The following is a 144,179-nucleotide window of genomic DNA, read 5'->3' as shown; positions in this document are numbered from 1 at the left end:
CTGCTTGAATACTGCTCAGCAGTGTGGGATCCGTACCAGATAGGGTTGATAGAAGATATAGAGAAGATCCAACGGAGAGCAGCGCGCTTCGTTACAGGATCATCGCGAAAGCGTTACGGAGATGATAGATAAACTCCAGTGGAAGTCTCTGCAGGAGAGACGCTCAGTAGCTCGGTACGGGCTTTTGTCAAAGTTTCGAGAACATACCTTCACCGAAGAGTCAAGCAGTATATTGCTCCCTCCTACGTATATGTCGCGAAGAGACCATGAGGATAAAATCAGAGAGATTAGAGCCCACACAGAGGCATACCGACAATCCTTCTTTCCACGAACAATACGAGACTGGAATAGAAGGGAGAACCGATAGAGGTACTCAAGGTACCCTCCGCCACACACCGTCAGGTGGCTTGCGGAGTATGGATGTAGATGTAGATGTAGAATCTCAATTTTAAATGCATTTCTGGAAACAGATATCATAGTGTCTACAGTTTCTGCTATACATATTTATCGTTCGAACATTCCAGTCACCGCTCCATTTAATTTCTACTCAGTATTTCGTGTTATTCTTTACTCGCACTCTACGATCAAGGCACTTGAATCAAGATTTATAGAAGACAATGATACGTCTTTCAAGAAAGTTTCCATTCATTCCATCGTTATGAATGTATAAATAAGGCTACTTTCATCACAGCAAAGAGGGAATTATCTATTTTCCATGGCAAAGATTGGAAAGGCAGCGTCCTTTTCCAAGGAACTACCCCGGCATTCTTCTAAGTCGGTTTACAGAAAACATGGAAAATCAAACCAAGATGAGCAGACAGGATTTTAATTCCGCTTCTCTTCAATGAATGCGAAATCAGTGAGCCACCCCCTGGGCCACTCCACTCGTCGGAAATGTTTAACGTAACCCTTCTTTTTTTCTTAACATTGTGAAACTAAACTTCTTTTGTCTGTCGCTTCCAGCAGAAGCGCTTTCGTATAATAACACTGTGCAATTTTCATTTAAAATTTGTAAATTACTTGTATTTAGGATTTCTACATTTATTTGGACGTACTATAACGAAAAAAGATCATTAAAAGTAATACTTAGCTCAGCCTAAGATGATGCAAATATCTGCATGAAAGTATAATCGCCAGATAACTGCGATGCGACACAGAACAATTTAGGTAGTATTTCCGTTCGAAACACTGAAAGCCAGCTCTCGTTTCATGTATTTAGGATGCAAAATACTGCAAGAAAACGGGAAAGAACTCGATGTTACAGCTTACGGTACCAATGGTGAACTTCTCAAACTTATCACATCATTTAAATACCAAGACCCAGCACTACAAGGAGACATGGCATGGAACGAAGATGCGAATTCAGTAACAGCGAAGATGAATCGAATACCAGCGTTTTTTAAGAGTTTTAAGAATATTACTATGCGTCTACTTTGCTCGTACGGAACTCAGCTTCCCCTTTTCCTCATATGATGTACTGTGAACCATTGATGAAGAGCAACAGGCAGATTCCATATTTCTAGATTTCCGGAAAGCATTTGGCACAGTGTCGCACTGTAGACTGTTAACGAAGGGACGAGCATACAGAAGAAACTCCCAGATATGTGAATGGTTGGAAGACTTCTTAAGTAATAGAACCAAATATGTTACCCTCGGCGGTGAGTGTTCATCAGAGACAAAGGTATCGCCAGGAGTGCCCCAGAGAAGTGTGATAGGACCGCTATTATTTTCCATATATATAAAAAGCTGGCGGCCAGGGTGGGCAACAATCCAGTGTTGCCGCGCGCAGTGGCCGCGCGGTTTGAGGCGCCATGTCACGGGTTGCGCGGCCCCTTCCGCCGAAGGTTTGAGTCCTCCATCGCGCATGGGTGTGCGTGTTCTTCGTAGCGTAGTTTAAGTAGTGTGTAAGTCTAGGGACCGATGACCTCAGCAGTTTGGTCCCTTAGGGATTCACACACATTTGAAAAATCTACAGTTGTTTACTGATGATGCTGTGTTGTACGCGAAGAGGTCGAAGTTGAGTGTCTGTATGAGGATGCAAGATGACTTAGATAAAACTCCTAGTTGGTATGATGAATGGCTGCTAGCTCTAAAAGTAGAAAAATGACAAAACTCCTAGTTGGTTTGATGAATGGCTGCTAGCTCTAAAAGTAGAAAAATGTGAGTAAATGTAGATGAGTGGGGAGAACAGGTCCCTGGTGTTCTGATTAAGCATTAGCTGTGTCCTGCTTGACACAATCAGGTCGTTTAAATATCTGAACGTAACGTTGGAAAGCGATATAAAATGGAACGAGCATACGAGGATTGTGGGAGTGATGGCGAATGGTCGACTACGGTATATTGGGAGAATTTTGGGAAAGTGTGGTTCATCTGTAAAGGAGGCAACATACAAGGCGCTAGTATGACCCATTCTCGAGTAGTGCTCAAGTGATTGTGATCCGCACCAGGTCGACTTAAAAGAAGACATGGGAGCAATGTAGAGGCGGGCTGCTAGATTCGTTACCGATAGGTACCACGTAAGTTTTAAAAAATGCATAACACTGTGCTATTTGTAATAATGTTATTTCATTTTGTCACCGGTTTCGTTTCTGAATAATCATCAACGGCAGCTGTACAACATACAAAAGTGGACAATGTGACAATGCTAAACGAGATAAGAAACACAGAAAAAGTGTAAGATATTGTAAACTGATTATCACATAATTATTTAATGGCAATGTATTTGGATCCGGTCAAGAATGCCATCTTTGTCCTTGAAGTTGTCTGACTTGTTTCGCTGTACATCATATGTTGTCCTTGTGTCAATGTGCCATCATATTTTTTGTCTTGTTACAATTTTCAATTTTACACTATCTTGGCAAAAACGGTTTCCTGTGATTACTTACTTTAAAGCATGTGCCACATTTGATACATCTGTGGTAATGTTCGTGATTATTTTGATCGATTTTACACTTTTTCTGTGTTTCTTATTTCGTTTGGCACAGTCAGATTCTCCACCTTTGTATGTTGTACAGCTGCCGTGGATGATAGTTCATCACCTAAACCGGTAGCAAAAAAAAGAATATTATTACAGTCAGCACAATGTTATGCATACTTTAAAATTTGTACATGCTGTTGACCATCGCCTAAGCAAGATAACATATAAGTGTTATGGAGATGTTCTGAAATCAACTGCGAATTCCTGGGAGGAAAACGACGTTCTTTTCGAAGAACATTACTGACAAGACAGAGACCCGACGCCTAAAGCTGACTGCAGAATGATTCTACTGCCGCCAACACACATCTCGCGTGAGGAACACGAAGATAAAATACGAGAAATCAGGGCTAATTCGGAGATACATAGATAGTTATTTCTCACTCGCTTTATTTACGAATGGAACAGGGAAGATGATGTTTCGTTTGTGCGGCGCTCAAATGCGCGGTCATCAGTGCCCGTACAAATTTCCAATCTTTACACAGTCCAATACAGCCACTTTCCCGAATGATGATGAAAGGACGAGGACAAAACAAACACCCAGTCCCCGGACAGAGAAAATCCACAAACCGGCCGGGAATCGAACCCGGGACCCCGTGATCCAGAGGCAGCAACCTAAGGCACTAGACCACGAACTGCGGACGAACAGGAAAGAAATTGACTGGTAGTGAGACGAGGTACCCTCCGCCAAGCACCATACGGTGGCTTGCGGAGTATGTATGTAGATGTAGAAACACCACACAAGACTATACTGTGATCTGTTATTCAGGACTACGCCAGCTACGCGTGTCCTTATATCAAGTCGACCTAATGGAAGGTATTAAAGAAATTCAGAGACTCGAAACCAGAATCGTAGCAGGTCAGTAACCTCCTCTACATAAATGTAACAGACATTGGTGAACCAAAACATTATGACCACCTTCTTAATAGCGTGTTGCTCCACCTTTCGAACTTAACAGCAGCGACTGCGCGGGGTGTGGAACTGACAAGTCCTTGGTAGGTTTCCGGATATATGTGGCACCAGATGTCTGTAAATAACGGGCCGGTGGTTTGTGTGCGTGGGTTCAAACGGTTCAAATGGCTCTGAGCACTATGGGACTTAACATCGGAGGTCATCAGTCCCCTAGTAGAACGACTTAAACCTAACTAACTTACGGACATCACACACATCCATGCCCGAGGTGGGATTCGAACCTGCGACCGTAGCGGTCGCGCGGTTCCAGACTGAAGCGCCTAGAACCGCTCGGCCACTCTGGGCGGCTGTGCGTGGGACTGGCGCCTGATAAAATCCTATATGTGTTCCATCAAGCTCAGACACGGCGAATTCCAAGCCCAAGACATCAACAACAGTTCATTATCACTGCTCCGCAGTATTGTTGAAGTAGTCCACAGCTGCCATATCGTCTTCAATTACTACCACAGGTCCAGTAGAAGTCCAGTGTTTGTACCCCATAGCACAATACCGCCTCTACCTTCGTGCGTCCGTCGCACAGTGTGTATTTCCCAGCAGCCCTTCACCTGGCCGACGTCGTATCCGGACACGGAGTCTGTGGAGTAACAAGAAGAGTGATTCGTCCCGCCGGCCGGAGTGGCCGAGCGGTTAAAGGCGCTACAGTCTGGAACTGCACGACCGCTACGGTCGCAGGTTCGAATCCGGCCTCGTGCATGGATGTGTGTGATGTCCTTAGGTTAGTTAGGTTTAAGTAGTTCTAAGTTCTAGGGGACTTATGACCACAGCAGTTGAGTCCCATAGTGCTCAGAGCCATTTGAACCATTTTTTTGATTCGTCCCGCCAGGTGTCACACGTCCACTGACACACATTCCAGTCTCGACGATTCCCCAATAATAATTTTAATATTTACATTTTAAGACTTCCAAAGCCTTCAGAAGATTAAATCGCCATTCACAAGCGATGACAGCCATCACCGAAAAATACTAAATCCCAACACAAGCAAAGCGACTGAGTAAGTTGCGAGCCTTGAACATTCAGGGTTCTAGTACCCATCAGAGTCCGCGTTAACTGGTGGGACATCATCCTGGCGACGATACGAAGCGCAAATGGGAAATCCACTGGCAAAAGTGACTTTGACAAAGGGCAGAGAGTCATGACAGTGGTCTTAGAACGAGCGCCTCGGAAACGGTGAAGCTGGTCGGCTGTTCATGTTCTTGTGTCGTAAGCATCTAAGGAAAGTGGTTGAACTACGACTAGGCGACAAGGTGTTGGACTTCCACGCGCCATCACAGAACGTGGCGGTCGGAGGTTTGCCCCATCTGGAAAGCAGCATAGGAGGTGATATGTGAGAGATCGGACGACAGAGTGCAATGCTAGCGAAAGCACAAGTGTTTCAGAGCACACTGTTCAGCACACATTGCTCAACTTGGGCATCCACTGCTGACGAATCTACGAGTTCTCATGTCGACACAGTGGCTTCGCCAATTACTATTGCAGTGGTCACATGATCATCGATATTGGACCGTGGATCAAGGAAAACGTGTCACCTGATTGGGTGTATCACGTTACTTGTTACACCAGGTAAATGGTCGTACCCAGATACGCCGTCATACAGGCGAACGGCTGCTCAAAGAGTGAGCCGCACCACGGACACAGGCTGGTGGGGGCAGTAGTATGCCACGGGGAACTTTCAGCTGGGTTTCCATCGGACTTGTGGTAGTAATCGAAGACACGGCGGCGACTGTGGGCAACGTGAATATTATTGAGGATCTCTTGCAGCCTTTCAAGCTTGATGTCTTATCCGAAGACGACGACACCTTCCAGCGAGATTACTGTCCGTGCCACAAGGCCAGAATCGTGCTACACAGATTTGAGGAGCGTGACAGTGAACTCACGTTGATGTCTTCTTCGCCAAATTCGCCTGACCTGAACCCGATGGAAGACATCTGTGACGCTATCGGGCGCCATCTCTGCAATCGCAGATCACCGGCTCGTAATGTAGGCTACTGGCGACCGCCGTGTAGATACCTGGTGCCACATGCCTATGGACGCCTAACAAAGACTTGTCAAATCTATACTAAGCTCTTAAGCATTATGTTTTAACTCACCAGTAAATCAAATTTGATGGGTAACTTTAGTACCTTCACTAACATCTGTTTTCTTAGTCAGACAATGCCACCAAATCACATTGCATAGCATCTGTTAGTGCTTAGATTAGTGAAAATTTCGACATTATCTTTACATAGTGCATAAAGTAAAGTAATACGTTTAAAAAATATGAGTATATTATTTCTGAAAAGCAGATTCGCAGCTTAACAATAAGTTACTGTGGGCTCGCGTGATCTTATTAAATCGGTCATATACCACGCTGTGGGTCTAGTAAAGCACCTCCTCCTTCTTCAAGCCTTCAACTGCAAATTACCGATTTTTTGAAATGAGTTACAAGCTCTGAACTGAAATGAATGGTCAATAGGGATGAACTCAATCAAAGTGTAAGGCCTGATTAAAATTTCCATTTAATCAGTTTTCCTGGAACTGTGTTCAGGTAAAGTATTAGTTAAGGTGATTGACCACAATAGTCAGGAAGTCTAAGTTCGAGTCTCAGTCTGTCTCAAATTTTCAGTTGTCGCTTCTCAATTAGTGTAACCTAATACTCATTTGTGGATTCGCGCCGACGTGTGTTACAGAACTTGTAGTGGGGAGTCGACATTGCTTTATTTAGCACCAAGACCAACAACTTGTATAATTTCCAGCCTTCTTCATTTTCGTTAAAGTTTTTTTTTTTTTTTTTTTTTTTTTTTTTTTTGTCACTCGAATTTCTGCGACCTATCTGTATACCCAACCATAGCAACGATTGGAAACTGGTAAAACCATAGTATCTGAGAAATGAATTTTGTGGTTTCCTGGACCCAGTGCCTGATCTACTACTGCTGGTTTATCAGTGTTTCGAAAACAAGGATTGCTCTTATGTCCCCTGTGGGCCTTTGTGCTAAACAAAGCAAACAGCGACAGCTCTTCCCCACTACAAGCCTCATAACGAACGTTAGCGCGAATCCGCAATGTTAGACAGTGGTCTGATGACGTCACGATCTGATCTAATACTCCTATAAGCAGAGCTGATCTGTCCGCATTTCCCCAAAGTATAGGATATTCATACTTTTTTTTACGTATGAGTGACAACGTGAGTGGAAATTTTTAATTTTATGCATTGAAGAATTCGTCGTAAATATAGGTGGCTCCTTAGCTGCTTATTATACTACCCGTTGCAAGAATGGTTTTCACGTTTAGATTCCCAAGTGACACAGAAGCAAGAAAAAGATGGACCGTAAATTGCTGTATAGACAACTAGGACCCAGGAGCAGGCGCTCAATTGTGTATTGCAAGAATATGTTCATGAAAGTTGTAACAATAACAGAGAAGGAAAGTTGCTGCTCACCATATAGCGGAGATGCTGAGTCGCGATAGGCACAACAAAAAGATTCATACAATTATAGCTTTCGGCCATTAAGGCCTTTGTCAGCAGTAGTCACACATACACACACGCACACACACACTCACGCAAACGCAACTTGTATGCCTTAATGGCCGAAAGCTATAATTGTGTGAATCTTTCTGTTGTGTCTATCGCGACTCAGCATCTCCGCTATATGGTGTGAGCAGCAACTTTCCTTCTCGGGTATTGTTACATTCCACCCTGGATTTTCCATTGTTTAATAAAAGTTGTTATAAACATGAAACCAGTTGTATGCAAATGCGCTTCTTCCCCAGTCCAAAATTATAATGAAGCTGTTCGTCTCAAAATTTTTCGATTCGTGAGGTATTTTCCCCGTTGGCAGACTGAAGAGGAATATTTATTGTGATGTATTTATACGTCGTTTTCATATACATACACAAACTGAATAACACTTAGCCCCATTTCTCATATAGGTACGGCAGGACAAGTGAAAATTAAGATAGGGAACCTTCACAAGTAACACAGTCTTCAAAGAGTAAAGTTTTGACCACAATACAAGCAACAAATTACTGCATAACACCCACATTTGAAGAAACTCATTAGATTTAATATACACAAATTACCACGAAAGTTCCGAGCCTACATTTCTATCGGCGCGTAATATTGAATTTCAATTTTTCTGTTATATCAAAAGAGCATTCCAAATATTTCTCTCTGTATACAATAATTATAGTTCGGCACACTTCATACATGCAATGCCAAACATTTTATAAGAAATATTGTAAAATGTTGCGTGAACAGATTAACCACCCATAAGGTAAACATTGCCGAATCCTCAGAGTTGAGGAAAATATGGTGGACGATTCAGCCTATTACACAGGACCTCTAATCTGACCGTTGCGTGGATGCGTAGAAACGGTTCAGTTTGCTCAACTTGTTTAAGTCTGAAACGTCTACTTCAATCTTTACAGCCTCTGATGGTGCCTCCAGCACTAGGGGACGAAACGTCAGATACAGAAATATGCCTTGGACCATGGCTTAATGCCCATAAAACAAAATTCAGCAAGGCCACAAATTCCGACGTGAAGGCGTGCATTGTATGGTATAATTTACATTTATATTACACTTCTACTTGGCGTCACGAGAAAATGGTGATCTAGCCGTAATTGTAGGAGTATAGCCAGGTAGCTCTTTAGCGCTCCGACGCAATCAGCTGTACCGGCAGTTGAGCGCCCCCTGACGTGAGCAGGCCGAGCTGACGGGGCAGCCTTGATGCGACACTGATTTCATTTCCAGAAGCGCGCTCCCGCCAAGCTCAACAACGCGTGACTTTCATAGCCCTTCTGAAGGTCACTCTATTTCAAAGCAGCTCTCCGCATACTTGTTGGATTACGTTTTGAAAACATGGTTGCCCTCATTTTTTTACTGTTATTAAAACACAAGGAGTCTTCGTTGCAGCTAGTCACTCGCTACGTCAAGACAGAACAAGTCGGTTCTTCAGCTTTATGGAAACGAGGTATGCCATATTTCAGACGGCTGACGCCCTGACCTTTCCGTTCCCCTCCTTCACTGAGTTCACTTTATCGCAGTAGGCTTGAGCCAAGGCTATCTCCTTGCAGCGAAAAGTATCGCAGCTGGCGAAGAAGGAGGGTTACTGGTATGCTGATCCTGACAAGAGCACGGTGTCCAAATGTTTCGCAGCACGTTCAATACATCTTACTGGTGTGCTTCAGAGTGACGACGTAAAACGCTGTTGGTGGTCAATTGTTAGTCAGATGGGGCACCATGCTTCTCTTAATTAGTTATGAGAAAATACAATTAATTTAGTTATTTCTGGGGTTCCGTATCTCAGTCGATAGGAATCGATAGGAACGGAACTCTTATAGCAGTGGTTCCCCACCTTTCCTACCTGGTGCCCCCCTTGCAACCCCAGAATACCTTGTGTCCCCTACGTTTATTTATTTCATTTATTTATGTTTTTGCTTCTTTCGAAAAACTTCATTTGACACTAATCTGCAACCCACACTGTAGCAAAAGATGGTTAGCAAATGTAGAGTAATACAAAACTACAGTGTTTCAAAGGACTTCGTAGCCGAAATAGAAATGTCTTTATGTTTCAGTTAAATATCTACAGATATTGCTCCCACCTGAACAACACTTTTCACAGATAACTTTTCTTGTGCTGAAAATCACAAGAAAAATTCATAACATCAATGAGATGGTTGAAATCAACCACCAATGATGTAGTTTTTCTTTAAGCAGCTCCTGAATGTTTGCATCTAACGTCACTCTCCGCGTTCAGGCGACCGCGGTGTTTTATTTTCATGATGCTTAGTGTCCAGGATCCGGTATCATTTAGGTATATAGGTCGGAATTGTACGAGGACTTCTAAGGCCTGCTTTTCCACTCCTGAATAAATTGGAAGGAAACTGTCCCAAAATTCTTCCAACCCCATTTGTTTAAACTGTTCTTTAGCATATCAATTATATTTCAGTTCAGTTGCGTCCTCCTATACTTCATCGGGTGGTGCATGCACATCAATTGTGGAGGGTGATCGTGCTAATTTGCATTGTCAGTCTTCTGAAGGCAAATGAGGGAACTAAAGTTTGAACTCTTCTTGAAGGAGTTCCAGGTATTCACGGATGATGACTCTCCCCTCGTTGACATCGCACTATTGCCTGTCTAGAATTTCACTGAGTCGAGAGATTGGCGAACAGGTAATAAAGGTGGCATCCAGGCGACACTTCCATAGTTGTCTTTTCCAAGAATGCTCTTACGGTACATTGGCATCCATTATTGAGTTCTTTCCACCTCATATTCTTCTGGGCTTCAGAGAAGTCCGCAAGCTATCCTAGAGATAATACAAAACTGTCATCAGTGAATGAAGTAATGACGCTCTGCTTTCCCTAGACTCAAAAGAAATACTCCTACCTCTCATTTCAATTCATTCAACCTGCTAAACATTAGTCCTTCGAAAGACACCGCTCTTGTGCATAAGAGATTGGTGTTCAGTACTAAGTTATTACATAGGACACGGGGCAAACGAGTACCACAGCACTTGACCTAATTTTATTAACTGCACTGATAGTCATTGCAGTATAGTGTTCAGTTTCACAGGTAAGGTTTCAGAAGCTAGAGATTCTCTGAGGATCATACTGTAGGAGTCAATAGGAAGACAACTTTTTCTTTGGCAATACTTAGGAAGCCAGAACATGAACCTAACATGGCTTGGTGCTCCGTCATTACAATTCCCATAACTCTGTTCCAAGACAAACCATTTTCACACAAAAACTCATTAACGGCAGAAAATGATTCAGAACCTTTTCGTGTTGTTTCCAAGTTCTTAGAAAACAATAGTTATTTTATTATTTTTTTCTCGACCACAAATCAGCAGTATAATATTAGCGACATTGTTGAGCTACTGTATATCAGAACAATCGTCACACTACAAGGCCAAATGTGGAGACATTTCCAGTCTTTTAACTAGCTGTTCTGTTCACATTTAGGACCATTTCTTAGGTCCTACGTTGCACACTGTAGTTTGAAAGAGGCATCTCGTTATTTGTCGCTGAATATCTTCTGCTAAAACAATTCTGGTTGCTTTGAAAAAGGAAGGTTTGATTAATTCTTTTGATTAACTCTCACCCGTAGTATTAGGTGTTTTTTCAGTTTTTTCCTATTAAGAGAGAAATTTCGTATGATGTTTCTCATTTTCCCGCTGAAAGATCCCAGTAGAGTACAGTTTCATGTGATTTAAAGGATTTCTTTCTCCAACACAATAACTCTTTTGGGTTATTTTCCAATGCCAAGTGAGCTGACAGGCCTCATTGAGTCTTTACAGAGAACATTACGTCACACAACACACTGTCACAGTTGGACATTGTCTTTTTCAATAAACGTGAATCCATAGTTAATATATTTTTCATTGTAAAATCTTCTTTTAGCAGACATTTCCCCCAACCTAAAAAATCAATCAAAATACTATTTACTTCTACAGAGTAGGACAGGCGTAATACTGAGTTAAGAACGCAGAGCACGACCTGAAGAAAAATATCAGTACCCCCCCCCCCTCCGCCCCCCAAAGAGGGGATCACTTTGTTTTCCGTCCGACTGTTAGACCCCTTCTTCTCAAGATCGAATAAAGGTATAAAATTGAAATTTATATCACATACATAGGTCTGTGGCCCGTTGGTGCTGTACAAACTGGATACTTGTAACCCAAGGATACTGCCATTTATGTCACATACTCTGATACTCGAAAACACGCGTCAAAAATCATAGGGTACTTCCCATTGATCAAGAATCATGAAATTTAGCAGGAAGGAAGGTTTGACAATACAAGTAAAGAAAAAAATCCTAAAATTATTAATATGTAATTATATTATACAAATAATATTTCTTTTGTCATTTGTTATCTGACTTTAAACTTAAAATTAAAACATTCTCGACTGTCTTGGAGGTCCCGGGCCCAATATCTTGCCAGTATCCTTGCCGATAATATGAATGAATCGTCTACATACGTAATTAGGTTTCCATCAAAAATACGATAGCACTTGAGTCGAGCTTTTTCTTTCCTTCGCTATCGGTAACCTTTCCATAGCAGAAAGATAACTTTTAACTGTGGACAATAATAGGGACTCACCACAATCAAGCCCCTATGGAACAGAGAACTAGAGTACCACACAAACAGCTTATTTGACAGGAATGTCAATGACTCGCCATGTATTGTGTACTGTACACTCACATTTACAACACTCAAGTAACATTTGAACATCAACATCAACAGCTGGAAAGCGAATATTTACATTTACACAGTAAATGAAATGCAGAATCAAATGCGTCGGTTCTTAATTGGAAAATCTGGCACACTTGGTATTTGTCGATTATACGGCCATCTACCACGAATAGGGAAGAATGGTTTGGCAAAACCATATGAATATTTTGGAGTAAAATCCGAATATGCACTAGAATGGAGGAAGGAGGGGGGCAGTTTGAAAATAAAAAGTTGGCCCCGCCCACGCAGGAGGGGTAGTCGGAAGGTGGCCAGTTGTCACACAGACAGATGTCACCTTTACTGATGTTGACTTTTTACCTAGAACATTTTTTTCGTACGATGCGTCATGTTCGAGATATTTATTTGTCTCAAGTTAAAAGAGGCACCCTGTATAGTGTGCCCTTTTAGCCATTTCACTGCTTTTCTCTTCATTTTGGGAAAAGGGACTTTGTCTGGAGTGAGGAAGTGTGTTGTTGTGGCATGAGATGCAGTCTTCTTGATACTCGCCAGCATCATTCTGGTGGTGGTCCATGTTGCTCACGCGATTATATGTGTCAGTATGTGTTCTGCGTTGTAGATAAGAGTGCATGTGGAGCATAAGGATACGTCAGTGGGATGTACTGTGTATAGTTTGTAATTCTTTAGAATTGTCCAACTGACCGCGGTTCACCACCTGGACTCAAACATGCGCAGATAAATGACGGTTATGAATGTTGTTACATATCACTTGCTATTTTGTGCTCTTGCATTTCTCTTCCGTAATGATCCCAGCTTTGTGTCGACCACCTGGACCCTGGTAAAAGTCGGTTACGAATGTTGTTCCATATCGCTTGCCAGTTCGTACTCTTGTATTTCTCTACTGTAGTGTTCGCAGCTTTGCGTTCCATTAATTTATAATATAATTCCTTTGGGTTTATCAGTTTGTTATCAGGTGTTGTCACTAACATGTAAGTGTATTCGACGAGAAAGTGCTTTAAGCGGTAGAGTCCGTATGAAATGTTGTTGATGTTGATAGATTCGGTCTATTTCGTTTAATAAATGTACCATGAGGCAGGGCAGACATGTTTCTTCGTAGCTGGATGTACAAGGCCAGGAGACGCTGGTGAGGTTGAAACAACTGGATCACGAGCTGTGGAGTGCAGAGGCGCACAGTGAAAACTTATGTACAAGATAATTTCTTGACTTCTAGTCTATCAGGGCTAACAGAACTTCCAATGGACACATATAGATGGTAGGAAAGCTAAACGTAATGCTCATTCACTACACTTAACTTATAACACAAGTAAATAATAACATTTAAGTGCTGGCATTGAGCACTACCACTACTACTACTACTACAAGCCCTACCTACTACTACTATTACTATTACATATCTAAACTAAAAGATTTAAAATATGTTACTTGAAATGACAAAATTTTCACTGTTTGACAGAAACTGTGTTTACCACGTCCACCACGGCAATTTGTATTCTCGTTACTTTCAAGTGCATCTGAAAAGCGTCAAAAGTATAAATAGTAAAACGTATGGCATCACGGGATCATATGTACAAAGCACAGGTTGCATACAGCGTTATTTACTCGTTATCAAACATAATCCATGTGATATACGTCTGTCTCGTCCTCCAGTAACGTTGACACACCGAAGTGCCGTAGTCCGCATGAACATACCCAGACAAGAAACGACAGCCTGACTGGCCTAGAACAGATGAGAGCAAAAATATACATAATTACGGGCAAGTGGCGAAAAAGTTGACATTTAGAAGCTTTTGGATGACTGTTGTCCCCAATACATAAAGGTAATCGAACTGTTTGTCGTAAAGAAATAATTATAATATTAATTTTGTTGTAAATCGCTAAAGACGTGTAATGTAATCAGACGAAACATGCTGTTGAAAAAACGACGTCAAATTCAGTCGTGAAACATTAATATTGGTAATCCCTTGACCAACTACCTCACAGCTCAGCAACGCACCTATACATGGAGCAAACAGTAAAGGAAACTAAGGAGAGATTTGGTAGAGAATTCAAGTTCAGAGAGAAGAAATAAAAATCTAAAGCTTGCCGATGAGAGCGTAAATCCGTCAGAAACGTTATAGGACATGGAAGATCAGCTGAAGGAAATGGACAGTGTCTTGACAGGAGGTTATAAGATGACGATCAACAAAAGCAAAACAAATCTAATAGGAGTATGTTAATGTAGTTAGAATAGAAAATGAGGCACTAAGATGTCGATACGTTGTGCTGTTTAGCTAGCAAAGTAACGGACGATGGGTGAAGAAGAGATGATATAAAATATAAATTGTCAGCATTAAGAAAATCGTTTATGAAAAAAGAAGTGTGTTAACATCAGCTGTAGCCTTAAGTCTTGGCAGCTTCTTCTGAAGGTATTTGTACGTCGTGTAGCTTTGTACAAAAGCGAAATGTGAACGATAAACAGTTCAGAAAAGAAGAGTAGAAGCTTTTGTAATGTGGTGCCACTGAAGAATGCAGTAAATAAAATGGGTAGATCGAATAAACTAACGAGGAGGTAATGATCTAAATAGGAAAAAAAGAAGTTTGTGGCACCACTAGACTAAAAGTAGGGATCGGTTTACAGGAGACATCCTAAGGCTCAAGGAGTTGTCAGTATGGTAACAGGAAAAAGTGTGGGGGTAAAAATTATAGAGGGAGAGCAAGGATTCACTACAGTGAGTAGGCTGAAACAGATGGATAAGGTTTACACAGGATAGACTAGCATGGAGAGCTGCATCAAACCAGTCTCTCGATTGGAGGCCACAATATCACCACCAGCAACGACAACCCATTTGCGACGAAAAATTCCGTATAACAAATGTCGCTATTCGTGAGCAATATGCTCACGTGTAAAAACAAAAGTAACTCTGGAACGCCTGGTACAATAACAACCAAACTTGGTACTCATATGAGCTACCATCCAGAAAAAATAGTTCACTTATGAAACAGACATGGCAACAATAGGAGTGAAGATGGGGACGAGAATATGCCATATTTAAGAGTAAGCCTAATTGTGGAATCCTTGGAGATGTAGATGTAACTCATTGGGCGCCGGCCTCATATGAGTTACCATAAAGAAAAAATAGTTCACTTATGAAACAGACATGGCAACAATAGGAGTGAAGATGGGGACGAGAATATGCCATATTTAAGAGTAAGCCTAATTGTGGAATCCTTGGAGATGTAGATGTAACTCATTGGGCGCCGGCCTCATATGAGTTACCATAAAGAAAAAATAGTTCACTTATGAAACAGCCATGGCGCCAATAGTAGTGAAGTTGGGGACAGGGATATGCCATATTTAAGAATACGCCTAATTCTGGAATCCTTGGAGCAACTCATTGGGCGGCGGCCGTTGTGGCCAAGCGGTTCTAGGCGCTTCAGTTCGGAACCGCGCTGCTGCTACGGTCGCAGGTTCGAATCCTGCCTCGAGCATGGATGTGTGTGATGTCCTTAGGTTAGTTATGTTTAAGTAGTTATAAGTCTAGGAGACTGATGACCTCAGATGTTAAGTCCCATAGTGCTCAGAGCCATCTGAACCATTTGAGCAACTCAGTGCGTGCTGTTCAAGGACTTCGCTCTACCCACTGAATGTTGTCTTGCACATCATCCGTACTCTGTCTAGTTGCAAGTTCAGGAGAGATATCACCGCTGAACCCTGCATCAGGCAGTGTAGTAAAAATATGAGTAAATATTTCTGAATTCCGCATTCTGCTGTCAAAAAATCGTCTATCTTATTGTCTTCATACAGTAGCAGCGTTTCCATTTAAAAACCCATACGCTGCGGATGCAAATATATTGGAAGTTCCTAGCGGTTTTTTTAATACATGAGTTTAATAAACACAACACCCACACATAACAGAAACTTTAGTTGTCAATGAAATATTCTCCTTCACTATTTACAACAGTCTGATGCTGCGGTATCTTTTCGATTTCGCAACTGTAGAGACGACGTGCTTTTGAAGCGAACTCATCGAGCCATGTTCGGAGGGCATTTTCATCCGGAAAGAAAGGTCCTTGAAGGTTTTTCGATAGATAGCGGAAAAGATTTAATCTGATTACTCAAGGTCAGGTGAGTAGAGTGGGTGGGTGTTGACTTCCCAACCCAGCTCCTACACTCCTGGAAATGGGAAAAAGAACACATTGACACCGGTGTGTCAGACCCACCATACTTGCTCCGGACACTGCGAGAGGGCTGTACAAGCAATGATCACACGCACGGCACAGCGGACACACCAGGAACCGCGGTGTTGGCCGTCGAATGGCGCTAGCTGCGCAGCATTTGTGCACCGCCGCCGTCAGTGTCAGCCAGTTTGCCGGGGCATACGGAGCTCCATCGCAGTCTTTAACACTGGTAGCATGCCGCGACAGCGTGGACGTGAACCGTATGTGCAGTTGACGGACTCTGAGCGAGGGCGTATAGTGGGCATGCGGGAGGCCGGGTGGACGTACCGCCGAATTGCTCAACACGTGGGGCGTGAGGTCTCCACAGTACATCGATGTTGTCGCCAGTGGTCGGCGGAAGGTGCACGTGCCCGTCGACCTGGGACCGGACCGCAGCGACGCACGGATGCACGCCAAGACCGTAGGATCCTACGCAGTGCCGTAGGGGACCGCACCGCCACTTCCCAGCAAATTAGGGACACTGTTGCTCCTGGGGTATCGGCGAGGACCATTCGGAACCGTCTGCATGAAGCTGGGCTACGGTCCCGCACACCGTTAGGCCGTCTTCCGCTCACGCCCCAACATCGTGCAGCCCGCCTCCAGTGATGTCGCGACAGGCGTGAATGGAGGGACGAATGGAGACGTGTCGTCTTCAGCGAGGAGAGTCGCTTCTGCCTTGGTGCCAATGACGGTCGTATGCGTGTTTGGCACCGTGCAGGTGAGCGCCACAATCAGGACTGCATACGACCGAGGCACACAGGGCCAACACCCGGCATCATGGTGTGGGGAGCGATCTCCTACACTGGCCGTACACCACTGGTGATCGTCGAGGGCACACTGAATAGTGCACGGTACATCCAAACCGTCATCGAACCCATCGTTCTACCATTCCTAGACCGGCAAGGGAACTTGCTGTTCCAACAGAACAATGCACGTCCGCATGTATCCCGTGCCACCCAACGTGCTCTAGAAGGTGTAAGTCAACTACCCTGGCCAGCAAGATCTTCGGACCTGTCCCCCATTGAGCATGTTTGGGACTGAATGAAGCGTCGTCTCACGCGGTCTGCACGTCCAGCACGAACGCTGGTCCAACTGAGGCGCCAGGTGGAAATGGCATGGCAAGCCGTTCCACAGGACTACATCCAGCATCTCTACGATCGTCTCCATGGGAGAATAGCAGCCTGCATTGCTGCGAAAGGTGGATATACACTGTACTAGTGCCGACATTGTGCATGCTCTGTTGCCTGTGCCTATGTGCCTGTGGTTCTGTCAGTGTGATCATGTGATGTATCTGACCCCAGGAATGTGTCAATAAAGTTTCCCCTTCCTGGGACAATGAATTCACGGTGTTCTTATTTCAATTTCCAGGAGTGTATATAGTGTTCTTTGTCAGTCTAGCAGAATGCGGGCGAGCGTTACCGTGGAGTAGCATCACATCACAAAATCTTACTGTTCGTTGTTCTTGGGTTCCGTCTGCAATAAACGTCAGCAGTGATGCTTGTACCTCGAGGAAGCAATTCACAGTACATTACACTGTCGCTGTTCCATCAGATGCATATCATTACCTTTCGCGGATGTGTGTAGGTCTCTGTTCGGGGAAATGCTGTTTTGTTTGGGCTCAACCATTCCCTTACTTTTCTTATGTTAGCATAAAGACACCAACTTCTCGTCACTAGTAACGATACAGGATAAGAATGTTCGGTGTTTTCAAGAGCCAATTGATGATGAACAAGCAGAGATGCACCTAAGGCCACCCGTGATTTTTGTGATTTTGGCTTAGAGCATCCGGTGCATATACACCGGACAGTTCATCACAAATATGGTTCAAATGGCTCTGAGCGCTATGGGACTTAACATCTGAGGTCATCAGTCCCCTAGACAGAACTACTCAAACCTAACTAACCTAAGGACATCACACACATCCATGCCCGAGGCAGGATTCGAACCTGCGACCGTAACAGCAGCGCGGTTCCGGACTGAAGCGCCTAGAACCGCTCGGCCACAGCGGCCCGCTGTTCATCACATCTGCCAGTTCTCGAGTACACCGACGTGCGTCATTGTGCATTAATGTGTATAAACCGTCAAACCACGAAGGATATCCTGAACGTGGGGACTCACTATGTCAAATCAGTCCTCCAAGAAAACCATTTCCTTGCTGCGCTCTGTCCAGTGGCGTTATCCCAATGCACGGCACAAATTTTTCTGCCTGCCTCCGTTGCTGCCACCCCTCTACTGAACTCAAACAGAAGGACATGTCGATAATGTTCCAATTTCTCCACCTGGCACTCCATTTTGTAGCGTCCCCAGCACCGACCACTATCTCCAAATGGCAAAACGACAATATGCAACTCAAATAGCAGCACTGAACTACAAATAAAAAATAGCAATCGATAAATAAACCCATAGCAACCGGAATACCAACATGTATCTTATCTATATAAACGATTTGGGAGATAATCTGAGCAGCCGACTTAGGTTGTTTGCAGATGACGCTGTCGTCGTTTATTGACTAATAAAGTCATCAGAAGATCAAAACAAAATTCAAAACGATTTAGAAAAAATATCTGAATGGTGCGAAAAGTGGCAGTTTGTCCCTAAATGACGAAAAGTGTGAGGATATCCACATGAGTTCTAAAAGGAACTCGTTAAACTTCGGTTACACGATAAATCAGTCTAATCTAAAAGCCGTAAATTCAACTAAATACCTAGGTATTACAATTACGAAAAACTTAAATTGGGAAGAACACATAGAAAATGTTGTGGGGGAGGCTAACCAAAGGCTGCGTTTTATTGGCAGGACACTTAGAAAATGTAACTGACATACTAAGGAGACTGCCTACACTACGCTTGTCCGTCCTCTTTTAGAATATTGCTGCGCGATGTGGGATAGTTACCAGATAGGACTGACGGAGTACATCGAAAAAGTTCAAAGAAAGGCAGCACGTTTTGTATTATCGCGAAATATGGGAGAGACTGTCACAGAAATGCTACAGGATTTGGGCTGGACATCATTAAAAGAAAGGCGTTTTTCGTTGCAATGCAATCTTCTCACGAAATTCCAATCACCAACTTTCTCCTCCGAATGCGAAAATATTTTGTTGACACCTACCTACATAGGGAGGAACGATCACCAAGATAAAATAAGGGAAATCGGCGCTCGTACGGAAAGATACAGGTGTTCATTCTTTCCGCGCGCTGTACGAGATTGGAATAATAGAGAATGGTGAAGGTGGTTCCATGAACCCTCTGCCAGGCACTTAAATGTGATTTGCAGAGTATCCATGTAGATGTAGATGTAAAAAAAAAAATGCTACGAACTTACGCGCCAGCCTAATACTATCTGATCAAAAGTATCCGGACATGCCTATGTAATCCGGAACTGATGAGTACATGTCGAGAGACGGAACCGCCAGTACAAAAGGAGGCGGGGAGTATTGTATTGTCGCTAGCGAAACACAAACAGCAGAACGTATCGGCCACTAGAACTCAGTGACCTCGAATGTGGACTAGCCGTGGGGTGTTAACTGAGTAATAAATTCACCATTATATTTCAATCCTTCCAATGGTACCCAGTTGGACTGTTGGTGACGTGACTCTGAAGTGGAAACGCAAAGGAACAACCACAGTTAAACCGAGACCACTCTGACCTCATGTACTGACGAACAGAGATCGTCGAGGACCGTGCAGGGTGGTTCTAAAAAATTGAGTGAAGCCAGTGGCAGGAATCACTTCTGAGTTCAAAACTGCTTACCAGTCCAGCTACTACAATTATTGTGGGTGTGAAGTTAAGAAGAGTAGGGTACAATGGCCTAGCAGCTTCTCATAAGCCACTCATTTCTGCAGTCAATGCTAAGCGACGCTTGAGGTGGTGTAAAGAGCAACACCACTGAACAGTGGATGGCTGTAAATAAATGATTTGGAATGGTGAATCATGCTATACCTTAGGGCAATCTGGTGGAAGCACTTGGCTTTGGCATAAACCGGAGAACGTTACTTGTCATCATGACCAGCTGCTGAGAATTCTTCCAAATTGTGTGGCCGTGGTCCATGGAACTCTTCTATCCCTGGCATTTCGTGCAAGGCTGCGTTGGACATCTTCGGAGGTGCTCCTGGTTGTGCTGAGTCTTGCCGACTGACGAGTCGGACGTCAAAGAGCGGCCTAAATACCGTGGAAAGTGGGCGTGGTCTGGATTTCACATGATAGCATAGATAAACCTTCTCAAACCTAAAATACACTCCTGGAAATTGAAATAAGAACACCGTGAATTCATTGTCCCAGGAAGGGGAAACTTTTTTGACACATTCCTGGGGTCAGATACATCACATGATCACACTGACAGAACCACAGGCACATAGACACAGGCAACAGAGCATGCACAATATCGGCACTAGTACAGTGTATATCCACCTTTCGCAGCAATGCAGGCTGCTATTCTCCCATGGAGACGATCGTAGAGATGCTGGATGTAGTCCTGTGGAACGGCTTGCCATGCCATTTCCACCTGGCGCCTCAGTTGGACCAGCGTTCGTGCTGGACGTGCAGACCGCGTGAGACGCCGCTTCATCCAGTCCCAAACATGCTCAATGGGGGACAGATCTGGAGATCTTGCTGGCCAGGGTAGTTGACTTACACCTTCTAGAGCACGTTGGGTGGCACGGGATACATGCGGACGTGCATTGTCCTGTTGGAACAGCAAGTTCCCTTGCCGGTCTAGGAATGGTAGAACGATGGGTTCGATGACGGTTTGGATGTACCGTGCACTATTCAGTGTCCCCTCGACGATCACCAGTGGTGTACGGCCAGTGTAGGAGATCGCTCCCCACACCATGATGCCGGGTGTTGGCCCTGTGTGCCTCGGTCGTATGCAGTCCTGATTGTGGCGCTCACCTGCACGGCGCCAAACACGCATACGACCATCATTGGCACCAAGGCAGAAGCGACTCTCCTCGCTGAAGACGACACGTCTCCATTCGTCCCTCCATTCACGCCTGTCGCGACACCACTGGAGGCGAGCTGCACGATGTTGGGGCGTGAGCGGAAGACGGCCTAACGGTGTGCGGGACCGTAGCCCAGCTTCATGGAGACGGTTGCGAATGGTCCCCGCCGATACCCCAGGAGCAACAGTGTCCCTAATTTGCTGGGAAGTGGCGGTGCGGTCCCCTACGGCACTGCGTAGGATCCTACGGTCTTGGCGTGCATCCGTGCGTCGCTGCGGTCCGGTCCCAGGTCGACGGGCACGTGCACCTTCCGCCGACCACTGGCGACAACATCGATGTACTGTGGAGACCTCAGGCCCCACGTGTTGAGCAATTCGGCGGTACGTCCACCCGGCCTCCCGCATGCCCACTATACGCCCTCGCTCAAAGTCCGTCAACTGCACATACGGTTCACGTCCACGCTGTCGCGGCATGCTACCAGTGGTAAAGACTGCGATGGAACTCCGTATGCCACGGCAAACTGGCTGACACTGACGGCGGCGGTGCACAAATGCTGCGCAGCTAGCGCCATTCGACGGCCAACACCGCGGTTCCTGGTGTGTCCGCTGTGCCGTGCGTGTGATCATTGCTTGTACAGCCCTCTCGCAGTGTCCGGAGCAAGTATGGTGGGTCTGACACACCGGTGTCAATGTGTTCTTTTTTCCATTTCCAGGAGTGTATAACTATCGATCATAGTATCTCAAAGATGAAAACTATTCATCGATTCTGTAGCCCCACTGTCCATATATCGCTGACTTTCATGGTTTCTTCTTTTCTGTTAAAATTATCCCCATGTTTATGTATTTCGATGGCTTCTCTATTTAGCCGTGTATAATAGTTCGTCATAGTACATAAAACTTCAGTTTCCGAAAATTTCACTACGTGATCACCTGACTGAAGAGCATGTTCCGCCACAACTGACTTGTCTGTTTCCCCTAGTCGGCAAAAACTTTTATATTCCTTCTACCGTGTATTCACACAGCTCTTTGTAGTTCCAATGTAGACCTTACCATACGCACACGGAATCTTGTATACACCACTAGCAGACAGAGGGGGATGTTTATCCTTAACAGAACGAAGGGCTTGGCCTATTTTCTTAGTTAGTCTGAAAATCGGTCGAACGTTATGTTTCCTTAAAATCTTGACGATTTGATCCGTTACTTTCTTGATGAAGGGTAGAGAAACCGTGTTCTTCCATCGCTGTGTCCTATCGTTGTCCTCAGGCCTCCTGTTATTCGGTCGCAAAACTCTATTTATTTCCCTACTAGAGTACCCATTCTTGTCAAAAGGCTGCTTTAGATGTTTTAACTCGGCGTCCAGGTATCCAGACCACGCCCACTTTCCACAGTATTTAGGCCGTTCTTCGACGTCCGACTCGTCAGTTGACAAGACTCAGCACAACCAGGAGCACCTCCGAAGATGTCCAACGCAGCCTTGCACGAAACGTCAGGGATAGAAGAGTTCCATGGACCACGGCCATACAACCCGGAAGAATTCTCAGCAGCTGAAACATCCGGTCGTGAAAGCCTTCATTGTACGATCATAGCTAGCGCCAGCAACAAAGTATAGAATAGGTTGTGTTTTGGTATTGGGGTGTTTTTCATGAGTTGGCTGTGTTCCCCTTATTGCACTTACGAAAATGGTAAATGTGGGAGGATACGAACACATTGTAGAGTATTGTGTGCTGCGTAAAATGGAGGAACAGTTCGGAAACGATGACTGTGTCAAGATGATAATGCTCTTTGTCATAAAGCAACACTTGTAAGGTTTGTGGACAGCAACATTCCTCAAATGGATTGGTGCGCCCAGAGTCCCGACCTGAAACAAATAGAACCCCTTTGGGACGTGGTATAAACGTCTTCCCTCCAACCCCAGTGAACAACATCACTACTTTCCCTAGTTTCTGCTATTTAGCATCAATGGTGTGCCATTCCTCCAGAGACATTCCTGACATCTCATTGAAAGTGTTCCCAGTACAGTCTAAGGCGCCATAAAGGCGAAGGGGTGGACACGCCAAATATTAATGTCTACTAATAGATGCCGCCTGATCAGATAACGTATATGCGCCATACTTGAACGGTGCAGTATAACTGGTTAACAAATCACAAGCACACTCACGATTGAAAACTTCAACAACGTAAATTCAAGCACAGCTTCGGATCATAAACTTAAAAACAAAACTGACAGTCGATAAACAAACTCGTACCAGCTGAAATGCCAATCTATATCTACATGGTTACTCTGCAGTTCACACTTAAGTGCCTGGCAGACGGTTCATCGAACCATTTTCATACTAGTTCTCTACCATTCCACTCTCGAATGACACGTGGGAAACAGGAACATCTAAATCTTTCCGTTCGAGCTCTGATTCCTTTTATTTTATTATGATGATCATCTCTCACTACGTAGGTGGGTGTCAACAAAATATTTACGCATTCGGAAGAGAAAGTTAGTGTCCGCAGCTTGTGGTCGTGCGGTAGCGTTCTCGCTGCCCACGCCCGGGTTCCCGGTTCGATTCCCGGCGGGGTCAGGGATTTTCTCTGCCTTGTAATGACTGGGTGTTGTGTGATGTCCTTAGGTTAGTTAGGTTTAAGTAGTTCTAAGTTCTAGGGGACTGATGACAATAGGTGTTAAGTCTCATAGTGCTCAGAGCCATTTGAACCATTTTTAGAGAAAGATGGTAATCGAAATTTCGTAAATAGATCTCGCCGCAAAGAAAACCGCCTTTGATTCAGTGACTGCCACCCCAACTCGCGTATCATATCAGTGACACTCTCACCCCTATTGCGTGATTACACGAAACGGGCTGCCTTTCTTTGCCCTTTTTCGACGTCTTCCGTCAATCCTACTTAGTAAGGATCCCACACCACGCAGCAATATTCCGGCAGAGGACGGACAAGTGTATTGTAGGCTGTCTCTTTAGTGGGTTTGACGCATCTTCTAAGTGTTTGCCAACAAAGCGCAGTCTTTGTTTCGCCTTCCCCACAATATTATCTGTGTGCTCTTTCCAATTTAAATTGCTCATAATTGTAATTCCTAGGTATTTAGTCGAACTGACAGCCCTTAGATTTGTACGATCTATCGTATATCCAAAATTTATCGGATTTATTTTAGTACCCATGTAGATGATCTCGCACTTTTCTTTGTTTAATGCCATCATGCAAAATGAAAACTTGCCTCTGAAACCAATAAAAATTGTTTTCAATGATATATGGTACGTATTATGCGAATTAGTCTGCCCTACAACCTTCTCAAATATTTTGTATTCTTCCTAAAATATTCTGCATACTAGGTACTCCAAGGAATAACAATAAAAGTGTATATGTTTTTGTTCAACTTCTTTCAAAATATAGTGTGAAAAAACTGCCCATTTAATTAGTCAGCTGGTGAACCATCAGTAAAGATAAATTAATGCAACTAAGTTAACTGTGCCGCATCACTCACTGCAGAACTTTCATAAATCACTTAACTCGACGTAGCACTGTTAAGTTCTATCCTGGTGACGGCCCGTTCCCGACGTCCCTTCTACACTGATATTCCAGCATGCCCGCTTTTGACTGTCTGTGAGAAGACAGAAGCTATTTCATCCAAGGAGCCTAATTTCACCTCATTACGCACTGCCTCGTAGACGAGAATGTTTGAAACTGCTCTTTGCCTTCTACCATCAAATTGTGTAATTTGAAATAGGACGCTAACTTCGTTGTACGCGGGTGGGGAAGGATTCATTCCAGTATTCGCCAGAGATGACTGAATAAAGCCCTCGAAACATAACTTTAGAATTTCTGGTCTGAGATTAGGAGCAGGCTTATCCTGAATACGACTACACTCTCTTATCACTTCGACACATCACTCAGTTAACAAGGGTTACGTTCCCGCTGCTTGTGTTAACTTTGACAGATATAGTTTTGACGGCGAGTGGAATTATCTGGCACGCTTCTCTGACAGTACGGTTGGCTGCGACCTCCATGTTTTAGTGGAGGGGAGACGCCAGCTGGTGTACGAGTAACGCCCAAGAGGGCTTCTCAGCAGACCGGTTCTCTTTCTACTTTGGACAATAGCGTTTCGGAGCGCCTTTCAGAATGAACGTAGTCACATCCTCTTCTTTGCGGAATGTTCTCACGTTAGCGTAGGTGGTGCGAACACGTGTCCCTGCGTACTCAGCGATCGAGCGCTACAATGTCTGCGTTATGCAGGTTCGTTATAATGCTTTAAAATCAGCCATAATCGCTCTTATCCTGCTTACGATGTACGAAACAGACTTTCTTACCAAAGTGTCCGACATTTCGCTGTGTCTGCAAACGGAATTTTGGAACGTTACATCCGCTTCGGCACTATCGCACTCTTGGTAGCGATCGAAGACAGCAAGATTAGACTTTAATGAACTGTCGACGGCCAGCTCATTAGAGACGGAGGACAAGCACATGTTGCCATCGATAGGGGAGGGAAATGACTATGACTTGCCTAAGAAAGCCACCCCAGCATTCAGATGAAGAGGTGTAGGAAATAATGGAAAGCGTTAATCATGACAGCCGTGCAGGGAGGTGTACCTTGCGCCACAACAACACGATTCCAGTATCCCAACCAGATCCTACCAAAACAACGGGAAAAAAATCGCAACATCAAAAAATAATTTATCCAAAGTAAAGAAATTTCTGGACTATATATTTCTGGCTAACATACGATTATTGGAGCTTAAATATTGGAAACTATTTATTCACTACCGATATAAAAGAGTGACATGTTTGCACCTGTTACTGTACCTCAAAGTAGTCACCAGCGTTGTGTAGAGCCCGTTGCCAGCGATGTGGAAGGCGTAGTATACCGTTAGCAGAGCCTTTTCTGTTGATGATGCGAATGGGGCGGTCTACTGCCTGTCGAATCTCTGGAACAGTTCAGAAGCGAATGCCACGAAGTAGTTCCTTCACCTTCGGAATCAAATCAAAGTCACAAGAACTTAAGTCCTGGGAGTATGGTGGATGGTACAGTACTTCCCAGACCCATCGACAGCTTGCGCTGTATGTGCCCGCGCATTGTCGTGCAAAACGATGGTTGGGTTGCACAGAAAGTGTCGCCGCTTCTTTCGCAAAGCTGGTCGCAGGTGACTTAAGTCCTTGTGACTTTGATTTAATTCCGAAGATGAAGAAACCACTTCGTGGCATTCGCTTCAGAACTGTTCCAAAGATTCGACAGGCTGTAGATCGCTCCATTCGCACCATCAACAGAATAGGTCTGCTAACGGTATACTACGCCTTCCAAATCGCTGGCAACGGGTTCTACACAACGCTGGTGACTACTTTGAGGCACAAAAAAATGGCTCTAAGCACTATGGGACTTAACATCTGTGGTCATCAGTCCCCTAGAACTTAGAACTACTTAAACCTAACTAACTTAAGGACATCACACACATCCATGCCCGAGGCAGGATTCGAACCTGCGACCGTAGCAGTCGCGCGGTTCCGGACTGAGCGCCTAGAACCGCTAGACCACCGCGGCCGGCAGCAAATGTGAAACGCTGGTACATTATCAACAGGTGTAACTGCCAGAATGTTGAATACAAGCATGCAAACGTGCCCGCCTTTTGCTGTACAAGTGCAGGATGTTAGTTTGAGGGACGGGGTTCCATGCCCATTGCACTCGGTCAGTCAGTGGAGGGACAGTTTATGGTGTTTGTGGATGACGTCAGATTTGTCGTACAAAGATGTCCCATGTTCGCTTGGAGACAGGTCTGTTAATTGACCAGGCCGAGGGACATGTAGAGCATGATGGGTTACAACAGCGACATATGGGCGAGCGGTATCCTGTTGGAAAACATCCCCTCGAATGCTGTTCATGAATGGCTGTACAACAGGTCGAATCACGAGACTGACGCACAGATCTGCAGTCAGGGTAGGTGGGATCAACAAGAGTGTTCCTGATATCGTACGAAGTCGCATCCCAGTCCATAAAACCGCGCGGGGTAGCCGTGCGGTCTAAGGTGGCCTGTCACGGTTCGCGCGGCTCCCCCCGTCTGAGGTTCGAGTCCTCCCTCGGGCATGGGTGTGTGTGTTGTCCTTAGCGTAAGTTAGATTAAGTAGTGCGTAAGCCTAGGGACCGATGACCTCAACAGTTTGGTCCCACAGTCCTTACCACAAATTCCCAATTTTCCAGCCATAGCTCCACGTGTAGGTCCAGTGTTTCTAGCATGCGGACGGGTTATTTGCGGGCCCTCAACTGGCCCCCTTCTAACCAACACACGGCCATCACCGGCATCGAGGCAGAACCAGCTTTCATCAGAAAACACAACTGGCCTTCACCCTGTCTTCCAATGACTACTCGCTTGAAACCACTGAAGTCGCAAATGGCGGTGGTTTGGAGACAGTTGAAAGCACGCTACAGGGCGTCTAGCTCAGAGCTGACCTTGAAGTAACCGATCTGTAAGAGTTCCCCGTGTCTCTGTAGTGCCAACTACTGCTCAAATTGCCGCTGCAGATGCAGTACGACTCGCCAGAGACGAACACGATGGTCTTCCCTATTGGTAGTGCCACGTAGCCGTCCGGAACCCGATCTTCTTGTGACCGTACACTCTCATGACCACCGCTGCCAGCAGTCGCGTACAGTGGCTACAGTCCCGCCAAGTTTATCTGCAATATCGCAGGAGGAACGTCCAGCTTCTCGTAGACCTATTACATGACCTCGTTTAAACTCAGTGAGGAGTTGACAATGGCGACTTTGTCGTCTTAAAGGCGTTCTTGACTAACGTCAATTCCCCTCGTCCAGTCTCAAAGGTAACAAACGCTCACAGCCGTTAAAGCGTATATTTAAAGCAAACCTGATTTGCATCGTCATAGTGGCACTAGTAACACCACTCTTATGCGACTGGTGTGAAATTCGAGTAGTCATCATCTTTCAGAGTAGAAACATGCCTATGAACTTTCGTTATGTTGCACAACTCCTTTTGGTGTTGCAACTTTTTTCTCCGTCAGTCTATTATTCAGGTTAGCGTGTAGAATGTATGAGGCGTGCCATAAGATTTTGGGAAGAACGTCATCCACACAATCTTGCACATAACAATGGCAGATGAATACTGAAGTTTCTGATAACAGCGATACACAGAAGAACGGAAAAGAAAACTGAAGTTCTGTTAGACGAAGATCAGTATAGTGGTAGGGAAGGTAAATGCGAGAGAGGGACAATTCTGATGTTGCACTTGATAAGGGATACAAGACTTAAGAAAAATCAAGATAACATCACAGGATCTGTGGATCTAGAAAAACCGGTCGACGACATAAAATCGTGAAAGATGTATAACATTGTCAGAAAGGTAGGAATAAGATATGGGGAAGGTTGGTTGGTTGGTTGGTTGGTTTGGGGAAGGAGACCAGACAGCGTGGTCATCGGTCTCATCGGATTAGGGAAGGATGGGGAAGGAAGTCGGCCGTGCCCTTTCAGAGGAACCATCCCGGCATTTGCCTGGAGCGATTTAGGGAAATCACGGAAAACCTAAATCAGGATGGCCGGACGCGGGATTGAACCGTCGTCCTCCCGAATGCGAGTCCAGTGTCTAACCACTGCGCCACCCCGCTCGGTATGGGGAAGGTCTGGTTAGATACAGTACGCACAAGAGAACGATAAGAACGGAGGATTAAGAATGCCTTCTCTCTCTGTTCTTCTATTACATTTGTACATGGAAGGAACAGTGTCGGGAGATAAAATAAAGATTCGCCGATTACATTACAATCTTCGGTGAAACTGAGGAAGAACAACAGGGCAAGAATATGGATTGATAGTAAACCAAAGGAAGACTAATGTATTGAGGAGTAACAAAACTGAGATCAGTCAAGAACTTAACACGGTCAAACACGTAGTGGACGAGGTGAAGGTTTTCCGCTACCCGCGCTAAAAGAAGTTCGCTGGTATCAAACATAGGACATCTACATCTACATCTACATGGCTACTCTGCAAATCACATTTAAGTGCCTGGCAGAGGGCTCATCGAACCACCTTCGCAATTCTCTATTATTCCAAGCTCGTACAGCGCGTGGAAAGAATGAACACCTATATCTATCCGTACGAGCTCTGATTTTCCTTATTTTATCGTGGTGGCCGTTCCTCCCTATGTAGATCGGTGTCAACAAAATATTTTCGCATTCGGAGGAGAAAGATGGTGATTGGAATTTTGTGAGAAGATTCCGTCGCAACGAAAAACGCATTTCTTTTAATGATTTCCAGCCCAAGTCCTGCATCATTTCTGTGACACTCTCTCCCATATTTCCCGATAATACAAAACATGCTGCCCTTCTTTGAACTTTTTCGATGTACTCCGTCAGTCCTGTCTCGTAAGGATCGCACACCACGCAGCAGAATTCTAAAAGAGGACGGACAAGCGTAGTGTAGGCAGTCTCCTTAGTACGTCTGTTACATTTTCTAAGTGTCCTGCCAATAAAACGCAGCCTTTGGTTAGCCTTCCCCACAACATTTTCTATGTGTTATTTCCAATTTAAGTTGTTCGTAATTGTAATACCTAGGTATTTAGTTGAATTTACGGCTTTTAGATTAGACTGATTTATCGTGTAACCGAAGTTCAACGAACTCCGTTTACCACTCACGTAGATGACCCGAACCTTTTTGTAATTGATGTTCAATCTCCAATTTTCGTACCATTCAGATATTTTTCCTAAATAGTTTTGCAGTTTGTTTTGATCTTCTGATGACTTTATTAGTCGATAAAAGACAGCGTCATCTTCAAACAACCGAAGACAGCTGCTCAGATTGTCTCCCAAATCGCTTATATACATAAGAAACAGCAAAGGGCCTATAACACTACCTTGGGGAACGCCTGAAATCATTTCTGTTTTACTCGATGACTTTCCGTCAATTACTACGAACTGTGACCTCTCTGACAGGAAATCTCAAATCCACTCACATAACTGAGACGATATTCCATAAGCACGCAATTTCACTACGAGCCGCTTGTGTGGTAGAGTGTCAAAAGCCTTCTGGAAATCCAGGAATATGGAATCGATCTGAAATCCCTTGTCAATAGCACTCAGCACTTCTTGTGATTAAAGAGCTGGTTGTGTTTCACAGGAACGATGTTTTCTAAACCCATGTTGACTGTATGTCAATAGACCGTTTCAAATGGCTCTGAGCACTATGCGACTTAACTTCTGAGGTCATCAGTCGCCTAAAACTTAGAACTAATTAAACCTAACTAACCTAAGGACATCACACACATCCATGCCCGAGGCAGGATTCGAACCTGCGACCGTAGCGGTCGCTCGGCTCCAGACTGTAGCGCCTAAAACCGCACGGCCACTCTGGCCGTCTAAACCGTTTCCTTCGAAATAATTCATAACGTTCGAACACAATATATGTTCTAAAATCCTGCTGTATATCGACGTTAACGATATGGGCCTGTAATTTAGTGGATTACTCCTACTACCTTTTTTGAATATTGGTGTGACCTGTGCAACTTTCCAGTCTTTGGGTACGGATCTTTCGTCGATCGAACAGTTGTATATGATTGTTAAGTATGGAGCTAATGCATCAGCATACTCCGAAAGGAACCTAATTCGAATACAGTCTGGACCAAAAGACTTGCTTTTATTAAGTGATTTGAGTTGCTTCATTACTCCGAGGATATTTACTTCTACGTTACTCACGATGCCAGCTGTTCTCGATTCGAATTCTGGAATATTTACTTCGTCTTCTTTTGTGAAGGCATTTCGGAAGGCTGTGATTAGTAACTCTGCTTTGGCAGCACTGTCTTCGTTAGTATCACCATTGTTATCGCGCAGAGAAGGCATTGACTGTTTCTTGCCGCTAACATATTTCACATACGACGAGAATCTCTTTGGATTTTATGCCAGGTTTCGAGACAATGTTTCGTTGTGGAAACTGTTATAGGCGTCTCGCATTGAAGTCCGCGCTAAATTTCGAGCCTCTGTACAGGATCGCCAATCTTGATTTAAGAAAGAAATTTCTAAGAATGTACGTCTGGAGTATTAAAAACTGTGGGAAAATCGGAAAAGAAGAGAATCGAAGCGCTTGAGATGAGACGTTACAGATGGATGATCAAAATTAGGCGGACTGATAAGATAAGAAACAGGACTCTCCGCAAAACCGCCGAGGAAAGGAATGGTTGGTTGATTTGGAGGAGGGGACCAAACAATGAGGTCATCGGTGTCATCGGAGGAGGCAAGGACGTGTAAGTAAATCGGCCGTGCCTTTTCAAAGGAACCATCCAGGAGTTTGCCTGAAGCGACTTGGGGAAATCACGGAATACTTAAATCAGGATGGCCGAACGCGGGTATGAGCTGTCGTCCTCCCGAACGCGAGTCCACTGCGCCACCTCGCTCGGTGAAAGGAATATCATTACGGAGAACACTGACTGGAACAAGGGACAGGATAATAGAAGTTGTGTTAAGACGTCAGGGACTAATCTACGTGATACTAGAGGGAGCAACAGATAGCCAAAACTGTAGGGGAAGGAACAGATTGGTTTGTATCCAAGAAGTACTCGAGGACGTTGGGTTTCAGTGCTACTCTGTGATGAAGAGGAAAGCGATGGATGGGAAGTCATGTTTGGCCGCATCAAACCAGTCGGAAGACAGAAGAGCAAATAAAAAATATGAACATCTTATAAATAAGTATACTAATGTCCAGCAGTCAAAAGTAATGGGAAAAAGAGGAAAATGGGTAGATACAAAGTGAATCAGCACTTTAACAGAGCTCGCCGAGGGGCCGAGCGGTTCCAGGCGCTAGTCTGGAACCGCGCGACCGCTACGGTCGCAGGTTCGAATGCTGCCTCGGGCATGGATGTGTGTGATATCCTTAGGTTGGTTAGATTTAAGTAGTTCTAAGTTCTAGGGGACTGATGACCTCAGCAGTTAAGTCCCATAGTGCTTATAGCCACTTGAACCATTTGAACTTTAAGAAACCGTCAGAATTTCTCTACAAATCGAAATTATGCTAAATATTGCACGGAATGAATAAGCTGTGGTTCGAACACATTTCCTGATTCAAAGATAACGAGAAGGAGGGTTGGACTGCCGTTGTGAGCAGAGTGTAACCTCTCGCTTAAGTTTACGAAATCGTTTGCACCCTGTTTTTTCTGGAAAGAAACCTTGGACGCCTTGATCCAGATCAGACAGATAACGTAGTTTTCAGCAACCATAAATACTAATGTTGTTGTCGCAAGGCTCTGAAGACGATTCCAAGGCACAGTAATTGTGTGTCTAAGGCCAATGCAAGGTCTTACCAAAACTAAGCATTTCAGAATAGGATTGAAATTTAGCTTCGAGTGCGCGACAACGTAATGCCAGAACAAGCTTAACCAGCGCTGTAGTAGAATCACTGGCAATCATTTCTACAAATGCACGAAATGTGTAATTGAGCCTAATGTTATAAAAAAAATTGGCCAGGTGCGAGTAGAATTGGCGCACTGGGTGTTCCGCACAAACTTGTGTGTAGGCAGACATGGTCCCCTACAACCTCCCAAAGTTTGTCGGTTTAAAAACTTTTCACCCTGTAGAAATGATCAGTATTTGAACCATGACGGCCCGCGAATTCAAGGTCAACATCGTTATCGCGGCGTAACACCACCTATCGACAAAATGTGCCTGCGGCTATCGTTGTCGCTCTAAACCGAAGGTAAAGGATCAGTGTGACTTGAGCAGACGTGCACGATGCCTCGCAGGCGTATGAGCGAACCGTATCGTCAAATCAGTAAGTCTGAAAGAGGGCGCATTATCAACATGAGAGAATGTGATGCATCCATCAGAGATACTGCTGCTCTGTGAGACGAAATGTTTCGGAAGTACAACGGGCGTGTGCAGAATGATTCGTGGAAGGCCCTAAAACACGACGAGATGGGTCAGGTCGCACCATCCACACCACCCTCCGAGAAAATCGACACCTCAGCCGAATGGCACTGCAGAACAGACCTGCGTCCTCCTCGGCTCTTGCGCAACAGTGTAACACGCTGTAATGGGTTGTGACAGTCCGCCGCCCTTTATTACAGCACGTGCGCGTCGTCCACTTCACCGCCGCTTGCCTTTGACGAATGTGCACAAACACACTAGACGGCAATGATGTATGGAACGACATCGGTGGGACAGGAATGGCAACAGATAGTGTTTTCGGACGAATCCAGGTTCTGTTTGTTTGAAAATGGTGGCGGCAATTTGTTTCACCACAGACAGGGGGAGGGGCATCACAGTGACTGCACTCGTACAAGACATACGGCGCAAATTCAAGGTCTTATGGTATGGGTTGCTATTGGGGACAAGTGCAAATCACAGTTTGTGCGTGTCCACGGCACTCTGACCAGGGAGGTCTCCCTGAATGACACCATGCGACCCGTAGCCATAGCCTTTCTGCACAGCACCTCAGACACCATTTTTCAGCAAGACAATGCACAGCCACATGCTGCATGAACACGTGCCTTCTTAGTGTCACAGAATGTCAGCCTTTTGCCCTGACCCGTTAGATCGCCGGATTGTTGCCAAAACATGTCGGATATGGGGAAACGATGGGTCCAGCGCTGTGACACAGTACTAATCGCTACAAATGAACTTTGGAACCAGGTGAAAGCAGCATGGACGGCTGCACCACAGGACGCCATTCGCGCCTAATACGCGTCGATGCCATCACGCATGGAACAAGTTATCAGAGTCCATGGCGGACCCTGTGCCTACTAGGCAACAGGGCATTTGCTCAACCGAGGTGACTGAAATGCTAATCATTTCTGCAGAACGTAGTAATGAGCTTGCCCCGCGAATATGAACGTCCTATCTCTAGTCGTTCAAGTTGTTCTATTTTTTCTGTACATGAGTGTATTAAAATTGGAGACTTCTATGATTAGAGGCAATGTAACACATGGCGCGCAAATTACCCAGACTATAGTGCTCCAGTATTTGAGAATAAGCGCACTTAACGACTTCCAATGAGCTTTACATATTATTTCACACCTTTTAGAAAAATTTTCTCGCTAACACAACCCTCAAAACAATGAAAGGAAAAAATCATTTACTACGTTTCGCTGTTCATGCAATACGTCTTCTACATCAGACATGACATTCTAATTTATTGTTTCTTTACTACTGACTCTATTCGCAACAAATTTGCTGACATTATCTATATACAGCACTTAATCCAACGTCCTACTTGGATCATTCCAGTGACGGGCAAATAAGGTTGAGAAAACCAGCCTTGCCCATAGTGTTTCAACAAAGCTCGAAGTTAGCAGCATTCTCCCCAGAACTGATCGTGGACCTTCGGTTCTAAATCGAGTGAAAGAAGTGAACCAGAGACTTCGAAGGTTCTGTGACAAATTAGGCTGCGACTTCCTGAACTTGCATCATAGAGCTGAGAATAGTAGAGTCCCCCTAAGTGGGTCAGGTGTGCACTACACATGAGAGGCTGCTACTCATGTAACTCATTGTGTGTATGGGTGCACACGAAGTTTTTTTTAGATTAGGCGACTCTACGCCCAATCGAGATAACGATAGGTGTAGCAAGTATCAGTGTAAGGTCGAAAGAAACGCTTCCCACAGATGAGAATATTAAAATCCTAATGATAAACTGCCGAAGCATTCGCAACAAAGTACCAGAGTTTGAGCGCTCATGAAACGCAGTGAAGCCCGCATAATACTAGGTAGAGAAAGCTGTTTGAAACGTGAAATTGTTAGCAGTGAGATTATTGGGGAAATTTTAAGCTATATCGACAGAATAGACAAATGGGAAATGGAGGTGGTGCATTTGTCGCAGTAGACAAGAAACTCAAATCCACCGAGATAGAAATTGAGGCTGCCTGGTCTGGTACCGCGAGACCGCTACGGTCGCAGGTTCGAATCCTGCCTCGGGCGTGGATGTGTGTGATGTACTTAGGTTAGTTAGGTTTAACTAGTTCTAAGTTCTAGGGGACTAATGACCTCAGCAGTTGAGTCCCATAGTGCTCAGAGCCATTTGAACCATTTGAGGCTGCCTGTGCTATTGTTAGGGCAAGATTCAGTATCAGAAGTGGGGCATAAAATGATAACTGGATCCTTCTATCGCCCTCCACAATCATCTCCCGATGTAACTGTAAACTTTAGAGAAAACGTCAGTTCAGTAGTATTTAAGTTCTCCAATCAAACTGTAACATTGGGGGAGACTTTAATCATCCAACAATTAATTGGGAAAATTACAATTTTGTTAGTGGTGAGCGTGATAAGACATCCTGTGAAACCTTACTAAATGGCTTCTCTGAAAACTACCTAGAAAAGGTAGTTAGGAAACCCACTCACGATGGAAATATATTGGATCCAATAACAACAGACCGACCTGACCTCTTTGAGGATGTCCACGTCGAAACTGGTATCAACGACCATAATGCGGTTGTGGCAACAATGATTACCAAAGTACAAAGAACAACTAAAACAAGAAGAAAATTACATATGTTCAGTAAACTAGATAAAAAGTCAGTTAGTGTCACATCTAAATGAGGAACTTGAAACTTGCAGCACAGGGCAGGAGCGTGTAGAGGAACTATAGCTCAAGTTTAAACGAATAGTTGACCATGCACTGGACAGATATGTACTCAGTAGAACAGTTCGTAATGGGAGGGAAACTCAGTGGTATGCAGTCACTGTAAAGAAACTTCTAAAGAAACGGAGATTACTGCATAATAAGTGTAAAACAAAGCCTAGGGCTGTAGACCGAGAGACGCTGAAGGAAACGCGTTTGATTTTCAAGAGAGCAGTGCAAGGTAACTACCGTAGCAGAATATTGTCAAATGATCTTTTCGCAGAACGTAAAAAAATTGTGGTCATATGTAAAAGCTGTTAGTGGCACCAAAGTTAGCGTCCAGTCCTTATCGAATTAGACAGGAACTGTAATTGAAGGTAGCAAATCAAAAGCTTACATGCTTAACCACGTTCTCAGATGTCTCTTTACAAAGAAAAACCCAGCAAAATTTCGCCTATTTAATCATTGTACCACTTAAAAGATGAATGAAATTATTAGTGTCAGTGGTGTTGAGAAACAGCTGAAATCGTTCTTGGAAAAAAGCATAGGTCCGCCCAGACATCGATATGTCGTAGAATCTTAGAACATTTTCTGAGCTCAGACATATTGAGGTATTTTGAACAGAATGGCCTTCTCAATGCCATCCAGCATGGATTCTGAAAGCGTCGATGATGTAAAACCCAACTCGTATTTTTCTCTCATGACATACTAAAAGCTCTGGATCAAGCAGTCAGGTAGAGATGCATAATTTCTTGATTTCCGAGAAGTATTTGGCTCAGTACCGCACCTACGCTTATTGTCAAAAGCACGATTATATGGAGTACGAAGTGAAATTTATGACAGGGTTGAGAACGTTTTGGTAGGGAGGACACAGCATCTTATCTTGGATGGAGAGCTATCATCAGATGTAGAAATAATTTCCGGTGTTCCCCAGGGAAGAGTGTTGGAACCCTTGCTTTCCATGTTGTATTTTAATGACCTTGCAGGCAATATGAAGAGTAAAATCAGGCTTTTTGCAGATGATGCAGTTATCTATAATGAACTACTGTCTGAGAGAAGGTGCGAAATATTCAGTCAGATCTTGATAAGATTTCAAAGTGGTGCAAAGATTGGCAACTTGCTTTAAATGTTCAGAAATGTAAAACTGTGTACTTCACAAAATGAAAAAAACGTGGTATCCTATGAGCCACTGTTTATCGATGAGCCACTGTGGGAATCGGTCAAGTCATACATATGCCTGGGTGTAGCGCTTTGTGAGGATATGAAATGGAATCATCACATAGGCTCAGTCGTGGGTAAAGCAGGTCTATTGGTAGAATACTGGGAAAATACAATCTGTCTACAAAGGAGATTGGTTACAAATCACTCGTGCGACCTGTTCTAGATATTGTTCAAATGTGTGGGACCCACATCAGATAGGACTAACAGGGGATACTGAACGTATACCACGGTAGAAATCTCACGAACTGTTTATCTGTGATAATGGTATCTTCAATGATATTATTCGGCATTGCTGTACAGAGAATGGCAGCACGAATGGGTACAGATTTGTTTACTCCCTGGGAGAGTGTAATATAAATACTGAAGGAACTGAACTGGCAGACTCTTGAAGATAGACATAAATTAACCCAAGAAAGTTTATTAACAAAGCTTCAGGAACCGGCTTTAATGATGGTTCTCGGAATATACTAGAGTCTCCTACGTATTGCTCACACAGGGGTCGTGAGGATAAGATTAGAATAATTACTGCATGCACAGAGGCATTGAAACAATCATTCTTACCGCGCTCCATACGTGAATGGAACGGGAAAAAACCCTAATAACTGGTAGAATAATTACTGCAAGCTCAGAGACATAGAAAAAATCATTCTTACCGCACTCCATACGTGAATGGAACGGCAAAAATCCTAATAACTGGTACAATGGGACGACCCTCTGCCATGCACCTCATGGTGGTTTGCATAGTACAGATGCAGACGTAGATGAATGAACCTGCAAAATTCTATCATTATACGACGCATAGTTCCTGAGAGATGACGACATAAACATTGAGGTTGGTGTTAAACTAGCTGTTCTTAAAACGAAGCGCAAATTACCCAGACGTTACTTATCATGTGTTGATAATGAGAGCACTTAAAAGTTTCACGACTTGAAGTCAAATATTTAACTAAAACATTTGTAGCCTAAAGTAATCAGACGTCTGAACCAGTTTTGTACATGGGAGTTCGATTCTTTAAAGTATGATTAATGAAGTAAGTAACTTTCATCAAGCTGTCTCATTTCTTCTCCAACTGGCAATGAGTTGTGATAAATGACTGACGACAATATGTCTTTCGATAGCGTAGCGCTAAAGAATCTCTGATACATTTTTTTTTTATTTTTGTCTTAATTAAATCGAGGTCGTACCCGGAAAAATAATTGCGTTTTCAATCTTTTACTGTGCAATGGATCTGCGGTGCAGTGATCTGCACGAGAGAAGCAGTTCCCATGAACCCAATGAGTACCTCTTCCAGTGTCACTGCAATGTAATCGTTACCATGACAACGGGATCCGCGACTCAGCGCAGGAAAGTCAAAACACATCATTTCACAGAGCCTCCAGTGAGGGCAACTTCACTCGGTAGTCTTCATGCTATATTCTTTGGTGGACACTGTGTGTTGTGAATATGGCACACTTGTTTACGTATGATATCATTTGGGCAGGGCCGTCGTGTCAGGTGTGATGTAGTCTTGTCGCACCTACATGGAACGTTTAAAGAGGATTTCCCGCCAGTAATTTATATGCGTCAAAATGGGTTAGTACAATCGATAGATAAGTTACACATCACTGATATATATGTTGCTGTTATCTTAAGCGATAAGGATGGCATCAGAGAGTGGATGCTAAACTAAACGCAATGAAGAGTAGAAGATACTGTTTTAACTTTTTTTAGGAACATCAAGAATAGAAGCAGTCGTCGAATTTGACTACGTGGCTCAGGAGCCCGATGAACTGACGCTGAGGAAAGGTGATGTTATTACCAACATCAAAACACAACCAGGAGGATGGTGGGAGGGCACTTTAGGAAACAAGAGAGGAATGTTTCCTGACAATTTCGTCAAGGTTGGGAAGCATGTGCAAAATAATTTATTTATGACAATCACTGTTCTGTTTTACTGACTGTGCGCTGTCCAGTGGAACTTAAAGCAGCAAGTGATAGTCTTCAGCAAAAGTGTGACTTTAAAACGAATTAGCTCAGCTTATAACTGTGAAATTATGGGAGATGTATTTCCTGATACTAACATGTAGTGTTTTGTGGACAAAGTATATTTAAATATCTGCTGTGAGAAACAGGTTATGTTGTTGTAAACAAACATACAGTGTACGCATCAACCAACTAACAAGAAGTAGCACACTTCACACTTTTGATAGCATTTGAGACATACTGCACTATGCTTAACATGGGTGCCAATGATACATAGTGACAGTTATTATTAGTCTCTTTCTGTTACTGAAATACTATCATAAACTGCAGAATAAGAACTGTATGTGTTTAACAACATTTACATGAAATATTTATTTCAGGTTGTTTCAGAGCCACCTGACAGCAGAATGTCAAATGATGTCGCTTTGAGGCCAGGTAAGATTTAATGTAACACAAAAATTCCACTATTTCCTGGATAGGCAAGGTATAATATTTTTCAATTTGTTCCAGTTAGGGGAAGAAAGTGCAAGGTCCTTTTCAGCTATGCTCCTGTCAACGAAGATGAGTTGGAATTACAGGTTGATGATATTATCCATGTCATTACAGAAGTTGAAGAAGGCTGGTGGAAAGGAAGACTTCGAGATAGGGTGAGTAGATTGTGTATACTGATTACAAAGCATGAATCTGTTTCCTTTGTTGCTTCAGACCTTACCAACTTGTTTATAAGAGGAAGCACTGAACTGTAGGTAAATCTAAAAACAAGATGATGAGCATTATAGCATTATTTTTCTGAGCATATTTTTTTAGGTGGGATGAATATTACACTCTGAGCATTATCATATAGGTATAATAGTTTTCTCAACAGAGACTGATCTGCCTATAACCAGTGCCAAATCCGCATTGTCCTAGAGTTGTTGAGAGAGTTAAGAGGGTTGTAAGTAGTGGAGTGTTTGGAATTGAAACAACAGTAATATCACTTTTTGAAATCACCACAAAGAGTGGGAATTATTGTATGTACCAAGAAAGTGAAGACCGTTGTTCAAATGTTGACCAACTCTTCCTGGGAACAAACAGGAAAGCTCTTAACAAGAAGCAGCTATGCTATGAAACAAGTTCCTGGATTTTAGAATTTTTGGTAAAAATCCTCAAAAATACGGATTTTTAAAGATGGACAATGGAGAACTCATATTTTGTGTTTACACTGTCTGTATTTGTAAAATGTATTCTTCAGATGGGAAAAACACGCTGAAAACGACTGCAATAATAATCCAAAATTGGAACACACAGTTAATAGAACAAAATAGACCCAACACAAATACTGTAGACTAACTATGAAATAATTACATTAATGCAGAAATTAAATGCATGATTGAATGTGTACCAATCCCCCCCCCCCCCCCCCTGGGAGTGTAGATTAACGTGGGGCTGACAGAGAAGAAATGTTCACACGCAGTTAACTGTGATGGAGTGGATTTGGGAAGAGGGAAGATGACAAAAACCCTCATTCTACAGTTTTATTTTTGAAATATAAATACGGAAACCTACTTCATATTTGTCTCTTCTATTGTTTGGCATTATGCTTAAGCTATTTGTATTTTATTGGGAGCCCTGTTGCACTCAAAAGTGCTTTGCGGCTTGAGTACAAAAAGCAAAATACTGTAACTGATTTGTATGTAAGAAAGGAACAGGGGTCACAGAAAAGAAATGTTCTGTTTGTTGAATAGGCCATAAATGTTACTATTGAGACATGTATTGCTGTTGACCTATTAAACAGCTGAATAAGACGGGCGGACAAGAAGAATGGTAAGCTAATTAGAAGGTACACTAAGAAGGAATGAGGCAGTTAAAACATACAGTTAAGGCAGTCTTAAAAATTTGAATTTCCGTACTGGTGCCGGGAAAAGGAGTATGTCCTACTTTGACACTATATTCAAGTCTGACAGTTGTACAGTTGCTTACTTGTTTCCATTATTTTGTTATTACTGAAACAATGTAGCTGTATTATCAGTGGTTCTGTTCAGCTTGCTTATCAAACAAATGCACTTTTGATTAGTATACTTGAATTAAAATGTAGAACTTAAAAGTACTATACACATTCACTGTTACAGCTCTGAACTTGTTCTGGTGGGGTGTGATTTTAATTTTTAACAACACAAGTAAATTTTTAGTCAGGTATGTTCTTCAGAGACAGTGTAACTTACTTGCTAAACCTCCAGACATTTTACTTGAATTAAATTTTTTGCCAAACTGATTGCAACATGCTTGAAATGTCTTAAACTGTTGTACAGATTCTTGTTCGGGGTCAGAAAGCTTGGTCAGGGTATTTTAAAAACTTCATATTTATTTGATTCTCAGAAGTAAAAACATAGATACCACATCTGGAAAATGGTGTGACCTTGCAGTGGCCCAACTTTACCTATCCACCAACTTGAAAGTGTGTACATGAGCAAATTGTAGATTTTTTTAGGGTAATGTGACAGTGTCCCATTCTTGACCTTCCTTGTCAGTTTGTGGGATAAAAAATATTTTACATCTTAGGATATACTAATCTGCAGAAAGTGGAAAGATCTTTAAACTTAACTGTTGCCTAAGGCTTTTTTCTTTTTTCTCACTGTAGCACATATGGTTGAAAAACAGATGAAGTTATTCATTGCTACAGTCCAGTGGTGGTGAAACATACAAGTGGAAAGTTGACTCATCATTTAGGGTAAAATCCTTGTTTCTACCTAAGGTGTGTTTATAATTTCTTGTGAAATTGTGAATCTGCATGCTGTAAGATGCAAACATTTTCTGAGTACACACTAAAAAGTTGCCTGGAAAATGCCCAGTTCGAGAGATGCGAATTGCCTCACTTTGTAGGATAGTATATGAAGCTCTCTCTCTCTCTCTCTCTCTCTCTCTCTCTCTCTCTCTCTCTCTCTGTCCCCATCTGCTGGGCATGAACCACCTGACAATTTCCTGTGTCATGTGTACCAGTGGCTCTCAAATATACATTTGTGCCACTCATAAATTGTGTGTTTATGAGAAGGGTTTCTACTATATGTTATGACATTTCAGTTTTATGATAATCATGGTCTTTGTCTTCCAGTGAAAATAGATAACTACTATGTAATTACCTGGGGCAATAACTAGTTGTGAGCATTGGTTTTTAGTGCATGATAAAGTGTAGAACTCATTTTCAGCTCATTTATGTAACTGTCATTAAGTTCTACAAATATTAGTGGATATGCATCTTAAAGTCCTGATTTTTATTGGAGTACTTTGTTCTTACTTGTTACATTTTAATTGTGGTCTATTGAGTAGTGCACAATGCAGAGTGGGCTTTGTGGAGGAAAACAAGAGAGAAAACAATGTATGTATCAAATGACTTTCATTTCAGTAGCAGTTAGTTTTTAATTATATATAACTTCAATATTTCAGGTAGGAGTATTCCCATCAAATTTTGTAGCTGAAATAGAGGAAAAGACTGTTACCAGCAGCCCATATATTAGTGCGAGCACTGCATCACCACCAACAGCTACAACAGCAAGTGGGTCTACGACGACAGCAACAACTACAGCTTCATTGCCGCACGAGATGAAACCAGCTCATAGAGAAGAAGCGAGTATGTATTTGCATATTGTTTCAAAAGGTTAGATAATTGTTGTCAAGTTTGGATAGGAAAAAAGCTTCATCACACAAATGTAAACAGAAAATCAGATACAGATTAGCTTTTGAAATTAGAGTGAGGTTTCTTCATCTGAAAAAGACAGTAAGCTTTTGCAGGATGTGATGCTAATTGGGAATTTAGCAATTTTGTCACTCTCTGCTAAAGGCTAAATCAGGCACAACAAGATAGCACCTATCCCTTACCTTCTACCTCAAAAAAAAAAACTGCAATGCAATGTTAGTAACACCCAACTTTTGAAAATCTAAAGAATTGAAAAGGATAGAGGGTAATCCAAAAGTACAAAATTCAGAGTGCTACTGAATTAACTCCCACATTTGGTGGATCCCTGATCCAGAGGGCAGGTTTTTTTATTTTTTTATTTAAAAATACAGCTATGGTGTTGGGTGTCTGCTAGGTAATTAGCTTCTTTCTACTGATAATGGCTTCAGGTGGACGAGCAGGGTTGAAATGTTGAACAATAACCATCTTTGTGGGTCACACAGAATATTCCATATATAGACCTACTTGACTTAGTCAGCCTCCTCAGGAAAAGTCATTGCAGAAAACTCAAGAAATCGAAAACATTGAATTACATTCTGCAAATGGAAACCACTGAATTAACATTAAAACAAAAACAGTCTTGCTGACTACAGACCATTTGAACACCAAATAATAGTGAGGAAGTCAAATACACAACATTCAGAATACAGCATTTTCAACTTCTCGCGGCGTAATGAATAGTCCATTAAATTTCGGGAGTACATCCACGCAAATAACATTTCCTCCACCGATATTTTGGCTGCTTATCATCTGGCCATCCTCAGAGTGAGTAACAAGACTGATGACAAGATGCCAAGCATGGCCTTATACGCTCCACTGCTACTGCACGTGCCGGTCACCGATGCTGGTCAGTGGCAAAGAAATACGCTTACACATGTGCTGCCTGTGGCGAAGGCTTACAGACATTAGATTCACTATTGATGTATGATTGGTGGCAGTGACATTATGACTTCTCTGCAGTTTAATTACCCCAAGAGCCGGATTCCATACTTTGTCCAAATTAAAACTGTTATCTCTATTTATTAAATTATTAGCTAATCTAATCTCTATAGCTTCCTTGAAGACAGATTCCCAAAACAGAGCTGGATGTTAAAATATTCACATCACTGTCATTCATGGAATGACCTGTATCCACACAATGTTCGGCCACAGCTGACTTGTCTGGCTGTGTTAAGCGTGTGTATCTTCAATGCTCCACACATCTCATGAACGGTGCGTGTTGTTTGGCCTATGTACAACTTCTCAGAATTTCCACAAGGAATGTGATACACAGCCGCTTTATGAAGCAGTAAATCATCCTTCACAGAGCAGAGTAAAGCCGCAATCTTTGGGGGGGGGGGGGGGATAGGGGGTCGGAAGATCACCTCAACACAGTGTTTCTCAAGAATACGACCTATCTTTGAGGAAAGAGCATCCATATAGGTTCACAAACGTATTTTTCTGCCAAATATTTAGCTTCCTTATTAAAACCACTGATAGGAAAATGTAGTCACCGCATTCATAATTCTATGGATTTTATTCAGAGACTTAGCAATGACAGGCTAAATAGTACGAATGTGCTTGTTAGTTTTACGTTGTATCATTATACACCAAGCTTCCTTTAAAGCAGCTACAATCACTTAGTAGTGGAAAGGCTTCAGGTCTAGATGAGATACCTATAAGATTCTATAATTATGCGAAAGAACTTGCTCCACTTCGAGTAGGAATTTATCGTAGATCGCTTGAGCAACAAAAGGTACCTAAAGACTGGAAAAGAAGTGCAGGTCATTCCTGTTTTAAGGAAGGCTGTAAGACAGATATAGACCTATAGTGTTGGTGTCAATGTCTTGTAGAATTATGGAACATGTTTTATGCTCAAGAATTACGACGTTCTTGGAAAATGCTGGGTAGATAGAAAAAGTAATGAACAGGTCTTAAGAGAAGTGAATGAGAACAAAACGCTGCTAAATTATATAGGAAGAAGAAAATCAAAAATGATAAGGCACATAACAAGACACAACCAGTTCCTAAAGAATGTATTCGAAGGAAAAGTTTTAGGGGAAAAAACCAAGAGACAGGCCAAGAGCAATTTATTTTAATAACATCAAAGAAGGTATGGGGATAAAATCGTAAGATGAATTGAAGAGGATGACAATGGAGAGAGGATCGTGGCTAAATCGACAAGGCAAAGCCTTTAGTTTATGATGCTGGTGGAAAATGAACAGCTCCTCCATAAAAATCAACATGGATTCCACAGACAGAGATCTTGCCAACTCAGCTCCCTCTGTTCCTCCATGAGATCCACAGCGCAGTGCAAAATAGCGCTCAGGCTGGTGCCATGTTCCTTGATTTCAGTATGGCATTTGACATTGTCCCACATTGCCGTTTAATGAAAAAAATATGAGCTTATGGAGTATTGGAGCAGACCTGTGATTCAATTCAAAACTTTCTTGGTCTTAAAGGAACTAAATCAATAGATGTAAAGGTAATATCTGGAGTACCACAGGGAAGTGTGATAGGACTGTTGCTGTCCACAATATATACACTCCTGGAAATTGAAATAAGAACACCGTGAATTCATTGTCCCAGGAAGGGGAAACTTTATTGACACATTCCTGGGGTCAGATACATTACATGATCACACTGACAGAACCACAGGCAACAGAGCATGCACAATGTCGGCACTAGTACAGTGTATATCCACCTTTCGCAGCAATGCAGGCTGCTATTCTCCCATGGAGACGATCGTAGAGATGCTGGATGTAGTCCTGTGGAACGGCTTGCCATGCCATTTCCACCTGGCGCCTCAGTTGGACCAGCGTTCGTGCTGGACGTGCAGACCGCGTGAGACGACGCTTCATCCAGTCCCAAACATGCTCAATGGGGGACAGATCCGGAGATCTTGCTGGCCAGGGTAGTTGACTTACACCTTCTAGAGCACGTTGGGTGGCACGGGATACATGCGGACGTGCAGTGTCCTGTTGGAACAGCAAGTTCCCTTGCCGGTCTAGGAATGGTAGAACGATGGGTTCGATGACGGTTTGGATGTACCGTGCACTATTCAGTGTCCCCTCGACGATCACCAGTGGTGTACGGCCAGTGTAGGAGATCGCTCCCCACACCATGATGCCGGGTGTTGGCCCTGTGTGCCTCGGTCGTATGCAGTCCTGATTGTGGCGCTCACCTGCACGGCGCCAAACACGCATACGACCATCATTGGCACCAAGGCAGAAGCGACTCTCATCGCTGAAGACGACACGTCTCCATTCGTGCCTCCATTCACGCCTGTCGCGACACCACTGGAGGCGGGCTGCACGATGTTGGGGCATGAGCGGAGGGCGGCCTAACGGTGTGCGGGACCGTAGCCGAGCTTCATGGAGACGGTTGCGAATGGTCCTCGCCGATACCCCAGGAGCAACAGTGTCCCTAATTTGCTGGGAAGTGGCGGTGCGGTCCCCTACGGCACTGCGTAGGATCCTACGGTCTTGGCGTGCATCCGTGCGTCGCTGCGGTCCGGTCCCAGGTCGACGGGCACGTGCACCTTCCGCCGACCACTGGCGACAACATCGATGTACTGTGGAGACCTCACGCCCCACGTGTTGAGCAATTCGGCAGTACGTCCACCCGGCCTCCCGCGTGCCCACTATATGCCCTCGCTCAAAGTCCGTCAACTGCACATACGGTTCACGTCCACGCTGTTGCGGCATGCTACCAGTGTTAAAGACTGCGATGGAGCTCCGTATGCCACGGCAAACTGGCTGACACTGATGGCGGCGGTGCACAAATGCTGCGCAGCTAGCGCCATTCGACGGCCAACACCGCGGTTCCTGGTGTGTCCACTGTGCCGTGCGTGTGATCATTGCTTGTACAGCCCTCTCGCAGTGTCCGGAGCAAGTATGGTGGGTCTGACACACCGGTGTCAATGTGTTCTTTTTTCCGTTTCCAGGAGTGTATAAATGATCTAGTAGAAAGTGTTGGATGCTCTTTAAGGCTATTCACAGATGATGCAGTTGTTTATATCAAGGTAGCAACGCCAGAAGATGGGTAGAATTTGCAGAGTGACCTGCAGAGAATTGATGAATGGTGCAGACTATGGCAGTTGACCCTGAACGTAAATAAATGTAACATATTGTGAATTCATAGGAAAAGAAATCCACTACTGTACAGCTATACTTTTGATGACAAACAGCTGGAGACAACATCTGCCGTAAAATATCTAGGCGTTCTTAAATGGAATGACCAAATAAAGCATAGTTGGAAAAGCAGACAACAGATTCAGATTCATCGGAAGAATCTTAAGGAAATGAACTCATCCACGAAATAAGTGGCTTATTAGACAATTGTTTTCCCGATTCTTGAGTATTGTTCATCTATCTGGGATCCCTATCAGGTATAACTGATAGAGAAGATCCAATGAAGAGCGGTGCGTTTCATCACAGGATCATTTAGCTGGCGAGAGAGCGTTACAGAGATGCTGAACAAACTCCACTGGCAGACGTTAAAAGATACACATTGTGCATCACGGAGAGATTTACTACTGAAATTTTGGGACAGCACTTCTCGGAAGGAGTCAGACAACATATTACTTCCCCCCACATACGTCTCGCATATTGACCACTGGGAGAAAATTTGAGAAATTGGAGCCAATACAGAGGCTTACCAACAATAATTCTTCTCATACACTAGTCGCGAGTGAAACAGGGTTGGAGGGATCAGATAGTGGTACTGAAAGTACCCTCCACCACACACCATTAGGTGGCTTGTGGAGTATGATGTAGATGTAGAGATGTAAAGGACTTTTTATCTCTTATCAGTCAACATTTTGATAAGAACATTATGGCCTCATTTGAACACGTGCTTTTATCATCTTATTTTCAGTTTAATTGTGAATTTTATCAGCATGTTGATGGCTTTGCTATGGGAAGCCCCCGCTCCCCTCTGGTAGCTAATTTATTCATGGAAGACTTCGAGGACAAGGCACTGGACTCGGCAAGATTTAAACCAATGGTCTTCTGAAGGTATATGGATGACACATTTGTGGTATGGCCAAACAGGATGGATGAATTACATCGATTTCTTGAGCATTTGAATTCTATCCATGCTGGCATCAAATTTACTATGGAAATAGAAAAAGGGTGCCTCCCCATTTTGGATGTTGTTGTTGGCTGTAAAGGTGATGACACATTAGGACATGCCTTATGTCTGAAACCAACACACACAAATCTATATCATCATGCCAGTGCCTGCCATCACCCTTCACAGAACATAGGTGTCCTTGAGACTTTAGCGCATAGTGTGCACTGTATATCCAATAAAGATAATTTGCAAGAAGACCTCACATTTCTCAAGAGCATTTTTAAAGCAAATGGATTTTCTCTGCAACAAATTCATAGAGCATTCCATGCAAAACCTAGAATACAGGTATTTGATGGGGAAGAAGATAGTAACTCCTTTAGATCAAGTGTGTTTTTGCCCTATATGGGTGCTCTTTCCTCGAGGAGAGGCTGTATTTTTGAGAAACACTGTTAAGATTATCTTTGGCCCCCCACGAAGATTGCAGCTTTACTCAGCTCTGTAAAGGATGACTTACTGCTTCGTAAAGCAGGTGTGTATCAGGTTCCTTGCAGAAATTGTGAGAAGTTGTACATAGGTCAAACAACACGCACCATTCATAAGAGATGTTTGGAGCATCGAAGATACACACGCTTATCACAGCTAGACAACTCAGCTGTGGCTGAACATTGTGTTGATACAAGGCGTTCCATGAACCACAGTGATGTGAAGATTTTAACATCCACCTCTTCATTTTGGGAATTTGTCTTCAAGGAAGCTACAGAGATTAGATTAGCTAATAATACCTGTGGATGAAATTTTATCTGCGTGGCTGCACACCCAAAAGTTAATGGACTATTCAGAATGCTCTTCATGGAAACATACAAGATTTTATTGGAATTTCTTGTCAAAGAATGGGAAAATTGGTGCACCAGAAATTTTAGATTCTCCCATACAAAATAATCTGATCCAAAGGACAAAATGAGCAAATGTAGGAAACCAATAAATTATTTTGTTCAAAAATCTCCATGCGCCTAACATATTGTTCATAGGCAAGGCACATTTTGCTCTCTGCACATGATGATACAGCTCAATAATGATTTTTTGTTGACAATTCTCATGAACTCCACAGTTGTTTGTACCATTGATTACTGAGCAAAATGGTGCAGTGTTTCATATTCTGGGCGCATATTTGATTGAAGCATATTCAGATCAACCATCTGCCATTATGAAATGAAACGACTATAAGTGAGGAAGAAAATGATTAATGTAAAGAGATAGGAAATTGTAGATGGCATTAAAGGGAGCTCTGGTTTGGGAAATGCTCCAGATGACACACAGTAAATGTTGGTGTAAGTGCTGGTTTTGTTTCAGGAATCTTAAACTTTCCTACAGTCAGTAGATTACCAGTTGCTTGTAGTGTTCCAGTACACTGGTATTATTTTCATCAATTTGAACTTAATAGTATATCTGATATACAAGACATGTTAAGAAAGTAAATGTACTAGATTCTCATACTTTTTTAGAAAAAGTGTACTTGGAAAAAATTACAAGAATTTGCTGATACGGTTGTTGATTATTTTTGCACGTAATTACCATCTAGTTCAGTGCATATGGTGGGCCGTGGCACAAGCTTATCTGTGTCCTCCTTCAAGAACTCTGCTGACAGCTCCCCCCCCCCCCCCCCCCCTCCACCTACCTTCAGAATTTTTCTGTGCCTGCTTGTTAGTTTAAAATTTAATTCCGCTCATGTGTACCTTCAGGAAGGTGAAAAGATGATAAACTGAACCTACCAAGTCAGGAGAGTACATGGGTGGGGAGAAACTGGGTTCAAACGTCCCAACCAAATGAGTAAACAGAGTGCCTTGGTGGTCATGGCTGTATAAGGAGGCGTTTTTGTGTAAGAAGCATGTGCCTGTCATCAGCATTCCCCTTGGTTTGTTTTGCATGCTCCTGTAGAATTTTTTTTAAGGGTCTCACAATATTGTTTTGTGTTGAGAACACTTGAGACCATGATTTCTTTGCCAGAATTTGTGGTTTTGAATTTTTCGGCAGATTGGAATTGGTGTGACAACTGTCTTCTAACTTCGGCATATAACGAGCCACCAATGTCTCATCTCCAGTGACAATAGGGCTCAGAAACTCCTTGCCTTCAAATTCAAGTCGCTTAAGAAACCTGCAGGTACTATTGACCTGATTTTTCATGTGCTGCACTGTCAGCTATTTTGGGACCCATCTTGTGCATAGTTTTCAGTATCTCAGCTTTTCTATGAGCATCTTCTATAATAGAGTTCTGGATAACTGGAAACATCACAGGAATTTCAAGCACTGTCAGTCAACAATCTTCATGATCCAATTCCTCAATTTCTTGCACCAACTTGTAAGTCAAAGTGAAAGGTGATCCATTCATCTGTTAGTCTTAAGAGTTGTTCTGCTTTCAGAAAATTCCCTACACCACTTATGCACTCTTTCTGGTGATAACACCTTTACCATAAACTACTTCAATTCACAAAAAAATTTGTTAGGTATTATTCCTTCTGCAAATAAAGAGTGAATCACAGCAAATGGCTCTCACTTTCTGGAATTTCTTACCGACAGCTTTCACACAGCTGGACACCACAAAACGAGTTTACATTCTACTGTGTTCTTGCGATGCTCACTCTGGCCCGGGGATCCACCTCTACCTACCAGTTTGTTAAACCTCAAAGAAAACCTCAGCCTCTTATGGTTACAGTACACATGATTTTCTGAACATGTGTTGTATCTAACAGTTTTCTAAATCTCTTCCCAATTTCACAGATATTCACCTGCATTCTAATGCCTTCTGCTGCCCTTCCATTTAAAACAGTGGTTCCTAACCTTTCCAGACAGTTACCCCTGGATGCAGTCACATATTAGCTAGAGATCAAATATGAGCTCTGTGTGCACGCTTTAAACTCACCAGTGGGTCCTATGACATAATCTCTGACCTCTGTATCCATACGCTGGAGACTCAACTTCAGTCTCCAGTGCTGCCTGTTTAACTGAAAACTTGTCACTTGCGTCTGTTGCCAGGTGCAAGTGGGTTGTACCATCATAAAAAGGAGAATGGGGTAAACTAAAGTTTGGGGTACCATCCCCATCAGCATGGCTCCATGACACAGCTATGCAATAAACTTAAAGCATGCTGCAGGTGAAAAATAGGTCCACAATGTGTCTTACAATTGAAATAAATGGTTGTAGCTCTATCATAAGTTGCATTGGGAAGTATCTTTTTTATTTCTTGATGATGACTAGTTTCGGACGCAAGTGCCCATCTTTAAACCATCCTCAAGTGTGACAGATACGGGCAATAGCTGAGGTGCAAAAACTGCCGCTGCAGTAATCAAAGCTGCGCTATGGCCAACTCAAGAACAGTAAAACACACCACATGGGATGGACATTGGAGAGCTACAGTTACGTTATGATTATTATATACCATTATAGTGACTGGTCAGTTGGCAGTGAATACTGTTCTGTTTATACAAACATTTATGTAAGTGTGGTGATAGATAAATAAAACACACTTACTGCAGTCTTCAAAAAGTTAGATAAATAAGTGAGAAGCCACACAACTCACTATCAGCCCATAAATGCAAGTTGTCATGGCCAAAAGAAAACATACATAGTGCATTTTTTGGTTGCTAAGACATAAGTGACGTTGCTGTGTGTCCAGTTTCTTATGACAGAGCACATGTTTTCTCATGGTGGTGGTGATGGTGGAATAAACAATAATACAACCAATTTCTCTCTGTTGGATGATACCTATAGATTTTTTGTCTGAAGCAGGGACTATAGCAGCTGACACTCTCCAGATATCTCTCATTTTCATGAGATATTGAGTATTTGTTAGGTATGTCACACTTCCACTGCCATAGATGCTCAGTACAAAGCATGAAGAACATGTGTAGTGAATGGACTATGTGGGGATCTATAACCTCCAGTACATCGTGTCACACATTTATGATAACGTTTGAAAAAAAATTACAATGATTTAAAAGTATTTTAGTTTTATGATTGAAACTCAGTAGAACCCTTATTGTTCCTACCCTATCAGAATATTTCATTTTACCTCTCAGAGGGTAGTTACCTGAAGTTGGGAGCCATTGTTTTGAAACAGCCTCCCACCCTACAACCTGTCACATGTGAGGCCCATATCTCTTTAGATACAAAGTGAGATGACATAGTAGGAAGACAGTGGAAATGCATTTGGGAGGTCAGTTGTTCAAATCCTCATCCAGCCATCCAGCTTTGCATATTCTTAGATAACTTGCTTAAAAATTTAAATGAGAAACAAGGGGATTTAGATAAGTTAGTAGTATAAAATATATTGTATCCTAAAAATGTCAAATGTTGCAGTTAGCAAATCACAGAAATATATGCACTTATTAATTCACCGACAGCTGTAAATTTAAATGAACTGTTGTTGGAATGGGCATTGTTTAAGATGGCATTGAACATCAAACAGAATGGCATGAATTTCAAAGAGCTGGTAGAACCATTAGTGTTCGTGAGATGAGTGAAGAAAGTCCTCTTACGGATTTAATCATAGAATACGCCACTGGTATTCTCCTGTACACATTTGACTGCGAGCGAGGGCTTTGTTTCTTGAACGATATAAGAAAAGAAATCAGATATTGTCTTTCTTTGGAAAGAGCAAACTTCTGATGATTACTATTGAAAGACCATCTCACAATGACTTCGATTTTGAAAAGGCATTCACTGTGTGTAGTTTCCATAAAAACAGATATATTCTGTTGTGATATGATATAATGTAATGCAAAATACACAAATCAGTACCGGCAGTATCATTTATAAAATTTTCTGCTGGCAGTATTTTGCACAAATGTAAATTTAGATTTGTGCCTTTTTGTGATGTTAGTTCATGTTCTAGCTTAAACCAGGCTTCCAACCTACATTATACCAGGCAATCAGTTTCAAGATAGGTAACCCTTGGCACAAAAAAAATTTCCTAACCTTGTTTGCATCGAGCAACTTCTTCTGCATCAGAGGGATCACAATGCTCACTTTTCTTACTACATGGCAAGTTACTGTCACCCAACTATCTACACAAATCTTTTGTCCCTTTTCAACTTATTTCAGTGCCTTGTCGTTTGTGTCCTTGGGTATACAGCTACTGATGAACCTCGCACATTCACACATCTCCCATGACTTACTCCACGTGACATAAAACTAATTTTATAGACATAACAGTTGTTATGCAACAACTGTTCAGCTTTGTGTGTTACTGTTAGAGGGGGTGAGCATGTACATGTGACTCGCTCATTAATTGTGACCTTGGCAGCTGCTCAGGAGTGGAATGGCGAGTAACTCATGGCAAGAGCTTGTGAGCAAGGCAACACAGGCATGTTCATAGGGAATGGGAAGTAGGTAAGGTGTGATAAGTACACATTTAATGAATACATTTCACTGTCATACATGTTTAATGAATATGTGCCACTGTCGTACATGTTTAATTAATACACTCCACTGTCATAATACTTTGATCTTTGATATGGTAAGTAAAGTTCCAGTAGAAAGTAAATAATTCAGGAGTAAATGAGACCACTTGCCGAATAGTAGAAGTGTTGAGACATTGACAGGAACACAGAAAAGACTGGAAACTATCTAGTTCTCAGAGAAATCCTGTAATGAGAGCATACACACATGTGCATGCGCGCGTGTACACACACACACACACACACACACACACACACACACACACACTCACACTCACACTCACACACACTCTCTCTCTCTCTCTCTCTCTCTCTCTCTCTCTCTCTCTCTCTCTTTTATATGTGCTAGTCGATGACTCAATACTTCTGCTATTTGGTGAATGGTTTCCTGTATGCCTAAGTTCTTTTGATCTTCGCATTTTCTTCCCCTTTTGCTTACAAACAGTACAGTATCAGAAAATGCCATACTTCTCATGCATGCCTAGAAGCAAAATTTTTGCATGCTACAATCATAGTCAATGTTTCTAAGTTACTTCATGAAGGCTTACTGAACATTTTTTAAGTTGTTGCATACAAATAATGCTTGGCATCACACTCTTTGCCACAGAATGTAGCCCACTGGTTTTCTTTTGTAGTTCATTCCAGTCATTTCGTAATTTGAATTGCAGACCTTCCGTCAACAGCTTTGGTTTTCCACGGAACCATTTATCCATTGCTTTGGTTTCCTGAGGGTTTATAAATTTGGCTTCTGTAACTTTGTAACTTCGGAGCAACACTTGGCAAAATTCTTTGCACTTCCATCTAGGTTGATCCAGAGCACAATGAAGGTGCCATGGATTTTCCTTAGATAGGCTACCTTGCCTTATTCTAGGTCTGCTAACTTTCAGAGAGTTCCACACAACTAAAAGCATCACTTTGTCACGATCTGAATTAGCATTTACAAGTATTAGTTCTGTCAAATACAGTTCACTGTGTTTTTCTCTTGCTTACCACTTCAGAATAATGCAACAAATTTTTCAAAACTAGAGCACAAGGAAAAAGCAGTGACGAAAATGTTACACTGATTATTCCTCAAGTGGTCCCAGGCTGAAACTTGGTGGTCAATTGCTTTGGTAAATAAGAAATAGTATTCATATTTTTGGATGAAATGAAAGAAAACCTTTTTAAAAATCCAATATCAAAATTTACTTTCAGCTCCTCCCCCACCCCCCTCCAAACAAAAAATTTACAACATCTGGTGATATCCGCAAGCCTTCCCAATTTAGTTTTCTCTGTTTGTATTAAACCAGGATATACCTAAAAGACAATAAGTGTAAACTCATCAATTTTCATAATTTTAGCATGCTTCTTTTCAGAAACTTTATGAAGTAACTAGATACCTTGACATTCTCATTTCAGATGGCTGTTAAAGTGAACAAGGAAATCTTCAGAAATGTCTGACAACATTGACTTCAGCACATAATTCATTTGCCATTTAATGACACAAATTTGTATTACAATTAAACAACTAGTATCTTGAAATCATCCCAATTGGATCTATCCCACCTTATTCTAGACCTGTCCAGTAGAATGTAAGTTTGTTGACTTTAACAGAATATCCTCTTTCATCGTTGTAGCACTGTGATAAACGGCACTCAATTGTCAGTGTGTTTCATGGGCTCAGTGGGACCTATAGGTATCAATGTGCCTGGTGTCTATCACCAGCTGCTTTCTTACTGCAACTTGTGGCTGCATGCATAGGACGCTACAGTGACGAGCTTACAGGCTAGCCTCAGGGATGAGATACCCACTTCTAGCTGCTATATGGGTCACTTAGTTGACAGTGAGAATGAATGAACATTTCCATATACTGGTAAAGTATAGTAGCTACGATGTTTGTGCCTAGTTTACCTCCAAACATAACTAAACAGGAAGAATGCAGATAAGAATTTGTTCTATAACATTTGCTCATTTTATTCCATCCACATGCTGTATATTTGTGATACTCTCCTGTCATCGTCCATTTCTCTTAACTTCTCTCACCCTGTCTGCCCATGTTTCGTTGTGCAACACGCAACTTTTTGTTTTTACCTTTTACTTTTACATTAAAATGTATAGCTTTCATTGTTACTTTCCTCCAACATTTATGTATTACTGTCTTTTGTTTTCTATTTTTGTTTCCTCTGTCTCTCTATCCTTACCTTTTCTTTATGGTAGAAAATTCTTTGGTGGAATATAAATAATGGAAAGAATAAAGGCAACATCACACCATATACACTATGTGATCAAAAGTATCCGGACACCTGGCTGAAAATGACTTAAGTTTGTGGCGCCCTCCGTCGGTAATGCTACAATTCAGTATGGTGTTTGCCCACCCTTAGCCTTGATGATAGCTCCCACTCTCACAGGCATATGTTCAATCAGGTGCTGGAAGGTTTCTAGGGCAGTGGCAGCCCATTCTTCACGGAGTGCTGCACTGAGGAGAGGTATCAATGACTGTCTGTGAGGCCAGGCATGAAGTTGGCATTACAAAACATCCCAAAGGTGTTATATAGGATTCAGGTCAGGACTCGGTGCAGGGCAGTCCATTACAGGGATAATATTGTCGTGTAACCACTGTGCCGCAGGCCGTGCATCATGAACAGGTGCTCAATTGTGTTGAAAGATGCCATTTCCATCCCCGAATTGCTCTTAAACAATGGGAAGCAAGAAGGTGCTTAAAATATCAATGTGGGCCTGCGCTGTGATACTGCCATGCAAAACAACGGGTGCAAGCCCCGTCCATGAAAAATACGACCACACCATAACACCACTACCTCAGACTTTTGCTGTTGGCATTACACACTGGCAGATGACGTTCACTGGGCATTCGCCATACCCACACCCTGCCATTGGATCGCCATATTGTGTACCATGATTCATCACTCCACACAATGTTTTTCCACTTTTCAGTTATCGAATGTTCACGCTTCTTACACCAAGCGAGACTTCATTCGGCATTTACCGGCATGATATGTGGCTTATGAGCAGCTGCTAGACCATGAAATCCAAGTTTTCTCACCTCCTGCCTAACTGTCATAGTACTTGCAGTGGATTCTGATGAAGTTTGGAATTCCTGTGTGATGGTTTGGATAGATGTCTGCCTATTACACATTACAACCCTCTTCAACTGCTGGCAGTCTCCATCACTCAACAGATGAGGTCGGCCTGTACACTTTTGTGCTGTACATGTCCCTTCATGTTTCCACTTCACTATCACATTGGAAGCAGTGGACCTAAGAATGTTTAGGTGTGTGAAAATCTCGGGTACAGACGTATGACACGAGTGACACCCAGTCACCTGACCACGTTCAAAGTCCGCGAGTTCTGCGGAGCACCCCATTCTGCTCTCTCACAATGTCTAACTACTACTAAGGTCGCTGCTATGGAGTACCTGGCAGCAGGTGGCACCACAATGCACCTGATACGTGAAAGGTATGTTTTTGGCAGTGTCCAGATACTTTTGATCACATAGTGTAGTTCAGGCGTTGGTTCATCCATAGGCTCATAAGAGACTGAAAACATTGCTAAGATTTCAGATGATACCTTTAACTACTGAAATGCACGTGTGCTCGCTGCTGCAGCTGCAGTTGAACCATAGTGAAGATGTCTGTATCAGGTGGAGTGGGCAGTGGGGGGGAAAAGAAATGGCAGTGTTGGAGGGATGACTGACTTACATCTGTTAAGAGCGGCAGCAAGACAGGGATGTGCACTGGTGTACTCAGTCTGCGGTATTGGAAATGAGAAAGGTTGGAGGTTGGTGTGGGGCAGGCACTATGGAGAACGAGGCACGGCTTTACAGAAGTTACAGCAGAGCTGTTACATGACATTACTGCTTTCACAGGTGACCCAGCCTGCGATAGGATGGTACAGGATATTCCTATGAAGAGTCTGGAACAGTGTGTAGGTTAGGTCTTGCACTTGGGTTCTCCATTGGTGGATGGTCCTGTGGCAAGGGGTTGGGTGTAGGTGTGGTGTCAGGATGGACCAGGAAATTTCTTAGACTGAGTGTGCGGAAGAATACTGCTTTGCAAGATGTGGGTTACCTGTTCCTTATTTCCAGGCAAAGAAATAAATGGAATTTCTGGTTTAGGACGTATCTAAGTTGTTCCAATTCATCTGATAATGGGTAATGAAGGGGATGCTGCTTTGCCTGTAGTCTACAGACAGCATATGCTCCAAATCCTCTGACCACCCCCATGAACCAGCTGCAGAACAAACCCCTCTTCATTTTCCAACATTCCTCTTAGACTGCAACTACTTCATTGTTGGTATTTGCTGTTTTCTTGTTGATATATTGGCTAAACATTATTTACTCTTACAGTTTATGGATCTGAAATCTTATTTTTTAGATGCTGAGAATAATTTTGAAAATACAGAATCAATCACAAATGTTCCAGTGTTTAGTACAACATAGAAGTTGATTATATTCTTCAGTACACTAATAGATGTTCGATCAGGTTATGTTTGTCAGTGGCTGTTGATACAAATTTTGTTGAAACAGAGTTGGAAGCCTTCTAAAAATCTACAATGCCAGTAAGAATGGTAATTCATAGTCACAGTTCTGAGTACAATCATTTCTTCTTATTTCTGTAAATTAACTGTGTAATAAATCTTACTCACAAGCAAAGTGTACCTAAGTTTTTCCCCACTGTCACTTGTGCATCATGAGTCACTACTGGGAATCGTGTGTGTTCTGACTACATATACATACTCCATGGTAGCATACATTTTATGTTCATAATGGAATTCACTCCAGTAGATAAACAAGCACCATGTATTTACAAAACATACAACGGCTTTCAACAGCTTTTCCTCCAAAACTGTTAACAGGTGGTGTCTTAAATACACCATCAGGACACTGTATCTTATAATTATGTACAGTTCTTTTCTTCGTGATTTTTAGATAGTCATTACTTTTTCTATCACCACATGGTAGCTGTAAGTAATCAAATTGTGAAAGATCATTGTATTGAGAAATGAGATGTTACATGAAATAAGTTGAAAATTTTACTATACAGGATGGGGCAATTTACACTGATATCACATATATGTAACATCCCTTTATCTAGAGAATTATTAGGACATACCTTTCCCCGTTTTACTGTGTGAATGACAGTAACAATATGCAATGGAAAACGTAAGGAGCATAATGAGGATTTCTGATGTTCTAAATGAGTTTTGAATTCCTCTTTACATTTCATCTTCTGTTGATGACACAGACATGAAGACACTTTGAAAGAAGTTGAAATTGGAAATCGGAAATTAACACGATTAATCACAGAACCACCAGATCTGAAAACTTGTTTCAGACTGTGATTTTTGGGAGCTACAATCTACTGTTAAGACTGATGCTTTGTATATAAGCGGACTGTGGAGTTTAGGAAGGAGGCAAATCAACATCTCTTAAGTGTTAGATAAAATATTTTGTGACTGTAATAATGATGGTTCTATGTTTATAGCAAGAATATTCAGATGAGTCAAAAACTAACAGCATTCTCATAAACAACATATATTCTCAAAATTTAATTCTTCATAATTCTAATGTTTTTAAGTCAAATTTCTTTATTGAAGTGTACATAAGATATACATTTCTGCGTACAGTGTTTCTCTTTGTGAACTAATGTAGCGCCTGTTTTCTGCCTCTTTATTTCTCCATACAACAGAGCTTTACTCTGCTAAAAAAATTCTTTACTTTCCGTGCTTCTTGTTGTCCTCCACTCCATTCTTCACCACAGTATCATCCTCTTGTACTCAACACCACAGTCTACTATTGTTTAACCTTCCTTGCACTTTTATATGTCCAAATTGTTTGTTTATAATGATTTGAAATCTGATCAATCTTGAAGTAAACGTAATACAGGTTTGTGGAATGAGATTGTGACTCTACAAAGGAATTTATTTTTGCTAAACATAGGTGAAAGTGAAGGGGAACTATCAACATCTGTATCTAGTCCGGATTCCAGCCAGCTGCTTGATTCTACTGGGAGATCAGATCAGGACACAGACTCACCTCTTCTGCCACCAAAACCAGGTAATTTCTGATTTGTTTATCATTCTTCTTTGTCTTCTTTTAGAGAACAACTTCAGTGATCAAATGAAATACTTCAAAAAGGCAGTTCGCAATACACTTTGCAGTATCTATGAATGAAATTGGTAGAAAAGTGACACGGCAAATAAGTTTTGATTTTATCCACAATGGATGTGAAATTTCAAAGTGAAAATGTATTCTTAACCATTCATGACAAAAAAGCACAATTTTTCATGTATTATGAAAATACATTCCTTCAGTGCCAGAATCATTTGTGACACATAAGTCTGTACTTCAAGAAAAGCTTGCCCATGAGTAGTGAACATCAATAGAATAAGTCAGTACATATGCTGACAGCGAGTGTTGTTAGTATTTCAGCGATAGCAGTTCATATGTACTTCCTCCTCTGGAAAATGGCATCCAGACATAACACATCACAACGTAATTAAGCACCTCATGTGTTTAATCAAGGAATCACACACTTCCACCAAGGATCGAAGATAACGTACATACTCCCCCCTCCCGGCCGTAGAAATTAGCAGGAATTTGAATCAGAGCACATAGAGTAGATCCTAAAGGCACCCACATCAAAAATGTGGTTGATATTTAAGGTAGCTGAACAGATGACTTCAAAACTAGAACAATTCCTCAAAATTTTTGAGCATGTTGTTGCAATTCTTGTAACCTGTTCATTAAGTATACATCCATTTTTCACATATGCTATGTAATCTTCAATTGTTCCAACATAGATCTGATCTAATTTCCTACCCTCATTTTGCATGTGCAAGACAGATTTTCTTCAGTTTGCAACATAGGATGCCCAGTTTCATAAATGAGTGTAAAAGTCCTCTTTTAGTAAAACTTTATAAATACACCCAAGGCATTGTTACGTCTACAGTGAGTTCTTGTGGTTGCCGGTTTTGGTAACTACAGACCTAAGGTTTTCATTTCAAAAGTTGATTGCAGCTCGTGGTCTAGTGACTAGCGTTGCTGCTCTGGAGCATGGGGTCCTGCATTAGATTCCCTGCTGGGTTGGGGATTTTCTCTGCCCAGGGACTGGATGTGTGTGCTGTCATCATCATCATCATCATCATCATCATCATCCTAATCATCATTCATGACAGTGGCTAGATAGGATTGTGTAAAAATTGGACTGCGTAAACATTGGGACTTTGTATGGGTGCTGATGGCCGTGCAGTTGAGCACCCCACAAACCAAACATCTCATTACAAAAGTAATTCTCTTCCATGTTGCTTGGTTTTCATTTTCAGTATTGGGACCCTAAATCTGCAGACCTTTTGTCATGATATCTGGCATTGGTCTCACCAGGTCTACTGCTACTGTCACAGCAGTTCCCTTAGGGGTTAATTGGTGCATATATCCTTGGTATTTTATAGCACTCTCTTAGTCGCTTGACACAGTTCACAAGTACTTATTCTCATACTCACATAGGATGCCAGACTGTAGAAAGGGTAGTCCCTCTTAAGACGATAAAGACACTTTTGTACTGCAAAATGGCCATTATTTAGTTGCATGAGCCCTATTAGTCTCTCCACCTTACTGGTCAGGAATGCATGATGTCCAGTCTTCTTCCTCTATATTAATCCACCTTAAGGGGGAAAAACTGTGCACTAGTTAGTAAGTTTTCAGCTTCTTTTCACATGCACTTCTGTGCTTACTCTTTATTAACGAGACTTTTGTTTGTCAGTTTCATACCTTCCATCCATCTTGTTTTTAACATACATACATACATGGTATCCTAGATAGAGCATCAGGTACTGTGATTTCAGTTACTGCTATGTACTTAATTTCAAAGTCAAATTCTATGTTTGTTAGCTCACATCTTGTTAGCCTGCTCTATTATAACTTCATAGTCATTATAAATGATAATGCCCATTTGTCTGTTCCTACTTCTGGTTTTCCACCAGCCAGATAAGAGCCAATCTTTCCGAATCCAAATCATATTGCCGAACCTTTCTTTTCAGTCATGAAATATTTTCTTTACCACAACATTAAGATTGCAAAAGCAATTTTTTAGACTTTCTTTGTCGTGTGATTTCTTATAACGGTTATGAAAGCAGTCCAAACTGTCACAGCTTAAGTAGTATTATGGGTACACAACAGTGTGATTCAAATATAACACTGATTTATTTCTTCCGAAAGGAATGTACATCATGGAGTATACAGCACATATCAAGTTATAGATATCAGTATCATCAGAGTATCAACCCACAACATGCTCCCCACCCTGGTCAGCTTCTAGATTGATCATCATTTGAAAGATACCTGAGATTATGGACCCTTCGTGGTTTGTAAGGCTACAGTTAATACCTTAATGTCTTCTCATATGCAGGATATTGTGTCCACACCTTCCTCCACATGTGGCATGGACGAACATCATCCTGGAGAAGGTTTTAATGGTAAGACTCACTCAGCTGGTAACAAAGCCTTTGTATGTTGAGGGAAGTGAGCCTTCAGTGTCTTGCAAGCTAGGCAGTAGTGTAGACATGTATCGTAGCCTGTCAAGCTCTAAGAATCCAGAATTCTGTTCTCAGTTCAGATAATACTGTTTACTAAAAGGTGGTGCAGGCAAATCGGAGTCCGGCGGTAGGCATCCACCAAGACGAATAAGACCCAAAAAAGTGTTAAAGAGAGCTATCTTAAAATTTTGTGGTACAGTGAAGTTGTTGCACAGAGGGTGCAACTTGGTTCGTGCAAGTCTGATGCTGTCAGTCCTTCTAATGTCTCACAGCCTTTCATTAATTGCCGTTCGAAGTGACGTATCCATCCTGTGATTTGCAACAGTTTGTAGCTGTTACAGTACCATGTAAATGTTAAAATATGGAGTGTTGTTTTTACCCTGAAGCCCGTGGTCTATTAAATTCTTCTTTTCCAGTAATTAATGGTCTTTTGCCTGTATAAATCATGGCTACTATGTTCAGTTCTTTGCTAACCAAGCAGGCCCTCATAACCATATAGTATTGTGCTGAAGTTTGTCTTCTTCGATACCTCTAGAGAGCAGATCAGCTGTGTTTTCTGCACTAGGGCAGTATCTCGACTGTGGTGGATATTTCTGAAACACAATTTCACACAAACGTCTTCCATTGATAAGGGTCATGTTACATCCATTCTAAGGCTACAGTTGAGTTAGTCAGCAGAGTTGCACAACCTGTATTGTGGCTCGCAGTGTTACAGAAATAATGCAGTAGTCTTGATCCAAGAAATGTTGCTAGAAGTTCTAGCTGTGGAAGAATTATCTTCTTGATGGAAGCGAGTCTGTTTTTGCTGCAAACTAAGTGGACTGATGTAATGCTTCAAAGTTGTGCATCATATATAAATGACTGTGCTTTATATTTTCCCTGGTAGGTTGGAAAGTACATAATCTTCAGTGTTTTCAGAGGACACCAACCTGTGTGTGTGTGTGTGTGTGTGTGTGTGTGTGTGTGTGTGTGTGTGTGTGTGTTAGCCTCATTTGCCAAAATCAAGAGGTGAGAGCTCATCCCATTCAGTTCCTCTTCACCGAACTTCCTGAAAAATTATTTTTTCAATGAGGGACAAAGGTAACAAAAGATCCAGTGGGTCTTAGAATCTAGCAGTGCTTTGAAGTACTTTGTACTGAGTGGCAGGTTCAGTGAAATTGTTGATGACATTGCAATGAACAACACTGAACATGTTAGGCAGTGTGTTCCATTAGACTGCTAGTACCTCTGTGTATGTATTGTTTACAACACTTACTGACTACTGTCCTTCAGTTTGTGGCCCACTTCAGCGTCCCTGTAAGCTTGTAATTCAAATGTATGACTGCATTGTCATCTTCAGCACCTGCTGCAAAATCATCCCTACACACTTTCTGTTCGACAAGTAAAACATTTCAAGGAAAATTCATTTTGTGAATTGTAGCAAGGTCTTTGTGTGGTTTCAAGAAGACACAGGCTGCAGGTAAGTTCAGATCCACCAGTAGACTTTCAACTCTTCAGTGAGTACTTCCTTGGCACACACGAGGCCCCTGCACTTGCAGTACTCTTTCCTTTTCCGTTCTGCATGTCTATCCTTGTACTATTCTATCTCCCCTCCCTTTGGGACCATGTCCTGCGTACAGTTGGGAAACTGAAACTTGAGAAAGTATTGGAAGACTTGGGTGGATTTCATTTTTGCCTTCCTCTCTTTTCTTGTTCTGACTTATCCTGTCCTTCAGCTGCTTCAACATTTGAGGGCTTTCCTTTCGTCTTTCTTCCAGCCTGTGCATACCTGAAGGCCGGCTCATGTATTTCACATTTACGGGCAACTGGGTAATGTGTAACTCTCAGCACCCTGGTCGACAGGTAGGAGGCACGCATATGCCCCAGTGAAGGCCAGGCCCAGGGAGGGGTGATTGCCTGACCTGTTACCTTCACAACTGCCGATTTATCCCTGTATTGGAGTATGGGAGGTGTGACCAGAGGTGTGAACACTCACCTAAGGTGGGTGTTCCCCCTCCGTGGTGCCCCAGAAGGAAGGAGTGTGCCATTGGAGATGCTGGCAATCTCGGGGAATTAACCCATGATGAGTACATCAACACTGTTAACGCAACCTTTGCCTAATAAATATAAATGGAATAGGCCAAAGACACGATGGATCTTCTAGTTACACCCACTACCTCGTGGCATCGTGCACAGGTGGTCAGAACTTTCCTACAGTGAACCCATTTGTCATTTAGAAAAGAGTGGATACAGTAGCAGACGCACTAAAAGTCCTGCACTTGTTGACGCAATGGTGCTTCTTCAGAAAGACATTGGTTTTCAAGCCCAAAAACTGCTTAAAGCTATGATCCTCCATTCCTCCACGGTTACCCACTTTGTGAAGAGGCTCATCCAACACTGAATTCTTCACATGGTGTCATATACTCCCAGCTTCTTGATGGTATGACTGAGGTAGATATATATTATCTTTCTGATCAGTGCATTCCACCAGGTTATGAAGAGCGTTTATGCAGAATTAGCACCTATCCGCATCCTTTTCTTAACGTTTGATCGAGTAGAACTCCCATCAAAGATAAAGGCCGGCTCTGAAGTTACTATCAGGTCCTACATACCAAAGCTAATTCGTTGCTACCAATGCCAGTATTATAACAGTACTCACATGTTCTGTAGAAACAAAGCCAAATGTGGCAAGAAAGTTTATGAGGGCGATTGCCAATCTACTTCTCCCCGCTGATCAACTGCACTGGCAGCCGTGCCACTGTATTCCATGATTGCCCTGTGTACCTTGGTGAATGAGCCAATCAGGAGATCCAGGTGAAGGAAAAGGTGCCCTTCAATGATGCTCAAAAAAGTTAGTTAGTAGAAAGCCTTGGATATCACTATCCAACAGTTACAGTATCGTTGTTGCTGCGTCTTGACTCGCGGACCAACCGTAGGTTACTGGCATTTCTGAAGAAACAGTGGAATAGGATCCTCCAGCCTCACAAACCTATAATTGTATACAGCTGAAATCTGGCACTGGCAGCCCCTATCCTCTAATATGGCTGTCTTCCAAAGAACATTTGTTGCATCAACCACCCAGGGCAGACATAGAGCCGCTATTGCAATCACAGTCACCAGTTGTTTTATGCCTCCAAGAATCAAAATTATGCCCTCAAGACTGCTTTGACTTATTGCACTTCACTCTAGTACATTTCAGCCTTCCATCAGAAGAATGAGCTCCACCTCATGGGTAGTCGTGGCACTCATTCAGGATGGGATCCATAGCCAAACCATTTCATTGACAACTCAGCTACAAGCTGTTGCTGTCCATCTTTATCTCCCCAATTGTACCTTTTCTTTTTGTAATATCTACATACCCCATCATCTGATCTCACCAGGGCAGACATACTGCAGCTTACCTCTCAGCTCCCTCAACCCTTTTTGCTACTTGGCAACTTCAGTGCCCACTATCCCATTTGGAGCTCTCTGAGAACCTGCCCGAGAGGCTCTCTCCAGGCAGATATTCTCAACCAACTTGATGTCATTTGTGTCAACACTAGTGAACCCACATTTCTTTCAGATTCTACATACACTTTCTCTCACCAGGACCTTTTGTTCTGCAGTGCACAGCTTGCCAACTTAGTGGTCCGTCCACTTGGGCACATACTCAAGTGACCATTTCCCATGTGTCATTTGTCTGGTAACTCGTGTCCCATCTCTGCAAAAGACCATCTGGCAGCTTTTTAAACATAACTGGAGGCTCTACTCTTCACTGGCAACCTTCAACGAGCAATATTTTCACAGCTGTGATGACCCGGTAGAGCACCTTACAAATGTTACTCTTACCGCCAGGGAACGTTCCATTCCCTGAACCTCTTTCGTACCGCGTCAAGTCCCAGTTTCCTGATGGGCAGAGGAATGCCACAATGTGGTTCACACTTGAAGGTGTGTTCCATGTCTTTGAAGGCTATATCATAAAGAAGAACTGTATTCCTTATAAACGGTTTAAAGTAAAGAGTCATCAAATTATCAGAGATAGCAAAAAAGCTAGATGGATCTTTTACTAATTTTTGTAACCCTTTTACTCCCTGTTCTGTTTGGTGTACCCTTCATCAGCTTTCTGGAAACAAGGTACAGCTCCTGATTCATGGCCTGGCTATAGTTAACTATGTCATTGTGGACCCTATTGAGATTCCAGCACCATGGGTCAATACTTCAGAGTTCTCAAACTGTGCGTTCCTACCTCAGAAACAATATCTTTTTTACTATGAGGGAGCATGAACGTGGTCTCAGATCATCATCATCTTCATCTTCCTCCTCTCCGGACAATATTCACATTCAGATGTTGCAGCACCTATCTCTTTGTACATGTAATCATATCTAGAGGGATGATGAACTTTCCAGACACTGGCACAAAGCCACTGTAACTCCCATACCCAAGCCTGGAAGGACATCTTCCAGCCAGCTACTGCATGATTTCCCTCACAAGCGGTGTCTGAAAGGTGATGGAATGCATGAACAGTGGTTAGTTGGTATGGTGGCTTGAGTCTCAGAATTTTCTAACAAACGCGCAATGTAGATTTCGTAAGCACTGCTCTGCAAGTGATCGTCTCATTGCCCTGTCAACCCATATTATGAACAATTTTCTGCGGAAATGCCAGACTGTAGCTGTGTTTTTTGATTTGGGGAAGAATTAAAATAGCTGCCAGAGGACGGGCATTCTCTGTACAGTGTACACGTGGGGCTTCTGAGGCTGCTTGCCCCATTTTATGCAGAAGTTTTTAAAGACCAGATTTTAAGGGTACTTGTGGGTTCAGCTTTGTTGAACACTTTTATTCAGGAGAAAATGAGATGCTTCAGAACTCTGTGTTGAGAGTAGCCCTGTTTGCCATACCAGCTGATCCTATCGTGGACTGTCTCCTGCCAGGCATCTCAGGCACTCTTTTCATTGAAGACTTAGAGATCTATTGCAGCTCTCAACGGAACTGCTTACTTGAGTAACGATTTCAACAATGTCTCATGGAGCATCACCAATGGATTCCACTGAGAAAACTCTTTATTTGAACTTTTGGCGGCATAAGGAGTCCCTTCTACCATCCTTACATCTCAGTCCTGTTGCTTTTTCGGTGTAAAAACCACAAAATTCTTGGGGCTCATGCTTGATAGGAAACACTATTGGTCATCCTGTACCTGATCTCTAAATATCCTCTGCATTTTAAATGGTACTTCATGGGTGATGCCAGTCTCTTGTCAGATCAAAACTGGACTGCATGCCTTGTTTACTCATCTGCATGACCATCTCTTTTACACCATCTCAACAAAATCAACCATAGAGCCATACATTGGGCTGTTGGGTCTTTCTACACTAGCCCAGTTATGAGTCTCTATGCTGATGCTGCTGAACTACTGCTGTCAACTGATGTGATGCTCTTCTCAGCAGATACACATGCTGTCTGTCCTCTACACCCAACCATATATCATATGTATCCTTTTTTGATGACTTCCTTGACTGCCAATAAGGGATAATTGCAGCTTTTTTGTTGCCTCCTAAAGTTTGCCTTCGTATACTGCTTTGGAAGCTTAATCTTAAGTTACCAGCCACGTTCCTGATGAGTGAGAGCTCTTCACTGCCTTCGATTCATGGAGAGGTCTATGTTCATCTGGGACTTACTTCAGTTCCTAAGGACAGTACCCTAGATACGACGTATTGCAGTAAGTTTCTCAAACTTTGCTCACAACTTGGCGGCAGCACCTTCATCTACACTCGTGGCTGTAAGACTGACCATGGTGTTGGATGTGCCTTTGTCATTAGCAACAATCATTTTAGATACTGACCTCTAGAACAGTGCTCAGTTTTTCCTGCAAAGCTTTTGGCCCCCTATCAGGCCACCCAGTACATACAATGACACACTTCTCAATTGTGTATTATGTTCAGATCAATTTAGTGCCCTCCAGAGCCTCTGTGGGCTATACTCATACCACCCCTTAATACAAAAAACCCAAGAAAGCCTCCACCCACCTGGTGATGATGGAGCCATTATGATGTTCATGTGGGTCCCTGGTCATGTCGAGGCATCAGGGAATGAAGCTGCCAATGCTGCTGCTGCTGCTGCTGCTGCTGCTAAGGCTGTAGTCCAGTTACCTAGACCTGTTAGCTATTCTGTCCCTTCAGATGATCTCTGTGTTGCCACAGAGATGAACACTGATCTCTATATGGGAATGAACTCTGGGAAATTAAATCCTCCCAATGGCTTGGACAACTTCATCTCACCCCTCTAATCGTGAGGAGATACTTTTAGCTAGGTGGCATTATTGGACACTGTAATTTCAGTCACAGTAATTTGTGAAGTGGGGAACCCGCACCACTCTGTACTTACTGCAACCAACTATTGAAAGTGTGCCATTTTCTGACCCCATGTCAATTTTATAGCAGTTTACATTTTCATGTATGTTTACCACCTGAATTATCAGATATTTTAGCAGATACAGCATGAGCCTTAGATCACATTTGACTTTTTATTCGTCATAGTAATGTGGCAAAGGAAATTTAATTTTCAACTGTTTGAGCTACCTCCTGAAAGGGGAAGTGATCGTTCCCAGCTATATCCGTTCTCCAATCGATCAGGCTCTGAGTATTATTTACTTCAAATTCATTCAGTAATTGACCATTTTAAGTTAAGACATGGGCACTTAGGACCGCAATAGTTTTGCACCCTAAAGCAGCAACAAACAAACGAACAAATGTAAGTCTGTAAGGTGATCAGGTGATGCGGTATGTAACCCTTTCACCAGTCATAACACAATTTCCTTGTTGATCTATGACTATTTTTTTATTTTTTATTTTTAAGAAAAGAAGCAGCTTATGAGACCTGTCTTTCTTGTGAGGAAGTAACTAGAGAAATTTTTGCTTCATATTGGCCATTACGGATACCCCAGATATAAACAGAATCTCAGTAATACTGAATGTCGGGAAGTAAATTAGGACCCATATCTAAAGAGCCATTCAGTGAATGTGTATTCTTCTCACGTGAAGAAACCATCAAATACATGCTCCATTTGATAAGCATTAATTTTGTTTTTCTTTTTTTTCCTTTTCTTTCTTTCTTTATTGCATGATGGGGCAGATAAAATGTCACTCAGTGTCTTGGCTAGTAGACATGACCTCCACAAGTCCTTTTTTTATGTCAAAAATTTGCAGATCGTGATTGTGTTTCAGGTTGCTGTCCTTCGTAAATTTTTTCTCCTGTGAAATAAATCTCTTCGCTATTTGCTGAAGAGTATAAGGCACCATAACATTGGGTATTCCTTCTTTTATCTTTGATGCAGTAGGATGTTGAGAAATAGTACAATGAGGCCAGTCACTTTGGATTCGGAGTTCCTGTTCCGTCCTCTGTGATCATCATAGTCATTTCTAAATTCCAGAAACATTATAGAATATCAGCTGTTGGCATCACCGTCTCTAAACTGATGAAATTTGCCATCACATGATTTGCTGTGGTGCTAGACTAAGTCAAACTTAGTCGAAGGTACCATTACAATGGATGAGGTTAGTCAAATAGGAGGAGGATAACTCCAGTGATTTTCGAGCAGCTATCTTCTCCATTAAGGATCTCCGTGCAAAGATCTTCTGCAGCATCCTGCACGTTTGCTAACTGAAATCTCTGGGTGCACACTCGTTTTCTTACATAGAGAGGTTCAGTTGCATGTGCGGCAAATGTGTGTGTGCTTTCAAATATAGTTACAGATGATGTGGAATTTTTCCAGATATCCTTTAGAGTGAAATCTACATTGAAGTTGTAGATGGCATTTCAAAAGCACTGACAGATAGGTTGCTATGTTCTATAGTTTCTAAACCCATGTTACCAATAACGAAGTTGGAAATGAAGCTTTAGTGACTGCTGCTATCCACAAAGTGACACGTAAGTCTGTTTAATCCTCCAGTTACCTGAAAATAAGTAAAATATGGTGAACTTACTTGTGATAACTTCTTGAAGATGAAAGTAAAGATAAGTCCCAGTACAGCTAGCTTTGTGATGATGGTTTTGTACTTGGAATGCAATACCTTGCCCTTCTTACTTGTGTTTGTAGCATTGTGACCTTGGTTTAAATATGTAAGACAACAATTAGATTGCTTTAACTTACATCTTGTTGGGTGTCTGTCACTGTTCCAATGAGTGCAATCTTCACAAAAAACCAGTACACTTGTAATTTTCAGAAGTTTTTAGCTTGCTTTGAATTAATATGAAGTGTTGCTGCAGTGAGAGTGAAGTCAAGTAGATGACAGATGTGCAGTAAGAGCACTTCGAACTACTTCAAAAAAGTTCAGTAGGTTCAATGCATCTCCTTCTAATATTTCGGTTCCTCTAGCATTTGACACATTTCAGCAGGAAATGCTCACTGAATTTTCAGAGTGAGAACTTAAATGTGTGCTATGACATCCTCTCCTAGGGTGTGCAGTGCTTAAATATGGTGGTTTTACTCCAGTAATGTTCACTTCAGCATTTCAGTTGTCACTTATTGTACAGGTCTGGTGTATGGAAATCAGCAAGGCACACCTGTATAATGTGGTTGCTATCTCCGTACCAATTCAATAAAATTTTCTTTCTTTCCTTGTATGTGTTATCTGCCAACAACTTCAGTTTGCCTGACAGATACCCTTGAACAGAAACATATTTGTTTACTGTAGAAAGTGATGGGTGCTCATCAGTGGCCAATTACAATTGTTCTCCAAAGTGGAATCACATTTTAACATATCTATAAATTGACTCGAGCTTATGGCTGGAAGCTTGACACTGGGATAGCATGGGGCGTGTGGACACTGTAGGTGACGCGATATTCATCTGCAGTATTCAGGCTGAAATCCTGTAATCAGTTTCTTCTGTAAATTTTTGTATAGAGCATTTAATTTTGTCTATATATCCTTCACAGTTTGGCACATTTGCACCATATTTGTTGTCACAGAGAAACTTGAGAATAGCATCATCCAACAAAATAAGTTTCTCTGAAGTGTCTTAAAGATGTTCCTGTTAGGTGTTCAAAATCATCAAATGGGCTTTCTATAGTAAATCTACAAAATCGCGTAGCATTAGACCTCTCCTTAGTTTGCTTTCTTTTGAAGTTTGCTAGCTGGTATTGTAAGTAGCCTGGCACTATGTCTTATTAAAGACTGCTATCACAATATTTTTATAGGTCTGCTTGTGACTGACTAAGACTTCTGACAGAACATAAATGTAAAATGAATTGTACTTTCCTTAACAAAATAAGTGCTAGGGCCAAATGTTTCCAAATTTGCAATACAGAGCAAAGGTCTTGAATCATTCTGTAGACATCATCATCTTTTGTTTCCAGCAGCATAAAGTGAGCTATTAATCACTGAAATCTTGCAGGAAATAATAATATTATCTATGTGAAGTTTTGGCACTTTTCTTCAGTGTGTGTGTGTGTGTGTGTGTGTGTGTGTGTGTGTGTGTGTGTGTGTGCGTGTGTATTCTTCCATAAGGCATATATATCATGGAGCATACAGTGTAGACCAAGTCACAGGTAATAAGTCTCATCAGTGTGTCTGTAATTAGTACAAAAGCAAATACAGTACTTTTGAGAGATTAGGCCAGTACAATATTTCAGCAGTTACATGCTGCCTTTTAATTTAATGTCTATAAAACCCAATCAACATTTGTCTGACAACTACCATCAACTGCTTCTCTTCAGTAAGCACTTCAAAGAATTGCTCTTAAATTTTTGTTCTCCAACAAATCTTCTGTGTAAGTTGCACAATCCTAACAATGCACACAATTGTTTTTGACAGCTCAGCCTCAGAAAATCATTAACTGCTTGTTATTTCTCAGGATCTAGCTTTATTTTTTGAGATGTGATTTCATGTTCAAAAGTATTTTGAAGCAAACATTCTAGGAAGTTAAAATCTTTATCCATGCTACATAGCCATCAATGTATCACCCAGCACTGCATCAAGCATTTTTATAAAAATGGTGACTCAAATGTTTAACCCAAATGGCTACACTTGGTATTGTCAACAGTTCCCCTCATACAAAAATATGTTGTATATTGCCTTGACTCTTCTGCCAACTAAATCTCTAATAATACCCTGCTATTGTGTCCAAGCTACTACAGCTTTTAGCCCCATCGAATTTCTACAATAACTTGTCTAAGGTTTCTGGCTGATCCCTGTGTGGCTCAAAGATTTGATTTGATTTACATCATCAGTAACTAGCCTGGTTCTGCTGATTTTTCTTCTCTGTCAGAGAAAAAGTGATCATTGTACTGACTGGATCATCATTCAGTTATTTCTTCTAATTATATACACTGTAATCCATTCTCCATGGTGGACTTCTTAGCCTGTAACATTGGATACTACTTTGTGTAGAATGGCTTATTAGGTTTAATCTTAAGTCTTAATGAGAAACCTTTTTTCAAAATGGTTTCATTGAAAGGGCATTTGTATGTTTCATGACTGACTCATGTATCTTACCTGCTGTTCCTGATTCTATTTGTGTTGCTGTTCCAATTTTCTTCGTGCTTTCTTTGCCTTCATCTAATGGAAATTCTCTCCACTAATGTTTGTTTCAATCATCTACAGCTTTATAACATTGTTTTATTTGTGGTGTGCTATTTGAAACACTCCCTATTAATATGACAGCGTTTGTTAGTAATCAAAATAGCAGTCTAGCTTTAATTTTGATGTGATGGAGACCTAACAGATAAGTGCTAATTCTGATGTAGCTGCTTTAGGAGTTGTTTCTAATCTGGATGTGGCTGCTCTATAGTGTTCACACGATGGTAAAGGGTTCCACAATAATCAAAGCAAATATATTTTCCACTGTTTGACTTGTGACCAGTATATTTGATGCAAAATGTGAATATATGGCACACTGTAAACCTTTACAAAACACTTCTCAGGAATATCATTTGTCATATATTGGTAATGTTTTGCTGAGGTTGGACCCATGGGGGTGGTGACTCATTTAACCGGTATGACACAACACGTAGCTCAAAGCTCCATTGGATTCAGTGGACTTCACGCTCACTCTCTCTGAGACTTCCACTCTTATGGCTAGCTGCAACTAACAATCCATTTGTCTACCATCAATGTGTGCAAGTTCAAAATGCATTATCATTGAGTAAGGGATTGTGAACTCTTTACATGTTCCCTTCTCATCATGCAATGTCAGCTAATTTCTTCTGGTAATTTGCTTCAGTTGTCAGATTAAATTGTGTGGTACAACATTCCCCATCTGCACGTATTTGTGTTGAGCTCAACTTGAATTTCCACAAACCATTCCACCAACCATTGGAGGTACACCAAGCCCCAGTACCAGAACAAAGTACCTCATATTTCTTCTAGCCTTTTTTTGACATCTAAATGCATGTGACATCTAATAGATTTGCTGATTCCTCCAAAATTGCTACTCACTCTAATAAACACATGGGTAGACTAGGTATTTTTCCATTTTCCTTCAAAAGTAGTTAGTGTTGAAGATTTAAGGCTATACACACAGCTTCTTGAGTCTAGAAATGCATGTGCAACATGAATGCAAATTTTAAAATCTTATTATTGGTGGGTTAACATTGGTTTCCACCTTCATTTCTTTATCCAACAACTCCTCTTACACATTGCTACGCGTTTTCTTCTTCTTTAGATATATTTCATTCTCAGCAATACCACTGAGGTTCCAGAACAGGGCTCATCTGGAAGACATCTGGTATTCTGGACCATGCATCATTTTGTTACTATGATCATGGTTCAGTCTTCCTCATATCGGTTGCTGTCATCAAAACTTCTAATTTTTTTCGTGGTGTCCTTAATCATTTCCAGATGTGTTTGGCATATATCTGTTGTTGCTCCTGCATCATTCATGCCAGTGATTTGCAGGCACTATTCCATTGTTATTCAGCCCATAATATTCCCTTCTGTGTACTCTTCTTTGATGGTTTACTCCTTCCTTCTGGAGCATAAAGAATTACTTCAGTCACAATTTGGTCAAGAACCTTTCTTGTTTTGTTAAAAGTTTTGATAATGACTCTTACCACCCTTTATGTTGTGTGTAATACTAATGTATTTATCACCCGGCATATTACAGTATATTCCAAGTGTCAAGATATTTATTTCATTTGCACTTCCTCTCCAGGAATAAAATTTTGCAATTGGTTATAAGGCTGGTTACTAATTGAACTTAATGTGATTACTTCTTTCCTATTCAACCAATGTTTGGCTAGAAATGTGGCTTCAAAATTGGTCTACATGAACTAACCCCCACCCCACCCCCCCACCTGCCCCCCTCCAAACCACCCAATCTCTCTCTCTCTCTCTCTCTCTCTCTCTCTCTCTCTCTCTCTCTCTCTCTCTCTCTCTCTCTCCTCCCCCCCCCCCCCCCCCCTTCATCAAATCAAAGTTATATATTCCAAGAATTATCCATATACTTAGTTATGTATTATTCTGGCCACCTATCTGGCAGCACACCTTCAAAGCTGCATAGAAACTCTGTTGCATGAAATGACACTTCCTTTATTGAGAAACACAACACGAACATTCTTCCATTTGACTGAATGCTTCAATATTCATTGATTTCAAACTATCATGATTTGAGCTTTATAGCCATTGTCAAGGGCAAAGGTAAATGGACCACATAGTTTCAGATATGTCTGGATATTGAGAGTGCATGTCACAGCTCTGTTCTGGCCATCATAAACACAGCACAGTGTGATACAACATTTCTCATGTACACAATGTCAGCTGTACTATCTATTTTTAGTTTGTAGTCATTTCCTGTAATATGAGAACTGGTGTATGTGACCAGATATATGTTACAGTAATTCGGTGATGATATGTCCTTCACACTTTATAATGATTAAAAAGCTGAAATCACAATAGTGTGAAATAAATGAATTAAGACATACAATCAAATGGCAGAAACTTAATTCAAAAAGTGCAACTGTATATACTTTACATTTTGCATTAAATTTATTCAGAATTATTTTGCTAAGAAAATACTCCTGTCGATCTGGCCATGTTAATTTGTTTACTGTGGTGGCAGGTTTCCAAGCCTTTTGTTCCAGTTTGTGGATGCTAATTACTAGTTACTCTTGTTGTTACTTAAAATACTTTTTAGTGAAACTTTCATTTTTAATCTGCATCTGAACCAGTTTGAACTTCATGCTCGATTTTACTTGCTCCTCATTGTAGATTATGACTTCAGATTAGAGTTTTGAGAATTTGACGGCATGCTCAGTACTTGTGTGTTCTACAGCTGCTTGCTCCTCCTTTTTCTCAGTGTTCACAACAAACACTGTCTTCTGATTCATATTGCTTCCTATCTTGTTCTTTCTTCGAATTTTTGACAGGATCTTCCTGCTTCCTCTGCAGTTTCAGCATAGCTTTACTTCAGTTACTGGATGTTTTGCTTCTTGTTGCATGTCAATTCCTGAAACCTCTGGAATTTACTTTACGTGTGCCGCTATGAGCACAGCAATGATTTTCCAGTCAAATGTCACCTGTCTTTCTTCTCTGCTGTCATTTTGTATTTTGGTATTTCTTTCCTCCCCCTTCCTGCCATGATATGCTGTCTGTTCGCATCTGGCATGTTAAATGTCCCACCTCACAAGTATTGTCCATCAGTCTATTATCAGTTTTACTGCATCAAAAACAACAGTCTGCCTCTTCTGAATTAATTTCTATGTCAAATTTATGCAATGGAATCTTCACTTTATTTGTTACTTTGTCCTTTTATGACATAATTACTTTTGCAGTAATGTGATGCTGTACTAACAATAATCTTATGTCACACAGTTCATACAAAAGTTAAACAATGGAAAAGCTAGGATGGAATGTAACAGTATTATGAGAAGGAAAGTTGCTACTCACCATATAGCGGAGATGCTGAGTTGCAGATAGCCACGTTAAAAAGACTCTCACAATTGTAGCTTTTGCCCCCCCCACACACACACACACACACACACACACACACACACACACGCGCGCGCACGCATCTGCAGTCCCAGGCAACTGAAACCACACTGCATCTGTTCGGAAAGAACATATACCGTTACGGCTAACTGACCATTGACCTCCTCCTTCTGTGCGAATGCACACATATTGCCCGAACTCTTACGGGATTCAGTAAGATTGTCTGCCGCGAGTAATGAGTGTAATGGGCAGGGGCACTATGAATGTGGTGTGTGGACATAAAATTTGGAATGTGGGTCTCATGGGGAGCGTGCAAGGGTTAAATCCCTGCAGTCGCACTATCCTCTGCACCCTCGATGGCTCAGATGGATAGAGCATCTGCCGTGTACGCAGGAGATCCCAGGTTAGATTCCCGGTCGGGGCACACATTTTCAACTGTCTCCATTGATGTATATCAATGCCTATTGACAGCATAGAGTCTTGATTTAATTATCATTTCATTGAAGCATATGTTTGGCAGCGTGTTCAGCAACAGGGTGGTCCGCTTGTTTCTTGGCCACAGTTGGTCGGTGACCATTCATGTGGACAGACAGCTTCTTCGTTGTCATGCCTACATAGAATGCAGCACAATGGTTGCAGGTTAGCTTGTAGACCTCATGAGTGGTTTCACAGGTAGCTGTGCCTCTGATGGGATAGGTGATGTCAGTGACCGGACTGGAGTAGTAGGTGGTGGTGGTGGTGGTGGTGGTGGTGGTGGTGGGGGGGGGGGGGATGTATGGGACAGGTCTTGGATCTAGGTCTATTACAAGGGTATGGGTCATGAGATAAGAGATTGGGAGCAGGGGTTGTTTATGAATGGACGAGTATATTGTGTAGGTTGGGTGGACAGTGGAATACCACTGTGGGAGGGATGGGAGGGATAGTGCGCTGGACATTTCTCATTTCAGGGTACAACGAGAGGTAATTGAAATCCTGGCGGAGAATGTAAATCAGTTGCTCCAGTATGGGTGGTATTGAGTCAAGAGGGGAATGCTTCTCTGTGGCCGGACGGTGAGATGTTGGGAGGTGGTGGGAGACTGGAAAGATAAGGCACCCTCCCCACTGCAGCCTCCTCCTTATCCCCAGCCAGTTGCCACTCCCATCATGCACTGGTCCTGCTGCCACTCCCATCATGCACTGGTGCTGCTGCTCACAGTGTGGGTTTCAGTTGGCCAAGACTGCAGTCACGTTCCAGCATCTCCTCTATACAGGGTGTTACAAAAAGGTACGGCCAAACTTTCAGGAAACGTTCCTCACACACAAATAAAGAAAGATGTTATGTGGAAATGTGTCCGGAAACACTTAATTTCCACGTTAGGGCTCATTTTAGTTTCGTCAGTATGTACTGTACTTCCTCGATTCACCGCCAGTTGGCCCAATTGAAGGAACGTAATGTTGACTTCGGTGCTTGTGTTGCCATGCGACTCACTGCTCTACAGTACTAGCATCAAGCACATCAGTATGTAGCATCATCATGCTAGTGTTCATCACGAATGTGGTTTTGCAGTCGGTACAATGTTTACAAATACGGAGTTGGCAGATGCCCATTTGATGTATGGATTAGCATGGGGCAATAGCCGTGGCGCGGTACGTTTGTATCGAGACAGATTTCCAGAACGAAGGTGTCCCGACAGGAAGACGTTCCAAACAATTGATCGGTGTCTTAGGGAGCACGGAACATTCCAGCCTATGACTCGCAACTGGGGAAGACGTAGAACGACGAGGACACCTGCAATGGACGAGGCAGTTCTTCGTGTAGTTGACGATAACCCTAATGTCAGCATCAGAGAAGTTGCTGCTGTACAAGGTAACGTTGACCACGTCACTGTATGGAGAGTGCTTCGGGAGAACCAGTTGTTTCTGTACCATGTACAGCGTGTGCAGGCTTTATCAGCAGCTGATTGGCCTCCGCGGGTACACTTCTGCGAATGGTTCATCTAACAATGTGTCAATCCTCATTTCAGTGCAAATTTTCTCTTTACGGATGAGGCTTCATTCCAACGTGATCAAATTGTAAATTTTCACAATCAACATGTGTGGGCTGACGAGAATCCGCACGCAATTGTGCAATCACATGATCAACACAGATTTTCTGTGAACATATGGGCAGGCATTGTTGGTGATGTCTTGATTGGGCCCCATGTTCTTCCACCTACGCTCAATGGAGCACGTTATCATGATTTCATACGGGATACTCTACCTGTGCTGCTAGAACATGTGCCTTTACAAGTACGACACAACATGTGGTTCATGCACGATGGAGCTCCTGCACATTTCAATCAAAGTGTTCATATGCTTCTCAACAACAGATTTGGTGATCGATGGATTGGTAGAGGCGGACCAATTTGAAGAGAAGTAATAAAATGAGCTCTAACATGGAAAGTTAGCGTTACCGGACACATGTCCACATAACATATTCTCTTTCTTTGTGTGTGAGGAATGTTTCCTGAAAGTTTGGCTGTACCTTTTTGTAACACCCTGTTTACTGAGTAGCAGTTTTCCATCTCATATTCATAAAAGAAGTTATCACACATGTACCACTGATCTAGACAATATCCCAAACACTTAAAGAGTTCCCTTCCAAAAAACAACTGATGCTGCAAAGGAAAGTAATGCTAACTATTTTGATGTTTTGAAAGCATTTTCAATTCCTCACCTGCTGTTATTGCAGCTTTGTCAACATAATGTGTTGTAGTGATTAAATGTTTTGAAAACAGCTTATTCTGGTTGCTGGATTGGTTCAAGTAGACAGAAGAATCAATGTACTGCCGGTCACTGTTCAGTTCCTGCCACTATTGTTGATAAAGTCAAAGTTTTTTAGCTGTCATTAACACACACTCCACTGAAAACTTACGTCATGGCAAAGTAAGCCGGATGTAACCTACCTATTTCTTAAGAATTGATCATAATTTAGAATCGATCTGTTCACTGTTAGAGGATCACACATCAGTTACTGATATTTAAAAGTAAGTGTCCCAAGCCCCATGAACAAATAAGATTGTGGATAAAATTCCAGAATAAAATAATTAGCCTACTATACCACTAAGAGATTAGAAATTGGAAAACTACATATGTTAAATTTTACTGTTTTGAGTTTATTCTTTATACACAAGCTGAATATTTCTAACAGGCCAAAGTAACATACACGCTATTAGCGAATCACAGGTGTTACTCACACATAATTAAGTCCATTAGTAGAGACACAGGCCGAGAGTCGTGCTTGGATAGCTCAGTCGGTAGAGCACTTGCAAGTGAAAGTCAAAAGTCCTGGGTACGAGTCCCGGTGTGGCACCAGTCTTAATTGGCCAGGAAGTTTAATGAATATAGCTGTTTGTCTGGAACAATAACACACAAAATTTGGTGTCCTAAATTCCAATAATGGCGGTCTCTCCTTAGTAACTGATCATACTTCACCCTTGATGATACAAAACACATTAACAGAAAACTTTGTTGATATTCATCCCATTATAAATCTTTACATAAAATATGCTGTTCTCATTATGTGCATGAACCATATGCTGAACCTATAATACTAACATACATCACTCCCTTCCACTGAGTGAGGTGGTGCAGTGACTTCTGTCAATTTCTTTGTGTTGCTGTAAGTCAAAACTTTTATAAGACATTCTTATTTACTTATGCAGGAACCCATAATACCTCACTGTGCAGTGACCATTGGAGTTTCAGGGAGGAGGAACAGAAATCAGTTGCGAATAATCTGAATTTTATTGTTGATAAATTTTAACTAAAGAAAAGTCATCATTGACAAAAGGCAAAAAAAAGCAGTAAAGTAACAGTGCTTAACAACCAATGTCATACAGCCATACAAGGTAAATGTGAAACACACTGTGCTATAAAAAACTGTAGAAATTATTGCAAAAGATACAGTCAGCGAAACCAAAGTGGTCAAAGTCTAATACAAAACTGAACCTGCTGTTCAAGAAAGAATGCAGTGGTCTCACTGGGTCATATCTGAAAATTTACACCCTATATATGAGAATGCCATTAATTATATCAGACAAAACAATTTTATTGTAAACAAATTGGACAAATCAGTTGGCATTTATTCCATGAGAGTATGCATGTAATATTGTAAAATTTCCATTGAGTTTTAACTGTAAAATAGGTGAATAATTAAAACTCATGTATTTTCAATTTAACCCATTTTATGGTTAAAATTCGATAAAAATTTCACCATATCCTTTGTTGTAGTAAGTGGCCACTAATTTGTGTAATTTATTTCCAATGAAAAGGTCTGATTTTGACGTAATGCCCTTATAGAGAGCATGAATGTTCGGATATGACAAATTAGAGGCTGTTGCAGTCTTTTTTAAGCAACAGCTTCAGTTCTGTACTAGACTTCAACCACTTTGGTCCACTGTCTGCTACTTTTGTGATGACTGCTATAGGTTTTTCCGTATTCAAATTGTGATCTTCAGCACCTGAAATTCATTTCAATGTGACCACATTATGTGTTTCATGGTATGTTGTCTTCTACATACCCCTTGTGCAGCTGTGTGACACTGGTTGTAAGCACTGCAGCTTCACTGATTTTTTTTTTTTTTTTGTCTTTTTACTGTTTTCAGCACTTAAGATGACTGTTCTGTACTTAACAATCAATCTGCAATAACATTCAGATTGTTCAGGACTGGTCACTGTTATGCCTGCTTACTTTTGTATCAATATTCTGAGAAGGAAAGATGCTACTCACCATATTGCAGAGGTGGTGAGTCACAGATTGGCACAACAAAATGATTTTCACACTTGAAGCTCTCAGCCAATGGCCTTTGTCAACAAACACACACACACACACACACACACACACACACACACACACACACACACACTCTCTCTCTCTCTCTCTCTCTCTCTCTCTCTCTCTCTCTCTGTCTGTCTGTGTGTGTGTGTGTGTGTGTGTGTGTGTGTGTGTGTGTGTGTGTGTGTGTCAGTACGTCTTTTTCATTTATATTTTCATGATTATGGTTTTACTGCCTTCTGTTTGCTAACTCCCTTTGGATTGTCCTTGCGATATAGTAATGTTTCATTATATTGTTTTTAAATGCTTTTCTTCACTTACTGAATGCAAGATCTAGATTGTAAAAAGTAAAGTATATAAATTTTAGTGAAAAAAGTGAAGATTACTATTCACCACATTGTTAATGGATTTGGCAGTTGGCGTTCACTTAAACAAGTCAGAAATGTGCCTGTCAACCACTCAGCACTTCCCTTCTTATTCCTTTATGTGAATTCTGGAAGAGGACTTTCTACTATCATATAAATACCTTGCTGGCATTAGTGCTTACTGCCACAGATTGGAAATGTTCTGAAACATTGTATACATCTTCCTTATGTTTCAGTTAAAGAAATCTGTCGAGTACTTTTTCCTTATGAAGCAGCAAATGATGATGAACTCACTCTGAAGGAAGGTGATTTAATCACACTCTTGAGCCGTGAAGTGCAAGACAAGGGATGGTGGAAAGGAGAGCTTAGAGGTCAGATCGGTGTGTTCCCAGATAATTTTGTTGAAGTCATTCAGCAGGAGGAGGTAACTATTTTTCTGCTTGTTATATTTGATATAATTTTTAAGATCACACACAGTTTTTATTAAATTTGGTGAAAATGGTATGTATTAACTTTTACTGGTCACAGATAGGAAGGCAACAATTTAATTTCAAGATCTTAATATCTCATTTTATTTCTCAAAAAATTATTTAGTAGATGTCCTAAGCTCTCCTTTTTAAAACTACTTCATTTTGTTCAAAAAAAGCGGTGTGTGCTTACTGCAAACAAATCAGAGCATGCACTTGGATCATTAATGCTTTAATACTAAATTATGATGATAGGTTCTTCAAACTTGTAATTCCCAGGACAGTTGATAGAAGAAACACTCTCAGCTGTTGAAAATGATGAATCCTTTCACAGGTAGGAGAAGGGAAATTGTTAAGTTAAATTTACATGTTTACATATATATATATTTAGTTGAATGTGGAGGGAGGGTGCAGGTCAGTCAAATTTCAGGCTAAGAGAGACTCATATTTTTTCATAATTTATTTTCTATAGCAGTGATTTTTATTTTGTTTGGTAAATGTTCCTTGTTGCTTTGTTTTGTGATGATATTACTTTGTTCCACTATCCCGTTCCTTTGCTTCACAGTTGTGCTGTTTGGCTGCTGTTCTTCATTGGATTGGCTTGGTTTTCAGCTGATTCTCCCTGTGCCCCCACCCCTCCCCCTTCCTCCCTCCCCCCTCCCCAGTGGAAATTGTTTCATGATGCTTTGGTTGTCACTCTCATTTTCTTTGTTTGAAGATTCCTTTCTTTGAGTATCTTCCTTCTGTTTATAATGACCTATTTTCTTTATTCACTGATATTTCCATTTTCCAGTTGTATTACGTATGTTGCTTATTGGGGCAGAACTTCCTTTGTTCACCATTCCTTCTTGCTGACGATGTTACTGTTTAGCAGTTTTCATTCTTTTTTGTCACCACTGTTTTTGTTGAATCTTCAATTTCATCATGCACCATAATTCTCCATCTGTTTCATACTGGGCACCTTCATTTTTTTAATCCTGTACTTCAATACATGACTCCTGTTACTGAAGATTGATATGGTGTGTGCACCGTAGCTCTTCTGACAACTTGAATTCTGGGAGACTTACCATTGGGGAATCTGAACATCTGTGGAGGAATGGCAGCCCATTCTTCCCCAAAGATCAAAACCAGAAAAGATATTATGTTGATCAATGGGGTCAGGAACAAAGTCGATAGTCTAACTCATCCCTAAGGTGTCCCACTGGGTTTGGGTAGGGACTCTGGGCAGGTCAAATAATTTCAGAAATGTTACTGTCAACAAGCCATTGCCTCACAGATTCTGCTTTATGATAGGGTGTATTGTCAGGCTGATACAGTCGATCACTATGCCCAAACTGTTCCTCTGCGGTATGCCCCAGAAAATGCTGTAAGACCTGTTAATATTCTTCATTTTTCGTTTCCTTAAGTGCAATAAGGGGACCAGATCATAATAAAAAACTCTCCCATATTGCATCACCACCTCCTTCAAACATGGCACTACACATGATGGCAGGTAACATTTGCCAGACTTCGTCATATCCAAATCTTTCTGTTGGATTGCGACAGGGTATTGCGTGATCCATCAGTCAGAATCACTTGCACGGTGGCATCACTCTTCACACCGTCTCGCTTATGAAGAGCTGCACAACCGTTGTTCCTCACTGTTATCAACTCTGTCATTGTGCTAGCTGGTTTAGTGGCACTGTTTTGGAGCTCAAGTGTGAGTCCTTCTACTAAGTTAAACATTTTACAACCACCCTTCTCAATTAAACTTCCTGGCAGATTAAAACTGTGCGCCCGACCGAGACTCGAACTCAGGACCTTTGCCTTTTACGGGCAAGTGCTCTACCATCTGAGCTACCGAAGCACGACTCACACCCGGTACTCACAGCTTTACTTCTGCCAGTATCTCGTCTCCTACCTTCCAAACTTTACAGAATCTCTCCTGCGAACCTGCAGGTTTTAATCTGCCAGGAAGTTTCATATCAGCGCACACTCCGCTGCAGAGTGAAAATCTCATTCTGGAAACCCTTCTCAATGTTTGACGGTCACTGTCTTTTAATATGCAAGGTCTACTTCATCTTGGTTTAGATGTGGTTCTTGCTTTGCATTTCCTCTTCACTATTACATGGCCAACAGCCAGCTTGGGCAGCTTTATAGTGGTTGATAGTCCTAATGGAATTGTTACTCAGGTGAAATCGAATGGCCTGTCCAAGTTCAGCCAGTGAGCTCTCCTGAGTGACCCATTCTGTTGTTACTGCTTATCTACTGATAACACAGTATTCCCTGCCTCATTTTGTACTGGCAGGTCCACCTCTCAGGACATCTAGTGGTCAGTTTGCATTACACAGGGATGCCCAGATACTTTTGATCAGATAGTGTATTTTGCAAATGTGCTGTCACCATAGAAGAGCTACAGTCTCACATACTTTTATTCCAAAAGTATGTGGCCTTTTGTATCAGCTCTCTGTAAAAGTATAATATCCAGCCGGCATAGTCCATATCAACTCGGGCAGGCTAGAATGAAATCTTACCTTCATAGTCTCGGATGTTACTAAATTTGGCATATGTTAAAATGAAGGTCTAAGTAAAGAATATGTTTTTTTTGTTTTCTCCAAATTTCTGCTCCAAGATACAGCCCTCCAAAGATGACACTGTGCATACCGTTTTGAAGATGCGAATTTTGGAAAAATTTTTAAAATGCAGGACCTCTGGAACAGTTCTAGATATTTTTGGAGGGTTTTCTTATTTGAAAGATAATTGCTCTATGATTACAAAGAAATGCTCCATTTGGACTTACCTGTCAAAGTTCTTTTACTATAGCATTCTGAACTTCTTAATAATTTATGGAAAAACTTTTCAAAAATGCCAATCCATAATTTTTTTCTGTTGGTTAGTGCCATATAGTTCTGCATTCCCTGAAAAGGAGAGCTTCCACTGCTAGATTGAAAACTTATATAAACAATATAAATTTTTTGCCATTATCACATAACAGCCTCATAAAAATCAAAACCTAGCCTTAGTTAACATAGAGTTTTGAAAGATATGTAAGAGAAGCATTTTTCAAGCATTTTAAATGGTTCCAAACCTGTATGTGCACTCTGTTATGTGCTAAAATTAGTCGGTCAGTGAACTAAAAATGTGTTGCACTGCTTCAGTATCTTCCTTTGATATAGTGTGATGCCTTCCTGTTGAACCAGTAGGACTGGAGCACTTAGTCTTCGAAACATTGTGAACAGGAAGGGAGGACTGATGGTGGTGCTGCTGTTCTTCATCTGGAAACCTATATCCAGCAGCTGGTCCATGTGGTAGCATGAAGTTCACTACAATTTCGTTTAACTCATAACTGGTATCTACAATCTCTGCAGTCCACCAGTTAGTCATACACACACGCCACAAACATCCCCCTTCTCAGGTTGTGAATCTTAATATTATCTTGCTGTTTTTAAGGTGTTGGCTGAATGAACAAAATTTCTTCTTTCTTGCTCTTTAAAGCGCGTGCAATATGAGTTCGCCCATCATTTTGAATCCAAAAAGTCTTCTAAATTCCTTTCACAGGAGTAATTTGTTTGGACCATTCTTTTTTCTGCTCATGGAATTCTTAGATTTCCTCTTTGTGCAAAAGAATGAGGGCTATAAATGTGTACGATTTCACGACTCTCGTAAAATATTCAGAATTCTAAATTGCAGCTGTACTTAGCCTGGAAAGATTGTTTTGTGGCATGGTACTTCAGCAGGCCTCCTACACAATCACAAGGCCCCTTCCTGTGACCAGTAGCACTCGTATACCCAGTCAGTTGGAACAAGCTACTCACTTCAAAGAACTGGTAACGACCTTTAAAGTGACTAGGAGCACCATCAGAAATTATGATGATCTTCTCTGCCTTTGTTTGCAGTTGAAGAATTTTGTGCATTGCTAGTAAAGCAGTGCAGAGTCATATCCTGTGTCATCACTTATAATTCCAACACTTGTGGTCATGTTTTGAAAAATGTCACTCCTGCAAAAACTGAAACTTGGTGATTACTCTAATGCTATCCGTGTACTTCTTGTGGGAGAATTACAGACCAGTTCTCAGCAAAATCACAGTGAATCACTAAACATTGATCTTCAGCCTGCACACACCGTTTCACTTCTGCAATGTGTTGTTGTTGCAATTTCTTCAGATGCTGGTGTGTTACTGCTTTCACTGACCATTTACCAAGCTCATCAATAAAACTGTCAAATGCAACAGTTCTCATAATTAGTTTATTTTCCTCCCATGTTGCATATGTAATTTGTGCAGAGTTATCTGCTATGTCTTCCAGGCCAAGTATCTGTAAAGACAGTCTTCCCTTTCCAGGGCAATCTCCACATTCTTGGAACAAACAAGTATCTCACTTTAGATCACATACTACTAATGACTACACACGCCCAACCAAGGTGTCATATGTTACATGCTCCAGTAAGTTCTTCATAACTGTCACACAAAGTTCAAAATCCATGAAGTACACATATAAACAGAGATCTCTACGTGGGTGTGGAACTACCCTCTTAGGTTGTAGTGCTTACAGTTTCGATCTTCCAGTATGTGAAGCTGTATAGTTGCTCTTATAAATTGCAAAAGTTTCATTAATACTGCAAGTCATGTACCTCTTCACTTTCACAACTTTTTGACCCTCAACTGTTTCAGTTACAGTGTCTTTTTTGTTGGCACTCTGGTGAGAACAGTCCCATTTATCTTCCATATAAAATGACTGCACTATTTGAACTTGAGCTGCTTCTGCAGGATGACCATAATAGGGATCTGGCCTTCCAAAGACTCCTTTTACAGATCTCACATTTCTTGATTTGTCTACCATGTACTTTGATACCGATGGAACATGGTTCAAAACTGTTTTCTTTGAAAATGTCTCTGGAATAATAGTTAAAACTTGCTCCTTTGCACTGTAGGAAGCACAATATTCAACAGCTGAATTGATATTTGTGAAAATTCCTTGCAAAAGTGCTTTGGTTCATTTCCTTCTGAAGATTGAATTTCTACTTCGAAGAGTGTGGTCAGTTTTCCTGGAGTGTATTCATCCATAGCTTCAGAAATTTCTCTGTGGTTTCTTGATGCACAAATCTTATGACTCGACTTCATTGACCACGGTTTCTTAACAGGCCTAAGACCTACCTCTGTAGTTAACTGGCTCAGGGTATTTAATTCTTCCTCTGTTGATGCAAAATCTTCATCTGCACCACGGGAGGCTTCACCTCGTTCAGATACTATCGTTGTTGTTATTCTCTCAAAACATTTAGAACACAAAAACTCATCACTGGAAACGTCTTCATTTTGAAACAGTCTTCAAATGAGAACACTTATTCCCAACCTGAACAAAGTCTGCTTTTTGGTTGGTCTTATACATCACTCTTTTATGGACATGCAAAAAGTCAACACACTGTGGCCCCAGTCAGAAAGCATTTCAAACAGTCTTTTTTGCAAAACACTCTGCAACTGTGTCAACTGGCAAATTCCTCACAAAAACAGAGAACTCACTGGATGGGCTCAGATTTCTTAAAGCCTCTTCACTAAACAAATTAGCACTGAACAACTACAATACAGAAACCTGCAATGAAAAACAAGAGCAAAGAAACTGACAAACTACTACATACAACGAAGTGTAAGAAATATCTGCAATGATGAAAGCGAAAAGAAATATCTGCAATGATGAAAGTGAAAAGAAATAACTGTAAGAAAGACAATAAAAATAAACATTGTAACAAAGAAATTAGTAAGAAACAACTTCAATGAAGACATACATTACACTTGAAAGATTAAAAAAAATCATTTTTCAAAATAAAACCTGTCCAATTTAAAAGTAAAAGCTCTCCATTACAGAGAATATAGTACTACATGGTACCAATCAACAGGAAAAAAACTCCAACTTTACTGGATTGGCATTTTTGAAAAAAAAAATTCTGTAAATTATAAAAAAATTCAAAAGGCAACAGTAAAAGAACTTTGACAGACATGTCCAAATGGAGGACACCTTTGTAATCAAAAGCAGTTATCTTTAAAATAAAGAAAACTCAAACAAAATATCTAAAACTGTTACAGAGATACAACATTTTTAAAAAATTTCTGAAATTCACATCTTCAAAATGGTGTTTGCAGTGTCATCTTTGGAGGCCTGTATCTAGGGGCAGGAATTTTTTGGGGAAAACAAAAAAATGTGTTTCTTACTTAGTCCTGAGTTTTAACATATGCTAAGTTCAATAACATCAGTTACTATGAGGGTAACCCCCCTGCCTGATGTGATATTGATTATACCAGCTTCAACCTATCTTCGACTTTATTACTACCTACGTAACAGGTACTCCCTTACCCACCTTACCATTCACCCATAAACTGCCTCCGCAAATCTCCCCTTCTTCCATTAGTTTCAAAGGCTCTTATCTCTGTTTAAAATCTTTCATAGTGCAATGCCTGGATTTGTGTACATGCTCAGAACCTTCATCCTTGAAGCCAGTCGTAAAGTCTAACAAAGTGCCACCCACTGTCAAACGATGCTATCCAACTCAAATCCTCAAAAGTGGTGTCTCTTCTCCCATGACAATAATCCACAACACTGCCCTCAACACACAACCATACCTTATCATAGCTCACAAATCCACACTGTCCCCTTACTTAACCTATTGTACTGAGCACACCTTCAAACCAGGACCATTGAAAGGTACAATCACATCATGTCACCTTACAATACTAACCACAATTTGTTCCTAATTCTCACATCTATTTCTCTTGTAGTTCTGAAAACATTTGTTTTATTGAAATGCTTAACCTTCAGTCTCACATCTAAATTTAACTTTGATGCCTTTATTAAAAATCTCCTTTCATTCACGTAGAGTAGGCTGTTCAGACTTCAGTGCCCATCCACAGGCAGCCAGCTTCCTACAGGCATAGTTTGGCAAAAAGCTGACATGTCTGCAGTTGGAGACCCTGTGCATAGTGTATGCAGACATGCTGCCCCATCATTGTGTGAATAGACAGTGGTGGAAAAGTGACTCCCACATACACCGAACGCATACAATAGTGCTGCCTGACAAGTTGGCTGTATTAACTACACTTGCCCATGGATGATCTGAAGAGTGCCTGGAGGCACCCGTGCCACATGGGACAGTGCTGGAACAGGCTGACTTAGAGAACAATCTTAAAATACCATGACACCACAGTCTTGAATGAAAAACAATAATGTGACCATGGAATCTTGTCTGGAAAGTACTGACCACAACACCCAAAAAATCATCCCCCAAAATAATCGTTTGCAGGCATTCAAAGAATTCCACACTTCCAGTGTTGCCTTCTGATCCTTTCCAAAAACATCTCTAGCATTACCCTAAAGCAGTTCAGTGCCATATAGGGTCTGCAGTTTTTCAAATTTAAGGAGGTAGTTCACTCTTAGCCCTGGTTTGTGTGACTGGAGGTGCCCCACCCAGTATTTCCAAACTCAGCTAAGGATTTCCTCAGCCCTTCCAGGAGGAGGACCCTATAGTTCTGAAAATTAACTTACTTTTATATTGTGCTGTAAGCTGCACCTCCCGATACTGACCAGTTTATCTGTTTCTTTGTGATTTTAAACATTTTGTACACTGACTTCAATTTTTACACAGTGCAAAGTTGGGGTATTTTTCATATTCGATAATGAAGGCCAATCCGTCTCTAACTTTCACCTTTCGAAAGCATGTACATCGCTCCAAATTTTAGTGAAATGAATTTTTTTAAATTCTTATTTGCGTTAGTAGTATTTCATGTTTTCATGGTGTGTAAATTTTTGCAGCTCAGTGCAGACAGGCAGTCTCCAGTTCGCACAACATGTAAACTTGTCATTCTTTTAGCATGATGTGTCTTTAAATAATTTTACTTCAGTTTTTATTTTTGTTTTATATGTATAGCTCACGGCCGGGTTCATCCTTTTCTAATCAGTTCCGTTTTGGCAGCTTGGGTGTCAGGTGTCTCACGTGTAACTGCCTTGGTGAAGGCTGATTAATGTGTGTGTATGTAGTGTGTCATGTCATGCTTCTGTTATTTATGGTGATAAGAGTGTGTAAGAATGAAACCCAGCACTGTTGCTTTACAAAACATAAAGAGGTGTGGCTATAAAATGAGGGGGCTGCTGCTATCACAGAGTAAGTACACATGTGCTGAAGATGAAACACCAATAGCTGCAAAGCCTTCTCAGTCGAATGTAGCACATCTGGTGTCTGCAGACAGATCAGTGTGGCCATGGCCTTCATTTGTATAAGAGCTGTTATTTCGTTTTGCCAGAAAAATTGTAAGTGTACAAATAGAGCAACAAATTGTCGTGCAACTGCTACTGAAATAGGTCTTTCACTAAAAACAGTGTATGGTGAAGACTGTTCATCACGTACACGAGTTTGAGTGGTTCAGGCATTTCCAAAATGACTGAGAATACATTGAATATGACTCACAGGACACCTTTAAACATCAAAAACAAATGAAAGTATCAAAAAAGTATGTAATATGATTTGATCTGACTTTATTCGATCAATTGCTAAACTGCAGGAATTGTCAAAGAATACAGACGGCAAAAATAACATGACAAGTCTTAACATCAGAAAAATGAGTGAAAAAGTGCCAAAAATTCTCACCATCTGAAAAAAAGCAGCTAGTACAAATGTTTGTACTGATATTTTGAATAACATGGAAATATGCCTTGTTTCTTGGAAAGATTGGTTTTTCACTTATGATCCAAAAACTAAGTGCCAACCCATGCACTGTAAGGACCCAGCTTCACCAAAAGCAAAAAAGCTTGAATGGGCAAATTGGGATTCAAAGTGATTCCCCACTTCTACCACCCCCCCCCCCCCCCCCTCAAACATTCATGGAATTGTATATCTTCCCTTGGTTCCTAAAAGTCAAACTATTGGTTGACATTTCTAAGTGAAGGCTCTTGCTCACCATTCTGAGAAAATTAATAGAAAAAAATTGCCCAAATTGTGGAAGAACAAGTTATGGGTTATGTAGTAACACATTGCACCAGCTCATATCATCTGTTAAGAGGTCCCTAGCCAAGTACAGCATCCCAGTGTTAAACCACCCAGCTTATTTGCCTGACCTAGCACCATGTGACGTTTATCTATTCCCCAACATCAAATCTGCATTAAAAGGGAGAGATTAAGTCCATTGAATCAGTGAAAGAAAAAGTGGCATGGATAATAAAGGAACCCACAGAGAAAAACTTCCGCACTGTTTTCAACCGCACTGTTTTCATCAATGGAAAAGTTGCATTAAGTGTTTTAGGGATAGGGGAGGGCAATATATTAAGTGTGACAGTAACTAAATAGCTATGTTTTCGAAGTAACATGTTTTACATCAGTAGTCCCATTATTTTATTGTCACACCTCATATTTACCTAGTAATTTAAAGCAAATTATCTAATTGTAGTTTATGACATTATCTGTATGCAGCAACCAAAAAAAAGTGAACGCCCGCCAGCAAAGACTCAAACAACAACAAACCGAGTTAGAGACAGTATTACAAAACCTGTCATCCCTTCTGGTATAAGCAAGCTGGACTCAACAGAAGCACCACAGAAGAAGCCCCCAGAGGTAGCTGCAGCTCGATCAGGTAAAAAAAAAGTATTTATATGGTAATGGCAAAGTCTACACAAATACAAATGACTGAAGGAGAAAAGATGCTCACTTGCTGTAAAGTTGAGGCATTGAGTTGTCAATAGGTACTTAAATGTGACTGGAAACATGGCTGACATTTTTCAGAAAATGTCCTTCAGTGTGAACTAAAACTCAGATTCACACACTCTCTCACGTTCTAACATTCCCCCTCACTTCCCCTCCCCCTCATGTCAATTATTTTGTTTGGTGTGCCCAGAGAGGCCATAAGGCCCATTGTGTAGAGTGTAGACACTGGCACTTGCTTCGTGGCATTTGAGGGGGATGCCCTGCCTGTGAAGGTCAAGGTAATGGTGTGACATGAAACCGTATGTTCCACCTCCCACTCGTTGCTTCCATTGTCTCAAGTTTGGCCGCATGTCCTCGCAATGCAATGCCACTCCCATCTATGGTGACAAGTGGCCGCCCTCTTCATGTGGGGAGCCCTTGCACCCCACTGTCTGTGTAAACTGTTCTGGTCTCCTTTCTCCAAGCTCATTGGAGTGTCCAGTGTACATGTAGGAAAAAAGAATTCAGGAAATAAAGATCTTAGACTGTCTCATCTATTTTGAGGCCTGGAAGAAGTTTGACAGTCTTCATCCTGTGCATCTCTTCTATACCTTTGCCTCCATTACATCTTCCCCTCCTCTTCAACCCAGTCTTGCCCCCCCTTCCCTTTTCTCATCCTTAGTGTCTCAGCTCCCTTCCCCTCAAGGAAACATTCCTACTCCTCCCCCTACTCTTGCTCCCCCTCCCCTTCCTTCTCCTCATCCAGGGAAGAAATCCTTTTCTCTGGCTCCTGCTAAAGATGGGGCTCCCTCTCAAAACTACCCTCCCCAGCGTTCTCGAGGTAGAAGGCCTACAACCTTGGGTCAGATGAGGGACCCATGCTCTGATGGCCCCAAAGCCGCTCCCTCTCTGTCCAATCAAACATTGCTGCCCTTACTGATAACACCATTTCCCTCCCTCAGAGGTGTGGGGGGGGGGGGGGGGGGGGGAGGAGCAGCAGCAGCAACACAGGTCACCAGGTCACAGGACAAGGCTTCCTCGGGTTCCCGGGAGGCTTCGCCCCCTCCTCCTCATCCCAAATCAGAACCAGTTTTTATGGATGTCATGCCATCCTCATTGGTGGCAACCACTGACCAGGTGACATGACCGGCCCCCTCAGCTTCTACATGTCTACCCTGGACTGTATCCACAAGGTAATCCAATGAAAATGCAACAGATATTATCATCACCTACTGGAAATTCAATAACTCGTTTCCTCTTTCTCCACACTCTGTCTTGCACCTCAGGAAATTCACTTCCGTGATGACCACTGTCCAACTTTTCGTGGTTATTGAGTGTTCTGTTGGAACTCTGCCAGCCCCGGGATAGCATCTGTAGGGGTCTGCTCAATGGTTCGCACTGATGTCATTAGTGACTGGATCCCCCTTCATACCAGCTTGGAAGCAATAGCAGTAAGACTGCAAACAAGTCCAGCAATCACCATTTGCAATGTCTACCTCCCTCCTGGTTGGCCACTTCTTTATGTTGACCTGCCTGCTGTAATACTGTACCTCCTGCTCAAGCAATTCAGTGCCCACCACCATCTGTGTGAGCGTGCCACTTCGATGGGTAGGGGCCTTCTAAATGACCAACTTATTACAGACTTCGGTTTGTGTCTCCTCAATGACAGTTCCCCTACCCGCTTCACTGCTTCTCACAGCACCTTTTCTGCTATTGATCTCATGATCTCCTCACCTGCTCTCGCAACTTCCCTGCACTGGTCATCCCATTATGATCTTTGTGACAGTGACCACTTTTTGGTGATTCTCTCATTCCCCTGCCACTGATAGGCTCCCACGTTGGGCATTCCGCAGAGCCAGTTGGATTTTATGTACATCTGCTGTATGCTTTGACATCTCTCTCTCAGATTGCATTGATGCATCTTGCAAGACATCTCTGCCATCTTCTTCATGCTGCCGGCACTGCTATCCCACTATCCACCAGTACCCATTGTCATCAACCGGCATTGTGGTGGGCCAAGGATGTAGCAGTTTCTATCTAGGACCAGTGATGTGTGTTGCAATGATTTAAATGATACCCTTCAAAGACCAGCCTTCTTGCTTTTAAGCATCTCTTTGCTAAGGCTCTCTACGTTATTAATCAGAGTAAGAAGGAATGCTGGGAGTGCTATTTTTCTGTCCTGGGGATGTATGCCTCTTTATCACAGATTTAATCCAAGCTTCATAGCCTTCTGGGCTGCCAGCAATAGTCACCTGTCCAGGGTCTTACCCTCCAAGGCTCTCTGTGTACTGATCCATTAATCCTTGCAGAACACATCACGACACTGTGCGACAGCATTGGTGTCCTCCTCCGTCCCTGTTACCTTTCTCTAGCAGAAATACCGAGTTGGACAGACCCGTATCTGTATCAACCCCCACCAAGCTGAACTTTATAATGAACTCTTCACAGGATGAGAATTTTTGCAGGCTCTTACCTCTTCACATGATATGACCCCATCTCCAACAGACCATTTACTCAGATTGGAAACAGCACTCCGACAGACGTTCAGTAACTGTCGGCACCTTGTCGTGGTCTTCTTTCACCTACATTAGGTATATGACATGACTTGGCACCATCACACATTATTTACCCTCCACAACTGGGGCTTTTGTGGCCCCCTTCCAAATTTTATTCGAGAGTTTTTATCCCAACCGCTCTTCACTCAGCACCACATGGATTCAGGAGAACTGTATCCTATAGGGTTCTGTGTGAAGTGCCACACTCTTCCTCTTAGCCATCAGTGGGCTTATAACCTCTGTTGGGCCTGTGGTTACCTCAGTGTTCTTTGTCTATGATGTTTGCCTCAGGAGCATCTGCTGAGTGCCGGGTCCAAGGTGCTATCTGATGGCCCTGTGTGTGGAGCGTCTTCCATGGCTTCCAGTTTTCTCCCTGCAAAACGCATTTATGCATTTTTGTTGTCGACCCACAGTACTCCATAACCAGAACTTTATTTAGGTGACCAGCTCCTTGATGTTGTAGCACAGTCTCGTTTGTTGGCCCTTATTTTTGGTAAAAAGCTGCCCATATAAGCCACCTGAAGACTACATACGTGCAGAAACTTAATGCTCTCCATCTCCTGGTCCACACATCATGGGGTGCAGACCGTACTACTCTTCACCATCTTTACCATGCTCTGGTCTTGTACAGACTAGATTGTGGTAATCAGGTTTATGACTCAGCGGCTCCTTCAGCTCTGAAAAGACTTGATGCTGTTCACCATTGAGGGATGCGTCTGGCTGTTGGTGCTTCTTGCACTAGTACCGTTGACAATCTCCTCGCAGAAGCGTTGATTCCCCCTCTACAAATGCAATGGAGCCAATTCCTGGTTTCTTATGCAATCGCCGTTCGCCAATTCCCTGACCATCCCATGTACCCTGTCCTATTTGGAAATGGGGGATTTCTCCCTCCTGGTAATGGCTCACTGGCGGGATTGCCGGTTATCTCTATTGGGATTTCCATCTCCACTTACTGGAATGCACCCCATGTATTCCACCCCATGTATTCCACCCCCCCCCCCCCCCCCTGGGTTGTGCCTACACCACGGATTAGGACTAACCTATTCCAGGGCCCTAAGATCTTCATCGCCCGTATGATTTTCTGGTTTCTTGCACATTCCATTCTTGCGGAGTTCCAGGGTACCACCATCTTCTATATTGATGGTTCTAAGATGATAGACAAGGCAGGATATGCTTTCATGTCTCCTGGGTTAGAAAACCATATATTGCGGGGATCATGTACTATGTCCATAGCAGAGCTCCTAGCCATCAACAGGACCCTCCAATTTGTTTCTTAGTCCTCCCTCCAGAGTGTTTTAATATGTACCGACTCAGTGAGCAGCGTGCAGGCTATTGACCACCCTTTGGCCTCTGCTATCCATGACCTTCTCTCTGCCTTTGGCTGTGCCACCCACCTGGTTGTCTTTATCTGGGTCACAAGTCATGTGGATATCCCAGGGAATGAACTGAGTGGCTGTTCCTTTCATGATTCCAGCTGCCGATATGCAGATCTACATCAAATCTCTCTGCCCAAAAATGGAATGACATTTGATGTGCTGCTTCTCTCAGTAATAAGCTCTACGTAATCAGAGAGTCTACTGTGGTATGGCGCTCTTCCTGCCACTCCTCTCGGAAGCAGTCCACAGTCTTATGCCATCTAAAAGTTGGTCATACCAGGCTAACTCATTGTTTCTTCTTTCATAATAAACCTCCCACACAATGTGGCTGTGGAGCCAGACTGATGGTATCTCATATATTGGTGGAATGTCCCCTTCTTATGGCCTTTCATACTCAGTTTCCTCCATGAAAGTGGTTTTTATTTTTAGATACAAGGTTTTGCTTTACTCCTGGAACACAAGCAGGGTGGTGTGGTTGGGACCTCCCTTCATGTTATCTCAGTCTGTCACCCACGACCACTGCCCGTTGCTAAGACCACTCTTTTTATACATCTGTTTTCCCAGTTTTTAGATTTTGGATATCCTTTCATACCTTCTACAATGTGTGTTTTAAGTTCCTCGGTTCATAGTTTAAGTCCTCGACTGCATCCAGCCACTTTTAGCGGACCCTCTCTCTTCCATGCTAACTTTATAATCACTGGACTGATGACCTCGCCTTTTAGTCCGATAATCTCTCCTGCCTTCAATTAATTAACTAATCAATCAATCAATCAGTTGGAATCCTCAAGTAGTGGATCACTGAACAACAAACAGAAGATAGGCCAATCACTCATAAACAAAACTTCATCATTGGTATAAAAATTAATTTGTTCACTTGTGCTGTTGCAAACCCACACCAATATTCATTTCACTGGCTATTTATTACACAGATAAAATTATATTATTTTGTTAAAAAAACCTATAGGTACCTGTATATTGCAGTAGATAAGAAAGTTTTGCATGTTAGCATTTGCCAAAAACTTGTTTCAATATTTTGAATCATATGAGATGCAAAAGATGTTACCAATAGTTCGCTATTGCTGTAATCCTTCCACGTGGACAGAAGTGGAGACAGAGATACTACTCAGGTTTAAAGAAAATTTTAACAATGTTAGCTGCACATCTTCATACATTGCAGTGTATGACCTAAAAATACACCATTCATAAACTCGTACCAACTCTCATTTTTCATTGCAAACTATTCGAATTTCAGGCTATTGGTTTCTTAATTTTGTAATATCTCAATAACTATGACCATTAACGAAAGGACAGGCAGTTCGCCATGTGGGTATAAATGATGCTATATGATGCAAAAGAATCAACTTTCTTCACTAGACGGCATTTTTAAAATTATATAAGAAGGATTGAAGAGCACCTGGTGTGCCTAGACATTCTTCTCCTACTGGTACTGCTGCTCTTTGACTATTCAGCTAACCAGCAATTTCAGTGTGCACCTCCAATTGCATGTAACTGCATTCAGCCACTCATGGAGTGAGCACAGTAGCTACCATGCCATCAGAATGAGTGTCCACCCCTCTCATTTTTCCTTTGATTGTTAGTCAGCCACTTAAAACTGAGAAACAGTTTAACATGGTATTATAATTCTGTTGGATTATTCTATCTTTTTACTGTTACTTACATTTTAACATATTGCTAGAAAAGTAAACTTCATAATAGTGTGTCATATTGTTAGAAAAATATACCGTATTTACTCGAATCTAAGCCGCACCTGAAAAATGAGACTCGAAATCAAGGGAAAAAAAATTTCCTGATTCTAAGCCACACCTGAAATTTGAGACTCGAAATTCCAAGGGAGAGAAAAGTTTTAGGTCGCACATCCAAATCGAAACAAAGTTGGTCCACTGTAATATGAAACACAATTTAGGTTGAATGAATGACTATACAGCTACAGTAGTTTGGTTCGAGTCTTAAGCTTAGGAGTTCAGCTTTACCATGTAGCCATTGCTATGCGTCAGGTGCTCCGTACCTATTTGTACGGCTAGCATTTCTTTTTCATGTGCTTCGTCTGGTTTGAATTGATTGCTTATTTTTCTTTGATCTGGTAAGTGTCGTTCTCTTTGTTATAGATGTTTACGTCACTCTAAGCTGGAAATGCATAACTGTACTGTGTCATGCATTGTTTGTCGCATTCTGATAGTGAATGTTTACGACCCGTCGCCGCTCGCGGCATGGCTTGCTTTTGTGCGCGCTACCGCCTATTTTTTTTAAAAAAAAAAAATATTGCGTATGATAGAAGATGTTCTGAACGAGAGTTTAGCGAAAATTTTTCTCCGGTTGAAAATCTTTGCAGACGCCTCTATAGTACATTACATTCTGCACAGAAATTAGTCATCTTAGATTTAAAAATCTTGTCAATTGTCGTGCTTCATTTCTGACTGTATCACTATTAGGCATAAGAACAATACGAATATAAACATGGCATGATATGTATATTATTCCGCGTTTGCTGTTGTCTTATCCTAGTTTCGTAGTTTATTAGGCAGACAGGATTTAAATGAGATAGCAGCAAACACGAAAGAATACATGGCAACATGTTTATATTCGTACAGTATTATTTTTATGATGAAAAGAATACTGCATGCGATTCACAATTCATAAAAGTTCTTATTAGCAACGATCTCTTGTCACCGGTACGAAAAAATTCAGAACGTAGATTTGGCCATATTGACAAACATCCCAAACAATCTTGCCACTCGGATTTTCGTAGTATGTTGAAATGCTGCTACATTCGAAGATGAACAATACGGAATTTGTATTTACTTCGTTGGATAATGTATGAAAATGCAGTGATCGAAACTCGACGCGGTGAAAAAAAGCTCGTCTTACACCTTTTTTTTTTTTTTTTTTAAAAATTTACTGATGCAGAGGTTTTGTCGCCAGTATCTTTGTGCCTGTAAAGCATGCCTGTGTGGCGCTACATAATTCGACGGCAGAAGTTAGTTGTGGCGGCACCTACCAACATTTTTCAGAACTTCCGCTTACTTTGCACTCGATTCTAAGCCGCAGGCGGGTTTTTGGATTACAAAAACCGGGAAAAAAGTGCGGCTTAGATTCGAGTAAATACGGTAGTTTGTAAGAATACAGAAAAACCTGTATTTTCTTGCCAAAAAAAAAGATATAATCTGGAACCTGAAGGACTTGTTTTTCCTGATAAAGGCTGTGGCAGAAATGAAGACATGAATTTCAGTGATCAGATAATAAATAGCCATCTACAGATGTATTTGATTTACCATTGAGACACTGTTCATACCACAGACAGGTATTACTTTCAAAAACACCTCCAAAAAGTTGATCAGTCATTACACCAGTGTACGATTTTTACAAGTCAGTCATGGAATGTAAAAGTGTAAATTCTCTGGATTAGTGGTATAAGTGAATAACTAGTGAATAACAGTGACAAAATTATCAGTAGTGTGACATGTAACCCAGAAATAAACACAGTGATAGCTATTACAAAAGTAAGGTTCTGCATGGGAGAGTGCTATTTTCAATGTCCATTAAATAAACAAAAAGGAAAAGAGTATTGAAGTGTTTTGTGTGGAGTATTTCCTTAAATAGTGCTGAAGCATGGACACAAGAGGGGAGAAATGATTAGGGGCTTCTGAAATGAGGATCTGGAAAAGAATGGAAGATGTGAAATGGACAGATACAGTAAGGAATGAGGTTATGTTACAAAGGATAAACAAGAAAAGGCAAATAGTTAAACAATTACAAGGGCAAAAATAAAGTGTGGGACAGAGAATGGGAAGAAAATGCCGAATGGATCACGCTGTAGGAGGCACAGTGACTGAAGAGAGAACAAGAGGTAGACAAAGAGGAACTTTTGACATCAAGATTAGTGCAGCATACGCAGCCACAAAAAGGATGGCAGAAACCGGGACACCTTGGAGAATGCTGAAGTTGCAGTGATGGACTTGCCAAATGGGCAGAACACATCATCATCGTATATCCCTCAGATGCAATAATTCCTAAGGGTATTAAAATCTTGTGCTGACTGATAGAACCCCATTCAACTATATTTGTGATGGTTCAATGGTTCAGAGTATTTTTTGATGTCAATGAGTCAGAGTATTTTCTGACAAGCTTAGATATCTAGTATATATTCACCTATGAAAGGATAGTGAAGGAAATTACCTCTAGCTCCAGATCCACTTTTTTAATTGTCTCTCATTGTCTTCATTGTCTAGCCTGGTGGTAAAGTGTGCACGTGAAAACTAAAAGGTTGCAGGATGAAATCCCAGTTGATCCATGGATGTTTTCAGTCTGCCTTTAACTTAGCTTTCACCTGTCAGTGATGTAAACATCTACCAGGAATGGCAAATGGTAAGATTCCCTGTTAAACTGCAGAGCCCCTTACCCTGATAGAATTGTTGGATTAGGTTAGGAACACTCAAATCACCGAAGTGGTGTCCAATTAAGACTTGGCATCGAGCTGTTGAGACATTTGAAATTAATATATTGTTATTGTCTTGACTTAATCTAGGTTGCTGGCTTATTTGATATATTTTAATCCCCATTGCCCTACAGAATTATTTGGTTGGGCAGTACCAAATGAGATAGTGCTGTGGTTTAGGTACTGAACACACACTTCCGAGAAGTAGGATTCAAATCCACATCCAGTCATTCAGGTTTATATTTTCTGTTGTTTATGTAAGTCAATAAAAGATGAATAATATGATGGTTCTTTTGCGAAGACGCAGCATAATTCATTTCCTAGCCTTGCCTTATTGGAACTTTCGGTCTGTATCTATTGACCATGCCATAAGTGAGACATTTATCCCTAACTATGCATCCTTCCTTCAAACATTTCACACTGACAGGGGAGTAAAAGTTGAAAATGATGTGTGACCAGGAGAAGAGACAACTTTGAAAGGCAGAGTACCTAAAATGCTGTTAAAAGAATGGGCAAGTGAGTAGGACTTGCACTATGGTACTGCTGTGCAAACATAGTTACGTACAAAGGTGGTGGTGGTGGTGGTGGTGGTGGTGGTGGTGGTGATTTTGTGCGGCTCTATGGCCTGGTTCAAATCTTTGTTGGACCTCACTTCTGCAACTTGTGTGTCTTAACCTACCCCAGTTGTCCAATCACGGAAAGTGGGCCTTCAGTTAAATGTGGAATCTGTTGTTGTTGTGGTCTTCAGTCCTGAGACTGGTTTGATGCAGCTCTCCATGCTACTCTATCCTGTGCAAGCTTCATCATCTCCCAGTACCTACTGCAACCTACATCCTTCTGAATCTGCTTAGTGTATTCATCTCTTGGTCTCCCTCTACGATTTGTACCCTCTACGCTGCCCTCCAATGCTAAATTGGTGATCCCTTGATGCCTCAGAACATGTCCTACCAACCGATCCCGTCTTCTGGTCAAGTTGTGCCACAAACTTCTCTTCTCCCCAATCCTATTCAACACCTCCTCGTTAGTTATGTGATCTACCCATCTAATCTTCAGCATTCTTCTGTAGCACCACATTTCGAAAGCTTCTATTCTCTTCTTGTCCAAACTATTTATCGTCCATGTTTCACTTCCGTACATGGCTACACTCCATACAAATACTTTCAGAAACGACTTCCTGACACAGTGGAATCTGACCCGCATATTTCTGACAACTCCTCGCATCATTGAGAGGTGAAGGCTAGTTAAAAACAAAGATTGAAAAATTTGTGGTCGACAGAGACTCGATCCTGAGACTTCTTAGTTTCCAGGCACACGCTATACCACTAGTCCACCAGGCCTGACACGTACATAGCTTGTTCATTTATAGCTTTTGATGAGTGAGTGTGCGAGTATCAAAATATGTGACATTTATGGCCATATCTTTTGATTGCATTGACTTTTAAGCTTAACAAAGGGACCATAGACCTCAGTATTTGACATAAATTTCAACTTGATTCTTCTACCTGTTCCTAAGGAAAAGCGGGTAACAATCTGACACAGGCAGACATACAGATAACAAAGTGACTATACAGATTCTGTTTTTACTGATAGAGGTACAGAACTCTAAGAAAGTAGTAAAATACATATGGTACAGATCCATTAAGTGAGGTCAATTGGGAGAGTGAAAACTGATCATATAAACAGTGCAAGAGACAAGAACAGTAGTCCACCTTGCCCACAGGTGCAGAATTACACCTTCTGTTTGTGATACATGCTACTAACCCACTTATTTTGCCAGTCATGACATAAGTGGCTTCTGTTGCTATAGAAGTTAATTATGTCCAAGGTAGACCAAACCTCATCTTAACTAATTAAAGGGCATCAAACTTACATTTACGTGTTGTGTTCTTCAGTGCAATGGGATCTAACAGCTACTTACAAACTTCCAGTATTTCATTCACTGTTCTCATAAAAATAACTGACTGAGCTGTACCTGTCAAGTTCAAAGACTCATCCAGATACAGAGAAAGGAACTTCTATATAAATTGATACTTTCTCCTACATATCTTTCACTAAGTCTTCAGTTTGCCACAGAGAAAGGGACACTGGCTGTGGTTGTTGTCATAGTTATTGTCCCACTATTAAAATGTAGACTTCAATGAAGACAACTTCAGAAAATGATTCAAATTGCCAGCTATCTTATGAGAAATTTTGAAGTTAACTTTTACAGCAGAATCTCTTCCTGAATGATATGCATACTGGAATAGTGCAACACCTTTTATCAAAACATATCAGTTACAAAAGTTCACCAGACTGAAGTCTGAAGCTAATTTTTGTCGTTGTTGTTGTTGTTTTGTTATTGCTGCTGCTGCTGTTGTTGTTCTGTTGCAAAATTTAAATGAAGTGGCCACTCAAACTTCATTTGAATGTCTGGGTTTCAGGTTAGAGATTACTCTCTCATGCTTGCAGTCATTGTATTCATCTGACTCTTCTTTGTGATTTACTGTGTAATTTTACTGCAAATCTAATTTCTTGGTTTGGTTTACTATCTTACGTCATATCAAACTTTTGCTTAAGCGTCAATATCGGCGAAAAGGTACATTAAAAGCAGTTGGCATTGAAAGACTACTGTTACAGCTGGTCTCCTCCCATTTTGCAATTCAGCAACAACTGGGGCCTGCAGCAAGGTGGACTACTGTGAGACCTGAGTTTCTCCCAACATATTCTGTGTTCAAATAACTGACAGGAATACAGCTGTGTGACATTGCAGACAACTGCCAATAATTAGATAGATGCACAACTTGTCATTTTCAAGGCAAAATTGTAGCAAGTAAGCTCTGTGCTGCAAGGGATTTTGAAACCTAGGTTTGCAGGGCAGTTATGGAAAGATCAGTCATGAAAATTAATGATTAATGGGTAAAGTAGCATGAACTCTGTCAGTGGTTGTCAATTATGTCACCCAGCTGCATCCATGTAAGTTACTTGAACATAGTGTATGCAGGGAGAAACTCGGGTCTCACATTGTTTACCTCTATGTGGAGCAAATGTATCATTGCTTGTCGACATTGGATAAACGGTGCCAAAGTAGAGCAAGATCGCAGTGTGCTTCCTCATTTTTGATTTTTCCTGATGAAAATATTTTTTAAACATCTGTAAACGTTGTACATCATTTTAATTTCCCTTCCACCAGTCACATCAAGCATTGCGCTGACCCAGCTCTTGAGTGTGAAAAGATCCATTACACTTGTTAAAAGCTCGATTTAGTTTCCAAGGAATTGTTTGAGTTCATTTAATGATTGAATTAAAAATATCAGCTCTCTTGGAATATGGTGGACAGTCCATCTTGTCTGCAATCTGGCTGGGAATTTCATTCTGTAACTGCCCGGCATTTGGTGAAGCTTGAACAATTCTATGATTCAAGAGTCTAATACTATATCTTGACGTACTGCGACAAATATTAGGGAGAAAGATTTTGACAATGCAGCTATATCTATTGCTAGGAAAAGGTTTAAATTTTGCACTGATGACAAGTTTTTGTCAGCGGTTGATTTAATTAGTTTTGTTGAACTACCTCATAAAGCTGTAAAGAGGACTACAAGAGAATCATGTCATGTGTAGGCTGGTGCACATTCACCCAAGCCTAATACAACAGTAGCAAAAAGGGGTGCTTTATGTTTACATCGAGATGATCTGGATATTGTTGTTTTAAGTTAGGACAAAAGCAATGCTACCATTGTTCTGTTGTTCATGTCAAACAGGACTATCTTGAAAAGGTGCAGTGCTCACTGTCTGATTCAGCATATCGCAGCATTGCTGCTGACCCCCACAAGAAGTGGAAGAGGGGGGGGGGGGGGGAGGGGGAGAGAGAGAGAGAGAGAGAGAGAGAGAGAGAGAGAGAGAGAGAGAGAGAGAGAGAGACTAACAGCCTTATTAAGACAAGTTCCTTCTCGCAGGACACTATTAGGAGTCTTAATTCTCATTGTGCTGTTCACCCTAGGTTATATTGTCTTCCAAAGATCGACCAGGAAGGGGTTTCTCTTAGGCCAATTGTGAGTAACATTGGTACTTTAGCATTTCATGTAGCAAAACATGTCACTACTCTGGTCTGAATGAATGATATTCTAGTAAGTTGTTACGTGGCGAAAGACATGAAATGCACACTGTGCTATCGACCAACCATGGACAATGCGAATGATGATAATCCAAGGTGTTGCCAAAGTCTATCACCTTTTTGCCATACACAGGTAGTATTTCCACTATGATGTGAATTCCCCCCACCCTTCGCCCTACCTTTGGGTTCAGTAAAGGATTATTTTCGTCTGCTTAAGGCAGGTGTCCATCGTATTCCTCACAGTTTCAGCATGTCATATGTTGGTCAGACTATCAGGCTTACAGAGGACTGGTGTACTGAGCATAAATGTCGCATACATTCAACACAGCTGAGCAAATCTGCTATTGCAGATCGTTGTCTTGGCTCTAGTCATCCTAAGGAATACTACATCATAAAGATTCTGACATGCACTTTACATCATAGAGATTCTGACATGCACTTCCAGCTATTAGGATAGAATTGTTCAGGAGTCAGTTCAAACTAAATTAGCAAGTACCTTATAAATAGAGATGGCAGTTTTTGCTTAACCTAAGTATTTAATCCTGCTCTATCCCTTGCTGAAAAATAGTGACAGAGTTAATGTAACATCACCCTTCTATTACGTACCTTTCAAAGTAGTCTTCTCTTCTGAGTGTGTGTCATTTTATGCATTTACTCCCATGTTGGAGTGAAATATTTGAAGGGAGGAAGGAAGAATAGTTAGGGTTAAATGTCTTTCTTATGACAAGGTCACTAGAGACATAACTGAAAATGGGACAAGCATAGAGAAAGAGTCATGTAGTGTCTTTCCAAAGGAACCATTGTAATGTTCATCTTTAATAGAATTAGGTAAACGTAACACTGGATAGGGGTGTGAATTCCATTCCTCTTCAGTGTGACTTTAGTACCTTAACCACAGCACAACCTCATTTGGTGCTGCCAAGAAAAAAATTCTGTAGGGCAACAAGGAGTATGCGAAATAAGTCAGCATCCTAGTTTTAAAGTCTAGACAATTATGATACAATAATTTTGTGTGGCTCAATGGCCTGATGCAAGTCAACAATTTAAATTGCAGCAGCTGACTTTTGCTTAAAGACTCAGCTATTGTCGAAAGAATGAGTGTGTTACTTGATGTTTCTGATGAGATACTTGTGGCTGTTCGTGGGTATTACTGCTCCCAGGGCCTACACTCTTCTGTCTCTCTCTCTCTCTCTCTCTCTCTCTCTCTCTCTCTCTCTCTGTCTTTTACATAGTAAAAACATCATGTTCCATACTTGATAACTGTGTGATTATGACTGCCACCCTACCATTATCTGCCAGTAGTGTCATTAGGATGCAGTGTGGAGGTGATGTGGTGAGCATGCAACTTACCAGTTTTCCATACCTTGGAGCAAGTACTTCTTATTCTAGTAGCTCCTCAGTTAGTATCACATTGCAGAGTGAAATCCAATTCGCCTTCAAGGAAAAATCCCTTGTGATAAAAGAAATTGAACCCAGATGATCCTCTGTGTAGCAGTTGGACACGATTACCACTAATTTAAGAGATCAGATGGTGTTTGCAATAACACCTAAATTTTAACTAACACTGGTACACAAACAAACAAATGAATACTATAATGGGAAAGGCAGTTCTTGACATTCATGTAATGGTTACTATAATTAATATGTTACTTTACTGCATTTCCTAAGTATAGAATATAAATTAAGTATTATTAATTGTTGGTTAGGGTATGTACTCGGCTTTTGACTGATAGTATACATCTTGAATCATTCTGTGTTTCATCCATGTTAATTAGTTTTCCTAGTTTTATCTAGCCAGTACAGTACATGCACATCAGTGAGTCTGCTGTTGTGTTCACACCACAGTTGTGGTCAGAAGGCCATGCACAGCATGTCCGTTGAAAACCACCATTGTTTGAAAACCACCATTGTGGAATGGTGCACCAAGTTCCACACTGGTCAAAATTTGACGCAAGTTTCCGCGTACGTGATTATCACATCTTTGGTTCCTTAAGAGGCCTCGAAGGTTTGATTATTCCTATCGACCGAGGATGTGCAGCAGGCAGTTAAGATTTTTTCTCTCAGCAGGACATAATATTTTACCAAATATGTATCTTAGACCTGGTGTGTCGGTGAATTGCTTCATTGCTCACAGTGATTTTGCCTGATTGCCTGGACTGTACAGCTTTGAATGGAAACTTTATAGCCTGGTATATATTGGAAATGGGGGGGGGGGGGGGGGGGTGCACAAAGAGATTTAAGCCTATTAAGGATTTTGTATTTGATTCATTTAGGAACCCCTGTAAGAACTGTTGTAAACCCTTATGTTACCAACACATATCCTGCTCATTGATTAATCACATTTTAATACTGCAGTTCAGGAGGTTAGGAAGAGAGATAAATTACAGACCCATATTTGATATGGATGTGTGTTCTGTGGATGATTGAATACATCATTTGAAAGAGAGAGGCTGAATCTAAAATAAGTTTTTGAGTAAACTACAATTCCTACCTATGTGGAACTAGAAAGAGTCTGGTAAGAAACTAAATCCAGGTGATACGGGGAAATATTGGTGTGCTAGTGAAGTGTGCTATATGCTGCTTCAGTATATTGAGACACATTAATTGCATAATGTTGCAGCTAGTCTAGATGGTTTACACATTAAACAAATTGATTATTCACTTTGAAAAGGCTGAGAACTATATGTCATTCCCTTCAGAAAAATTCGGCAAACTTACATGTTTCACTAAATCATTGAAGACTTCTTACTTGATTAAGTTCACAATTTTTACTTTGGGAATAATTCAGAAGATTGAAATTGCAATTTTATTTTGAGAAGTATATGTCCTTATGTTGCGTTGTGCTGTATAAAAACTTTTTCCACAGAAGGCAAGATCAGTCCTGTCCCACCAATTCCTGGAAAGAAGCCACAACTCCCGCCACCCATCAAGAAGCCTCAAAGGTTGGGCTCCTTATTTCAGTCCTCACTAAGACAGGAGTCTATTGAACAAAGAACTGTAGACAGAGTTGATGGAGGAAGCTCAAGCAAACAATCTCGTTCAGCGCACACTGTCAAAGACGGTGTTCCAGAATTTGACAGCATTGAGCGTAGTGCAATGCTGGTTCATCCAACTGCTTCAAGAGCAAAGGCTCCTCGCCGCAGACTACCCACGTCTTTTGGTAAACAGTCGGTAAGTAGTCTATGCTGTATAAGTTGATGGATGACTAGTTTCATTCCTCCAAATTTTAATACTCTTGATTTGCAATATAGTTGAGTATTATCTAGATAATCAGTTTTGGTTCACCAACAACCTTGTTAAGATCATACCTTCACTGTACTGTTTCAACCACAACAAAACTGTTAGAATGAAAAACTTGCCAGTGTATCAAAAATCTGACAGAATATGTTTGTTGACATATAGAACCAGAAGAAGACTATGGCTATATTTGTTTGCTGATCATATTTAGGATATTTTGAAAAGTAATACTCGATGGAACAGTTTTGTTGTGGTTAAAACTGTTAGATGTCACCAATTACAAAGAAAGTAAGATCTCGAGATGGTTTTGTCAATAGAAACAGGTTGTCTAGTAATATTAGATCGTACTGCATTCAAGACTATTAAAAATTTAATAAGTAATATGGGTCACTGTGTCTTCTTTGCCTGACAGTATCCAGTTTTGTAAAACTTTGTATTCAATTTACCAAGTTTATTGCAATGCCTGCACTAACAGTCATTATTACTTACATAATCTGCAGGGTTGCCACAGGTCCTGGAAATCGGGAAATATCAAAAACATCAGGGAAATTTGAAAAAACACTGTAAAAATCTCATTTTTGTCTCGGTAAATGAAATGGTTCGTTTACTGAGGTGTCGTGCGTTGTTGCTAGCTGGGTGCAGCTGAGTACGTGTGCCATTTCCCTACTCCCTCATCACTACTGCTTCTCCCCTCCCTACCACACCCCTCAGCTTGCAGCCAGTGTTGCCACATCTTGTCGCTAGCCTAGCAGCTGCCGAGAAGAGGCATGAGGAGTGGTTTGTGTGGATCTGATTCTCAGACACTGTAGATGCAGCAGCCTTAGACAGTGGCCATGTGTGCATGAGTTATCTGAGTGACTGTGTGTGTGTGTGTGTGTGTGTGTGTGTGTGTGTGTGTGTGTGTGTGTGTGTGTGTGTCGGGGAGAGAGAAAGGAGGGAAGAAGGGTAATGCTACTGGCAAGTTTCTTCATAAATGTCCGTCACATTTCAGGAACAAGCTCCTGTTGGAATGATGAATGGAAATGCTGACATTGGACACAATGAAATAGAGAACAGCTATGAAGACAGTGATGACAAAGAGGACAGTGGGTCAAAGAGTTGGGCAAGTGAGAAGAACAAAGTACCTTGGCTAGAAGAACTTATGCAGAATCAAGCAAGAAAGAATGTCCCAGGGCCCAGAAATTTCCTTAGTCCCCGGAGCCCTACCCCAAGCCAGACGAGTCCCAAGGCACTCTCTCACAGTCCTGATCAGATGGAGAAGAAAGTAACGCCACCATCTACAAAAGCTAAGGCTGAACAAGGTAATCATCTGAAGATCTGAATAAGATTCTTTATTAAAACCAAGTGCACACACCCAATGAAACTGTTCCAGGTACTCAGAAACATCAAAATTGGTATCAGATCTGGAACTGTTTCAGTCTGTGTGTTCCTTACTTCATAGCAAATAGGATACAACCGTAGTAGTTAAATGACAGTTATGTAAGTAACATATTTTGTAAACTAGCGTCTGATAAAGGACCAAGGCTAGGTTGTTAGAAGTACAGTCTCAGTAATACATAAGTACCATTCTTGACTATTTGTATTGTACTAAATTTCTTGGAATGATTTTTATCACACAAGCTCTAAAAACAGGAGTCTTTCACTCTCCAAACATTAAATGTTCATTGTATAATATTGTATAATATTGTATGATACTGTTGTATTTGAGATTGCATGTGGCAGTGTTGCAGATCTATCTAAATGCAGTTATAGAAATTTTAATTTTTTACTCTTAAGTTTGATTTATTAATTACTTAGAGAGAATCAGTTGCATCATACTCAATTTTTTTACATTATTTGCCTGCATGTTAATTTTCCACATTAAGAAAATACACTGTATGGTAAAGATAAACTTTACTTTTTGGCAAGGCCAGGCTGCCAGGAAGCTGGACAAATGAAGGTTTGAAGCCAAAATGTTTGTGGTAATTCTTATGGAACACAATGATGTCCACGTACGATACAATCACATTTCCAAGTTGTTGATGTCTGAGGTAAACCTGTACAAATTGGCAACCACATTTTTCACCCAATTTACTAACTCCCAGTTTACTCCTACTGATGCACAGGACCAGTAGTTCCACTTTAGTGTGCTGCATGTTTGCCACCTAATAAGAAAGGGCCCACTATCGGTATTTATTTGCTTTCCTCGGGTCATGCACTATCCCCACACCACCAATAATTGTTTGTTTCATTTAAAGGGAGAAGTGTGTACTTTCTGCTCATACACACTATGGCTGCTATACTATTGATGATTGTATATCCAGCTTTTCTTCTTTCTCATTCTTCTTCTTCTTCTTCTTCTTCTTCTTCTGCTTCATCATTTAGTGAGCTGCTTGGAAAGTCTTTCTTTCTACTGGGTCATCCAAAACAAAATCTTAAAACTACCTAAAATGGTGTAACTAAGAACTCAAAAAATTTGTTTATTTTGCCTGTCACACATTTACAGATTAAAAAATTCCCTGCAATTGTTTCTTAAAATTCTCTTCTCTCAAAGTTTCAGTATAGGACTGAGTGAGATAATGTTGAAATGAAATGGTGTAGGTCATATTCAAGAGGGTAATCTTGAATAAATGCTCCATGCTCTCTATTAATCACTCGAGAAAAGTGCACAGTGATTACTCCAATAATGTTCTGAGCAAGGTAAGACAATGGTTAACACAGTAGGCTCTCATGCAGAAGTCACATTTAAAATCCCTGTACAGCCATCCAGATTTAGATTTTTGTTGTTTCATAAAATAATTAGAAGCAGGTGGTACTTGAAGGAGGGCATTACCAGTTTTCATCTCCAATCTGAGCTTGTTCCCTGTTTCTGATGACCTTACTGCTGATCGGACATTAACAATAATCTTCCTTCCTTGTCCAGTACAGCATACACAAGATCTATACCTGAAGTATGTTCCACCCCCTTTGATCAGTTGTGAATGGGTGAATGGATAAATGGGTGGATGGGGAGCAATGCACAAATAAAAGAAAAAAAATGTTGTGAAGCACAATAAACTTTAAGTAGCAGGATCTCTTTAGAAAGCTTGGCTCAGAATCTGGATATTGTTTTCAGATCCTGGTCACTAAAACTTAATTTCATATTGTGTTAAAATGCAACCACCATATATTTTTCAGTCTATGCAGCCTGGTAAGAAGATTGATTGTTCTTACATAGAGATTCTTTTGTAGACACACACAGCCATTACTACTTAGAAATCTGTAATTATTTCATCACCTGTGTCTGTGGTGCAATTCAAAATTATTCTTGAATAGTGCCACTTCAGAGCTGTGTGAAATATAGCAAACAAGGCCAATTTTTTCACACAGCATTGCAATATTCTGGGATTTGTGAAAGTTTATTGAAACTGAAGTTTAAATGACTTCGGAATCAGATTGTCAATGGTTCCATTCTGCAAATCATTTTATACATCATGGGCAGAGGGTGCTCTTCACACCTCACATCAGGACTACTTCCAACTCATTGTATTGCTCTGTGCATGCTGTTAGTAGCTTAATTTTATTACCACAACTGCTGTGGAATAACCACATTGGGCCTGAGGAATACTTGCAAGTTCAAAAAATCACTTCTCAGAATTCTCTAATTAGATTTTTTGCAACATATGATATACAGCAGCAAGAGAAATTGGCAGTCACATTTACTAAATTTTATTGTGTTAAAAGTTTTTCTGCTTCAGCTATAAATGTAGGTGCACTGTTGATTGGGAAACACACAGATGAAATTTTCGACCACCTCATTGGAAAATTTTTCTTTGTCTGTACATTGCCACCTTTCCTTCATTATGTAAGAGTTTGCCTTAATTGTAGTTGTAAAATGTGTCATTTTGTCTGTGGAGAGGAGTGACACTTATTTTGCAAGACTTTATTTTAGACAAAATCGCATACCGTGATAGGACTCGCAACAGTTTGACCATACACTGATGAGCCAAAACATTACGACCATCTACTTCAGAGCTTGCTTGTCCATCTTTGGAACAAAATACATCACCGATTCTGCATATTGGGGATCTGATAGTTTGCTGGTAGGTTTGAGGGGGTCTGTGGCATTAGATGTCTATACACAAGTCATGTAATTCGCATAAATAACATGCCGCTGATATGCGTATGCGGTGATGGTGCCTGATAGCAACCCGAATGGATTCAAAAGGATTTACATCAGGTAAATTTGGCCACTATAATACTCCTTAAACCACTGTCGCCCGGTTCTGGCTCTGAAACATTACACTGCCATTGGGGAAGACATCAAGCATGAAGGGATGCAAGTGGGCCACAGCTGTCAGTGTATCTTAGATTACTACCAGAGGTCCCTTGCAAGTGCAGGAGAACGTCTTCCATAGCATAATACTGCTCCCACCAGCCTGTGTCAATGATATACTGCACTTTTCAAGTTGCCATTAATCTCAGTCGTAGCATTCCTAGTGTATCAAAAATGTGATTTACTCAAAGAGCCGACGTTTTTCCATTGATCGACAGTCAAATCCCGATGGTCCTGTGCTCACTGCGATTGTAATTGACTGTATCATTGGGCCAACATGTGAGCAAGTGGGATGTCTGCTGTGTAGTTCCATGTTCAACAGTATACAACGCACAATGTGGTCCCAAACACTTGTGCTTGCACCACCATTGTGCTCTTTCAGCAGTGATGCCACAGGTTCTGTGAAATCTTGTACAGAAAACCATTTAGCACCTAGTGGTAGTTTCACTGCCTCATGGTGGGCAGTGGTGGTCATGTTTGGCTTACCACTGTATGTTGGTTAACCTTTGTATGTTGTAGGCAGCATTTTACAAGCAATGTGTTCATGACATGCATAGTAATTTGTATACTGCCTGATGTGCTAATAATTAAGATCGCCAATAAATACAGTCAAACGTCTACAAAAAGATAACACAGTTCACTTGTAAAATGTACCATTAATAATTAAGAAAAACTTAACTTTAAAATGCTGTAGATTATTCCATGGCACTTAGTTGTACACAGGGTGGCCCAGAAGTCCTTTAACGTTTGAAAATGCACATTATTCATGGAATAATGTAGGTAGAAAGGTAAAAATTGACAAAGCTGGAAATGACATGCAGTTTTATTCAAACAAAAAAAGAGTAAAAAAAACTGGCCAACAGGTGGCGCTAGACAGCAACATGTCAGTGATTACGCATGAGACTTAGGTATAAAATGAGCTGTTTGGAGAGAGGGAGTCAGATCTAGCTTAGCCTGGCTGATACACATGCTGGAAAGTAAAACTTTCATGTAGGATGGTACTCCGCCACCCCATTGCTACACATGCGAAACATAGCTTGTGCACGTCGTTTGGCAAGGATCACATCATGAGCTGCCACATCTTGGCCTCCCTGGTCCCCAGGCTTCAGTCCATGTGATAATTGGTTGTGTGGTTATGTGAAGTCGTAAGTCTACTGCGACCGTCTGCTCTCATTAGGGACGCCAGAAAGCAACGTCCAATGGCAATTTCCTACCATCTCTACTGGTAAGCTGTATAGTACTGTTTAAATCATCATCCCTTGACTACAGGTATTGTTGATGGATGATGACTGACATGTTCAGCAATTGTTATAAAGATCATCTTCTTTCCTAAAAATCAGTTTTTCACTATTTATTACTTTTGTATCAGATTAAGTGCCATCTGTTGGTCATTTTGTTCACTTTTTTTTGGTTTCAGTGAAACGCACCACCATGTTATTTCAAGCAGGTGCCAGTTTTTACCTCTGTACCTACATTATTCTGTGAAGCAATGAATTTTCAAATGTTACCGTTAGAAACAAACAGTCTTGAGTGCTGATTCTCGGAAACAAAATCAAAGCATTTTTCCCTCGAGTGCAAAGTGGGCAGTTTGGATACCCGAGTCATCAAAGTATGAATGAAATGTTCGGCTTCACTGTTCAATTTTGGATAGAATGGTTCCATTCAGATGTTTTGAATTCTGGCAAAATTGTTGATACTATGACAAAAAAATTGTGGACTGTTGTCCAAAATAGTTGTTGGTGGCAAACCTGCGAAGCGAAAAACAGGACGGAGTGCTTTCATAGCACACTAGTAACCAAGTGCCTGTAAATACAAAAGGATATTTGCTGCATACAGTGATAATGAGCTGTAGTGTGTTCCAGAAAGGACTAGAAAAATCAGTATGAATAAGGTGACAGTTTCGTATTGATGATTGGAAAAATTATTGATTACTGTTGGAATTTCTGTGCTGTATAATCAGGTACATCTTTCGCCAGATAAAAAACAGCAGCCAATGGCTATGATCAGTCACGAGAAAAAATTTTCTACCCCACAGAAATTGATAAAATTTTGTGACATTGTAAATTAGGACTATAGCTTCATTTTCAAGCTGACCCTAGCTGACTTCAGACTTCGTTCAACATCTGAGACATGACTTCTGCAGGGCGTTCTGTGTTGCTAACCTTATGAAAAGAAACTATTTCTATTCCATGTGATGTTGCATCAGTTGCAAGCACTACTGGTTTCCGTAGATCAAAATGCCTGAGGCATAGGTGACTAAACAATACTGCTTTCAGTTTCCGAAAGACTGTTCTCATTCTCCAGTCCTTGTAAAAGGAACACTATAACGCTGGAGATGATACGAAGAAGCAGCTATTTGTGGTGCACATAAATTTGGAGGAGAATGTAATCTCTGTATGACTTATGAATGTTTAGTCAAGTGATGAGCTCCATGGGAGTAAATGGCATGTCACGAACATTGGCTTTCAGTATTGAAAAATGAATATTGCTGTAAATTACAGTTGAGTACTGCATCAGTTAAAACTCAAAAAAGATACTCTCTATTTGTGGGATGCTGTTCCATCGTTGATGTAAATTCAGGCAGATTGTAGCACAGTCGTTAGGCATTTGTACAGGTTAGTTCATACATTCTTTGCGTGTTTCCCTTGCATCATCTAGGCACTGAGTCGTGTTTCAGGAACTGTTGTTCAACATCGATTAGAATGGACAGGGACTGTGATTGCTGTGTTCGGATGAGGGCTGAGTTGGCATCCCTTCACTCACAGCTGCAATCGGCGCTGACTTCGGTCGCGCAGCTTGAGGCTGTTGCCATTGGGCACCACTGTGGGGAGCCGGACTTGCGTATCACGGGGATGTCAACCTCGTCCCCAGATCGGTCTGCTGCTGTGGTTGCCACGGTTGCTGCCCGCAGTGGGGCTGAGCCCAAGCCTGTGGTTGGTTGGGAGGTCGTTCCAAGGCGTGGCAGGCAGTGAAAGAAGTCCCCGGAGGCTGATCAGAAAGCCTCCCCGGTGCGTCTGACAAACAGGTTTCAGGCACTGTCTCTGGCTGAGCGAGATGCGGCTGCCTGCCCTGTTTCAGAGGATGATTCTCAGTCTTCAAGGTCCGGGCAATCACAGAGGGTGGGCTTATTGCTAGTTGGGAGCTCCAATGTTAGGCGCGTAATGGGGCCCCTTAGAGATATGGCGGATAAGGAGGGGAAGAAATCCAGTGTGCACTCCGTGTGCATTCCGGGAGGAGTCATTCCTGATATGGAAAGGGTCCTTCCGGATGCCATGAAGAGCACAGGGTGCAGCCAGCTGCAGGTGGTGGCACATGTCGGCACTAATGACGTGTGTCGCTTTGGATCTGAGGAAACACTCTCTGGATTCCAGCGGCTATCTGATTTGGTGAAGGCTGCTGGTCTTGCTTACGAGATGAAGGCAGAGCTGACCATCTGCAGAATCGTTGACAGAACCGACTGTGGACGTTTGATTCAGACCCTCCACCCGGCTCTGCACCAGAGGCTCAGACGGTTTTGCGACTGTGTTGGTTGCAGATTCCTTGACTTGCGCCATAGGGTGGTGGGGTTTCGGGTTCCGCTGAATAGGTCAGGAGTTCACTAGACTCAGCTGGCGGCTACACGGGTAGCAGAGGCTGTGTGGCGTGGACTGGGCGGTTTTTTAGGTTAGAAGGCCTCGGGAAAGTACAGGGTGGGCTGCAATCTCAAAGGGTGCATGGCAAATACAGGACGTGCTTGGATCAAGGAACAGTCGGAATTGTAGTTGTAAATTGTTGTAGTTGTGCTGAGAAAGTCTCTGAGCTTCAAGCACTAATAGAAAGCATAGAAGCTGAAATCGTTATAGGTACAGAAAGTTGGCTAAAGCCTGAAATAAGTTCTGCAGAAATTTTTACGAAGTCTCAGACGGTGTTCAGGAAAGATAGATTAGGCAGAATTGGTGGTGGAGTGTTTGTGTGTGTCAGTAGTGGTTTATCTTGTAGTGAAGTCGAAGTAGATACTCCGTGCGAATTGGTATGGGTCGAGGTTATACTTAACAGCCGAACTAAGTTAATAATTGGCTCCTTCTACTGACCCCCAGACTCCGATGATATAGTTGCTGAACAGTTCAGAGAAAATTTGAGTCTCGTAACAAATAAATACCCCAATCGTACGGTTATAGTTGGTTGGGACTTCAACCTTCCCTCGATATGTTGGCAAAAATACTTGTTCAAAACCGGTGGTAGGCAGAAAACATCTTCCGAGATTGTCCTAAATGCTTTCTCCGAAAATTATTTCGAGCAGTTAGTCCACGGACCCACGCGAATTGTAAATGGTTGTGAAAACACACTTGACCTCTTAGCCACAAACAATCCAGAGCTGATAGAGAGCATCATGACTGATACAGGGATTAGTGATCACAAGGTCGTTGTAGCTAGGCTCAATACCGTTTCTTCCAAATCCACCAGAAACAAACTCAAAATAATTTTATTTAAAAAAGCAGATAAAGTGTCACTAGAAGCCTTCCTAAGAGACAATCTCCATTCCTTCCGAACTGACTATGCAAATGTAGACGAGATGTGGCTCAAATTCAAAAATATAGTAGCAACAGCAATTGAGAGATTCGTACCTCATAAATTGGTGAGAGATGGAACTGATCCCCCGTGGTACACAAAACAGGTCCGAACTCTGTTGCAGAGGCAACGGAAAAACCATGCGAAGTTCAGAAGAACGCGAAATCCCGAAGATTGGCTAAAATTTACAGACGCGCGAAATTTGGCACTGACTTCAATGCGAGATGCCTTTAATAGGTTCCATAATGAAACATTGTCTCGAAATTTGGTAGAAAATCCGAAGAAATTCTGGTCGTACGTAAAGTACACAAGCGGCAAGACGCAGTCAATACCTTCGCTGTGCAGTGCCGATGGTACTGTTACCAACGACTGTGCCACTAAAGCAGAGTTATTGAACGCAGTTTTCCGAAATTCCTTCACCAGGGAAGATGAATGGAATATTCCAGAATTTGAAACACGAACAGCTGTTAGCATGAGTTTCTTAGAAGTAGATACCTTAGGGGTTGCGAAGCAACTCAAATCGCTTGATACGGGCAAGTCTGCAGGTCCAGATTGTATACAGATTAGGTTCCTTTCAGATTACACTGATACAGTAGCTCCCTACTTAGCACTCATATACAACCGCTCGCTCACTGATAGATCTGTACCTACAGATTTGAAAATTGCACAGGTCACACCAGTGTTTAAGAAGGGTAGTAGGAGTAATCCATCGAATTACAGACCTATATCATTGACGTCAGTTTGCAGTAGGGTTTTGGAGCATATACTGTATTCAAACATTATGAATCACCTCAAAGGGAACAATCTATTGATACGTAATCAGCATGGTTTCAGAAAAAATCGTTCTTGTGCAACGCAGCTAGCTCTTTATTCGCACGAAGTAATGGCTGCTATCGACAGGGGATCTCAAGTTGATTCCGTATTTCTAGATTTCCGGAAAGCTTTTGACACCGTTCCTCACAAGTGATTTCTAATCAAGCTGCGGGCCTATGGGGTATCGTCTCAGTTGTGCGACTGGATTCGTGATTTCCTGTCAGGAAGGTCACAGTTTGTAGTAATAGACGGCAAATCGTCGAGTAAAACTGAAGTGATATCAGGTGTTCCCCAGGGAAGCGTCCTGGGACCTCTGCTGTTCCTGATCTATATAAATGACCTGGGTGACAATCTGAGCAGTTTTCTTAGGTTGTTCGCAGATGATGCTGTAATTTATCGTCTAGTAAGGTCATCCGAAGACCAGTATCAGTTGCAAAGCGATTTAGAAAAGATTGCTGTATGGTGTGGCAGGTGGCTGTTGACGCTAAATAACGAAAAGTGTGAGGTGATCCACATGAGTTCCAAAAGAAATCTGTTGGAATTCGATTACTCGATAAATAGTAAAATTGTCAAGACTGTCAATTCAACTAAGTACCTGGGTGTTAAAATTACGAACAACTTCAGTTGGAAAGACCACATAGATAATATTGTGGAGAAGGCGAGCCAAAGGTTGCGTTTCATTGGCAGGACGCTTAGAAGATGCAACAAGACCACTAAAGAGACAGCTTACAATACACTCGTTCGTGCTCTGTTAGAATATTGCTGCGCGGTGTGGGATCCTTACCAGGTGGGATTGACGGAGGATATCGAAAGGGTGCAAAAAAGGGCAGCTCGTTTTGTATTATCACGTAGTAGGGGAGAGAGTGTGGCAGATATGATACGCGAATTGGGATGGAAGTCATTACAGCAAAGATGTTTTTCGTCACCAACTTTCTCTTCCGAATGCGAAAATATTTTGTTGAGCCCAACCGACATAGGTAGGAATGATCATCAAAATAAAATAAGAGAAATCAGAGCTCGAACAGAAAGGTTTAGGTGTTCGTTTTTCCCGCGCGCTGTGGAATGGTAGAGAGATAGTATGATTGTGATTCAACGAACCCTCTGCCAAGCACTTAAATGTGAATTGCAGAGTAGTTATGTAGATGTAGATGTTCTGGTGTTTGTCAGGATACAGTATTGTCACCCAAATAATTTGAACAGGGTAGAACTTTTATTGTCACTTGTTCAAGAAAGCTTCAAAACAATGGAGGAACAAAGGCTTTTCAAAGGGAAGATGCTGGTATTGATACAAGCTGATGTGTTCATCACCATAAACTTCCCCATTTCCTCATCCATAGAAGTTGAAAGTAAGCATTGTACGAATCAGTTTTTGAGAAGAATCGCCCACGTGCTAGGCGATCCATAAGCTCACCACTAAGTGGAAGCTGGAAGCAATCGATCACTGTTTGAATAGTAACTGTAGCTTTAAAGTTGGCACAAAATTTAATCTTCCCATTTGCTTTTCTTGTGGTCACAAGGGAAGTGGCCCACTGACTGGCAGAAACGGATTTCAAACCTCCAATTTGTTCTGATCTGTTGGGTTCAGATGCAGCTCCACTGAGAACAGTATGAGATAGTGGATGAGTGCGATAGTACTTAGGTTTTTTGCATTGTCCATGAGAATAATGTTTACATGAAAATTCTTATGTCCCAGTGTGGTGTTGGACAAATACCCATATTATTCACACATCTGATGAATACTGGCATGGGAAAGTTGCAGATCAATGGGAAGCACATTGTCCTGAATATCTAAATCAGATGCATCTATGCTAAAAATATTGGGACAGAACACGACTGAATTATGGTGAATGGAGCTGATGTAGTCATATTCCTTTATCTTGCTCACAGAATGCGTGTTTCAAGAACAGAGATACTTCTGCCATTGTAGGCCGCATGGTGCAAGCAAGATTTTTATGGGTGGAGGTGTCCCAATTGCTTATGAGTATTTTGAATAACAAGTGTGACTGAAGCACAAGTATCTTAATTGAAATGATACAAGCCAATAGCAAATCTGCAGAAAGATGAACAGTTTGCTGTTTGTCCTGTTACTGTGACTATCTGTTCTGACTTTCGAAAGACTGTCTCTTTCTGAATTGTGATTGACAAAGCGTTCAGCTGTACTCGTATTAGAGGAGTACTAGTTAAAGTAAGGCAAGTTTTATGCTGTGTGATTTCCGTCACTTCAATCCACAGTTCCTGTGTGGATTTCTAGGAGACGTGGTTACAGATTCAGTATGAGAGATCATACATGTTTCCATTTCCTCGAGTTGAGATTTCAGGGGGACAGAATTTACTTTTTGCTTCATTTGCATGCAGACTTGCTGTTTGTGTCTTGGTTTATGGCAGGATTGGCATTCTGCATGGTGAAGAAAAAGTGGTCATGCGTTATATAACATTTCACATTAGACTTCACAAGGTTTATTTGTTTGTTTTGAACCAACCAAGGAAGTGGCTGAGCACCTTGTGCTATGTTTTTGCTGTTGCTTGTGTTGGTGAACCCGAGCCATCCAAAACTTGGGCTGTTGCACGGTATCCACTGTTAGTATTACAACAACGTCCATGTTAAAGTAGAGTTCAGTGATGTCTTTCAATTTTTGGGCTTAGACTACTTCAAGCATGTCTTTGAGACCAGGACTGTCATGCTTTAGAATCTCTGCCCACATTTTATGAGCAGCAAAATTTTGAATACCGGCATCATGAAGCATTTGATCTTGAAATGAGGCTCCACATCAGCAATAAAAGTTATGGTTCTTAGTAATGACCTCCAGTTCATTGATCATTCCTTTTGAGAGTGATGATTATTATGAAGCCACTCATGAAAAAATTTGAAATGAGGAGCGGCTACAAGAGTCTTGAGTTTCTAAGAGCACGACCAGTTTGCTAACAGTGTCTCCATACAGTAGGTTTTGGGACTCCAACTGAGAGAACAACTTCCCACACTACTTAAAAATATATACTCCTACCAACAGCAAAAAAAGTGTGTCGTGTTAACCTGATACACAATGTGATCAAAAGTATCAGGACACTTGGCTGAAAATCTTTTAAAAGTTCATGGCATCCTCCATCAGTAATGCTGGAATTCAGTATGGTGTTGGCCCACCCTTAGCCTTGATGACACTTTCCACTCTCGCAGTCATACATTCAATCAGGTGCTGGCAGGTTTCTTGGAGATTGGCAGCCCATTCTCCACAAAAAGCTCCACTGAGGAGTGGTATCAATGTCGGTCGGTGATGCCTGGCATGAAGTCATCGTTCCAAAACATCCCAAAGGTGTTCTATAGGATTCAGTTCAGGATTCTGTGTAGGCCAGTCCATTACATGTATGATATTGCCATGTAACCACTCCGCCACAGGCCGTGCATTGTGAACAGGTGCCTGATCATGTTGAAAGATGCAATCACCATCCCCGAATTGCCCTTCAACAGTGGGAAGCAAGAAGGTGCTTAAAACATCTATGTAGGCCTGTGCTGTGATAATGACATGCAAAACATCAAGGGGTGCAAGCCCCCTCCATGAAAAACACCACCACACCATAACACCACCGCCTCCGAATTTTACTGTTGCTACTACATACGCTGGAAGATAATGTTCACCGGGCATTCGCCATACCCGTGCCCTACCATTGGATCGCCGCATTGTGTACAGTGATCCGTCACTCCACATAACATTATTCCATTGTTCAATCGTCCAATGTTTACGCTCCTTACACCAAGTGAGACGTCGTGTGTCGATTACCGGTGTGATGTGTGGATTATGACTAGCCACTCGACCATGAAATCCAAGTTTTCTCACCTCCCGCCTATCTGTCGTAGTACTTGCAGTGGATCCTGATGCAGTTTGGAATTCCTGTGTGATGGTCTGGATAGATATCTGCCTATTACACATTGTGACCCTCTTCAACTGTCGAAGGTCTCTTAAGTCAACAGTCGAGGTCAGCATGTACGCTTTTGTGCTGTATGTGTCGCTTCAAGTTTCCATTTGACTATCACGTTGGAAACAGTAGACCTAGGGATGCTTAGAAGTATGGAAATCTCGCGTACAGACATATGACACAAGTGACTACGTTCGAAGTCCTTGAGTTCCTCAGATCACCCCATTCTGCTTTCACGATGTCTAACGACTACTGAGGTCGCTGATATGGAGTACTTAGCAGTATGTGGCAGCATAATGTACCTAATATGAAAAACTTATGTTTTTGGGGGTGTCCGGATACTTTCGATCTCATAGTGTATGTTCTATGGGCCTGTACAGTGAAATGTTGGAGCTGCATGTGGTACTTGATCCATTGAATCTTTCACCACAGACTAGTACATATTGTGTTGGGACTCCAGGGTTGAGTTTAAACTGTTCACCATCAGACACCTTTTCATATCTATGCACAACCAGAGCATGGCATGAGACTTAAATTTTATAGTCACACAGGATGGGACAGTACTGCTGCTGTTACCCTTATAAGTCTGCCATCTCTTTTCAGCCTTAATCACTTATTGCTGGTGCACAGTTCTATGCATCTTCTAATTTAGGGTTCACTTTGGCTATTCTTCATTTATGTTGCAATTCTCACAGACACTGGTGCAGTAATCCAGATTACCCCTCAATAGTGTTCATTATAGAGGCGAGAGAGTACTGATTGCAATGGAACTAACTAGGAAGTCTTGTATGTGCTGATTGTTGTATTGATTTCATCACTGATTTGGTTTGTTCCCTTTGTAACATTCCCAACGAGAACAGGATGACACAGCCCAACAGCTGTTGATAAGTTATTTCTGACTCCAACTGCCTTCCAGGAAATAGATGGGAGCACGTAATAAATCAAATGACAGTAGTGAAGTATCCATACCAGTCAACTTTAACCATGAAGTGAAAACTGCAGCTTTAAGGAATAATAAATAATATTCAGGCAGAATTTATTGGATGGACAATGGCACAATGTTTGCCAAGACCACACAGTAGACAGTAAAATTCTTAAAACACTGTGATTCCAGTTTTCCCTTCTAATTGTAGAGGCAATTACAGCAGAAGCCGAGAGAAAAGATCACTTACGTCTGGGATCAAAGTATCTTACGTTGGAAACTGAAAGTTTTCTATTAATACAGAGGGCTAGTTCTAATTAAGACATAAATCTGCACTGCCAACAGTACTGCAAAATTCCTCAGCACATAATGGGCTGTGCGCAAATAATACGAAATTCCAAAAACAAAGCAATGACTGTTTGGTGCATGATTAGGCATGAAATGCATAGACTCAGTAAAGCAAGTGATACATAACTTCATTGCTGATAACAGCTGCACGATGGATCATGTTAAATTAAAATCATTAGGCATCAATGTCAATGAATACTTCCTAACGCTAACAAAAACACAGGGACCATCAAGATTAAATATTGTGTCCCCACGAAGGACTCTCATTTTCTGATGATACAAGTGCACCAATGAATGGCTCAAAAGTCTATGAGAGACACGGAGTGGAGAGTAGGAGAACATAATTACAAGTAGTTCCCAGAGTTAGCACCAGGCTGGGATGAGTTAACCAAAAATCTGTTATGCTTGCTTTGCACAGAAAGTGTCTCCATATGTTGCCATGCAGATATGATTGTTAGGATAATTTCATCCAATACAGCTCTATGATAGTGTTATGGGCAATTTCAGCAGAAATTTAGAAAAATGTGTGTTTCATATGGAAGTGTACAGCAAGAAATTATTCAAAGTTCTTCTGTTACCAACTTGTAGAGGCTTTTTAAAAGACCTTGGAATTTGTACTCATGGACAATACATTTACTCTCTAATAGTATTTATGACTGTTACCAAGAATGATTTTAGGATAACCTGTGAACTATACAAAAAAATTCTATAACACTGGCCTAGGGTTCAGATCGCAGTTTTATAGTCTGCCAGCAAACTGTGAAATATATTTGCTTTAGACAGCTTGCAGAAAATTGGAACTACCCAGATATTCAGAAGCAGATAAAAGAATACCATATTAGCTGCTCCTGTTATAATTAATCAACATATTAGGATTCTAGAGTGTGAATTACTATTAAGATTTATGTGATTTATGTTCAGAGTGAGTGAGAGTAAGTGTATGTGTGAGTGAAAGAAGGAGGGTATTCGGGTAGAAAACCAACCATTTCTATTCATTTGTGCGTCTTTATTTATTGGTATATTAGTGATGATGTATAGCAGTGTGTGCATTCTCTAATAAGTAAGTAAAAATGATAAAATTTTCAAATATCACGAAAAACAAGAAGCCATAAATGGGCTTCATATAATAATGTGGTGTGAAAGCCGATAATGAAGTCAGAGGTTGATAAATAGAATTACTGCAAAATATCATAGTTATGAGAAGATGGACCCGTAGGCTCATTAAAGGAGTGTTGTTGAATGAGAGAAACGATAAACAACTGGATCTTTCAGATAATAATGTCTGTCCTCTGATGCTGGGGTATCCCATTTTCAAATAATGCTTAAAATAAGTGACAGAGCCTTCCACCAAAACTATTTTTGTAAATTTTGTTACCCACCCCCTTCCCCACCTTTCTGAACTTCGAAGAAAAAAAACATGGTTTCAAAACTTGGTCTAATACTGTCCACTGCATATATCTACAGCAAATTCCCAAAGCATAGAACTTTTTATTTGCCCATCCAATAACAGTGAAGTTGCTCCTACTGAAACCAGTTTCATTTTTCAGAAAAAATTGCAAGCTGTTGATCACATTTGTTTTACTACAAAAAATCCTTCTCAGTTAGGCACTGTAAATTTCTTCTGACTTCATGGCTGTAACTATAAAAAACTGTCTTATAGAGAATTAGTTCTGCCTTTCTTGGCAATTTTTTAACTTAATCAGATGGGGAAAAAGTGTAATGCTAACTCCGTCATTCGTAAAACGGTGTTTGCGCTAGTAAGTACATTAGCAGTACCTTTCAACAACTAACATTATGGTTTGCTCTGTCCATAAATTAATGCATCAGTTTCACTAGAGGTGAGAGTTTTGTGTGGTCCATGGATATATTGGTACAGCAAACCATACAGGAAGGCACAATACATTGTCATAGTTGGTAACTGTAAGTTGAAAGTTATTTATGGTGATACTAACGGAGAATAGTGAACTGTGGTAAAAATTAGGTACAAGAGAAAATTTATAATTAGAAAAGTGCAAGAGTTCTGGTTTTGATTTTTATGTCAATAATGGAAAATATGAAGAAAGAAAACTACCAGTTTCAGGGTTACCTATTTTATTTCGTTATGCCTGAAAACAAGCGCTACTGAACTATACAAATGGGTATATACTTCACATGTTCTCAGCTTTTACAATTGTTCTAGATTAAATCATATATATTGATGATTTATTGTGATAGCTGCTATAAAACGTATATACAGCTGCCAATGAATGTTCATTTAAAAGACGACTTAGTTACATGAATACTTCCAACATAATTATTACTTTTTGCTTGTTATGACTTGCAGCTGCCATGAAGAATATCACCACTCAAGAAAAACAAGTGGCAAAATCAAAGAAGCCTTCAACAGAGAATGTAGTTCCAGTGATAATGAGGCACTCATCAACTACTCGCACAGGTTCTTCAATAGGTGGTTCCTCTGTACAACAGAGGCCCTTCTCAATGAGTGCAGCAAGTTCTGAACTACATTGGTTCACTTCTGAAAGTGCATCTCTAACAAGTTCAAAGTCAACATCATTAAGTCAGAGTATTTCTGGGAGTACTGCATTGCTCTCTGCACAAACAAAAGCTCCTGAACCTAGTAATGTGTTATCGCATGATGTAGAGCAGAGAATAGAGCCCCCTACTACAAGCTCAGATGGCACAATATCTACAAAACAGCTATTTGAACTCAAGGAGAGGGTAAGCAAAAACATTCTATTGTATACCTATGGTTTCTAAAGAACGTTTTTTGAAAACAGAATAATCAAACATTTTCTAAACTTCCAGGTAGGAAAGTTGGAGCAGAGTCTAGCAGAGCAGAAGGAATTGTTCACAAAAACAGTAAAAGAGTTTATGGACAAGCTAAATGAAGAAGTAGCACGGAGAAAACAAATTGAACAGGAACTTGATAAACTAATTAATCTGGTAACACAGGTTTAACTATTAGGAATGGTTCTAGGCACACTACTTCCGGTAACACAGTATTTCTTGAGTCAGAATGCAGTTGTTAGTTTTGTGTAGAAAGATATGGTGCCAACAATATTTGTCGTTCACAGAAAGACAAGACTTATTCATATAAGTATGCATTCCACACACCTGTGAGACCAATGTGGCATTTCATTCCATTCCAAGAAATAAATTCCTTTTTCCATTTAAATTTTTAGAATGTTTCCTGTGCTATTTTGTAAGAAAAGTTATTACCTGAAGTAAGTCCTCATAAATCACATTGTGCAAGTCTTTGTGCAAGATATACATTTTAGAGGCATAGGTTTTCTTTTTAAAAGACAAGACAACTTTAGAGCACAAACATCCTGCCATAAATTTTTCCCAATATCCCTTTTGAAATGGTGCTAATATATACCTGTATGTGTGTGTATGTGTGATGCAGCATTTAAATGCTGCTGGATGGTGTGAAGACAATTAGTTTTTTATTTATTTTGAAGAAAAGTGATAATTTACTTCTATGGCCATGATCACATACAGAGAATTGTTCCGAAGTAGGCTAGTTTTTCACTGTTGTTGTTACCATGTGGAAAATTCTTTCATGTATTTATCTTGGAAAATTTTTGCTGGTGTTGGGACAGCTTTCCACTATCTTTATTTAAGCTGTTTTCAAACAAAAAGAATGTCTTCTCTAGTCCTTTTACAGACATAACATTCCAACTCTTTCTTTTTTTCCAACTTTCATTTACAGTTGGTCTATAGAAGCTGTTTCATTGCAGAAACAGTTACACTATAGTTTTAAGTCCTAACCATAACCTGGATCACTGGTGATAGATTTAGTTAGACGTTGTTGCATAAGAACTACTGTGTTGTACAATATATTGTTATAACTGTATAAAAAGTGTAAATATTGAAATGCAATGATGTAAATGGCTTAAATTTTCAAGGTGTCTGTTTTTATTGTTGAAATGTGATGCAGATGTACTACTGGTGCTTATAACGAGCAATGACCTGAAGCACAAATTCATTGTCAATAAAACTCATGTATTTCATTTTTTTTAAAGATGACATTGGCACATTCCTTGGCCAATTTCGAGAGCCATTTGTTCATTTCATGTGGAGAACATATTCCACTACAAATATTAGTTTAATATAAGAGCACAGGATGCAGTATGTGAAATTAAGTTTTATTCTCTTTTGCTAGATTAAAAATAATTTGTGTAAAGCCATGTAGTCCATGCTAGTTCAAAGGCCTGGAAAATGGCTATCAATACTGTGTATTGACTGACTGTGTTTATTAGTAGAATGGTTGTCATGAAATTGTGGTGCGAGCACCATTGTCTGTCCGTGGAAAGGTTCCAGAAAACCTAATTTTAATTCTACGAAGGTGAATGCTTCTATGAGGTGCTGAACAGGAAAGCCTGCTTTTGAATTCATGGAAGTTCACGCCGGATTCTGTGACATGTCTTACTGTTATTATTTACTTTTGCATTTTTGGTCTGTATGTGTTTTCAGTATTGTTTCCAATGTTATATCAAAATTATTTTTGAGAATGCTTTCAATGTAATTTTAACAAATCTAACTATAGACTATAAAGGCTGTTATTTTGTATGCCCAGTTATTTATAGCTTACTGCCCATGTAATCTTTTAAAAGACACTCATTGAAGCATGAAGAATATTTAGAATATCATCTAACAAAAGACTACTTCTTCAGAGTAAATAAATGAGAACTATTTACTTAATATCTGTGTAATGCTATGTTACAGCATACTACGTTCCATTATTTTCAGAAATCTTTTGTAAAGGGCTCTTTAGTTCATTAAGTTATTCTTTTTATTGGAAATTTTTGCATTAAATACTCCTGAAAGCAATTTCAGAATTTTGTGTTCATTTGTCCTTTCATTATAGTTCCTAATCCCACTGACCTTTTAACATTTTTTCACTTATCTGTGTCTGTAGGCAGGAAACAGTATCCGATACGTTCAAGGTTCCCTGTTGCTCAAACCCTACTTTTTTCCCTCTTCCTCCACATTATAGTTGAGTGGTGCATGTCACAATTAGGAAGTTACATAATGGCAAATTGTAAGCTATTATCATTGATCAGTTACAAAAAGTAAATACTATCTACAAAACTATTGGATTATAGTTTAGTAAAAGTGACAGTTACCATTGGGGTGTCTATTGTACTTCACCACTTGTGCCCAATTGTACAGTTATGTATCATATATTTGTAAAATTGTCTTTCAGGATGATTAAATTCAAAATTTTGCACCACTATGGTTTGTAGTACAAACAAGGTTAAGAACTGATGCATAAAAGTCTTAATTGTGTATTCCTTGAATTTTGTTTGTGTAGCAAGTACATATATGAAATGTTGTTGTTAAACATTACTAGCTACATCTGTACTCTACAAATCACATGATGGACCGTAACAGAGGATACTTCCGGTACCACTATCTAATACCGTCTTCCCTGTTCCATTCACAAGTCAGATGTGGGAAGAATGATGGTTGGTAAATCTTAGAAGTTCTAATTCCTTTAATTTTCTCAATGTGGTCATTTCGTGAGACATGGGAAGAAGTAACACATTATCCAACTCTTCCGAGAATGCACTCTCACTGAATTTCAGTAGTAAACTACTTCTTGATGCACCGAAGCCTCTGTTGTAATGGTTGCACTGTAGTTCATTGAAAATCTTAGTGCTCTCTCATCAACTAGATGATACTGTGACAAAATGCACCACTCTTCCTTAAACCTTCTCTATCCCTTCTGTCATTCCTACCTGGTAAGGGTCCCAGATTGATGAATAATACTCAAGAATCAATCAAACAAGTGAATCAGTTACCTCTCAATATTCTTTCTATTGTACCTATGAATTTCTCTGGCAACAGTATTTCCTACCAATTGTTTTGCATGGCCACTCCACTTAAGGTGACTCGGGATTGTTACTTCTAGATATTTTTTGGTAGATACGGTTTCCAGGAATCTGTCCCCAATAGTGTAATTATCAGTATTGAGTTTCTTTCATATTTATGTGCAGTAAGTGACATTTATTTACATTCAGGATGAACTGCCAGTCCACAGACCATTTATCAGTTTGTGTGCAGTTCACAACTGTCTTCTTATGTGATCTGCTGGATGATTTATATACTGTATATTGCAAACAGTAATGGTCCTATTACGCATTCTTGGGGTTCTCCTAAAAATTCTAGAAGCATAGACTGAGCAGAGTTTTGCAATGTCACTGTTCTTAGAATCCATAGTGATTTTTACAGAAGAGATTTTCATCCTCCAAAAATTTCACAATATATGAGCACAAAACGTGTTTGTGATTCTACAACTGATGGACATAAGCAACATTGCCCAATAGTTATATGCATCTGCTACAACCATTCTTAAAAACAGGAATATGTGAATTTTTTTCCATTCAGTGTGTACCTTTTGTTGCTCCAATGATCTAAAATAAATTGGTGCTAGAAGAGGAACAAGTTCCTTTGCATAATCCAGAAAAATCTTGCAGATCTCTCATCTGGTCCAGATGCTTTTCCCCTACTAAACAATAATAGTTGCTTTTTTTATTCGGCAATCTCTTACATCTGCCATTTCGGTGTTCGTGTGATTATTGAAAGGGTGTACTATATTAAGATATGCGGTGAAACAATTTTAAAGGGCAAAATTCATGTTCCGTTTTGATGTCAATATGGTCACTGAGTGACTGCATCGATGATTTTGAACTGCTTACTGATTTTACGTAAGACCAAAACTTCTTGGGGTTTGTATTGAGATTGTTCAGCAAATTCTCACTTTCAAAGTCACTGAATGCTTTTCTCATTGCTCTTTGAATGCACAACTTCACTGTGTTAAGCTTTCATTTGCCATCTATTTCACTTTTAAATCTGTGATGAAGCTGTCTTTGCTTATGTAGCAGCTTTGTAACATGGTTCTTAAACCACAATGGGTCTTTCCCATCCCTTAAGACATAGCTCAGAACTAACTTGTCTGAGGCATATTGAACGATGCTTTTTCATGCTCCATATCTTCGTCCTCAGAACAGAATGTTAGATGTTGACCACTCAGATATTCTGCAGTTTGTATTCTGTCCTACTTTCCTCAGCATTAATTACTACCTGTATTGTAAGGACTGCTATCACAGACTTGTGATTATTGATGCCCTTCGTTACATTAACTGATTCTAAAAGTTCAGAACTGTTTATTGGTAGGTCTAAGATGTTACCCTCATGTGTGTTTCTCTAATTATTTGCTAGAAGTAATTTTTGGACAAGATTTTCACAATTACATCACATGAATTTCCATCCCTGGCACCAGTTTTAATGACATGATTCCCATTCTACACCTGGAAGTTGAAGTAATCCACATGTCACCACAGGATGACCGGGAATCAATATCTATCTCTCTCTCTCTCTCTCTCTCTCTCTCTCTCTCTCTCTCTCTCTCTCTCTACACTCACACTCACACTCAGTCACACACACTCACACTCACTCTGGCTCCTACCCTTGTAACCACCCCCAGTGTAAAATTTGTCCCATGCACCCTCCCACCACCACCTACTCCAGCCCTGTAACCCGGAAGGTGTACACAATCAAAGGCAGAGCCATGTGTGAAAGCACCCACGTGATTTACCAACTGACCTGCCTACACTGTGAAGCCTTCGATGTGGGAATGACCAGCAACAAACTGTCCATTCGCATGAACGGACACAGGCAGACAGTGTTTGTTGGTAATGAGGATCACCCTGTGGCTAAACGTGCCTTTGTGCACGGCCAGCACATCATGGCACAGTGTTACACTGTCTGCGTTATCTGGATACTTCCCACTGACACCAACCTATCAGAACTCCGGAGTTGGGAACTTGCCCTTCAGTATATTTTCTCTTCCCGTTACCCACCAGGCCTCAACCTCCGCTAATTTCAAGCTGCTGCCCCTCCTACATCTCTTGTCATTCGACATCATCTTTGCCTCTGTACTTCTGCTTCGACTGACATCTCTGCCCAATCTCTTTGCATTTACATATGTCTGCCTGTGTCTGTATATGTGCGGATGGGTGTGTGTGTGTGTGTGTGTGTGTGTGGGGGGGGGGGGGGGGGGAGTGTATACCTGTCCTTTTTTTTCCCCCAATAAGGTAAGTCTTTCTGCTCCCGGGATTGGAATGACACCTTACCCTCTCCCTTAAAACCCACATCCTTTCGTCTTTCCGTCTTCTTCCCTCTTTACTGATGAAGCAACCTTGGGTTGCAAAAGCTTGAAATTTGTGTGTGTGTGGTTTTTATTGTCTGTCTACCAATGCTTTCTTGTTTTGTAAGTCACAGCATCTTTGTATATATATATATATATATATATATAAAAAATAAAAAATCTGGTTTGGACCAGTAGTTGATATTAATTTTAGGACCTTACTGTGGATGATGCTCCAGAATACAAGTATTCTGACCTTTTCTATCTTCTATTGCAAGGAAAGACTTTCTCTGGCTCATCTAGTTTACAGTTCGGCAGGCAATCCATCACTGATCCCAAGGAGGGACTTCTCTAACCTTACAGATATCCTTGTGCATGCATTGTGTACTCATCTGCCTTAGTAGCTGCTTCCTGCATATAGTGCACGCCTGACCAATGGCTAAGGGTGTCCTACAGTTCTCCGCCCAATAGCGTAAGTTGAGAAATTTGCATCGGGTTTTACAGCAGAATCATTTCAGCCTCTGATTTCAACTTTTTACTCTGCTGAAGACCAAAGGACCCAATTAATTCTGGGTACAGTGATACAAATAGTGAGCTACTGCACCCCACATTAAATGCTATCTGCATTCAGCAAACCAGCCAACCACTGGAAAAAACTAATGATGCCATCAGAACCAGTATATCATTTGCACTGACATGAGTCATGATTTTCAGGAAATTGCACCCAGTCTGTTACACAGCCGCCAGCAGAGCCATCTCCTTACCTCGAGTGAGACCTCCCGGCAAGCATACAGAGTATACATTGGCATTAATTAATTTCTGACCTGCCTGCTTTTTTGTTGTGTCCATTATCTGGCTATGTAGGAGCTCTCAACATCTGTATCGTACTTGACCTCTGCACTTCTCTAGACTGGGCAGAAAAATCAGCTACTGGCCCAGCAGGAGAGGTCATGCTGCCTCAAATGTGTTCTTAACACTTAAGGAGCCAGACAAGCAGCCAGTCCCCCCTTTTGCCCTCTAACCAGCAATATGTGAACCCACCACTGTCAGTCACTCAAGTGAAGACAGAATAGTCAGATGTTGCCTATCACAAAACAGTGAGTGTCAGTGGGGTTAAGAGGGGACTCCAAAGATGCCAATTTTGAGCCATAGCCTGAAGCCTGTCAGCTGTGGCCAATGCAGCTTCCAGCTCTTTCCCCGATGGTGGCCAATTCTTCTTGTGCCTGTACACATCAGTCCTTATCCATCTTGTACTTTGTAACAAACTGTATAGAATCTCAAAAAATGTGAAGCCGTCAGGACTACGTGAGAAAGAACAAATAAGCCTAAACAACAGATAAAATTATCTTACGGTGGCACTATTGAAGCCAGGATGCACACAAAATATAAATGATAAGAAGAAACAAGCATTAAAATCTGCTCTGGAAAGTTGTCACTATACATCAAGGTCCCAAAGTCTTCAAGCACTTAAACAAAAACAAAAGTTATACTACTGAAAACAGGTGTATCAGCAATTACCTTTTCCTTGAACATCAGCTTACACACAAAAGCTAATGCCTGAAAAATGTAAGCAAGCTTTTAGAAAATGTTAAACACTGATCATCCCAGATAAAAACACAGATAATATTCAGTTATTGACAGAAGCTTTTGGGAAAAGTGCTAAACCAAATTCTGTGTACAAAACTGCTACTGCTGTAACAATCTCATGACTACATTTTGAAGCTATCTGTGGGAACACATGCTGGCTTGCTTTTGGGAAACAGTTGAGAGTACAACAGGAAAGTCTTCAGTGTGTACTTATCTCAGTATTATACAAAATTAGATTATTAGCCTTGAACAATCAACAGATCCTTACAGCATCATAACATCTAAAACCTCGGTCGTTTCACAAACTTTTTTCACACAAGTGACATATCATTCCCCCTCTCCACTTCTTACACATCCACTTGTGTCAGTTTTCACTACCAATTATCATACACCTGTAAACACATTTTGCACTTGGACATCTCTGCAGCCCCTCGTAGTATGGCATCTTATGCAGCCATGTGTGTCGCTTGTTCTTTAAATCTTGACATGTTTGTACTTGATACATTACCAACAAGCTGACTGATGAGAATAAGACTGATTTTTGTGGTTTCCTATAGTATCCATTTGTATAGGTTCAAATCAGCCTCATAATTGTGCATCTGTCAAACATTAATAATATTTTTGTCAACCGAAAGTTTTTTAGTTTTGCTTCCTGGGCTCTGGGAATTGATTGCTTTCATGATAGTTGCCATCACCAGATTGGTTCATCACAATGAAGTGTCAGTATAAGACGTCTAAGTGATGGCACATCAGAAAGCCTGCACAAAAAATCCAAAGTTAGATAACATCTTCATTAACTTCCCTGTGTTAATGAATGTCTAGGACTCTGATTTTCTTACTATAGTGTAGCTTTTATTCCCAAATATGGTGGTGCAAGCAAAGATGATGTCACAGGGTACATTATAAGAAAGGAAGGGGCTAGCCAACAAAAAAACTTGTAATTGCATATGAGCAACATGTGAAAAATGTGCCTTCATTAGGTACATAGTACAGCAGTGTATGAACATTGGTGGAAAAACTGTCACTGAGGACCATGACTCATATTATTTGTTGCATTTTCTTATTCTATCACATAAGTTTGTTTTCCGTTATTTTATTCTGAAATTACTTTCGTGCTTTGCATTTCACTTCAGAGAAGTAGCATTTTCTCTCAAGCCAATGCATTATTCACTGACCACTAACGGTCAGTTGAGAGAGAGAGAGAGAGAGAGAGAGAGAGAGAGAGAGAGAGAGAAGCTCTACTCAGTTTTATTGTACCAAGTGAAAATTCCGCATACTAATAGAAGTTACAGACTTACTTGACATCTGAGAACAGCTGTAGAATGTGTTGCTTATTTCAAACAGTAGCGAATTTATCCAAACAGGAATTCGTGACGATACCTCGATCTATCATTCTGTATTTTAGATGTAGCTACACGCATTTCATACTTCAATGATTATAAATTTGGGCAAAGTAGTTCAGAATTATGTGCATCTGTATGAGAGCGTTTTGAACTTCCGCCTTGAGTCATTATACCAACATTGCATCACATACAGAAACATCGCTTGGACACACGTGAACAATCTGTAAACTGTTTACTTTAAAACATTATTTTTGTAGCTTTATCTGCTTTTCCTCCTGAAAACGTATTTCCGGAGGCATTTCAGACACCTTAGGAGATTGTATTTGAAAAACCCGTGTCAGTGGAAGAAAATGTAATCATGTATCAGCGGATAACGTTTTATGTTGGTACTACTGCTACGCAGCTTCTCGCCGCTAGCAGACGACTCAATGCTCAGTCGAATGTATGGCGCCAGTGGGTTCGCAAGCAGGCCGATACAAACACGCGAAGTAAACGGTGTGTGCGGGCGCGTCGTGTTATGACAGCATATAACTTGCGTTTATAACCGTGTGGGAATAGTCAGTTTATATTTTTCAAGGTAAGTATATGGCAGTATTCGACATATCGTGCAGTAGTACGGAATACTGAATACTATAAAAATTGTGACCCTTGAAAACTTGCCTGTTGAGTCGTCAGACGTATATTTCGCTTTTGATGCTCTCTCATTTACTGCATAAAGCATGTGATCCATTGCATAAATAAACGTTATTATTTTGATTCAAGTTATGTGCGTCGTTTCCAAATATTTTGGATTTTAATAAAGCAGTAGAAAACTAAATGTCATGACAAATACAAAATGCAGGAAATACATTTGCTCTGAACATCGAAAGAAAAAAATCTTGGAACGTGTTTCTACATACTGTTTGGATTTCCTAGAATTCACTATAAAAAAAACCTCAATTTTAATATTGTTTTCCACTGTCGTGTTAATGTTTCAGCTTGCGTAAAATAATAAATTTTTCTCTTATTTTAACGAGAATTGGACGCACATTATATTGACGGGAGAGGCGTGAAACACAGGAAACTTAGAAATATAGCGGAAGATTACGTCCGTATAGAAAAGGCTTTTAAACACTCATGAAGACAGGGATGAACTGGATGACAACCTGTATATGCACTGTGACGTAGGCATATTTCTGCATCTAACGCTGTCAGCTGATTGTTAGTGGCCTGGCGTCTCAATGTTCCTCATAGAAGGGACAGATCGGGGATAGGATAGATCGTACGGAATTTCTTGCGATAGACTTCAGTTGAGACCGTCACCAACCCCGCGCAATGATTTAAGAACGTGAGACTTGTACGCTGTTGTCAGAATTTATTTAGTATCTACTAAGAAGTTGAAATTTTGAGATTACGCGCTATAATGAAACCTGGAACATTAAATTGCCTTTGACGTACACTGTTCAACAATGTGACTCTGGGTTTGTTTCCGGGTACAGGAATCTGTCAGGATGCCAAAACGATGTTTATTCATATTTTTTTTTTATGAAAACAGGGGATACTGCGTAGAATTGACGGTGGTTTGTACCAGACTTTAACAAATTTTGCATCTGTGTTAGGTGAGAAACCTATGCCTTCCACAGCTACCTTCAGGATTTAGCAGATAATGATTCAAAGCAATATTTCGCCATATGACTCCATTCCACCAAGAGAGGAAAAGTGCGCTAAGTAAAGTTGTCTAAGGAATCTAAATGATGTCATCAGGCAGATATCAAATGGGTCAGTATCACACGAGCCATGTACACTGAGTAAACATAGTCAGCCAAACGATTATTGTATCGGAATCAACATTCTCTAGAACCAGTGTCCAGTCTCGACTTCGTAAGGTTCTAGGTTTTTGTGATTTGTCTAAAGCAAGCAAGCCAATACTGGACCTGTTCTTGTAGTAAGACTGTGGTAACATCTAAAATGTTCTCAGTATAAACAGAAATTGTGCTTAACTGCTAGATCTGGAGCACTAGATCTAAATTCGCATTTGCGACCAGCAGCAGTAGTCAGTTTGTTACTAAATCTGATGACAAAATTCGTAGATCATGTGTGAAAAATTAAAACTGTGTGCCGGATCAAGGTTGGTATCCAGGTCCCTGCCTGGAGAGCGCTAACGATAACGTCATCCAGGCACATGTCACGGGGCTGTTCATACATTCTGCTTGTCATGAGCTCCGTCTGTTTTCCTTCAAACTTCCCGCTACATCATTTCTCTCCGAAATGCTAGTCTCACATCATCGAGAGAAAGCCTCTTTGGAGTTTGGGAGCGAAGGGAAGGAGCCCGTAACAAATTGGAGCTTTGAGTAGGTCCATGCGGCGTGCTCGCAACTGATCACGGAAGGCAGGGATTCGTCGTCGAGTAGCTGTTCAGTCGAATCTCAGTCCAGCACACAATTTTATCTTCTCAAATATAATCTGCACAGAGGAAGGAAATTCATTCCCACAATTCATACACTACTGTGCGGCAAGGCACTACTAAATTTATTTCTCCAGGTGAAACAGAAACTAATAGTGACGACGTAGCAAAGATAATAGCGGTTTTTGACATCTCGACAATGGTGTTAACTAAATGACTTTCTCAATTACGTTCGCTAAATGTGTCTAGCCGCTATTGAATAAGCGGCGCAGAATTCTCTTCGGCGTAATTATGAGTCGTAGCAATCCAGGACCCATGGTGGCCGTGCAGATAAAGTACATCCGTTCGGCCCGTGATTTACTTTAGTCCCGTGTTGGTGCATTAACCGCTTCCGTTTAATATGAAGCGAGACTGTACAGAGTTTTATTTCTGTTCTTCCTTCATATAACTAATATTAGTCTAACAGGTCGTGTGTGAATAGAGGAGAGCGGGAAATGCTTTTGAAAAGAATAACTGGATTTCTGCAAGCCCAGTTTCTATCTCACTCCTGATTTTTCATAGCTTTCTTCAACTAATCACTATCCCAATATTCCTTCAGTAATTTAGGGAAACCACAGAAAAGTACATTAGGATGACCATACCGCTGTATGAACCCTGCACTCCTTCTGATTGCGCTGTCTCGTTTTACGTACAGTCGCTGCCTACATTACTTTTACTGTCATGCTTATTCTAGAGATCCTCCGGAAGCTAAGAATTTTACTGAAAAACGCGTATACTACGTCTTTTTAGCAGCGTGATTGTGCTTTGACATAAAGTACAAAGATACAAAAACACACAATGCATTAAATAGAGAAAAAACATTCAAAAAAGTCCTGCAAGTAAAATGTCATGCACACCTACGGTAAGTTGTCGGTCAATTGGATTATACCTGCTTTCAGGATTGTCTGAGGATAAATTGCTGAACCAGAGTAAACGAAATTCATTTAGGTTGATGTAAACTACATTCTGACAAACAATATTTTGGTTTTTGCAAACAGTCTGAAAAGCTGACACAGAAGCATAGAAGATGATAAATATATCGGATTCTGTAAGTACGAAGTAAAAGAAAGAAATATACTAGGTCAATTGTTATTATTATTATTATTATTATTATTATTATTATCATCATCATGTGGAAACGAAGCTTGTCTCCAACGTGCCCCTGGCAGTACTACACTCATCACAATTTCCCCAATAATCGCATTGCTTCATATTTCTTATATCTCGTTTCGTTTTCGTACTATTTCAATTGGAATGAAGTGCGATGTACAGGGTGAGTCACTAACTACTGCCACCTAGAATAAGTGATATTAGCTGAAAAGTCTATGGGACAAATGTTGCATGAGACAATGGGGGTCATAATATGGCGTTGGTTTTTGTGTTGCTAGGTGGCATCGCGTCAGTGATGTGAAGGCCAACTTCGTTTTTTTTAAATGTGATGCTACAGTTTGGTTCTCATCTTATAATAGCGGCTATCGAGACGAATCCAATGATGTGTAACAGTAAGGTCTTTGAAGGTCAAAAAGGTGGCATGAACGTCCCTTTACAGGTGTTAGAAGTGATGACCATTGATATCAATGCAGTGTTGCAATCTTCTTATCATGGATTGAATGGTATTCCTTATCTCTTCGGCACTTATCGAAGCACATGCTCTGACAATTCGTATATCGTGCAAATAGTAAATATTCGACGAATACGGCGTATCCATCCAACTTGCTACTGACATGTAAACACCATTAGACGCTTTTGCAATACAACACTAATAGCAACGGTAAGACTAGTATCGTCGAATAGATCGAATGTGAATGATGTATTTCTTCGAAGAGCAAGTCGATATGCGTCTCATTTACGGAGAGTGCCAACGTAATTCAGTTAGAGCTAGAGACTTATACGCTGAAAGATACTCTCAATGTACTCACCCTACACGTCGTACAATTAAATATGTGTATGATAAATTGAGAACAACTGGATCTTTAACGAATCGGAAACATACCTGCAAAGGAAAGTTACTAACGAGGAAACGTAAATTGGTACTCTTGCCACTGTGGCTCGAGATCCTTGTGTTAGTTCGCGTCAAATCGCAAGCGAATTTGGCATGAGCCAGAGTAGTAGTGTTCGTGTTCTGCATCGCCATAAATATCATCCTTACCATATCAGTCTCCACCAAGAACTAACTGGTACGGATTGTATGTGTCGCACTGAATTCTGACAATCGGCTCAACTTCATATTGAGAGGGGTGACACATTTGTTAATTTGATTTTTTTTACTAACGAGGCTACATTCACGAACCACGGAAATGTTAATTTGTATAACATGCATTAATGGGCAACTTAAAATCCGTGTTGGCTGTGGCAAGTTGCACACCAAAAGCCGTGGTCGATAAATGTATAGTGTGGGATCCTGGAGGAAAGAATTACAGGCCCTCATTTCATCGAAGGAAATCTTAATGGTAGGAAGTACCACATTCCTGCAAGACACATTAGGTCTGTTATTGGAAGAAATACCTTTAGGAACAAGAAACAGAATGTGGCATCAAGACGATGGGTGTCCGGCACATTTTTCGCTGATGGCTAGAAATGATTGCAGAGACAATTCCAAAATCGTTGGATTGGACGCGGAGGAGATGTGTTGTAGCCGGCTCGTTCCCCAGACTTGACGCCTTTGGATTTTTTCTTGTGGAGATTCGTAAAAGACATTGTTTGTAAAGACGTTCCAACTGCACCTGAATATATGCGAGAGGGAACTGTCAGAGCATGTGCTTCAATAAGTGCCGAGGTGATAAGGAATACCACTCAATCCATGGTAAGAAGATTGCAGCACTGAATTGATACCAATCGTTATCACTTACAACACCTACTGTAAATGGACGTTCATGCCACCTTTGTGACCTTCGTTGACCTTCAAAGACCTTACTGTTACACATCATTGGATTCGTCTCGATAGCCGCTATCAGAAAATAAGTACCAAACTATAGTATCCCATTTAAAAAACAAAGTTGAACTTCGTGTCTTTGAAGCGACCCCACCTAGCAACAAAAAAAACCAACGTCATATTATGGCCCCCGTTGTCCCATGCAATTTATGTTTCACAAACTTTTTAGCTCCTATCATACTTTCAGAGTTATTCTTGGTGTAAATAGTTGGTTGGTGTCGTTTTTGTAATGTCTGATCTGTAGCAGGGGCGGTGCAACGTGACATTTTGCGTGAAAGTGAGAGAAACATTTACGGAAACGTTTCAAAGTTTGAAGAATAACCGATGTGATGCTCTACGCTGAACGCAGAGTTACGGATGGCGCTCTTGAGTCGCATGTTGTCACCAATCAGTTGAAGATATCCCTGGACGATCAAGACTTCAGACTTTATTTGGTAACGTTCACATTCTTAAAAGCAGTGGTCTAGAGCTTCCCGGTCGCCGTTTAACTGTCACAGGATTTGTTCTCGAGTTCGGTATCTCAAGTGGTTTGTCTCTTGAAATTTAAACTGAGAAACTGAACATAAATCAAGCTGTATCAAAAATTGCTTCTGATTTATTGACCCAAGAGTGAACTGTCTTTGGGTGATTCACCGAAGAAGGTGATAATGATGAAACATCTGTGGAATGACTGTTCCTCCTTTGATGACCCAAGAGTGACTTGTCTCCAAGAAATTCACAAAGCTAGCTGATGAAACAATCAGTGTAAAATATATTCACAGCAGATTGTTGTGTTTACAGCTACGACATTCAGAAGAAAGTTTAGGCATCGCTGTGGGTTGGCAAAGCAACTCCATGCCCAAAGAAAGCACGAGAGAATCGGTGTAAGGGATGCTTTGGTTGCATATTTTTTCTTTCCTTTTTTTTCATGTGCTAATGTAATTCTGCATTTCGAATATTTGTCCCTCGGTCTTAACAACCAGTTGTCACGAATATGCCTTTCGAGAAGGTTGTACGGAAAAATTGGCGAAAGGAGATTAAAGTTGTAGCCAGACATTTCTTGGTTTTTCACCAGGACAATGCGCCTGTCTAGCTTTGTTAATTTTGTGCCAACCATCAGATGACTGTCTTTTATTATTTATTGTATTTTTTGGCCTCTAACAACCCAGCTATATAGCCAGCTAGGTCCTATATCGTTATTTAATATATTCACAATTCGTATTCATTTGGTACGTTAACAGTGAATTTACCATACATCTCACAGTATCTTAATTGTGTATGATAACTTCAAATAACACACACAAAATTTTCATTGTTATGCCGAGTATATTAATAACTGACAAGATTATTTTACTCGAGTAAGCTTTATCGGAATCGTCACTGAAAATAAATACCTAATCGGGCAAGAGATTAACACTGCGCACAAATAACCAAACGCGAAAATGCGTGCTGATGGTTTCTTCTTCTGTCACCGGTTGCTGGTGTGCACCTGTGGAGTCAGTCAAGTAATGCGGCTGATGTGGCTAGGTATCTTCACATCCTGGAATTCAGAGATGAATGCCCGTCTCTTGAAAGTGTCATGCGATGTAGAAATTGATTTTTCGCTGTCGTACAAGGTTGACGCTTGCGAGTACGCAAATTCCCAGTTAGCTCAATGGCGCAACGGGAACAGCTGAGCAGCAGATATTTACACAGGGTGTCCCAGGAAGAATGTTCAATATTCAGGGAAGTGACTGGAACGGTCATTCGAAGCAAAAAAAATCTAGTAAACATGGGGCTCTAAAACGCATACCTTAAGAACGATGAGCACTTCATCTTTGAAACACTTACACAAACCTCTTCTATTGTAACCTTTCGCTTTCCATGTTCTGGGAGGACAGAAACAAGAAAAAATTGTCTATTGAACATGGAATTTAAAACACTTACATTAAGAGCTCTGATTCCTTGTTCAGTAGACGAAATACTCCACGGTAGCGAAAATAAACAAGTTCCGTTGCTATTAAGTTATGAGTTTCAGAGTCCATGTTGATTCGAGTTTTTTTGCTTAAAATGATCGGTCTTGTCATATCCTCGAATACTGACAATTCCTCCTGCGATACTTGTATATGTCAGTTCTGAGGGCTGATCTTCGCAATAGGGAGAAGTTAAAATTTATTCTGTAGAGATTTGCAATACAATGCTCATCTTAGTTTCACTTTCTTGTGATTGCTGTATTTCGTTGAGGAAGTTTTAACTCTGAATATCAGCAGGGGCGTAATTAAGGTCTTGGAGGGCACTCGAGAAAGTACCTAATTAGAGCCCCCTTCATCCTCCTGCATGCTTGTCTCATATCCAACTGAACAAAAAGTCGCCCGCCTATCGTTTATCCCAAATGTAGCACGCTGAGACCAAAGAATTTATAAGAGGCCACTTGAGTAGTAAACGGTTGTGAAAACAACTTGACCTCGTAGCTAGAAATAATCCTGTGCTAATAACGAACATCAAAATGGATACAGCTGTTAGTGAGTACAGGGTGGTTGTAACAAGACTGAATACCGTAACCCCCAAATCCTCCAATAGCAAACGAAAATATTTCTATTCAAAAAAGCAGATAAAAATTCGCTACACGCCTTTCTGAGAGACAATCTTCACTCCTTCCAAATTAACGGTGTAAGTGTAGACCAGATATGGCTTGAATTCAAGGAAATAGTATCGACAGCAATTGAGAAATCAATATCATATAATTAACAAACTGCGGACATGGTCCCCAATGGTACACAGAACAGGCCAGAACATTGTTGTAGCAACAATGAAAACAGGCATGCCAAATTTAAACGAACGCAAAACCTCCAAGATTGGCAATCTTTTACAGAAGCTCGAAATTTAGCGCGGATTTCAATGCGAGGTGCTTATAATGGTCTCCACAACGAAACTTTGTCTTGCAGGCTGTCAGAAAATCCAAAGAGATTGTGATCGAATGTAAGAGTATGCCAGCGGCAAGAATCAATGCCTTCTCTGTGCGATAGCAATGGGAATACTATCGATGATAGTGCTGCTAAAGCATAGTTTCTAAACACAGCATTCTAGAATTCCTTCACCAAAGAAGACGAAGTAAATATTCCAAAATTCGAATCAAGAACAGCTGCCACTAGAAACTTAGAAGTAGATATCCTCGGAGGAGTAAAGCAACTCAAATCACTTAACAAAAGCATATCTTCCGGTCTAGATTATATACGAATTAGGCTCTTCTCAGAGTATGTTGAAGCAATAGCTCCATACTTAACAATCATATACAACTGCTCGCTCGATGAAAGATTCATTCCCAAAGACTGGAATGTTCCACATGTCACACCAATATTCGGATAGGCAATTGGAGTAACCCGTTAATGCTGATATGCAGCAGGATTTTGTAACATATATTGTGTTCGAGCATTACGAATTACCTCGAAGAGAACGGTCTATTGACACACAGTCAACATGGATTTAGAAATATCATTCTTACGAAGCACAACTAGCTCTTTATTCGCACGAGGTATTGACTTCCATTGACAAGGGATTTCAAACTGATTGCGTATTTCTAGATTTCCAGAAGGCTTTTGACACCGTACCTCACAAGTGGCTTGTAATCAAACTGGGTGCTTATGGAACATCGTCTCAGTTATTTAACTGGATTCGTGATTTCCTGTCAGAGAGGTTCAAATGGCTCTGAGCACTATGGGACTCAACTGCTGTGGTCATCAGTCCCCTGTCAGAGAGGTCACAGTTCGTAGTAATTGAAGAAACCCATCCAGTTAAACAAGTGATTTCTGGCGCTTCCCAAGGAAGTGCCATCTGTTGTTCCTTATCTATGTAAACAATTTAGGAGACGATATGCGCTGCCGTCTTAGGTTGTTTGCAGATGATGCTGTCGTTTATAGTCTAGTAATGTCACCAGAAGTCCAAAACCAATTGTAAAACTAATTATATAAGATATCTATGTGGTGTGAAAATTGGCAATTGACCCTAAATAACGAAAAGTGCGAGGTCACACAGCTGAGTGCTAAAAGGACTCCGTTAAACTTCGGTTACACGACAAATCAATCAAATCTAAAGGCTGTAAACTGAAATAGATACCTAGGATTTACATTTACGAACAACTTAAACTGGAAAGAACACACAGAAAATGTGGGGAAAGCGGACCAGAGACTGCGTTTTATTGGCAGAACACATAGAAGATGCAACAGATGTAGTAAAGAGACTCTACACTATGCTTGTTCGTCCTCTTTTTGTAGTATTGCTGCACTGTGTGGGATCCTTACCAGATACAATTAACGGAGTAAATCGAGGAAGTTCACAGAAGGACAGCACGTTTTGTGTTATAGAGAAATAGAGGAGAGAGTGTTACGAACATCATAGAGGATTTGGGGTGGACATCATTAAAACAAAGCCGTTTCTCGTTGCGGCAGGATCTTCTCATGAAACTTCAATCAGCAGCTTTCTCCTCCTAATGTGAAGTACGCTGTTGACGCCAACCTTCCAAAGGAGAATCGATCGTCATAATAAAATAAGGGAAATCTAAGCTCGCACAGAAATGTATAAGTGTTCGTTTTTTCCGCGCACTGTGCGGGAGTGGAATAACAGAGAATTATTGTGAAGGTAATTCGATGAACCCTATGCCAGGCACTTAAGTGTTATTTGCAGAGTAACGGTATAGATGTAAATGTTCTCATATATTTCGAAATATACGGTAGATTTTTGATTATCCTCTTAAGACTAGGCTCCAATTGTGACTCGATTCTATTTTGCAATATCGTGTCTGACCTCCTTTTGCCTGTCGAAGTGTAGCAACCCGACATGGCACGAACACAACAAGTAGTTGGAAGTCCCCTGCTGATATAATGAGCCAAGTTGACTCTGTAACCGCCCATTCATTCGCTCGAATTGCCCAAAATGTACTTGAAACCAATCACGAAGAATTGTGGCCCGTGATACGGCTCTCGATTGTATCCCATAAATATTCGATGGGGTTCATGTCGGGCGATCTGGGTGATCAAATTATTCACTCTAATTGTCCAGAATGTACTTCAAACCAATCGCGATGAACTGTGGCCCGTGATACTGCTCATTGTCATCCATAAAAATTCCTTCGTCGTTTGGGAACATGAAGTCCATCAATGGCTGCAAATGGTCTCCAATTATCCGAACATAACCATTTCCAATCAATGATCGGTTCCACTACATGTAAACACAGCCCACACCATTATGGAGCCACCACTAGCTTGCACAGTGCCTTGTTGACAACCTGCGTCCATGGCTTCGTGGCGTCTGTGCCACACTTGTATCCTGCCATCAGCTCTTACCAACTGAAATCGTGACTCATCTGATCAGGCCACGGTTTTCCAGTTTCTAGGGTCTAATCGATGTGGTCACGAGCCCAGGATAGCCGCTGCAGGCGATGTCGTGCTGTTAGCAAAGGCACTCGCGAAGTCGTGTGTTGCCACAGTCCATTAACGCCAAATTTCGCCACCCTGTCCTAAAGTATACGTTCTTCGTACGTCCCACATTGATTTCTGCAGTCATTTCACCCAGTGTTGCTTGTCTGTTATCACTGACAACTCTGCGCAAACGTTGCTGCTTTCGGCCGTGAAGTAAAGGCTGTCATTCGAGAGGTAATGCCTGAAATTTGGTATTGTCGCCACGCTCTTGACACTGTGATTCACAAAATACTGAATTCCCTAACAGTTTCCGAAACTGAATGTCCCATACGTCTAGCTATCGCGTTCAGTGACTATTAATTCCCGTCGTGCGGCCGTAATCGCGTCGGAAACAGTTTCACACGAATCACATGACAAGCGAAATCTCTCGGCTCGAACAGGAATTCGGTGTTCAAATTGTATTTAGAAGCTGTACATACCACTGTGATTAGGATGGTGAAAGCATTCAGTTGTGTTACTCTTAATCAACCCGGTATCGGACCTTAAAGATGTACATGAAGTTCCACAACAAAACGCATGAGACAATATACGGAATCACAATAGGCACATCTGGAGAAATCAGTATGTGGCCAGTCCTCAGAATCCCATTCTTGGGCTGCAAAATCAATGCTGTTTGAAGCACATGCTTGAATCCAGCTACATCTGCCAGGAATATTGAAGCATAGGTTGATATACTGGTGCAGACATTCGTTATAAATAGTACAATGTTTTTTCATACCTAATTTAGTGTTGACTGCAGTGAGTCCTTAGAGAGTATGTTATCCTTCTTGCATATATCTTACATTGGCCGAAGAAATATACGTCCAGACTTTTTTCCTGAAGACAAATTGTGTCGCACGAGAAATAAGTTCATAATTTAATCCAGTTTGTTCAGTGTTCCAACCGCAGTTTGGCTG

At 41.2% G+C, this 144,179-nt stretch overlaps 1 protein-coding gene across 3 annotated transcripts; it reads left to right on the top strand.

Moving 5' to 3' along the window:
* The first annotated feature begins 38,445 nt into the window (after positions 1–38,445).
* LOC124622844 (CD2-associated protein-like) lies at positions 38,446–126,245 on the top strand. 3 transcript variants are annotated; one of them, XM_047148639.1, is made up of 12 exons: positions 38,446–38,588; positions 38,727–38,896; positions 39,359–39,413; positions 39,489–39,625; positions 42,399–42,582; positions 59,131–59,247; positions 81,000–81,187; positions 90,658–90,817; positions 106,208–106,512; positions 107,570–107,879; positions 123,736–124,130; positions 124,218–126,245. In XM_047148639.1, the coding sequence occupies exons 1-12, from the start codon at positions 38,585–38,587 to the stop codon at positions 124,368–124,370; spliced, it is 2,178 nt and encodes a 725-aa protein (XP_047004595.1). In that variant the 5' UTR covers positions 38,446–38,584; the 3' UTR covers positions 124,371–126,245. The 3 variants fall into 3 exon arrangements, with proteins under 3 accessions (XP_047004595.1, XP_047004603.1, XP_047004609.1); XM_047148647.1 differs by having other exon boundaries at positions 38,459–38,588; positions 38,727–38,801; XM_047148653.1 differs by lacking the exons at positions 38,446–38,588; positions 38,727–38,896 and adding an exon at positions 38,944–39,155.
* Positions 126,246–144,179: the final 17,934 nt, after the last annotated feature.

Source organism: Schistocerca americana, chromosome 1 (genome assembly GCF_021461395.2).
Source record: "Schistocerca americana isolate TAMUIC-IGC-003095 chromosome 1, iqSchAmer2.1, whole genome shotgun sequence".
NCBI classification, from domain to species: Eukaryota; Metazoa; Arthropoda; class Insecta; order Orthoptera; family Acrididae; genus Schistocerca; species Schistocerca americana.
This window is presented reverse-complemented; position numbering and strand designations above follow the sequence as displayed.

Excerpts from the sequence above, each read along its gene's own strand:
- LOC124622844 (XM_047148639.1), top strand. Across the intron at positions 106,513-107,569 it reads CGTCTTTTGGTAAACAGTCG|GAACAAGCTCCTGTTGGAAT; the intron begins GTAAGTAGTCTA and ends GTCACATTTCAG. Across the intron at positions 124,131-124,217 it reads TATTTGAACTCAAGGAGAGG|GTAGGAAAGTTGGAGCAGAG; the intron begins GTAAGCAAAAAC and ends CTAAACTTCCAG.